Source organism: Scyliorhinus torazame, chromosome 6 (genome assembly GCF_047496885.1).
Source record: "Scyliorhinus torazame isolate Kashiwa2021f chromosome 6, sScyTor2.1, whole genome shotgun sequence".
NCBI classification, from domain to species: Eukaryota; Metazoa; Chordata; class Chondrichthyes; order Carcharhiniformes; family Scyliorhinidae; genus Scyliorhinus; species Scyliorhinus torazame.
The window spans coordinates 322,215,643-322,359,821 of NC_092712.1; the positions used below are offsets into that span (position 1 = coordinate 322,215,643).

The window sequence follows — 144,179 nt, forward strand, 5'->3', positions numbered from 1 at the left end:
ATTTCCATCGGAGCCATCCCACTCCGTCGAGAAACATGTGGGCGAGAGGTGTGCTCCCAGGGGGCCTAGAGAATCCTGGCTTATATTTCCACCTTGTTTTGCATTATCAGCAAACTTCGATATATTGCCCTCAGTCTCTTTGCCAAAGCCATTAATATGGATTACAAATATCTTGTCCCAGCACTGATCTTTGCGGCGCCACTGCCTGTGAATCTGACCGTGCTCCGTTTATGTCCCCACTCTTTGCCTCCTGACCATTAACCAATCCCTTATCGATGATAATAGATTACCCCCAACTCCACGAGCCCTTACCTTGTGTAATAACCTTTTTTGTGTGGCACTTTATTTAATGCCTTTTGGCAACCCAGTATCCTACACCTACTGGTCCACTTTATCTACCCTCCCCGTTACATCCTCAAGAACTCTGATAGGTTTGTCAAACACAGTTTGCCTTTCAGAAAATTACGTTGGTTTTGTCTGATCGCACTGTGATTGTTCAGCATTAAGAGTTTCTGAATAGATTTTAGTCATTGAATAAAAAGGATTGTTTTAAAATTCTCTGTTGCGTTTCTGGGTGACTATCTTATATTTACGGCCACTAGTTATGTTCTCCCGACACGAGGAAACACTCTCTCTGTATCCACTTTATCAGGACATTTCGTTCCCTGACAACAGGTAGTAATAATATAATAATAATTTTTATTATCACAAGTAGTCTGACATTAACACTGTAATGAAATTATTGTGAAAAGCCCCTGTGAAAAGGTGTCTGTCTAACTTGCCTGTAGTTCTCGCCTGTTCTCTCTCTCCCCTCTTTCTTGAATTGTGGAGTCACATTTCTTCCAATCTCCTGGAACTGCTTGGGGGTACCAGGAATTTTGTTGCTTCACAGGAGTGTGATCAGACAAAACACTTCCCATTTTTTTTTAAGCTTTTCGTCCAGTGAGTTTGTTTCGACAAAATGTATTGTTCTGTTAAGTACAAATTGAGCTACATTATTTATGTCATCCTGTTTATGTTGCCACTGCAATCCCAGAGCCTTTAATTTATTTACTTTGGCCTTTGCTCACTTCTTGTTAACACCAGTTAATGCACCAGGTGATGCGGAATGCTACGTACTTGGAGACATATCTTTTGCCTCTTTATTTGAAAGTCAGAACATGACTTTTCCTTGAGAATGATGCTTTCTTGGGATATAATCTTTTCTGATATCTCTTTGCAGTTCTGTAATACAATGATATTATTTATATACCGAACCACAGGAAGAATTCCTGCAGAATCATCCAAACTTGCACACTGCTGTCTTTAAACCCATTGTTTAATAACCTAGCTCAGCCATTGCCCCATTCTTTTCGAATTATTTTTGAGTTTGGAGCTTAATCCCCACACGTAACCACTTAATCAGATCCGTGAGTGAAAGAGCTTCAAAATCCACTTCTGTTTTCAACAGCATTTCGCTGGAGGTATATTCGCATGGATTTATTTCTAATAATGCCATTTTTATTATCTATGCTAGAAATGCACTGCACAATTAGAATTGATCATGTTAACATATTCAGATGAAATTCCTTTCAAGAGCAATTAAGGGTGGGCAATAATAATTATGGCCTTAAAGCAACACTCGTAACCCATGAAAGAATTAAAAAATGCAGAACGGAAACCGACCATTCAGCCCAACCTGCCATTGGGGTGACCACGTTAACCGACGTTGTTAAAGGTTCGACCTCTTTTCGTGTGTTGTTCCGTTTTCCTTTAACCTGCCCATCACCACTCTCCTTATAAAAACAAGTCTTGGCCTCTCTGTCCTTGCAAACCGCCGTCCTTTTTCCATATGTAACATCCCGACTGAAAAATGGTACCTCCGACAGTGCAGCGTTCTTTCAGCACAGCACTGAAGTCAGCCTGGGCTTTGCGCTCAGGACACTAGCAGGGGACGTACAGCCCCCAACCCTTCACACTCTGAGGCGCATTCATTTCTTATTATTCAATAACTACCAGGACCTGATGGTCTGAGTTATAAGGAGAGGCGGGGACCCTTTTCCCTGGAGCATAGGGGGCTTAACGGTGACCTTATAGAGGTCTATAAAATAATGAGGAGCATAGATAAGGTAGATAGTCGACATATTTTCCCAAAGGTAGAGGAGTCTGGAACAAGTGGGCATAGGTTTAAGGTGAGGGGAGAGATACAAAAGAGACCAGAGGGGAAATTTCTTCACACAGAGGGTGGTGAGCATCTGGAACGAGCTGCCAGAGGCAGTGGTAGAGGCAGGTCGATTTTGTCTTTTAAAAAGCAGATAGACAGTTACATGTGCAGGGTGGGTATAGAGGGTTATGAGCCAAATGCGGGCAAATGGGACTAGTTTAGTGATAGAAACTGGGCGGCATGGACAAGCTGGACGGGACGGCCTGTTTCCATGCTGTAAGCACCTATGACGAGGTCTATCTAACTCATTACCATGGAGGAATCCCAGACCAAAAAGACTTTGCCTAAATCTGAATGTAACCCAGACTTTTGGGGAAATAATTTGCACGCTTCCGTCTCTGGAATAAAGGCAGAAGGTCAAAATTTCCCATCAAAGGCTTATCTTCCGTCAATTATCCATTCCTGTGGTCGACAGGTAACGATTTCCTGTCACCTTCCCATTTGCATTCGGCAGTGGCACGTCACTGTTGAGTCAGAGGATTTTGGGTTTGTGGACAGCAATATCCCACTAACAGCAATGAAATTATTACCAGAATCCGGCTCCCCTTTTTTTTGTGTTAAGGGAACTTTTATATCCACTTATCCACTTGAGTGGGTTGGAAAGGTGTGTTCAAATCCCTGGAGAGATTCTTGTGCCTACAAATTTCAGACACAGGGGAAAGAGAGTACTCGCACCATGCTGATACTGATTGTGTCAGTTCTGCTGTTACCAGTGAAGTACGAAGGTGGGATTTTATGCAGGCTCTTCCGATTCACATGGTATCTATTTTAAAATAAATTCTCATGTTTGAAATTCAGGTTAATCTAAAGGTTCACCCTTTGCAGAATGTATTTACTCAGTAGTTTTTGTCACTCTAATATGTCAGACCCATTCAAAACCAAGATTTAGGTTTTGGTCTTTTAATATGTATTTACAGTTTTAATTTTCCTTCTTAATTGTTCTATAACTGGCCGTGCAAAATTCGTTGTTGACTTCTGCTTAAAGGGAGCAGATGATCTTCCTCTGAAGCATTTGCAGTAATCAGTATGCTTAGTGTCTGTCCGGACCCACGGCATTTAATTAACATTCTGTACGAGTGCACATTCATTCATCCCCAATCTTTTCCTGCTCAGATCAAATTGGTCAATCCTTGCTGTGCTTTCCTGTTTCTTGGTCTATGGAATTTGATTTCTGTTACCGAGAGATGTAGTGCTGAAGATATGTGCAATAGGGTTTAGTTCTGCATCTTTCCCCTCAGGCTATGGCTTCAGATCAGTCGAAGGCGCCTTTGGTGTTGGAATGAATTGTCCTGTTTGGTAAAACATCAGTAGAATTAGTTCCTCAGCTGTGTACTTGGGGGTCAGATTCACTGGAAGCCAATTCAGAATCCCAAGGCACAGCGAGCTCTTATATAGATTGCCTCAATCTGAAGTGAGTCATTGCTTTGATTAAAATGACCATCTTTTGAAAAGAGAGCTGCTGTTGCCTCTGAACACTTTTCAAAACAAAACTTCGACCCGAGTTATATTTCTCTTGAAATGAAATGAAAATGAAAATCACTTATTGTCACAAGTAGACTTCAAATGAAGTTACTGTGAAAAGCCCCTAGTCGCCACATTCCGGCGCCTGTTTGGGGAGGCTGGTACGGGAATTGAACCGTGCTGCTGGCCTGCCTTGGTCTGCTTTCAAAGCCAGCGATTTAGCCCTGTGCTAAACCAGCCCATTTTCTGTGCTAAACTCCTGTGCTAAACCAGCCCCAGCCCCTCTTCATTTCGTCAACACGTTTTTTCCCCTAATGCTGTTGGGTAGGTCTGAGGTTACTTCTGCTATCTTGCTCATGTGGCTATCAATGCTTGAATCTCGAGAGCGTTGTATGGCTGTTTGATTCTGGGAGATGTAAGGCACGATTTGGTGGATTGTAGTCGGCTGGACGGTATGTTTGGCAGCGTGATTCCCGGCGGCTGCAGCGCCGAGGAAGATCCCGCTATCCAATGACACGTTTTTGGCCTCAGGGAGTTTCTCCCCACCGAAGCCTCATTTAAAGGAATAAAAGCAGATCAGGGCACGCCAACCAGGCCCCGCCCTCCCCTCACCCCCAAACCTTGGGGAGGCCCCTGGGAATCCCCCTCCCCACCGACCCTCTAGCTGGCAAGGTCGCCCAGGCCTTGTGAACTTGGCACCCAATGGAGGAGGAGGAGAAGTGGCCCACTTCCGGGAGGACACCCACTCCCGGTGGCCGTGAAGATTGCCACAGCCCTCGACTTTTATTCCACTGGTTTATTCCACGGTTCAAGCGGGGACCTGTGCGGCATTTCATAATCTACAACCTGCAGGTGCATCCGGGCGGTGATGATGGGCCTGTATGCCCAGGTATCAGACTTTATCACCTTAACATGAGTTTCTGCAGCTTATATTGACACCCACAAGAGACACATAAAACATGTCACAATTTTGAGAAATAAGCACTAAACCGATCCATAAAGGTAATTCATTCATGATAGAAATTCCTGCACAAAACCTCCATTGTGTGCGTCTATTTGTAAATATTTGTGCGAGCATTTCTAAGTGTATCTGTAAGTATCTGAGAGTTTTGCATCTTTGTAAGTATGCATATTTGTGCATGTGTGTTTTTAACGCTAAGTTTTGCCATTGATCCATCACCTCAGCGCTCACTGACTGACCTTGTCTCCCAGTTTAGCAACACCTTGAGGTTAAAATTCTCATTTGCGTTTTAAGAATCCCTCCGTGGTCTTAACCCTCCCTGTCTCTGTAATCTCCAACCTGTCCTCCAACACTCACACTATCTGTTCTCCACGTCTGGTTTCTTGAGCATCTTCAGGTTTAATCACTCCACCATTGATGGCCATGGCTTCAATTGCCAAGGTTCCTACAGCTCTGGAATTCCCTCTCAACCTCTCTCTTTGCCTGGTTTCAGATGCTCCTTAAACACGCCCTCTTTCACCAAGGTTTGGGTCATCCACTTCACTATCTCCTCATGTGGCTTAGTGTCATGCCTTGTTTGATAATGCTACTGTGAAGCACCTTGGGAGTTTTTTCTGTTAAGGCTGCTATATGAATCCAAGTTGTTGTAATCTACGTTTGAACAAAGAACAAAGAACAAAGAAAAGTATAGCACAGGAACAGGCCCTTCGGCCCTCCAAGCCCGCGCCGACCATGCTGCCCGACTAAACTACAACCTTCTACACTTCTTGGGTCCATATCCCTCTATTCCCATCCTATTCATGTATTTGTCAAGATGCCCCTTAAATGTCACTATCGTCCCTGCTTCCACCACCTCCTCCGGTAGCGAGTTCCAGGCACCCACTACCCTCTGTGTAAAAAAGTTGCCTCGTACATCTCCTCTAATCCTTGCCTCTCACACCTTAAACCTATGCCCCCTAGTAATTGACCCCTCTACCCTGGGGAAAAGCCTCTGACTATCCACTCTGTCTGTGCCCCTCATAATTTTGTAGACCTCTATCAGGTCAATCTTCTTCGTTCCAGTGAGAACAAACCGAGTTTATTCAACTGCTCCTCATAGCTAATGGCCTCCATACCAGGCAACATCCTGGTAAATCTCTTCTGCACCCTCTCTAAAGCCTCCGCATCCTTCTGGTAGTGTGGCAGACAGAATTGAACACGATACTCCAAGTGTGGCCTATACAGCTGCAACATGACTTGCCGATTTTTATACTCAATGCCCCGGCCAATGAAGGTAAGCATGCCGTATGCCTTCTTGACTACCTTCTCCACCTGTGTTGCCCCTTTCAGTGACCTGTGGACCTGTACAACTAGATCTCTCTGACTTCCAATACTCTTGAGGGTTCTACCATTCACTGTATATTCCCTACCTGCATTAGACCTTCCAAAATGCATTACCTCACATATGTCCGGATTAAACTCCATCTGCCATCTCTCCACCCAAGTCTCCAAGCAATCTAAATCCTGCTGTATCCTCTGACAGTCCTCATCGCTATCCACAATTCCAACCTTTGTGTCGTCTGCCAACTAATCAGACCAGTTACATTTTCCTCCAAATCATTTATGTATACTACAAACAGCAAAGGTCCCAGCACTGATCCCTGTGGAACACCACTGGTCACAGCCCTCCAATTGGAAAACCATCCTTCCATTGCTACTCTCTGCCTTCTATGACCTAGCCAGTTCTGTATCCACCTTGCCAGCTCACCCCTGATCCCATGTGGCTTCACCTTTTGTACTAGTCTACCATGAAGGACCTTGTCAAAGGCCTTACTGAAATACATATAGACAACATCCACTGCCCTACCTGCATCAATCATCTTTGTGACCTCTTCGGAAAACTCTATCAAGTTAGTGAGACACGACCTCCCCTTCACAAAACCATTCTGCCTCTCACTAATACGTCCATTTGCTTCGAAATGGGAGTAAATCTTGTCTCGAAGAATTCTCTCCAGTAATTTCCCTACCACTGAAGTAAGGCTCACCGGCCTGTAGTTCCCTGGATTATCCTTGCTACCCTTCTTAAACAGAGGAACAACATTGGCTATTCTCCAGTCCTCCGGGACATCACCTGAAGACAGTGAGGATCCAAAGATTTCTGTCAAGGCCTCAGCAATTTCCTCTCCAGCCTCCTTCAGTATTCTGGGGTAGATCCCATCAGGCCCTGGGGACTTATCTAGCTTAATGTTTTTCAGGACGCCCAACACCTCGTCTTTTTGGATCTCAATGTGACCCAGGGTATCTACACACCCTTCTTCAGACTCAACATCTACCAATTTCTTCTCTTTGGTGAAGACTGATGCAAAGTATTCATTTAGTACCTCGTCCATTTCCTCTGGCTCCACACATAGATTCCCTTGCATATCCTTCAGTGGGCCATCCCTTTCCCTGGCTACCCTCTTGCTTTCTATGTACGTGTAAAAAGCCTTGGGATTTTCCTTAACCTTATTTGCCAATGACTTTTCGTGACCCCTTCTAGCCCTCCTGACTCCTTGCTTAAGTTCCTTCCTACTTTCCTTATATTCCACACAGGCTTCGTCTGTTCCCAGCCTTTTAGCCCTGACAAATGCCTTCCTTTTTCTTTTTGACGAGGCCTACAATGTCTCTCGTTATCCAAAGTTCCCGAAAATTGCCGTATTTATCCGTCTTCCTCACAGGAATTCCTTTCAACTGACATTTGAAAGCCTCCCACATGTCAGATGTTGAATTACCCTCAAACATCCACCCCCAACCTAGGTTTTCAGTTCCCGCCTAATATTGTTATAATTAACCTTCCCCCAATTGAGCACATTCACCCTAGGACCACTCTTATCCTTGTCCACCAGCACTTTAAAACTGACTGAATTGTGGTCACTGTTCCCGAAATGCTCCCCTACTTAAACTTCTACCACCTGGCCGGGCTCATTCCCCAATACCAGGTCCAGTACAGCCCCTTCCCTAGTTGGACTCTCAACATATTGTTTTAAGAAGCCCTCCTGGATGCTCCTTACAAACTCTGCCTCATCTAAGCCCCTGGCACTAAGTGAGTCCCAGTCAATATTGGGGAAGTTGAAGTCTCCCATCTCAACAACCCTGTTGTTTTTACTCTTTTCCAAAATCTGTCTACCTATCTGCTCCTCTATCTCCCGCTGGCTGTTGGGAGGCCTGTAGTAGACCCCCAACATTGTGACTGCACCCTTCTTATTCCTGATCTCTACCCATATAGACTCACTGCCCTCTGAGGTGTCCTCCCGTAGTACAGCTGTGATATTCTCCCTAACCAGTAGCCAACTCCGCCACCCCTTTTACATCCCCCTCTGTCCTGCCTGAAACATCTAAATCCTGGAACGTTTAGCTGCCAATCCTGCCCTTCCCTCAATCAGGTCTCTGTAATGGCAACAACATCATAGTTCCAAGTACTAATCCAAGCTCTAAGTTCATCTGCCTTACCCGTAATACTTCTTGCATTAAAACATATGCACTTCAGACCACCAGACCCACTGTGTTCAGCAACTTCTCCCTGTCTGCTCTGCCTCAGAGCCATACTGGCCCTATTCCCTAGTTCTCCCTTAATGCTCTCACCTTCTGACCTATTGCTCGCGTGGATTTCTTGAGTTCAAACCATACTCAACCAGCTTTTGTTTGAATGTGTCTGTGCGAGGGAGCAGAGAAGAATGGTGAGATACAACATCTGAATTGCAAATGTAAGCCTTCTCCAAACCCCAGGGTACAGGTGAAAACCAAGCAGAGAAAGAGCACAGATTTCCAGTTCAATGAAGGAAGTGTGTGCTTGTGTCAGAAAGAGGTATAGTGGGAATTTCAGTTTTCATCCTTCTGTGAGGTAAATGCTGGAATTAAATAAATCATATTTTACTTTAGTTTTTATATGGTTTAAGATACTAGACAGAGGCCAGCAATCATAGTATTGTTGGAATGAATTCGTTTTGTATAATTGAAGGGATCCAATGTTTGCGACCTGTTAAGAGGGGGACAATAATGCTACGTTTTGATGCTGACATCTGACATGCAGGGTACAGTAAGTCAGCTGATGGAGCCTGAATGATTAGAAATGATTCAGGATTGGTATTTCAACACTTGCAAAAAAGCACCATCAGCAATAATTGCATCTTGCAAAATAGAGAGCGGAAATAACTTATTAATCAACTGAATAATTCAAAATGGAATGTTTTAGAGAGTGAAAAATAACTCATATTTTAAGCACTTTCTACACATTCACTGTGGAAGATCAACAAAGAGACTCAGCATTTTATACTCTAAATAATTGCAAAGAAAGTTGTCACTTGGTAGGGAAGAACTTGAATATTGCTGGAAAGAGACACATGTCATTGGATTTCTTGAGTTCAAACCATACTCAACCAGCTTTTGCTTGTAAAGCACAGTCAAACATCTGTTAGATGTGATTCTGCAATTGGGAGCACTTGTTGAACAATCCTGAGTGTGCTAATAGCTACACGAACAAGCAATTTAAGATAATCGGACAAAGTTGTTACATGCTCATTTATGCTTGCTTAAAAACCTCATACATTCAAACCCAGGGAATTTTATCTGCAAACAAAAGGAATATGTTCAAGCTTAATAATAATAATAATAATAATCACTTATTGTCACAAGTAGGCTTCAATGAAGTTACTGTGGAAAGCCCCTACTCGCCACAATCCGGCGCCTCTTTACTAAAATTACCCAGGAGCTTTGGGAGTCTATAGTTCTCGATTGTTTTCTCCATGGCAATGTCCCATCAGAGCTGACATTCCATCCAATCAGTACCCTTCTCTCCTGTATGAATAATTTGTTGAGATCGTTTGAAAGTTGGCATTCTTGTATTTGTCCTGGTGAGTGCAATGTAAAAAGCTTCAGCAACATCTCTCCCTTGTCATCAATATTCAAATAAAATCTATTTCAGTAGCGGAAGGTAATTGGTTTTAAACAGGCTTGTAAAGTAGTTATATATACGTTGGCAAATATTATAGACGTTGAATTCCATCAAAGTTTTTCTCATTCCATCGTAGTTACTGACTTCATAGCATAAGAAAAATGCAGGAACGTCATCCCTTATCTCTGTGAGGTCTGACAGTATCCTTCAGCATCATTAAAGTGAGTAATACCTTTACCTTCAATCAGCCATGACAAACACTGCTTAGGAAGTTTGCCATATTGAAAGAACGAGGGAGAGAATTAGCATTTGAGCTTTTTTTTTAAATCACAACACAATTCAGGATGTCCCAAGGGACTTCACAATTGATCATTAGTTATAAGTGAAGTTGTTAAAGCAAATCCAGAAAATGGGACACTGCACAGTAAGGTTCCACAAGTGGTTAATAACTAATTACAGATGACTGGTAATTTAAGGTAAGGGCAGAATGTTAGCCAGGAACATGAGAGCTGTTAAATGATATTGTGCATCTTTCACATTCTACCTGAACAGCCGAAAAGGCAATGAACTCTTCAACAAAAGACATTCTCCATACAGGCTGTAACGGAAGAGTTTTCAATGCATTTTGACTTTGAATGCTGCAACTGCTGAGAATTTTAAAACTACATAATCAATGCGTGATGGGTCGTAGAAAACCCGTTTGCTATTGAGGGATTGATATTTCAAAACTTGCAATTCAAGGCAGAAATCATGTTAATCCACTCTGTTTCCAAAACACAATTTAATCATGGCCGCTGATTTTTATTATTCCCTCACTTTTGTAGACTATTAATAAATAGCATGTTTTATAAACTGGACAAGGTACTGCCTGTTTTGCAAATTGTTTAGAGGAAGCATATTTTTCCCTAGTGAAAGGTTGCAGTCCATTAAAATACTGCCTTACGTCCAACTAAGTTAGCTGCAGAAAATGTTGATAGAGAATCTGGACTGTTTCCATTATATCCCAAGTGTTGTCCTTCAGATCTGATTTGTAAATGGTGGAGATTAGGATGCAGTGAATAAACACTGAGAAGTTTCACTTTGTCTTAATGGAGTGCTGCAGACTCATGCATAATTGGTTTGTGCCACCACGGGGGAAATGTTGTTTCCCGAAGGGGGAGTTTGCTTGTATTGAAGTGAGAAAGTATCTCTACTTTTAGTAAGCTCTGGGAATAATGCATAAGCATGGTGTCAAGGTTGATCAACGCTTGTAGTGTGATGCATTTGCCTTGATCTGGTTTCCTCTGAATGAGGGCGTGATCAACAGCAGATGGTTCTTTTCCAATGCATTTGTGCAGCAGATCAGCTGTTTAACACAAAATGTATTACATTTGATTGGAGTACTGCACCACAACGGACTTTGATTTTCTATAATCTATACAATGTATAATGTAAGTTGTCACTTGCACTCTTGCGCTCTACATCACCTGTGAAATGTGTACCAATGATATTTGTTCGAAGAGAACTGCAGACATTTGCTCCCATGATTAATGCAGACACACATTGCAGTATCATTTATTGCACTCACGGTTAGCATGTTCCTATTTCGCATATTCAGATGCAACAAACACATTGCTTTATTGCATGTCATAAACATTCACAAAGAATTCTGTGATTGAAATGGAAAAGATAAATAGATATCCATGAAAAGTGTAAATCGACATACAGATTAGCTCTCCCAGCAATTATGTTATAAATTGACATTGGGAGACCTGGTGCTAAAATCAGCCTATCCTGAGGCAGAACTTATTCCACATTCCTGGAACTTTCGCATTGACAGTCATGATGTGGCGTTAGATTTTCTGCAGTTTTCTTTTTTCTGTTTGGTCATGGGATCTGGCATCGCCGGCATTTATTGCCCATCCCTAATTGCCCTTTTGAAGGTGGCACCGTTACAGTCCGTTGGCAGTGCGTCCTCGCACACTGGTTTCCCGACAGCACAGGTTGGCCACAATGGGAAACCCCATTGGCTGGTTTGGGGCGCGCCGCACCGGAAAACGCGGATGTCGGTCCGGAGAATTCTGCCCAGTAACTTTTACTTTTTCTTAATAAAATGTTGAGGAACAGACTCACAGGACCATAACTATTTTCAACAAGAAGAAAAGGATATTAATTAAACATGGAAAAATATGAATTTTACTCCCCCCTTATCTTAACAAATACATGCAAATTTACAGATTAACATGGATTACAAAGGACAACTTAAACTACAATGGTCTCATTCAAGCAAAAGTCCCTTTTAAGCACACAAGATGACTGTGGGCAAATACATGCACTTGACTCTGAACCCCGAGTGAATGTTTTTGAATGTCCCTTCAACATCCCTGTCAAATATTTGTCACGTGAGAGTTTCCAAACTCCACTCCCAAAAACACATTTTAAAATTTCTAATAATTATGTATTCTCTTCATGATTTGCATTCCTGAATCCTGCAGATGACTCTATTAACCCACTTTTAACAGCGAATCCAGTCCAGGATTTTACACCAACCCCTTTTGGGTTTCTTTGACCTGTCTGCTGTGTAAACTGTTGCTTTAACTCTCGATTCCCAGATTTGATCTCCGTTCTCTTAACTTCACAGAGTCATTGAGGTCCACAGCACAGAAAAGGCTCTTCAGTCCATCACGTCTGCACCAGTCAAAAACAACCAACTAAGTATTTTAATCCCGTTTTCCAGCACTTGCCCCACAGCCTTGTCTGCCTTGGCATCACAAGTGCACATTTAAATGCTTCTTAAATGTTCTGAGGGTCAATGCCTCCACCCCCCTTTCAGGCAGCGAGTTCCAGACTCCCACCCCCTCTGGGTGAAAAAGCTTTTCCCCACATCCCCTCTAAACCTCCTGCCACTTACTTTAAATCCCTGCCCCCTGGGTACTGATGCCTCCACCAAGGGGAAACATTTCTCCCATTCAACTCTATCTATGCCCCTCATAATTTTATACATCTCAATCATGCCCCCTCCCCCCCCCCACCGCCTCAGTCTCCTCTGCTCCAAGTAAATAATTCCAGTCTATTCAATCTCTCTTCAGAGCTAAAACTCTCCAGCCCAGGCAACATCCTGGTAAATCTCCTCTGCACCCTTTCCAGTGCGATCACATCCCTCCTATAATGTGGATTCCAGAACTGCACACAATACACTAACCAATGTTTTACGCAGTTTTTACCTCCCTGCTCTTAAACTCTATGCCTCGGCTAATACAGGCAAGTATACCATTTACCTTCTTAACTACTGTATCCACCTGCTCTGCTACCTGTACATGCACACCAAGGTCCCTCTGATCCTCGGTGCTTCGCAGGTTCCGGCCATTTATCATGTATTCTCTTGCATTATTTGTCCTGCCCAATTGCATCAATGTTCCTAACTGTGTCTTAAACGTTCTTTCTGTCCCAATTCCCTGTTTATCTGGACTGTGTCTTGTTCCTTAGAAACTTAAATATTTGCAACTTCCTTGTTTTGTCCATCTTCCCCTAGCAGAGTTGCGAGCTGTTCACTCCCCAGCATCCTGTCTCCAACTGCTCTGGCTTCCAGTTAAAACTAAGAACAAAGGGAAGCCCTTCCCTCTAGAAAATGACCTCCTGTTGCTAAGCACCGACTTACTTCTATTTACTCTTCTTGCTGTCACCCTCTCAAAGCACAATAGAAATACAGTTGCTTAACCAACATCCACATATACACACACCTTGTATAGAATTAGTCTAACTATAAGTTTTACCCTTCCAGCCACAGAAACATTAAATTTAACTCACTTAAAATTATACCATATTTCTAATATTTACCAATACCAATTTAGTTCCTTTCTACCTACCTTTGTTTGCTAACAGGCAGTGGGTCGCTTCCCAAAGTGCTGCTAGGGAGGGAGTTCCAGGATCTTGACCCCGGCGTGGTGAAGGAAACACCATTGGGCCATAATTTCCAATGGAGAGGAATTTGAGATGACTAACAACTCTGCTCGAAAGCTCTTACCTTGAAATCCAGGCAACCCCACCTCACTTGACCTTCCGCCTGATGCCAAGAGGGATATAGGCACTGCAATGCATCCTAGGGGGTTAGCAACGATGGGCTGTCGATTTGAAGGGAAATTAACTCTCCCCCTTTGTTGTAGCTCATACTGCAGTAAACCAGCTAAGTTTAAAGATCTATCCAGGTATAAATGTCTTTGACAAGTTAAGTGTATAAGGCAGATGGTTAGGATTGGAGGCAGAGTGGCGGTCAGGGGGATTCTGGTCAAGGCTCTGGGGAGGGGTCTAGTTCAGTCGGGCTTCTGGGAAAGGGGGTTTCGGTCGGATTTCAAGGTGGTTTAGGGTTGGGTTGGGTCAGAGGTTTCAGGTCAGGCTAGGACCGGTATGGGGGTGGGGAGCGTGGGTGCTGGGGGATGTGGGTGCTGGGGGATGTGGGTGCTGGGGATGTGGGTGCTGGGGGATGTGGGTGCTGGGGATGTGGGTGCTGGGGGACGTGGTTGCTGGGGGACGTGGGTGCTGGAGGACGTGGGTGCTGGGGGATGTGGGTGCTGGGGGATGTGGGTGCTGGGGGACGTGGGTGCTGGGGATGTGGGTGCTGGGGGATGTGGGTGCTGGGGGACGTGGGTGCTGGGGGATGTGGGTGCTGAAGGACGTGGGTGCTGGGGGACGTGGGTGCTGGGGGATGTGGGTGCTGGGGGATGTGGGTGCTGGGGGATGTGGGTGCTGGGGGACGTGGTTGCTGGGGGACGTGGCTGCTGGGGGACGTGGGTGCTGGAGGACGTGGGTGCTGGGGATGTGGGTGCTGGGGGACGTGGTTGCTGGGGGACATGGGTGCTGGGGGACGTGGGTGCTGGGGACGTGGGTGCTGGGGTATGTGGGTGCTGGGGGATGTGGGTGCTGGGGGATGTGGGTGCTGGAGGACGTGGGTGCTGGGGGATGTGGGTGCTGTGGATGTGGGTGCTGGGGATGTGGGTGCTGGGGACGTGGGTGCTGGGGGATGTGGGTGCTGAAGGACGTGGGTGCTGGGGGATGTGGGTGCTGGGGGATGTGGGTGCTTGGGGACGTGGGTGCTGGGGATGTGGGTGCTGGGGACGTGGTTGCTGGGGGACGTGGGTGCTGGGGACGTGGGTGCTGGAGGACGTGGGTGCTGGGGGACGTGGGTGCTGGGGGACGTGGGTGCTGGGGACGTGGGTGCTGGGGACGTGGGTGCTGGGGGACGTGGGTGCTGGGGGACATGGGTGCTGGGGGATGTGGGTGCTGGGGGATGTGGGTGTGGAGGACGTGGGTGCTGGGGGACGTGGGTGCTGGGGACGTGTGTGCTGGTGGACGTGGGTGCTGGGGGACGTGGGTGGTGGGGGACGTGGGTGCTAGACCACCATTCCATAAGATCATGACTGATCTATTTGTGATTTGAATTCCATATTCCCAACTATCCCCGATAACCTCTGATCCTTTTGCCTAACAAGAATCTATCTACCTCCACCTCAAATATATTCAGTGACCCCGCCCTCACCACCTTTTGAGGCAGCGAGTTCCAAAGTCACACAACCCTCTGCGAGGGTTCTTAATTTGAACGATGCATTTTTCACAAGGGAGCAAGCATAGTGGCTGTATTACAAACTAAAGAGAAGGGCAATGATGTTCTCCAGGAGATAAGAAAAGGACCAATCACATTTTGATATTTTTGTTTAATTCATTTATGGGATGTGAGAATCATTGGTTAGACCAGCGTTTATTGCGCGTCCCGAATTGCCCTTGACAAGGTGGTGGTGAGTTGCCTTCTTGAACCGCTGCAGCCCATGGGGTGTTGGTGCATCCGCAGTGCTGTTAGTGATGGAATTCCAAGATTTTGAACCAGCAATAGTGATGGAACAGTGATATATTTCCAAGTCAGGATGGTGAGTGACTTGGTGGGGAACTTCCAAGTGATCATGTTCCCATGTGTCTGCTGCTCTTGCCCTTCTAGATTATAGTTGGCATGGGTTTGGAAGGTGCTGTCTAAGGAGCCTTGGTGAGTTCCTGCAGATGGTCTTGTAGATGGTACACATGGCTGCGCCTGTGCATCGGTGGTGGAGGGAGTGAATGTTTGTGGATGGGCTGCCAATCAAATTGGCTGCTTTGTCCTGGATGGCGTTGAGGTTCTCGAGTGTAGTTTGAGCTGCACTCACCCAGGCAAGTGGAGAGTATTCCATCACACTCCTGACTTGTGCCTTGTAGATGGAATTTTGGGAGTCAGAAGGTGAGTTACTCATCACAGGATACCACGCCTTTGACCTGCTCTTGTAGCCACAGTATTTATAATGTTTGTCCCGTTGAGTTTCTGATCAATGGTAACCCCAGATGTTGCCAATGGGGGGGAGTTCAGTGATGGTAATGCAATTGAATGTCAAGGGGTGATGGTCAGATCCTCTTTTGTTGGAGATGGTCATTGCCAGGCACTGGTGTGACTTGAATGTTACTTGCCACTTTTCACCCCAAGCCTAAATATTGTCCAAATATTAAGAACTGGGCAAAATTAGGATTAAAAAGAAACTGGGATAAAATAAAATAAACAAGCGTGTTGATAAGGATAGCTGTCTGAAGAGATCTTGAGATGCAAATTAGTATATCAGTGAGAAAAGCAAGTATTTGTCTATGTGACTGGAGGAAAACAGTCGGGTATAGAAGAGGCAACTTCAGAATGGAGAGATAAGGAGATTGACATTTTCTACACTAAAAACTGGATCCACAGGGTGGGTAACATCAAAGGAAATAATGGTCTATCCATAACACAATGACTAGGGAAAGAGACACAGTAAAGGCAGCTACTATCAAAGCCACACCCATCTGCAGAAACAGTCTCCCGAAAAGCAGTTATTGTCAAATGGGCAGCCAGTTAAGCTCCAAAATTTGAACCGAAATGTTTTTCCCTCACTGAAGCTGAAGACGGTTTTCCAAAACATCGGCTGGATTCAGCTCATAGAGTCACATAATATTGGATATTGTTTGGGAACAAAGGTATGCCTCAGAGTTCAGGAAACGGAGGTAGTTGGGATCCTAGGGGTAACTCCCTATTGTACTGTGTGTGTATAGCCATCAGTGTAATTAAGTTCTGTAGTGTATTCTAGCCCTTCTTGTTTTTTAAAAATGTTATGTTAATAAATATCCTTTATTAATTATCACACAATGACTGGCCTGTCCCTCACTGGCTTGCATATCCTTTCTCACAATACACCAAATTGAAAATATACATCACGAAGAACCAAGGTTCCAAGGTAGCCTTCTGAGTTTTGGAATACTTAACATTTAACATCAGCAGGATTCATAACATCAGGTCTTGCTGCATTTGGACATGGACTGCCTCATTATCTGAGGAGTTGCGAATGGTACTGAACATTGTGCAGTCATCAGCGACCAATCCCAATTTTGATATCATGATGGAAGGAAGGTCATTGATGAAGCAGCTGAAGATGGTTGGGCCTAGGACATGACCCTGAGGAACTCCTGTAGTGATGTCCTGGAACTGAAATGTTTGATCTCCAATCACCACAACCATCTTTCCTTGTGCCAGGTATGACTCCAACCAGCGGAGAGTTTCCCCCCTGATTCCCATTGACTCCAGTTTAGCTCGGGCTCCTTGATGCCACACTCGGTCAAATGCTGCCTTGATGTCAAGGGCAGTCAATCTCACCTCACCTCTGGCATTCAGCTCTTCTGGCAAAGTTTGGACAAAGGCTGCAATGAGGTCAGGAGCTGAGTGACCCTGGCGGAACCCAAACTGAGCATCCGTGAGCAGGTTATTGCTGAGTAAGTGCCACATGTGGAAATTGTTGATGACTCTTTCCATTACTTTACTGATGGTCAAGAAGAACTTGGAGAGTGCAAAAAAGATTTAGCACATTGGTTCGAGAGATAAGGGTCTTCAGTTATGTAACGGGATTGGAGAACCTGACATTATTCTGAAAGCGGAGGAGGTTAAAGGGGATTTACTAAAATAGTTCAACATAATGAAGTGTTTTGATAGAATAAATGAGAGAAGTGCTTCGACTAGCAGAAGGGTTAGTACCAGAGCCATTTAATTTGAAGACAATTTATCAGGGGCGATGTGGTGGCACAGTGGTTAGCACTGTTGCTTCACAGCTCCAGGGTCCCAGGTTCGATTCCCGGCTTGGGTCACTGTCTGTGTGGAGATCACACTTTCTCCCCGTGTCTGCGTGGGTTTCCTCCGGGTGCTCCGGTTTCCTCCCATAGTCCAAAGATGTGCAGGTTAGGTGGATTGGCCATGATAAATTGCGCTTAGGGTCAAAAGGGTTAGGTGGGGTTGCTGGGTTATGGGGATAGGGTGGAGGCGTGGGCTTAAGTAGGGTGCTCTTTTCAAGGGCCGGTGCAGACTCGATGGGTCAAATGGCCTCCTTCTGCACTGCAAATTCTATGTCTATCAAAGAATCAATGCAGAGATGAGGAGATTTATTTGTCTTTATGATCGAGAAAGGTCTGCCTGAAATGACGCTGGAAGCAAATTCAACAGCAATTTTCAAAAGGGAATGGGACGGATGTTCGAACGCGAACAATCTGTAGGACAATGGATGAAAGAGCATTGACGCTGGGTCCAATTAGCCAGTTCTGTAAAAGAGCTGACAAAGGCAAGCAGGAGCTTCCACGCTGTGTGATTTTATGAGATTTATTTAATTACCGCAGCAGCAACAATCTGTTACTAATCCGAATACAGCTTGAACTTTATTTTCCACTGAGTTTCTACGATCCCTGAAAAACTGATTTAGAGCACAAAGGAACAAATGCATGTGGTATTTCACAAGGTGCAGGAGAAAAGAAATCAAATGGACTCCCACTGGCAATTTTCTTCCTAACCTTAAGTCTAATGAGCTTTACCTTACATAACGATAATTAAACATATCAAACCTTATCAAGTTCTCCAGGTGGTCTGACTACACCTTCCTGTTAATGATGGTATATATCACATTCTTCCTCGCAAATCTTTGGGAAACATATTTTCCACAATGATAAATCATAATCTCATCGCACAAGGGTATAATTTAATAACAAAATGTATTTTAAGGCAATTTGCTAAAGTTTTGAACAGCTATATTTGTAACATTGGCTAACTTGGCATGATGAGATTTGAATAATTTAATGTAATTGTTTGTCTTATAGCAGGTTGTACTTCTAATGGTTTGCGCAGTCTAAACATAATGCAGTTAGCATTATGGAAACTGTGGTTAACGGATTGAGGGCATTTAATCGTGTGCAAACATTGGATTGTATGATTATTCCTTGATGTAAAATATTGAGATTAAGCTGAGTTCAAGGTGAGAGGGGAAAGGTTTAAGGGAGATATCCGTGTAAAGTTCTTTACGCAGAGGGTGGTAGGTGCCTGGACGCATTGCCGGTGGAGGTGGTAGAGGCGGGCACGATAGCGTCATTTAAGATGTATCTAGACAGGGCCAGCACGGTGGCACAGTGAGTTAGCCCTGTTGCCTCACGGTGCCGAGGTCACAGGTTCGAATCCTGGCTCTGGGTCACTGTCCGTGTGGAGTTTGCACATTCTCCCCGTGTTTGCGTGGGTTTCGCCCCCACAGCCCAAAGATGTGCAGGCTAGGTGGATTTGCCACGCTAAATTGCCCCTTAATTGGAAAAAATGGATTGGGTACTCTACGTTTTTTTTGAAAGATGTGTCTAGACAGATACATGAATGGGTAGGGAGCAGAGAGATACAGATCCTTAGAAAATAGGCAACAGTTTTTGATAGAGGATCTGGATCAGCGCAGGCTTGGAGGGCCGAAGGGCCTGTTCCTGTGCTGTAATTTTTCTTTGTTCTGAAATTTGAGCTGATTTTGCTCCTACTTGTCATGATATTCAAACACACACATCATGATGGACACACCAACAGACAAATCAGAGCACACAACACCACAACCAATCACACACAAAGACAGGAACCACATAAAAGCACGAACACGACACCTAGTGGACAGTAGGTCTGGGGACAAGGACACAGACACGACCTGTTTCAACATCACAAACAGGGAATCCCCACGTGCAGAGTATCAAGACAAAGCTGTACATAGAAAGTTTAAATAAAATAGCGTTGTACCATATACAACCGTGTTGGCTCATCTGTGTGTCAGAACGCCCAACACCACATGGTACAGGAGTGGATCGATACCTGCCAACTAACCTGCCATTCTGGACATGGACCGCACCGACAAACCGCAGCCGTTGCAAGTCGCGGGGAACCTAGGTACCAATTGGAAGCTCTTCAGGCAGCGATTTGACCTGTACATCCGAGCCAACGAGAAACAGAGTGCCTCGGATGAAACGAAGATTGCACTGCTCCTCTTCTACGCAGGGCAGCACGCTCTCGACGTCTTCAACTCACTGGTGTTCGAAGAAGGGGAAAACCAATCCAAGTATGACACGGTCATCCTCAAACTGGACCAGCACTTTAATGTTGAAGTGAATGAAAGTTTTGAAAGATACCACTTTCAGCAACGCCTGCAAGGTAAGAAGGAGCTTTTTCAACCCTTTTTGACGCACCTCCGAATTCTAGCGCAGTCCTGCGGTTACGGCAGCACCACAGAGTCCATGATCAGGGACCAAATTGTTTTTGGCGTTGCCTCCAGTGACCTATGCCAGCAGCTTCTTAAAATAAAAAGCCTCACCTTAGCGTCTGCTGTGGAAGCCTGCGTCCTCCATGAAAATGCAACCTGCCGTTTTGCCCGATTTCAGGCGTCCGAGTTGGCACGGAGGGGGTCCACAGCCGTCGAATCGGCAAGCCAGGCCGCCCACGACGCCGAACGCATCCAGGCCGTCGATTACTTCCCGACCCGCGGCCCCGACGACAGCGGCCGCTTCCCGCGCTTTTCGCGGTCTCCCGCGCTGGTGCGCGCCAAAAATAACGGCCACATCGAGGGACGCACTGCGCAGGCGCGCCCACCGCAAGATCGCACTGCGCATGCGCAGTGGCGCAACGAACGCCGTGACGTCATGACGTGCGGCAATTGTGGAGCTGTACACTTAAAAGGGCAATGTCCTGCTAAAAACCGACAGTGCCTCAGATGTGGCAAGATGGGCCACTATGCTGCCCACTGTCGTGCTTCTCAACCCATGGATCCTGCACATCCCCGACAATCTCGCAGACAAGTCAGGACCATCCAGCCCACGCATCAAGACTTCCAGTTAAGTGATGCAGATGACCAGGATGCCTTCCGCGTATCCGTCATCGATGTCAACAAGGTCAATGCCATCAATCCAGCCGATGAGTGGTGTGCCACCCTGACGGTCAACCGATCGCGCGTCACCTTCCGTCTGGACACCGGGGCATCCGCCAACCTGATTGCATATTCTGAATTCCAGGCCATGAAGGTCAAACCACCCATCACGCCATCCCGGCTCAAGATGGTTGATTATAACGGGAACGTCATCCTGTCCATAGGATCTTGCCAGCTACAGATAACTCACAAGATGCACACGGCCACACTCCCCTTCGAAGTTGTCGGCTCATCAAAAGACTCGTTACTGGGCGCACGGGCGTGTAAGGTCCTTCACCTGGTACAGCGCATTATGTCTCTCTCTCTCCAGATGAGATTTCCGACTTCCCGGATGCTGAGTTCCACGCAAATCTCCATTCCCTCCTTGCTCACAACCAGGAGGTTTTTGAAGGCATGGGGACATTGCCATACACGTACAAGATTCGACTCAAACCGGACGCCATCCCTGTCGTTCACGCACCTCGCAGGGTTCCTGCGCCACTCAAAGACCGCCTCAAGTTGCAGCTGCAGGCTCTTCAGGACCAAGGGGTCCTATCCAGGGTCACGGAGCCCACGCCATGGGTCAGCTCCATGGTCTGTGTAAAGACGCCCTCTGGCGAGCTCCGCATATGTATAGATCCTAAAGATCTGAATAACAACATCATGCGGGAACACTATCCCATCCCGAAACGAGAGGAACTCACCAGCGAGATGGCGCAAGCCAAAATATTTACCAAATTGGATGCGTCCAAAGGATTTTGGCAGATCCAATTGGACCCGGCCAGCCGAAGGCTATGCACGTTCAACACCCCTTTTGGCAGATTCTGCTACAACCGGATGCCATTCGGCATCATTTCAGCATCTGAAGTTTTCCACCGCATTATGGAGCAGATGATGGAAGGCATCGAAGGGGTACGTGTATATGTGGACGATATCATCATTTGGTCCACCACTCCGCAGGAACACATGCATCGTCTACGACCCTCATACGACAAAATGGCCTGCGTCTCAACCGCGCCAAGTGTGCCTTCGGCCAGATGGAGCTGAAATTCCTCGGGGACCACATCTCACGATCAGGGGTCCGTCCCGATGCAGACAAAGTTAGCGCCATCACAGCCATGCCACGGCCGGCTGACAAGAAGGCTGTCCTAAGATTCTTGGGCATGGTCAACTTCCTTGGGAAGTTCATTCCCAACCTGGCTTCTCATACAACGAATATGCGCCATCTCGTGAAAAAATCAACAGAATTCCACTGGCAGCAATCGCATCAGCTGGAATGGGAGGAGCTCAAGCACAAACTGGTCACGGCACCAGTGCTGGCGTTCTTTGACACGACTCGCCCTACAAAGATCTCAACAGACGCCAGCCAATCTGGTATTGGAGCGGTACTCCTGCAAAAAGACAGCACGTCGTCATGGGCCCCGGTTGCATATGCCTCACGAGCCATGACCCCTACTGAACAGCGCTACGCGCAAATAGAAAAAGAATGCCTGGGCTTGTTAACTGGACTGGACAAGTTCCACGACTATGTGTATGGTCTGCCACGATTTACGGTTGAAACTGACCACCGCCCCCTGGTCAACACCATTAACAAAGACCTGAACGACATGACCCCTCGCCTTCAGCGCATCTTACTTAAACTCAGGAGGTATGCTTTCGAACTGATCTACACTCCGGGGAAGGATCTCATCGTGGCGGACACGCTCTCCCGAGCAGTGAGCACACCACCAGATGCGGAGGGGTTCGTGCGTCAAATTGAGGCACATGTGACTCTGACAGCAGCAAATCTGCCAGCTGATGACCCAAGTCTGGCCCACATACGCGCAGAGACGGCGACTGACCCCCTTCTACAGCGAGTGATGCGCCACATGGCGGAAGGGTGGCTCAAAGGGCAGTGCCCCCAGTTTTATAATGTGCGAGATGACCTTACCAACATAGACGGGGTCCTTATGAAATTAGACAGGATCGTTATTCCGCACAGCATGCGCCAGATGATTCTTAATCAACTACACAAAGGCCACTTGGGCGTCGAAAAATGCAGACGAAGGGCCCGAGAGGCGGTATATTGGCCGGGTATTAATGAAGACATAGCCAACATGGTGCTCAATTGCACAATCTGTCAGAGGTTTCAGCCGGCGCAACCTCCGGAGACGCTTCTACCACACGAGTTGGTGACGTCCCCCTGGGCGAAGGTGGGTGTTGACCTATTTCACGCGCTCGGCAGAGATCTCATCGTTATTATAGACTACTTCTCAAACTACCCGGAAGTCATGCCTCTACATGATCTGACGTCGTCCGCAGTCATTGGGGCCTGCAAGGAAACATTTGCTCGCCATGGCATTCCAAGGACTGTCATGTCAGACAATGGACCCTGCTTCGCCAGCCGTGAATGGTCGTCCTTTGCCGCAGCATATGGTTTCACTCATGTGACATCCAGCCCTCTACATCCACAGTCGAACGGGAAGGCTGAAAAGGGCGTCCACATTGCCAAGCGGCTCCTGTGCAAGGCGGCTGCTGCCGGATCAGACTTTACCCTCGCCTTGCTGGCCTATCGATCGGCCCCGCTATCCACGGGTCTCTCGCCAGCGCAGCTCCTAATGGGTCGCTCCCTCAGGACGACGGTACCATCCATCCTGGCACCAACAACGGACCATGAGACGGTTCTTCGGAACATGCAAATGCAGCGTGATCGCCAGAAAAGTCAGTACGAAACACGAGCGACGGACCTGCCCCCCCTGTCCTCCGGAGACAAAGTACGCATCCATCAACCGTATGGTGGCTGGTCAGCACCGGCCGAAGTCCTCCGACGTGTGGCTCCCCGCTCGTTCCTGGTTCGCATGCCGGATGGCTCAGTGCGTCGCCGCAATCGGCGCGCCCTTCGCCAACTTCCACGCTAGCAGCCACACAGTACGCACACGCCAGATCCTCAACAGGCTTCCGAGGATGACTTTGTGGAGCTGCCGCAGATCACGCCCTCTCCATCGCCACCCATGGCCACGCTTGCACATCAGCCGGTGGTTCTTGACCCACCCTTGAGGCGGTCAACCCGAACTCATTGCAAGCTCATTAGACTGGACTTATAACACCGTTCATATGTCTAACAAGTTACACAATTCTGTATAATAACCTGTTGTTGTTTATCGTTCCAGATATCGTCTGACTGGACCACTGTTCAAGTTTTTTTTTTCTCGTTCGCATTCATGTTCTGTTGTGGTACAACCTTGTTCATGTGACACACCCGACATCGCCCCATGTAAATAGTTACGTCATATGCACATGCTGTACACAACACACACACACTCTTAGATGCACTCACGACACGATTATATTTATTACCACGTAGGGACATATCTTTGTAAAAAGGGGGGATGTCATGATATTCAAACACACACATCATGATGGACACACCAACAGACAAATCAGAGCACACAACACCACAACCAATCACACACAAAGACAGGAACCACATAAAAGCACAAACACGACACCTAGTGGACAGTAGGTCTGGGGACAAGGACAAGGACACGACCTGTTTCAACATCACAAACAGGGAATCCCCACGTGCAGAGTATCAAGACAAAGCTGTACATAGAAAGTTTAAATAAAATAGCGTTGTACCATATACAACCGTGTTGGCTCATCTGTGTGTCAGAACGCCCAACACCACACTACTTTGACCTACAATGGGCTGCACAGTCCGGTCATGGCATCGAGCAGAGGTGTTGCCCTGCCTGACCCTCCTTTAGCTCTGTGAGGCGAATGGCATCCTCAAACCATCCTGAGGTTTGTTCAATTATTCTGCAAATGTGTTTCACACCTTGGTTACATAGCAAAATTTCACAGATCATAAAGTAGCCATTTCTACATCTACAATTGTATTGCAATCAAACTTAGCTGAAACACCAGCATTAGGGGCTGGTTTAGCACAGGGCTAAATAGCTGGCTTTTAAACCAGGTCAGCAGCGCGTGTTCAATTCACGTACCAGCCTCCCCGAACAGGCGCCGGAATGTGGCGACGAGGGGCTTTTCACAGGAACTTCATTTGAAGCCTACTTGTGACAATAAGCGATTTCCATTTAATTTTTCTGTTCAAAACCAGAAGAATGTCTCAGTCATGTTTCCATCAATCTGACAACAGATTAGGAGAACGTCCCGTGGAAATACCAAGCAAATGGGCATCAGAGCAAGAGTAAGATTCCCTTTGATAGAGTGATTGTAAATGTAACATTGAGGAGCTACTCTGGTCAATGCGGTCAATGAAACTGTAAATATATCCAGTGGAATTTTCAAGTGTTTTCCAGTGGGAGATCTGCACGATTCGTGGAGAAATTTGGAGTATTTTGTTAAGGATATTGTTGCAGAGATGAAGACAATCAAATGGAGCAATCAAATTGCAGAGTATCAAGTGGCAATGTATTTTGTGGGCTCTCCATTATCTGCTAGCTTCCATCATGGAGGTCCTCTCAGATCATCAAGATGAATTAATACACGCAATGCCAATGCATACAAGACTACGAGCCAAGTGCTGGAAAATGGGAAAAATAGTTAGGGGTTGTGTTTAACCGGTGCAGACACAATGGGGCCGAAGGGCCTTTTCTGAGTGGTAGACCTCGATGATGACTCCTATTCCCCGGAGCAGACAACTTGCCTGTCCGGATAATTCAGGCTTTGAGTGGAATATGGTTTTAACGCAGCGCTTGCTCCTGAAGTCTTTCCTCGAGGCACAATGTCCATGACCTTTGACAGTATTGGACCATTTCTAGTATGCTTCTTAACTTGTCCTGTGGTTACAGGAGTGTCATCAATTTGCTCGAATTAGAAAATGTTTCCACGCAAACTGCTTACCGATGAACTATTTGTGAAGGGTAATCGGAATTGTCCATGTGCATTCCCATGAAGGCTTGACTGATGAAACTTGTTCATTAATATGTGTGCTGACAAGAGAAATGCCTACCACTGCATCCTGCTTGCTTCCATTGATGGAATCCTTGTTTGAGGTCCAAGAATCATTGTTAGTGGTTGCTGGTTCATCATTAAAGTGGGTTTCCTCCCATACAGGAATTGGTGGAACTGTTTTTATGCCAAAAGTTATTCCGAAGGCTTTTTTCTATATCTGCGCATAATTGCTTTCGGCTTCATTCAAGGTCCACAATATAAAGGCTACTGGCTTCTATTCGGCTGAGGGCATTATGTGGTAGACCACCGCCCCAACCCCATAAGGTGATGGATCCCATGTGTAGACATCTGGGATGGCCATTTCCACATTACAAAATGGATGTTTGCAAAGACTGTAGGGAACTATGGACAATGCTAAGAAAGCAGGCAGGCACAGAGCCTGTATGCATATTGGAACCGCAGCTCCCAGATGAGACTGAAACTGTAGGGCAATGAACATATTGATGGCCCATCTCCGGGGACAAAGGAAAGACACTTAAGCAACCGATCTAGCTCCAGACCTCGCGGCGCCAGTTCCCCAAACCAAAAGCGTAAACAAAGCAAGGACAACGGCCACCTAGGACCCGCCCAGCCATCAGGGCACCCACCCCTTTATTGGTCAAGATCAATACGAGTGACCAAGATACTGCCCAATTGATTGGGGCCAAGTTCAAGGCCCGCCCAACAGCACGCGAAGCCCCTTCGGGTATAAGAAGAAACCCCCACGAGAGAATCGCTCTCTTGGCTCCGGCTCTCACAGCGGAGAGACCCGTCCACCAGCTACACCAGAAGCAAGTAAGTCCAAGGTCAACGCTCGCTACCAGACGGACGACCTTAGCTGTTCTCCTGTACCACTTCGAACCCAGCAACCTCAGATCCAAACAACGGCCATTGTTCCTCTTACTGAGTGGGCGCCCGAAGCTAAGTATAGGCGTTAGCGTTAGTTTAGTTTGTCGTATTTTGTGCATGAGTAGATCTTACTGTGTGTGTAAATAAATAGTTTTGACTTTGAACTAACTAACTGGTGTATCGGCTCTTTGATCAGTATTCGGGTTTGAACCTTGTGGCGGTATCGAAAGATACCTGGTGACTCTGAAACAAATATAATTAGGATTAAGGAAGGCGACCATATTGACCGCCACATTCATAACCAGAGAAGCAGAGCAACACATGCCAGTTGCAAGGGTAAATTTGGATCAAAATGTGTCAGGACTTCAGACTAGAGTAGTGCCTCTTTGCTTGCATGAATGCTCACTCACATTGATCCACACATTTTCACTTTTATTCCGACACAATAAATTGTGCAAGGGTTTAGAATAGTCGCCAGATAAGGGACAAATTTGGTAAGTCCCAGAAGGTTTGAAGTTGGTTCACATTCTGAGGTGCGGGTGCTTTGGTAATTGCTGTAACTTTCGAAAACGACTAATGCAGTCACTTGGCATCGATCACGTGTCCCAGATATATAATTGAAGATAGGAAAAAATTCACATTTGTCTTTTTGGATTCCAAACCCATAACCTTCTCATCTCTGCAGTCTGGCATTTAGGTTACAGAGATGTTCTTCTTCATTCTTTCCAGTAAACAGAATGTAATCTAACACTGGACTCCGCATTTTCCACTTAAAATTTGGCCCATAGTGATCCCAAATGGTATTCTTTTCTGTCGAAATGACCCTTTGTGTGTCAGAATCATCAAGAACTTTTGTCAATCTGGATCCACGTTCATTTAAAGACTGAGGTCAATTTTACTGAAGTGTTGGCCTCCATAGAAACCAGTGAATAAGTCATCAAAGGTAGATAATATAGCTCTTCACACAGTACAGGATTAATAGTCACTTTAAAATCACCACAAATGCGTACAGATCAATCTTTTTTCATCACGTGTATGATTGGCATGGCCTAATAATTCACGTTAATGGATTCAAGGATTCTTGATCTGACCAGCCATTCTAATTCTGCCTCTACCTTAGGTCTGATTGTGTATGGTACTGACCTGGTCTTTAAGCATCTTGTCTGACTTTCTTCCTTGATCTTCAGGGAGATATCCTTCATGCTTCCCAGCTCACTGTTGAAGACAATGACATGTTTCTTCAAGATTTTGGGTAGAATGTATTTGGGGTTAGATGATTCACAATCTGCCATGAGATTTACCTCAGCCCAATTTAATCTGATCTTATCCAACCAAGTTCTTCCCATTAGTGCTGTCCCAGAAATTTCCTTTCACTATGAGTATGGACAAATCTACAGTCTGTCCATTTAACTGCACTGTTACATCAGTGCAGCCCCTCAACGGAACTACTTCTCCAATAGGTTTTTAACATCATCTTCGAGGGTAGCAGAGCAATATGTCAGAGCTTTTCTTGATAAACAGTTTCTGGTACCCAATGAGACAGCTGCCCCAGTGTCCACCTCCATCTTCACCTGCTGACCATCCAGTAGTGGGATGACCCAGTAATCATTTGTTTCACCGGCAATAGCCAATCGCTTTGATGAGAGGTCACCATCAGACTGAGAATCAAGTTTCTTCTCACACCCTTCTTGTATCGCGTGGATGCTTTTTCTGTTATTCAGTTTCCCATTTGATTTGTTCGCTCTTGCTTTTTGCATCTTTTACCGAAAGCTTGTTTCTTTTTCCAACAAACATGTCCAATGTTGCCCTTTCTGCCACAATTCCTGTAAATGATGTCTTTGCACCAATAATCTGGTGCTGAGTGTCCGGTTTTTACACACTTGTGGCAAGTGCGAGTCCGTGTCTGTGTTCGAGTTTCGGCCGATATTTTGTGAATTCTCGTGCTCGAACGCAACTGTTGGGATTCTTTGGCATCTAATTCCATGGCTACAGCAACTTGCAAAGCTTCCTTTAAGGTCAGGGTGCTTTCAGTTAACATTGCTTTTGAATAGCTTCACTGTTTAAAACACAGACTAACCTATCTCTGATGGTATCGTTTAACACATCCCCGAATTCGTAAAGTTCGGCCAATCTTTTCAGGGCAGCTGCAAACTGCGCAATCGGTTGACTTTTTTCTTGTTTGTGCTTATGAAACCTAAACGTTTCTCCGTTGACTAAAGTTCTTGGTGAGCAGAGGCCCTGCAATATTTCCAATATTTCATCGTAAGTTTTTGTTTCTGGCTTTTCTGACTGTACCAGACAATTCGGGAGGTTTAATGTTTCCCCCCATATTAAGCTCAGGAATGTTGGGACTACGATATCTGCTGCTATCTTGTTCGCTTGAGCAAAATAGCTGAATCTCCCTGTGTATGAGCACAATTGCTCTGTATTCTGGTCAAATACAAAGAACAAAGAACAAAGAAATGTACAGCACAGGAACAGGCCCTTCGGCCCTCCAAGCCCATGCCGACCATGCTGCCCGACTAAACTACAATCTTCTACACTTCCTGGGTCGGTATCCCTCTATTCCCATGGCCCCATGGCGGCAAAAACTCCCATCATTTTTAACTATGGAATGATCTTTCTGCATCTGTTCAATGTGCCACAAATTTTTATCACTAACGTGCTTCTTTTCTCCCCAGAGCAGGGCAAACTTGAGCTCAGACTGTTTTTCTTTCATGTTTTACAACAGCACCAGCTTTAAATTTGTTGCTGCAGGGTTCCTTGTTCCTCAGGCGCTCCTGGCACTGTTACGGATTTCTTCGGGCGGAGCACGGGGCGAGTTTCTTTCCAAATTATTTTCTGCAGATTCCTCGATGAGTTTTCGTTTTTTCCGGTGGCTGCAACCCTGGTTTGGCTCCCCCGTCACCTGTCAGCTTTCGTGAAGTGACAATTTTAATGATTTATTTTTCTTTTCGGGTGCCGGCAAATGCTGTTCGCGGACCTCATGGTAAGTTTTTATGTGGTTTTCAGAGGTTCAAACAAACTTTGAGCTTTATTAATTTTTTTTAATTTAGAGTATCCAATTCATTTTTCCCAATTAAGGGGCAATTTAGTGCGGCCAATCCCTAGCCTGTACATCTTTGGGTTGTGGGAGCGAAACCCACGCAAACACGGGGAGAATGTGCAAACTCCACACGGACAGTGACCCAGAGCCGGGATCGAACCTGGGACCTTAGCGCCGTGAGGCAGCAATACTAACCACTGCACCACCATGCTGCCCTTCAAAGAGCTTTATTTAGAAGATGTTAACACTGCAGGTTGCTGTGTTACACGACCCATTTGTCCATGCAAATGGCCAATGAGATGACGGAAAACATTGGAAATACCATAAATACACAACATCTAGTTTACTTACCAAAATGGCTAATTGTTTACCTTCACTCCTGGTCCCCCAAACAGAGGAGTATTAAACCAGGTTTCTTTCAATAAACTCAGGACAATTTTCATTGATAAACAAAACTACCTTTAACAGGAATTAACACCCCACTGGCTTATTCTGTTTTACCTAGTCTGTCTTCCCAGTACTTTATATAAGAAAACAATGCAACTTCACATGTTCAACTTTATTACAATGAAAACGCTTAGGTTTTCCTTTCTCTCTTCCACTATCATAGGTTTCCTTTTTTCTTATAAATTTAGAGTACCCAATTCATTTTGTCCAATTGAGGGGCAATTTAGCATGGCCAATCCACCTAGCCTGCACATCTTTGGGTTGTGGAGGTGAAACCCACGCAAACACAGGGACAATGTGCAAACTCCACACGGACAGTGACCCAGAGCCAGGATCGAACCTGGGACCACGGTACCGTGAGACAACAGTTTCCTTTGTACTCTGAGGCACCAACTAACCATCCTTTGCCTTGACCACCTGGAAATTTCTCATTTCCCCAGTCCTGATCCTTCACCGATTGAAATTGATATTGAAAACCAAACTTTGCTTTATGACCCATTTCAAAATCATTGGCCATTTCTTCTGCCTGGACAGCAGTTTTAACTCTTTGCTCTTCCACATGAGTTCTCACAACTTTGGGAAGTGACTCTTTAAATTCCTCCAAAATAATTGTTTCCCGAATAGTTTGTTCTATTTTTAATGCTCTTCTCCACCTATCAAAATTACTTTGCTTAACGTTTTTGAATTCTATATATGGCTGACCTGTTTCTTTTCTTAGATTTCTGAACTTATGTCGTCAAGCCTCTGGCGCTAGTTCATATGGTTTTCTTCACTTCATCATAATCCTTATATACCTCCTCAAACACTTCACTAGCTCTACCTACCAACTTCGTTTGAAGTAACACTATCCACATGGTCTTTGAAATTTCAATTGTTTAGTCTCTTTCTCAATTGAGATGAAAAAGGCTTCCACATCTTTCTCATCAAATCTTGGCAATGCTTGAACATATTTCTACGAAGTTTTTAACGAGGAAGCATTTCTTCTTCCTCTAAACCTTCCTCAGCTTCTGTCTTTAATTCAATCCTTTTAAGTTCATGTTCACCATGCAGTGCCAGAATTAGATTTCTGTACACTAAAAGCACCAAGGGGTATGGAGAGAGAGTGTAATTATGGCGTTGAGATAGAGGATCCACCATAATCACATTGAATATCGGAGTAGGCTTGATTGGCCGTTAAGCCTTCTTCCTGCTCCTATTTTCTATGTTTCCATGTAAGTTGCTACAAAAATGCTGCAAACCTTGTAGCCTCATGTAGAAAACTATTTCTATCGTGGTCAAATCAACTATAGGTTCTTTGTCGCTGCCGACTATCCCAGCTTATGTGGAATCGGTGAAGTAAGAATGTGTGTTGCAGAGATCAAAATGCTTTTAGAAGATTGGCAAGATAAACTGGAAATCATCCTTCTATGTTTCCTGAATATGTTCTTTCCTGTCTTGATACGTGTGTGCATTAAAATATGTTATCTAGTATTCCCAGGTTTTATTGTAAATTGTCTCTTGGGACTATTCAAATGCTCTTGGACATTCTATGCAATCATAACCTGATTGACTTTGCGAGACAGCTGATGGCTTTCACCATATTCCATTTAGATGCTGAAATGCAATGAGAAAAAGAGAAATGTAATCTCTCATTGCAATAGAAAGCAAACAAATGTGTTTACTTTTCTCATTCCCCTGCAATGTGAAATACTCTTTATTCGCTGGAGTGCAGATAAGAGAAAGAACTTTGAGGAAGTTTTACTGAAATCCCAAACTGCAATATAAATAACAATTCACACTGCCAAACTGTGCTGGGTTTACATTGGCCATTTCATTCCCACAAGTACTTTCATGATGTTCTGGCTAAAATGTTGTGAGATCTCCACTTGGGAAAGTATTGAATGCAATAGATTACTTGCGTGGTGATAATAAACACCTCATAGTCCCCATTAAATGAAATTATTTCCAACAACAAGTGGAATGGGTAGTGACTGGTGGAGCATTGATGTGTTACTGTCTGATTTATGGCCATCGATTTATTGGTAAGAGAACAAATGTGTTGATAAGATGAAGAACACTTTCTTCTGTTCTGCTCATTTACAACATTCACACTGTTTAATCAGCACGTTTCATGATAACATTAATCAACATCCTCACACATGTTCTCTCCAAATTCAACTGTAAAATGTTACTAGTTATCATTTTGCCATGAGCTATAAATTGGTGCATGGCAGACTTCACCAAACAATTAGTCTTGGTTAGTTCTTTCCCCATAAAAAAGTAATACATAGACTTATTATTCCGATAATTACTAAAATAATAATTCCACAATTATAATTCAAGATAAGCGGCAGTTCCAACAGGCGCTATGTTACCAATGCAAGCACAGCCTTACACTGAAAGGTATTCGTGCAAAAGATTACTGAAATCTAATCGGACCATGATTACCTCAATAATAATGTTTGAAAACAATTATAGAGAAAAATATTCTGTGAATAACTGACAAACAATAGATATGTGTCAATCCAAATTTAAAGTTGGAAGTGAGATGATATATTTTGAAGTTCAATTCATCATTATGCAAAACAAAGCTAGCTAATTCCATTTAAAGTTAACATTGTAACATCTGGAGCAAACATGCTTTAACCTTATACAATTACTTGTATATATGTTGCGCATAGCTTTAAAGTGCACTTTAGCTATAAGTTTCAAAACATCTAACTTTTAGGCTTCCTGAAAGTAAGTTTTGAAGGAAATATCGGGATGAAGTGTCTCATTGAAGATAAGGCCGAAGATCAGCTCTGTTTTCTCCTTCCAAGGAAACCGTGTGCTCAGAATTCTCCAGCCCTCCTTTACACCATCACTTGCATCTTCACCTCAACTGGTATGTCGGTATAATAACTTAGACAGGTATTGGCTGTGGCTCAGTTGGGAAAACTCTCACAACTGAGTCCTGAAGATTGTGAGCTCCAGTCCTACTGCAGTGGCACGAGTAGTTTGGCCCGGCTGGCATGCTGGTAAGCACTGTGGGAGTGCGACACTGTTCGATGTTTAGCGAATCCAAGCCAGATTGTGAAATACAAAAAAAGACATAGATATCTCCCTTGAAAACAGGTTTATTGTGGGATGATCAGCAGGACCAATCTCTGCCCCGTAGGTACCCACCCAGTGTCCAAGCTGACTATTGAAATGTGCTCTCATTCCTTAATCCAACAATGACCATTACCTGTGTACCTTTAACATAATCAACCAACCAGTAACATTGGCAATGCCCCTTTTGGATGAGGAATGAAAATTTACCCTTTTCTGCCTCCCCCAAGAGAATACGAATGTCCTGGCTAATATTTATCATTCAAACAACACCGAAAACCTGTCAATTTGGTAATTTAGTTCATTGCTGTTTGTGGGAGCTTGTTGTGCGGAGACTGCTGTGCTTCCAACAATACAACAGTGACATTACTGTTGACATAACTAATCAAAAGTACTCGTTGATTGTAAAGCCTTTTGGGATGTTTTGATGACATGTAAGGTGCTAGGTAAATGTAATTCTTTCTCCTCTCATTTGTGTCCTTCTGTTTGTTAAAGCTGCAGCATCCTAATAACCAACCAATGAATTAAACATTGACAACGTACACAGAATGTGTCATTTGGGACTCCTGCAGAAGATCCATCAGAATCAGACATCATCAGCTCAGACTGCAGCAAAGCCTGTGCATGGTGTTCTTGTTGCAACAATGAATATCAGGGAGATTATGTTTCTTAGTCCCCTTGGATATTTAAAGCTTCAGAAGACTTGCATTTTAAAAGAAATAACTGTTGCTGTTAAAAATAATCAATGTTTTTTCGTTGGCACCAGGAATTGCATTTTGGATCACTTTCCCACCAAAGGATTCAGATTCCAGCCAAAAAATAAATCAATAGTGAAAAAACAACATCAGTGCCCCCACCGTCACACCTTCTATCCACCCCCAGGCTCACCCCCACATAAATAAAACTTCATTGGCAGTGCAAGAAGCAACTTAGGTATGAAGAAAATATTTAACTTAACTATCTCTCCAGAAGATATTGGGTCATTTAAAAGTAGCAAACAAATTCAAAGGCCTCAGCTTTCCCGCCCCCACTACACATAATGGGAACCCCCTCCCCCCCCTTCATTTGGGTTCCCCAGAGGGCCCACCCTGGCACTGCCCCCAGCAGAGGTTGGCACATATCGATGCTGCCAGGTTGGCAGTGCCAACCTGTGGCAGGAGGGTAGGGCCCAGGCATTCCCCTCTTCTCCGTGAGGGCCATATTGACCTTGGCACCCCCGGCGGAAACCTCTCGACTGTTTCCGCCCTTAATAAAGCTGTTGTGATCCTCGCCGATGTGACGCATGTTGGCAGGTTTGAATATTCAGTGAGGTGGAATCATGTAGCGGGCATGCCCTCTAATGATATGTAAATACATCACAATACATTTAAAAGAGGTCCCCGCCCTTTGTGGGCGGAAATCTCGCCACTTCACCGGCAAGGGGCGAGGAAAATCAAGAGATCTCGCCGGCAAGAATCTTGTTTCCTGACTCTTGCGGGATTTTGCACCCATGTCGCTCTTCTCGCTGACAGCGAACGCAGGCAAAACATCGCGCACTATACCCGGAGAAATTCATTTCACAGAAACAGTGTAATCCATAAGTTCCAGATGAACAGAAATCACTATTTTGCCAATTTTTAATCATTTTGCCCATGATTTAATGAGCAACACTCATGCGAATAATTCCATTCATTGTCATAATATACACCAGTATATCATGGTGCAGACACACACTGATGGACATACAGTGGGACCAATCAACACACACAACACCGCAGCCAATCACCAGTGAGAGCACATGCACTATAAAGACAGGGGACAGCAGAGTTCCTGCTCATTCGAGTAGCAGCTAGCTAGGAGCACAGAGCTCACAGCCTGCAACACAGACATTCACCATGTGCTGAGTGCATCAACTGGTTAGGACAAGGCAAAGGTCTTTAGTTAAAGCTGGTATCGTATTTGCCCACAGTTCAAGTATGTTTAAATAGTTAACCTTTTAATAAAATAGTCTGCTGAGTATGAAAAAGAAGCAACAAAGAGCGAAGCACCAAAAATATTAAAACAAATTAAAAGAATTTTTATTGAGAAAGTAGAAAGATTGGTATTTTATCACCATTGTTAGCCATTAAGGTAATTACTATCTGGCTGGAAGTAACCAAACATTCTCTTTAAAAATATCATGCATTATAGGCCCTGAACGTTGAGTGAATAGACAATGCTCAATCTCTGCTCAAAGTGATTCTGTGTTTCCTTTTATTCTTGGCCAGTCGGACTCTTGCTGACCACTTCCAGGCAGGTGACCCAAAGCCAAGCTCAATACATTCTGATCGTCATCTTGCCCAAGCGTCGTTAGATATCACCAGCAATAGGCTCAATGTAACGCTGCCCAGGTCCCACCTCCTATCACTAACCTGTGAATAATTATAAATCCCTCCACACACAAATGGAGATTTGACAGCTATGGGTGTCATCACATTGTGCCACCTCGTCATCTTCATCCTGGAATCTTGTGGCAATGAGGGCATCACGAGAAATATTGCCTCATCTCGTCAAGATCACCATCTTGATTGTATGAGCAACACTTTAAAAAAATGTTTTTTTAAATTTAGAGTACACACCCAATTACTTTTTTTTCCAATTAAAGGGCAATTTAGCGTGGCCAGTCCACCTCACCTGCATATCTTTGGGTTGTGGGGGTGAGACCCACGCAGACACGGGGAGAATGTGCAAACTCCACACGGGCAGTGACCCAGGGCTGGGATTCGAACCCGGGTCCTCGGTGCCGTAGGCCGCAGTTCTAACCACTGTGTCACGTGCCGCCCCATGAGCAACACTCCCAATAAACTCTCATCACATTTTACAAGAATCCAGAGTGTGGGCACCTCCATACCTTTCATCTTTGCGGCAACAAAGAAATATGACAAAGATTTAGTTGCACAACAAGGGCACAAGTGTTATCACTTCTACTTAATGTTGACCATTGTAAAGTCACTCTCAAGAATGTCTCTATGTCTGTGGCTCCTTCTTATGATGAGCAGTGTTCCTGTCAGTCAGATGCGCAGTGGTGCTTCCTGCATAAAATGAAGGCGAGTGCCACAGTCCAGGGTCTCTCCACGATGCAGTGTGTAACACCCGGAACACGGTGAATGCTCAGCTTCACGGTCAACCTCCAGACCAGTGATGTCTGCATTGCCACCTGGCTCGTATTTGCGGCAAGAATCTTGTACCCAAGCATCACCACGTTTGCTGATGTTCCCTGTGTTCTCTCTGCCCCTTAGAGTCAGGGCTTGCCCCAGCATTTCATCAGCATTCTTGACTGGTGAAGGTGTGGTACTGAAGGGAATGCGTGACGAAGCCGGCCAAAGGGTGAAATGCTGTGAAAGTCTCTGTTCCCGCTGTGTCTCAGCAGCCTCTCTGTCATATAAACCTCTTCACAGAATGTATGTGCACAGCCCTCAGTCACACAGGTGTCAGACATCCCCACGTTGCGCCATCTCCTCGTCATTCTCCTGGAATCCTCTGGCAACGAGGGCCTCATGAGAAACCTTGCCTCATCTGGCCAATGCAATACCCTCATATCCAGAATACTCAGCTCCTAGGACCTAATAACTCTCATTCCCTTCAAACTCCTCCTCATTGGAGGAGACATGTAGCTCTTGTCTCTCTTCATCATCAAGTTCCACCTCTCTTTGCATTGCCAGGTTGTGTAACATGCAGCAAGCCACGATGATGGGTGACTCCCCCCCCCGCCCATGGGGAGTGTATTGCAATGTTCCACTCGATCTGTCCCAACACCGGGGTCTAATTTTCAGAATGCCAATGATGTGCTCAATCAACACTGGGGTTACGGCCTGAGCCTCGGTGTAATTTCTCTCAGCAGCTGTCTGAGGCTGCCACATGAGCGGCACCAGCCATATCATTTGTGAATAGCCCTTGTTCCTGTGGAGCCAAGTCTGCATCCTGCTTAGTCCCTGGAAGCTGTCGGGGATCTGAGACCTGCTCAGGATGTTTGAGTTGTGGACACTCCCGGGATATCTTGCACACACCTGCATGATTGTTATGGTCCCAGGCCGGCTGAACAGTGAGAGAGTGGCAGCCTTTGCGGTTCACATACTGGGCTGCTCATTACCAGGGAGATTTAAGAGCCACGTGATAGCAGTCAATGGCAGTCTGCACCTGGAGGAAGCTGGAATTCTCCGGAAATCCAGCAATCAGGCCTTCAGGCTTGCCTGATCTCAACCATGAAGTTGACAAAGTTGCGTGCCTTGGCAAATGGGGCATCCTTGACCCCCTGGATACATTTGTTAGTGGAAGCTTGCGACCTCCCACACAGGTCCCCAGTGGAACCCTGGAAGGAGTTGCTACTGCAGAAATTGAGCACAGTGGTAAATTCAACAGCCACTGGTAGTGGATGCTCTCCAAAGCCCCCGTGGTGCCAAATCCTGCAGAGGGTGGCACATGTGCACAACCGGTTCCCTTGGCATGAGCCCAGGATCTTAGGAAAGTGATTTGCTGTTTGAAAGCCGACCACGATAATGGACTGACTGTAAGAAACAAGTAGGTCAGTCAGTTCGGTCTGACTTCAAGAGACTCAAACAGAAACAAGATGGATTAGCCCAGTGAGGATTGAATGTTTCCTGAGACAATCATATAATAATTTATGTCTTTGAGTTTCTCCCCAGGATTTAAGCAGGATTTAATCTAGGCTGACACTTCAGTGCAGCGTTGAGGACTTACTGCATTGCCATTGCTCAGTAGAATTATTTAACCATGATCATTTAGAGTTCATTCTAATAGGTTGAGTAAAGACTGAAGATTCCTTCACGTAATTTGAAGATTAACGAGGAGTTTTTCTGTGAATTCTCCCCTATATTTCTCACACATTTAGCATCACCAAAAGTAGATTAACTAGTCATCAGTATCATTGTTGTTTACATGACCCTGTTGTGTGTTCAGGGAATGCTTCATATACTTGTGACGGAAACACACGAATAAATAGGTATAATTCATATACACTTAGGATTTAATACCATAGAATTGAGGAATGGAATACAGTCTGACAGATTGCCATTTTTACACAGAATGGGCAGCGTTAGACTTGGAGTGAGACGTTACCTCATTAATACCTCTGCCAAATATCAGAGGACCCCTCTCCTTTTTTGGAAACAGAAAAAAGTTTAATTGCATTGTCCTCCAGCAAAAAACATTTAGGGAAGATTAACAATGACACAGATTGTTACGATAACCATTATACATTAAGAGAGTATCCCTAGAACTTAGCTCAGCAAATATAAATTGGGCATGATTATAGGAATGCAGATCTATCTTGGCTGGAGAAGAAAGAAACTTTCAAAAATCTCTACTCCTCTATTGAAAGTTTCAAATCACCTTCTGAAAATATGGAAACAATCTTAAGTCACCAGGAATGATATTAGAACATATCAGGATGCACGGTAGCATAGTAGTTAGCACAATGGCTTCACAGCGCCAGGGTCCCAGGTTCAATTCCCGCTTGGGTCACTGTCTGTTCTCCCAGTATCTGCGTGGGTTTCCTCCGGGTGCCCCGGTTTCCTCCCACAGTCCAAAGATGTACAAGTTCGGTGGATTGGCCTGGTTAAATTGCCCTTAGGTTAGCTGGTGTTGCTGGGTTATGGGGATAGGGTGGAGGTGTGGGCATAGGGTGGAGGTGTGGGCATAGGCAGGGCGCTCTTTCCAAAAGCTAGTGCAGACTCGATGGGCCAAATGGCCCCCTTCTGCACTGTAAATTCTATGATTCTATGACATCATAGGCACACATTCGCCAGCTATTAGTCCACAGCAATAGCATAAGAACATCTTTTTTTTTGGAACAATTTAGAGCACCCAATTATTTCTTTACCAATTAAGGGGCAATTTAGCGTGGCCAATCCACCTACCATGTACATCTCTGGGTTGTGTGGGTGAGACCCACACAGACACGGGGAGAATGTGCAAACTCTACACGGACAGTGACCCAGAGCCAGGATCGAACCCAGGTACTCAGCGCTGCAGGCAGCAGTGCTAACCACTGTGGTAATCTGTATTAGGGGTGTTACGGTACCTAGGTTGAGGCTGTAAGATCATTGGTGTGGGAGGTACCTGAGACAGGAAGATCATTGGTGAAACCTGCCTGCTGGTTCCGCCCAGTAAGGTGGAGTATAAGGGTCTGTGTCTCCCTAGCAGCCTCATTCTGTACCTGCTATTATCGTCCAATAAAGCCTTCAATTGTCATCCAATCTCGCTTCTGGAGTTATTGATCGAGCATCAAGCACTGCGTCACCGAACATAAGACCATTTTTAACAAATAAATAATAACTGAATTATAAGGACTAATTAAAAGGGAGGAGTTTCATCAAAGAGGCACCACCAATAATTGCTAAGAATTATGTAATCCGGTTCAGAAAGGTGTAAACATATTAATTTCTCACTAAAAAAATCAGAGGAATTGGAGAAGGATTGAATTGTATTTTGAATTCTCCAGTATTTCTCCAGTTGCCGAGGAGTGGGATATTTAAAAGGAGACAGCCTTTTACGTCCATTGCCAGGCAGCTGACACACTCGGAGATTCAGGTAATGTATTAGTTTGAACACTTGGTGGATATCCATGACTAATTTTGACTGTCGCATTGTGTTTTAAAGTCCTTTTCACTGGATTCTCTATCAGAATTAAGACGATGGTTGGAATCTTACAGCCCTCAAGTGTCGTGTTTGCTGACGTAGAGGCAGCTCTCTGTGGCCGTTGGCAGGACCCTCTGTCCCGCCGCACCCGTTTTCCGGCACGGCGTCCCCTGACAGCAGCGGTTTTCTCCATCCCGCCAGCCGGCCAATGGGGTTTCCCATGGAGGGCACCCCCGCGCCATCGGGAAATCAGCGGGCGCGAGTGCGCTGCCAGCGAAACGGAGGATCCCGCCGACGGAGAATCCAGCCCCTGACGTTTTGCGTGGCTTGCCTGTCCCGCGGCCGGAGAACCAGCTGCAGGGGTCGCCTCCGCTGGGGCTGGGAGATCCTGCTGCCGGAAAGAGCCAGACAATGCCCCCCTCTGATTGTTTTATCTTTTACGTTTGTTAATGTTGCGATGTACAAATCCACTTTAAATTGTATTGCAAGCAAAACCGTTCTTTAATAAATTTGCACCTAAGTTAGCAAAATGACTCCCGTAGTTTTTTCTGTCAGCGGCTTTAAGAGGCCACCTCTGTTGTATTTTCTGAAAGTGGAAAGGTGAGGGCCGGGATTCTCCCCTACCCGGCGGGGCGGGGGGTCCCAGCGGGATGGAGTGGCAAGAATCACTCTGGCATCGGGCTGCCCCAAAGGTGCGGATTTCTCCGCCCCCATAGGGGCCAAGCCTTCACCTTGAGGGGCTTGGCCCGCGCCGGAGTAGTTGGCACGCCGCAGGCCGGCGGGAAAGGCCTTTGGTTCCACGCCAGCCGGGGCCGAAGGGACTGCGTTGGGCGGCAGAAGTCCGCACATGCGCGGAAGCGTCAGCGGCTGCTGACGTCATCCCCGAGCATGCGCAGGGGGGGGTCACTTCCGCATCGGCCATGGCGGCCAAGGAAAAGAGTGCCCCCACGAAACAGGCCCGCCCGCCGTGTGGGCCCCGATCACGGACCAGGCCACCGTGGGTGCACCCCCCGGGGCCAGATTGCCCCACGCCACCCCCAGGACCCCGCCCGCACCGCCAGTCCCGCCGGTAAGGTAGTTGGTTTGATTCACGCCAGCGGGACTGGCGTGACAGCAGCGGGACTTCGGTCCACCGCGGGCCAGAAAATCGTCGGGGGGGGCCCGCCGACTGGCGCGGCACGCCGGAGAATTTGACGGCCGGCGGGGGCGGGACTCAAGCCGCCCCCCGGCAATTCTCCGGCCGGTGGGGGGGGGGGAGTGAAGAATCCCGCCCAGGTTCTCAAGAGTGACCCCTGAACTTTTCTAATATCTGGATCCCAACAAATTACCCTGTAAATTATTTAACAGGCTTTCAGGGAGAGGGTAATATCTCTCGATAGTCATCTTCCTTTTTGGAGGAGTAGTTTGTTTACTCAAGCTCAAAATAATTGTCTGCATGAAGTGACTGTTCTTAACTCAAGTGAGGGTGATCATTGGGGAAGTGCTCCCGGTCGCGGGCAATCCCCAGTGGGGCTTGTGGAAGGGGCTCGGTTTAGCTCACTTGGTCAGATAGCTGATTTGCGATCTGAGCGAGGCCAGCAGCGTGGGTTCAATTCCCGTAGCGGCTGAGGTTATTCGTGAAGGCCCCGCCTTCTCAACCTTGCCCCTCACCTGAGGTGTGGTGGTCCTCAGGTTAAATTGACTCAAAGGGGAAAGCAGGCTATCATCATCTGGGACTATGGCAACTTTACTTACTCATGTTAATACTTCACTTCATATTTAGGTACATCCATCACTATGTTTCAAAAGTAATTGTGTGAAGTATTTTGAGGTATCACGAGAAATTATATGAATGTGAATCTTGCTATCTCTTTGATTTTTTTGCTGTCTTTTGATGGTAAACTAATAGATTTGTGGTGAACAGCTGATTATTATTGTTACCTGGTTGTGGCACCATCGATAACACACGAGGCGAGATGTAGAAAACTTGGCAGATCCAATCAGGACCCAGTATCTGTCCACCAATAGCCCCTCGGCATCATGGTGTACCGTATTACCCCTAATACATACCACCACATTCACCCCTTGTTAAAAAGGAACCCAGCGGGGTGGTGGGTGGTATGGTGGTAGGGGTTTACAGGGTCGGTATTGTGCCTTAACCATTAACTATGTACAACAATGCCGCTTTTACTGGGCCACAGAATTATTTACATGACTTAAACCGATTCGATGAGCCGAGAGGGTGCCCTGGTCGCCCTTTCCGATCGTCTCAGCCCGGGTGGTGGTGGTGGTGCTGGCTCGGGTCCGGTCGACTCTGGGAGCGTCGCGCTGTCCGTCCCTGTTTCCTTACTCCTGGGCGGGCCTGGGAGGAGAACCGATCCCCCTGGGAAGGTAATTGAGCTGCTGGGGAATAAGCCTGCTCAATAAATTGTGGCACCATCGATAACATCGAGACGTAGAAAACTTAATCGAGGCTTTATTGAGCAGGCTTGTTCCCCAGCAGCTCAGTTACAGAATGCGGCTGCTGGGAGAACCTGGGTTCTTACACCCCGCCTTTCTGGGTGGAGCCCAGTAGGAGGCAGATCCAATCAGGACCCAGTATCTGTCCACCAATAGCCCCTCGGCATCATGGTGTACCGTATTACCCCTAATACATACCACCACACTGCTAATCTTTCCTGGTCTTAGACAGACTAAAGGAGAATCAAACACGTTATTAAAAGTAGTCCGTCAGCCCCTCGGAGCCTGTGCTGAATTCTTCCAATGAATGGGCAATTAGGAGAGAATACAGTCAAGATGAGGGAATGAGACACATGGGGCGAAATTCTCCTCCCCGCCCCGCCACATTTCTGCGTCGACCAGCCGGCGGGAGTCTCCGTAACACCGGCCGGTCAATGGGGTTTCCCATTGTGGGGCAGCCCCACGCCGTCGGGAAACCCCCCGGTGCCGGCAGAATGGAGACTCCCGCCGGCGGAGAATGACGCCCATGGCCAATATTCCCTGGAGTGCTTTGGGGAGATCATGTAGTGTGAAAATTTCACTTCCTTCCCATGTTCCCGATGGTTTATGCAAGTGCCCCTGTGCCAGTTTACCTTGTAAAACAGAGACAGTGAAACAGATCTCCACTTATGTGCAGAGGGATCTATAAATATTGGTTGCAGGATAGAGGCAAGTGAATGTAAAATGTCTCACTTTTCATTGGACTTGCAATTATCCCACCTTCTCAAATTCTTTCCTCAACTAAATCGTGCAACGTGTTCAGAGCTCTCAACTAAATGTCAATTCTTAACAGAAACTTTAAACAAAAGCAATGACAGTAAACGATGAAAGGACCAAGGTGGCAGAATAAAGACCCAACAAAGGTGGAAATCTCTGGAAAATTAATTGGCACAAAGGCTGGGATGTTCCATCTCACCCTGCCAGAGTCAGAACATGTTTTGGGCTTGCCCAAAGCTTGCTGGGTTCTGGACAACCTTCTCCGAGGCAATGTCCAAGGTTGTGTGGGTGAGGGTGACGCCATGCCCAATAGTGGCAATCTTTGGGGTATCGGAGCAGCCAGAGTTGCACATGGGGAAGGGGGCCAACGCCCTTGCTTTCGTTTCCTTAATCGCACGCCGGAGAATCCTGCTCGGCTGGCGATCGGCAGCACCACCCACAGCTGCAGACTGGCTCGCTGACCTCTCGGAATTTTGGCTCGCTGACCTTTCGGTACGCCACCCGAGGGGCAGAGGAAGGCTTCCTGGATACTTGGGGGCAGCTTGTCCGTCTGTTCCAAAACCTGTTCGAGGCCAACAACCAGGAGTAACCTAATAAGATTTTTTTTTTAAATTAAAACACCAAGATGTAAAAGACCAAGTCACCAAAAGACTGCGCAACTCAGGGGGGGGGAGGGGGGGGGGGGAGAAGGCATGGAAAACAATGGGAGATGATTCCAGTCTGTCCAGAAAATAAAATAAAAGCACAGCCGAAGCCGGCGGGGGGGGGGGGGGGGGGGGGGGGGGAGGGAGGGGGGGGGGGGGGGGGAAAGGGGGAAGGGGGAGGAACCATAGACCGTTCCAGAGGGCAGTGAAAGGCACGTAGGGTCAGTTAAACGAAGGACAAACTAAACCTCTGTATGATAAAGGAAATTAGCGCAGGCCAGAAAAATGTGATGTGTATAAATACAACTGTTTATAAATATGAGAAATGCCAATAAAACGATTTTAAAAAATGAAATGCATTTCAAAATAGGGCTGAAGGTCATCTGAAAATTAATTGATGTTACAACCACTACAGTAACAACAACTTGCATTTATAAAGCACCTTTAACATAGCAAAGCATCACAAGCTGCTTCAGATGAGCATTATCAGGTGAAACCTGACACTGATCCACAGACGATGATACTTAAATTTTCACTTGCCTTATTAATAATAATCTAATGTTTATGTGAATGGAAGTTGCTGAAGGGGGGGTTCAGCGATGATACCTCTTAAAACTGAATAGTTAGCATGCCACCAGACTACTTTTACATAAGTTATTTTATTAAGGAAGGAGATGAATTATAGGACTGAGTAATCATTATTAACCATTAAACATGTATTTTTAGGACATAGCAGTAATAAGTAATCGAATAGGATTTAGGATAGCTAACTTGACCAAAAGGACATTACTTCTGACATCTTGGGCGTCATTCTCCGACCCCCCCGCCGGGTTGGAGAATTGCCGGGGGCTGCCGTGAATCCCGCCCCCGCCGGTTGCCGAAGTCTCCGGCACCGGATATTCGGCGGGGCGGGAATCGGGCCGCGCCGGTTGGCGGGCCCCCCCGCTCGATTCTCCAGCCCGGATGGGCCGAAGTTCCGCCGATAAATTGCCTAACCCGCCGCCGTGGATTAAACCACCTTTTGAACGGCGGGACAAGGCAGCGTGGGCGGGCTTCGGGGTCCTGGGGGGGGCGCGGGGCGATCTGGCCCCGGGGGGTGCCCCCACGGTGGCCTGGCCCGCGATCGGGGCCCACCGATCCGCGGGCGGGCCTGTGCCGTGGGGGCACTCTTTCCCTTCCGCCTCCGCCACGGTCTCCACCATGGCGGAGGCGGAAGAGACTCCCTCCACTGCGCATGAGTGGGAAACTGTCAGCGGCCGCTGACGCTCCCACGCATACGGCGCCCGGAGATGTCATTTTCGCGCCAGCTGGCGGGGCAACAAAGGCCGTTTCCGCCAGCTGGCGGGGCGGATATTCCTCCGGCGTCGGCCTAGCCCCTCAATGTTGGGGCTCGGCCCCCAAAGATGCGGAGCATTCCGCACCTTTGGGGCGGTGTGATGCCCATCTGATTGGCGCCGTTTTGGGCGCCAGTCGGCAGACATCGCGCCGTTTCCAGAGAATTTCGCCCCTTATCTTTGTGAAACAATTCAGGGTGCTGGTTCTGTTGTTCTGTTTCTCACAAACAGTCAGCCCAACTGCTGAGATTGTACACAGCTGTCAGGATGAGGATCAATCATGCGCTGCTTGTGATTCTATTGAGCGAAGTTTAAACACTGCTTGCAATTCTATTGGATAAGTTTAAAAGTAGCAGCTTCAGGGATTGGATCGCGTACAACTGGGGTGGGCTATTGATTTTTGAACGTTGTATAATTACTGTGTTTGGGTCTTTCTTCGGCAGAACAGGTCTTGGCCGATATCCAGCCTGTTCTCCGTGTGCACGTAACAAGCTTGATTAAATAAGCCATCTTGTCCAGGTTGTTGTGTTTGTTCCTCTCTGTACTGAGTTGAGCCACAAGGAATAATCCCACGTGGAAACTGACTCAATACACAGGTCTTGAAACCGCTGCTACATCAGTTGCGAGAGTACATTGCTTACACATTCCATTGTGTGTCGTGGAAACTTACTCAGCTGCCTAATTCCAGAGAATGGGAGGGCCACTGGCAATGTCGAATGACATAGGACGCACGCTGATTTGAACCCCGCAAGGAGTAAAATGATGCTCCATGATCGAGTTTCTGGGACCTACTGTTTTAATCAAATATTTAGCGATAGATATCAATCATTTTACAAATTCAAATATTACCTAAGTATTCCATAAAGGTATGAAGCCTTGATCACCTGATCTTGACTCTACATTTGATGCCACAGAAGATTCAACCAGTCCAAAGATGTGCAGGTTAGGTGGATTGGCCATGATAAATTGCCCTTAGTGTCCAAAATTGCCCTTAGTATTTGGTGGTGTTACTGGGTTATGGGATAGGGTGAAGGTGTTGACCTTGGGTAGGGTGCTCTTTCCAAGAGCCGGTGCAGACTCGATGGGCCGAATGGCCTCCTTCTGCACTGTAAATTCTATGAGTTTCTATATTATAACATTTTTACGCCTGGTAAAGGTTTCCTTGCTGTGATTCTGATGTTTCTCATCGTTCACTAATTCTGCCACTTTTTGATTCAGACACGGTACAAAGAAGATTTTCTGGAATGGTGCCATGGATGTTACACGCAAAGTCTGGGGGTGCAGGGACTATTCTTCTTAGAGCAGAGAAGGTGAAGGGGATATTTAATAGACGAGTTCAAAATTTAAATGCGTTCTGATCAAGTTACTTGAGAAACTGCTGCCTTTGGCAGCAGGGTCTGTAACTGTAAGACACAGAATAAAGAGAATTGGCGAAAAGAAAAGATTGGAAAATGTAGAAAAATATTTTAAGACACTTGTGCTGTTATGATTCAGGAGGTGCTGCCTGAAAGCATGGTGGAAGCAGATTCAATTTTAACCTTCCAGACGGAATTGGGCAAATACTTGAAGAGAATCAAAACTGGTAAGCTATGTGGAAAGAACAGTAGAGTGGGACAAATTGGATCTTCATTCCAAAGAGTCAATAAAGTGGGCCAAATGGCTTACCTTTGTGCTGTCAGATTGGATAATTCTATATCTGTCTGCAAACTCCCACATTCCCCTGCAGTTTGACGTGCTTCCCAATCTGATGTACAGAGAAACATACATAGAAAATAGAAGCAGGAGGAGGCCATTCGGCCCTTCGAGCCTGCTCCTCCACTCGTAATAATCATGGCTGATCAGCAAGTTCAATACCCTTCTCCCCATATCTGTTGCTTCCTTCAGCCCCACTCACTGGCAAAATTAATGTCATTGTGTTATGTCCAAAACATATAAATCAAGTAAATAAAATAAGACCCCTAACGCACATGGCTATCGCTACCTTGTTATTCTGTGAAAAGCGACATCGTTACTGGCTATATTTCCACATCTTTGACCATTTGTTAATGGAAAGTGTTTGGAGATGATTAATGTTAAAGTGTTAATTTCAATTTAAAGGAAGGATTGAGCAACAGCGAAATCCTCAATTAAACACTCCCTGCAGGTGTCGGTCCAAAAAGGGGAATTAAATATTACCAGCCAGCACAAAAACATACTCCTGGTTAATCCGAAACCATCTGTGGTGATATTCGACATTGCAGGCATTATATAAATGAAAGTGCTCACTTTTCAGGCTATTGAGAGCAGAATCATTGGCATATCATTGAATCTGATCACCCCGATGCATGTTTTTCAGCTACAAATACATCCAAAATGGCATTTAGGTAAAAACAGTTCTGACCAGCACTCGTATTTCCCAATTTTACTGGTGTTTCATTTAAGGTTTACAAGACCAGTCCTGACCAACACACTCATTTCGATGTTTTATTGGTGTTCCAAGGTAAGGTATATAAAGACTAGCTTCGACCTGTATTCTCATTTTCCAGATGTTACTGTTTTTTTCATTCTGCGAGGTGAGGCTCTTGCACTTACAATTGGCAGAAGTAAAACTGTCCATCAGCTACAACCAGCCAGGTCACAAGCCAGGAACAGATTTCACCTCCTTCACATATTCAATCAGGCGGTTGTTTGAGCCCCCTTTTGTAAAATGAGGTCATCTGGAACAGCTCTACATGTATGTGGTTGGAGGCAGTCTGAGAAACTGATGGCTGCTATCAAGATAGTAATTTTCCAAAGAAAAGCACTTCCCTAAATGTGCAGTTGGAGGTGTGGGAATGGGATGTTCCATCTGGTTCCACTGTAGTGATGGAGACCCATGCTAACACATTCCCCATCTCTCTGGGTCATCAGCTTACCGCTCCCAATCACTTTCTCCTCTGTCCTCCTCCACGATTACTGTACTCCAATCAATCTTCCCTCTCTCAAACATTGCCCACTCCTCAAACACACCCCTAAAGGACCATAAGTCATGGGAGCAGAATTAGGCCACTCGGCCCATCGAGTCTGCTCCGCCATTCAATCCTGGCTGATATTTTCTCATCCCCATTCTCCTGCCTTCTCCCCATAATCCCTGATCCCCTTATTAATCAAGAACCTATCTATCTCTGTCTTAAATACACTTAGTGATTTGGCCTCCACAGCCTTCTGCGGCAAAGAGTTCCCCAGATTCACCACCCTCTGGCTGAAGGAACCCCTCACCCTACCATTGTTTTTGATCACTGACCCTTTCCTCTGCCATTGCAAACATTCCCTGCGCACCCTTTCCTCCCTCTCCTGATCACTACCCTGGTTCTCTTAATCACCCACCCTTCACTAGCCACCCTCAAGATCATTTGCCCCCCTCCACCCCTGGGGCTTCCCTCCTTCCTACTGATTACGAACTCAGCTCTCCAATCCTCAACACCTAAACCCTCCCAGAACCCATCGGAGATTGAAATCCTCTTTGCTGGTGTGTTATCTGCTGTGGAATCCCAGGAGTTGGATGGTCATTATAACAGGTCAGATTGTCCCTGCAATATATTCACCTTGCAGGCCAGCAGTCTTCCTTCCTGCTGAGCTTTACATGAAGCCAGTTTCTGACTGGTAGCAGCTTGATTGGCAGTTCCCCTTGCTGACACTGGTGTTAGGGGTGACATCAGTTAGTGAGGTCTGTGAGAATGAGATCCAGGCTGGTTCCTTTCACAAGGGATCTGGATATGCTTCAGACAGTGGACAGTGAAAGACATTACCCAGGAAGAGAAGGAAGATTTCTTATAGCCGACTTAAAAGGTCAGTCTTGCTTCTAAAAGATAAATCATAGCACACCATATGAGACGACTTCAAACTAATTGGTGAACAACTGGTGTACTTGCTGAACATCTGTCAAAGTCCTGGAGAATACATAGTTCAAGAAGGGGGGAGCAGAAGTGAATTATATTAAAGAGAAATGAGATTATAACTGTGACTCTGTAGATTCATTTTCTGTTTGCAAAATAGTGTTGTGAAACCATTCATTTCCAACATTGTTTGACTGAAGTGTATCGACCAAAAGCCGGGGGAAGCTCCTGTGCAGGCACCTGCAATAAATGCTAATTCCAGTTTGTATCGCAGTGGTCTCTCTTTCAACATCCAAACTGACATAGTTATGTAATTAGATATGGAGCAGTGCTGGAACACTGCTGACCTATCACTGGAGTAGCCATCACTGCTGAACTTGAGACGAGGGTCAAGCTCAAAGAGGGTTGTCCCACTCCAATGCTCTGCTTCCCATCCCCTTGTCATTGCTCGATCTTGAAACAATGTTATCATTAAAACAATTTGCCTCCTGTCTCTAAACAACTACATTCTGAAAATCCATAAAATGCATTTCATTTAACCCCGACACTGTGATTTTCTCAAAACTTTCAAGTAAATTAGTCATGTATGACTTCACTTTAAAAATTAATTCCCATGTTTAGCCAATGCCTTTTATTAATTTCATTCTGTACTATCAGCTCCTCAACACATGATAGTGGCAGCATTAAAACAATTATGGGAAACACTCCCAGACATAAAACTATGCTTTGGGGCTGGTTTAGCACATTGGGCTAAACAGCTGGCTTGTAATGCAGAACAAGGCCAGCAGCGCGGGTTCAATTCCCGTACCGGCCTCCCCGAACAGGCGCCTGAATGTGGCGACTGGGGGCTTTTCACAGTAACTTCATTGAAGCCTACTTGTGACAATAAGTGATTATTATCATTATTTACCTTATCCCTTTTTTCCCAACAAACACTTGTGCAGCATTAGTGTGTAAAAACCTTTGCGAGTAAGCAACTTGGTACAAGACATAGAGGATGGAATTTTACTAAATGTGAACAAGTCCCATAGCGAGCGTGTTTAGTGACCATGTTTCCCGACACTCGCACGGCAGAGAAACACTATGCTATTCAGTGGCACTCGGGTTAAATACGGAGATTCTCCCATTGCCGACTTCGAAATTGCATTCACCGATCGGCCGGAGAATCCCTTTTTACGCCGAAATCGGGGGCGGCCCCATTTTTTGGATGCTCTGCCCCCTCAAAAATGGCGTACTCGAGGAGTACACCGCACACTGTCGGGACGGCCTCAGGATGTCACCTGGGGCCCTACCCCGATGCTCCTCCCCCGATGGGCCGGCTCCCTGACGGCGTGGGTCACGTACCTTCTTAACTTTCAGAAACATGGTGTGGTACCTGCGGACTGTGTCCAGCGCCGCCACAGTTTGGGGGGGGGGGGGGTGGTGCGGGAGGAAACCACTCCGCTGGCAAGGGGGGCTTCGGCGGGGGCTGGAGGGACTGGTGGGGGTGGTCCGGGGGTGGCGAGGGGGTTTACAGGGAGGCAGGTTTTGGCAGGTTGGGTCTGCGAGCAGTCGGCACCATGTTGTACGGCGTAGCCGCCGAAGGTCACCGCTGTGCGCATGCGCGGCCACGGGCCCGGCCATTCTGCGTCCGTATCGGCAGGGGGCATTATGTGGCGCGGCTGCTAGCTCCCCACCGAGCGGAGCATCGGTGTGGGGGTGGCGCCGGTGTTTTGGTCATAAGACCAGACGCATCCTCCGGACATAGCCGCAGAATCGGAGAATCCAGCCTGGGGTGCCTCAATGGGAACGCATGGCCGCACATACCCCTGTTTCTGCACTGAGGAGCTTCGCTTGCCGGAACTCTTCAGTGTAGCGAGAGACCAGGACGCCATTTTTAAATGGCATCCTAGTCTCTGGAACCCCAACTTTATCTTCACCTGCAAAGACAATTCTTCCAGAATCTTCCAATCAAACCAATCTCCCATTCATCCATGTTCTGGGGCGAGATTCTCCGACCCCCCACCGGGTCAGAGAATCGTCGGGGGCTGGCGTGAATCCCGCCCCTGCCGGTTGCCGAATTCTCTGGCACCGGAGATTCGGTGGGGGGGGGAATCGCGCCACGCAGGTTAGCGGGCCCCCCGGCGATTCTCCGGCCCGGATGGGCCGAAGTCCCGCTGCTAGAATGCCTGTCCCGCTGGCGTGGATTAAACCACCTCTCTTACTGGCGGGACAAGGCGGCGCGGGCGGGCTCCGGGGTCCTGAGGTGATCTGGTCCCGGGGGGTGCCCCCACGGTGCCCTGGCCCGCGATCAGGGCCCACCGATCCGCGGGCGGGCTGTGCCGTGGGGGCACTCTTTTCCTTCCGCCTTCGCCACGGTCTCCACCATGGTGGAGGCGGAAGAGACCCCTCCACAGCGCATGCGCGGGGATGCCGTGAGCGGCCGCTGACACTCCCGCGCATGCGCCGCCCGGAGATGTCATTTCCGCGCCAGCTGGCGGGGCACCAAAGGCCTTTCCCGCCAGCTGGCGGGGCGGAAATCAGTCCGGCGCGGGCCTCACCCCTCAAGGTTAGGGCTCGGCAGCTCAAGGTGCGGAGGATTCCGCACCTTTGGGGCGGCGCGATGCCGGACTGATTTGCATCGTTTTTGGCGCCGGTCAGCGGACATCACGCTGATTACGGAGAATTTCACCCCAGGTTTGGGAGTTTACCCGCTGCTGTGTAAGAATGTTGGGTGCGATTTAACCATGGCATTGCACCGAGGCGTGGATTTGGGCGTGCCATTTAAATATCAGACAAGATGACTCAGTTTGCTATCTAACCGGCCCGCTCCCGATGGCGAATTTTGGATCCCGCCCAAATATGGCGAGCATTTTGTTGACCCTAATTAGCATCAATATCCACCTCATTAGTAAGACTGAAGTCGAATATAATGGCCTCCCTGAAATTTACCGACTCCCCAATGAGAAATCACACGGATGTTGTTTAGTACTCCTTTTTAAAAACGTGAAGCTCGTGCAATAGCTGCTGAGGGGAAGTGAGGAGCCATCTCCATTTTCAGGCATGTCTCCTGCAGTTTAGAGAATCCTGTTATAATTTCACTTCATAAACTTACTTCATACATTCTTGGTAATATTTTTCTCCACCAGTCAGCTATTTATTGCATTTTTCACAAATGTATTTGTTCTTGTTTACCAGTAATCCATGGTTATACAAACTAGTTAAAAGAGCAACACAGGTTAATGAAACATCGGTCAAAGAAAAGCAAAACACAGTCGCAGGGGCCGGCATTTACCAGTCCGTGACAGGAATCGTCGCAAGTGGAAGGAAATTTGACGGTCCATTGACTTCGGGTGGGATGGGCAGTGGAGAGCAGGACTGGAAAATCCTAGCCTGGATTTCATTTCCAAAGGAATAGAACACAGTAGAATAGAACACAATACAATAGAACACAATACAATAGAACAGAATACAATAGAATAGAATACACTAGAATACAATGGAATACAATACAATACAATATTATACAATGCAATGCAATTCAATACAATAGAACATGCCAGGTTGGGGTCAAGAAAGTGAAAGTCCACGGGATACAGGGTAATGTAGCGAACTAGATAAAAAGTTGGCTCAGTGACAGGAAAAAAAGTGTAATGGTCGATGGCTGCCCTTGCAATTGGAAAGATCTTTCAAGTAGTGTTCTACAGAGCTCAGTGTTGAGACCCTTACTGTTTGTGTAATATATTAAAGATTTGGACGTGAATGTGGGGAGCATGATTGGGAAATTTACAGATGACACAAAGACTGGCTGAGTGGTGGACTTTGTATAGGATAGAAATAATCTCCAAAATGATATAGATGGATTGATGAAGAGGGTGCTAAAGTGGCAGATGGAATTTAACACAGAGAAGTGTGAAGTCAGCATTTCGGGAGGTTAAAGAGTTGTAGGTGTTATGGGCCAGGGTTTAGAGAACCCCAAAGTGTATCATGGAGTTCACCTGACCCACAACTTTTAATAGATTGTGGTATGGGGAGCACACGGCCTACTCTACAGGTGTGGTACAGCAGAAATGAAAAAGTATTTTTTAAAGCAAAACAATGTTTATTCTATGAACTCAAGTTAACCTTTTTAAAACATAAAGTGAACATCTTAGCAACCATTAATTCAAATACAACACCCAAAGAATACAACACAAGTAATGATTAAGCTGTCCTTTTAACATCCATAAGACTTAAAAAACCTTTAAAACAGAAACACAGCGGTTCAATTCCCATAACAGCCTCCTCGAACAGGCACCGGAATGTGGCGACTAGGGGCTTTTCACAGTAACTTAATTGAAGCCTACTTGTGACAATAAGCGATTTTCATTTCATTTTCATTGATCAGAGCCAATCCACCTAACCTGCACATCTTTGGACACTAAGAGGCAATTTAGAATGGCTGTCCATCTAGATTGCATTAAGTTACTGGGGAAGCTGACGACAAGAATGAAAGCGGAGTCATGGAGGTGATAACAAAGATTCCCCTTTGTAAGCGCAAAGGCAATTAGGGGATAAAGCAACTGGTTCAAGCCTGTTCCTTGAAACCCCCTCCCCATCATTTATTGCCAGAATTTAAGACTGGAGTCGCCAAGATCCCCTAACTGCTACATATCACAGCCCATGTGCGGAAACTGCAGAGAACTAGGGAAGGATAAATACAGATTATTCTCGCAGGAAAGAATCGTGCGCACATTGGAGAGAAAGTGCGAAGGGGAGAGACAATTGATTGTACTGTTGAGACACCTGGGCGTGATACTCCGCGACCCGGCGGGGTGGGCCGCTCCGGGGGCAGGAGTGGCGTGAACCACTCCGGCGTCGGGCCACCACGAATGTGCGGAATCCTCCGCACCTTCAGGGGCTAGGCCAGCGCCAGAGTGTTTGGCACTGCACCAGCCGATGCGGAAGGGCTTGGTGCCACGCCAACCGGCGGCGAAGGGCCTCCGCCGGCCGGCGCGAGTTGGTGCATGCACGAGAGTGCCAGCGTGTGCTGTCGCCATCCCAGCGCATGCTCAGGGGGGTTCTTCTCCGCACCGGCCATGGCGGAGGTTGACAGCAGCCAGCGCAGAGGGAAAGAGTGCCCCCATGGCACAGGCACGCCCACGGATCGCTAGGCCCCGATCGCGGGCCAGGCCACCGTGGGGGCACCCCCTTGGGCCAGATTCACCCCCCCCCCCGAGGACTCTGCAGGCCGCCCATGGAGCCAGGTCCCGCCGATAAGGACCTGATGTGATATACGCCGGCGGGATACACCGAAAACGGGCGGCCACTCGGCCCATCGCAGGCCGAAGAATCGCCGGGGGGGCCGTTGCCAACGGCCGCCGACTGGCGCGTCGTGATTACCGCCCCCACCAAAACTCCGCGCTGGAGTATACGGCAGCCGGCGGGGGCTGGTTTCCCACTGCCCCCCGGCGATTCTCTGGCCCGGCGGGGGTGGGAGAATCCCGCCCATATTGTGCCGTATGTTTTCTATTAATTTTAATGAAGTCAGTTGTTATATATTTTCTATTCCAGATCCGGTAAGCTGACAGTCCTTTTATGTATGTAACAAGTTTAATTCAGTCTGTTCCATGCTCACATCTCTGGTTTGCAGCTCTCTCGGCAGTCTGTTCACTTTTTTCTGATTCTATACCCAGGCTTAACCAATCAAATACAGTGCCTATCAATAGCAAACAGACTCACATAGTCAAACACAGAACAATTGAACATTGCACCAGCATTGACTATGTGGCCTGGATTTTCACAACAAAGAAGTCAAGGGACTGAAGTTAATGGGGGCTGTCAACTGGAGGGCAGACGAGATGCGAAGGCCCACTGAACAATGTCTTTCTCGTGAATTGGATGGTATTGGGCTCTCTACTGGCAGTACGTTGCTTTGGGGTGCCCCGTGATGGCAATAAATGTTTTTGAAATGCAAATCTTTCTTTCTTACTTAAGAAGACCATTATCACTTGGGTTTTCTTTGTAGAATGCAGCTTAAAACATGTATAATTAATAATTTATCACATTTAATAGGTTCCATGTTTTGGCTTGGCTACTGAACAATTCAACTTTGCTTTTATGGTTTCTTGTCCTCTCAGACTCTCGTTGTAACTTCAGCCTTAAACTTACTATTGATGATGTGGTCGGTAATATTTAGTGAAAGGAGTGAGGCCAGATTTCTTGATTGTTTATTAATTGACCACATGATAATTACTTGGAGCCTATCAGCAGCATGAAAGAACATTTTGATATTAGTGAGTTTAACTGTTATTCTGTATAAAACGGATAACAGGAAAGATTAAGAAACTGCAAATGTTGCCAATCTGAATACTAAACAGAAAAAAACTTGATAATCTCAGGAGGCTGATTAGCATCGGAAAGATGCTGGATGGCGAACATTTCAAGCGTGACCCTTTAAATTTTTTGTTTCATTATTTTGGAAGTCAAAGGTCTGGATTCTCTCCTGAGAGTCTCCTGATGTGGAAGATCGGCAGAGAACAAGATAAACTTAAACAGGGCAGTACGTGGCGCAGTGGTTAGCACTGCTGCCTCACGGCGCCGAGGTCCCAGATTCCATCCCGGCTCTGGGTCACTGTCCGTGTGGAGTTTGCACATTCTCCCCGTGTCTGCGTGGGTTTCGCCCCCACAACCCAAACATGTGCAGGGTGGGTGGATTGGTCACGCTAGATTGCCCCTCAATTGGAAAAAATGAATTGGGTACTCAAAATTACAAAACAATAAGAGACAATGAAACAATGAGTCACTGCTGCCTCAGTGCAAAAACCCAATGGTTTCATCCATACCCAGCAGCGGTTCTGGCAACTCATTCACTGCCTGGCACGCGCAAGTAGCAGTGGGAGTAGGGTTGTAGCCGAGGAACCAGGGGCGGGATACTGTGATCTTGAGGCTAAGTGTTTACGGTATTTCTCGACGACGTCAACACGGCCTCAGGATCAGCAATTCTGGCATCTACGGGGGGCCAGCACAGCGCTGGAGTGGTTCACGCTGCTCAAGCTGCTGATCCCGGCGTCAATATCATAGAATTGTCAGTGCAGAAGGAGGCCATTCGGCCCATCGAGTCTGCACTGGCTCTTAGAAAGAGCACCCCACCCTAGATCAACACCTCCACCCTATCCCCATAACCCAGTAACCCCATCCAACACTAAGGGCAATTTTGGACACTAAGGGCAATTTATCATGGCCAATCCACGTAACCTGCACATCTTTGGACTGTGGGAGGAAACCGGAGCACCCGGAGGAAACCCACACACACACGGGGAGAACATGCAGACTCCGCACAGACAGTGACCCAAGCCAGGAATCAAACCTGGGACCCTGGATTGGTGAAGCAATTATGCTATCCACAATGCTACCGTGCTGCCCTAAATATGCATGCTCAGTGGCGCTGGCGTAAACACACGTATGCGCAGTGGCGCCCTTCAACGTTCCGGCCCCGACACAACATGGTGCAAGGCTACAAGGGCCGGCGTGGAAGAGAGGGGGCCCCCAGCCAGAGAGGCCAGCCTGCCGATTGGTGGGCCCGATCGCAGGCCAGGCCACACCGGAGGGCCCCCCCCCCCCCCCGGGATCGGACCCCCCTCCCCCACCCACAGGCTGACCCCCCCCGACCCTTCCACGCCGAGTTCCCATCGGCTGAGAGCAGGCGTAGAGCGGCCCCCGACCGGCGCCGCGCTAACCATGCCGGCGGCATTGGCGGCAATTCTCTGCTCTGCGGAGAATCGGGTGCCGGCGTCGGGACGGTGTGGCGCGATTCACGCCGGTCGCGGGGATTTTCCGACCCGGCCCCGCGCTGAGAGAATCTCGCCCCCTATTTTCCTGCCATTCATCCCTGTTCCACCACTTTCCAAGGTCGACATGTGGCAAAGAATCAACTTTATTTGTAGGATAGCTGCTTGTATCAATCTGACTGATCTGGTCACCATTTTGTCATGGCAGCACAGTGGTTAGCACTGCTGCCTCACAGTGCCAGGGACCCGATTCAATTCCCGCCTTGGGTGACTGTCTGTGTGGAGTCTGCACGTTCTCCCCGTGTCTGCGTGGGTTTCCTCCGGGTGCTCCGGTTTCCTCCCACACATGTGCAGGTTAGGTGGACTGGCCATGCTAAGATGCTCTTTAGTGTACAAAAAGGTTAGGTAGGATTATGGGATTGGAGGGATGGGGATGGGGCCACGGTAGGATGCTCTTTCAGAGGGTCGGTGTGGACTCGATTGGCCGAATGACCTCCTGTAAGGATCGTATGATTCTACCCTTCTAGTGTCAGCTTCCAACCTGCCAAGGCTGATGCGGATGTTGTGTCCCGTTAAATATCTGCTACATCTTCTGCTGCTGGAAAAAGCCCTCATTGTTCAATTAAATATCTTCTGAATGAATCAATGCATTCCATTTGTACAGTGCCTTTCGCACCTTCAGGTCTATCCAAATCAGTTTACAGACAGGTAAGCTGATTCACAGTCACTGCTCACCTGTAGGAAATGCATCAGTCAAATGTACACACTGCACAGCTCCCACAAACTGCAATGTGACAACAGCAAAATGGTCTGTTTCGTGATAAATGTTGGTCAGGCAAACTGCAAAAATTGCCTTGTTTCTTCCTCAAAAAATGCTGAGGCTCTTTAACTCTGTGGGCAGTCTTTGTCTCCTTCTCTGAGGAAGGATGTTCTCGCTCTAGAGGGAGTGCAGCAAAGGTTTTCCAGACTGACTCCTGGGATGGCGGGACTGACGTATGAGGAGAGATTGAGTCGATTAGGATTGCATCCGCTGGAGTTCAGAAGAATGAGGGGGGATCTCATAGAAACCTAGAAAATTCTTAACAGGACTGGACAGGGTAGATGCAGGAAGGATATTCCCGATGGTGCGGGTGTCCAGAGCCAGGGGTCACAGTCTGAGGATACGGGATAGACCAATTAGAACTGAGATGAGGAGAAATTTCTTCACCCAGAGAGTGGTCAGCCTATGGATTTCATTACCACAGGAAGTAGTTGAGACCAAAACGTTGCATGTTTTCAAGAAGCAGTTAGAAATAACACTTAGGACAAAGGGGATCAAAGGGAGCCCTGCACCTATCGAGTATGTTTCTATCCCAATGATCCGCCCCACCCCAACTCCCTACCCAAGAAACTCTCTCCTCCCCACAGAGCCCCCCATGAACACATTGCCCACTCCAGGAGACAGTGTCTAGGCATAACCCTCACACCCCCACCCCCTCCCCCGAGTGAAGGACTCACCTGAATCCCTCTGGCAGGTTCTGCTTGCCAGGTGCATGCTGTGGAAGACCTGCCGTGATTCACGTCGGCGGGGTTTAAAGGCCTGATAATTATATTTCAATGCACTCAAATTGGGATCCCACGTTCAACGTCCGGATGTCTGTCCCATCATTGGTGGGGGGGTCGGGAACAATTGGAACAGGAAATCCTGCCGGCACAAACACTGTTTTTGAGAATCCAGCGGGACTTCCCGCTGCCAGTCCTGCTGCCGATCCCCCCCACCCAAAACCCAGAGTGCAAGAACCCCCCCACCAGTGTCTTTGCAAGGAAAGGTTTTTTTTGTCCCTCCGTTACTGGTTTATTCGACAGAGAATGGCATCACCCATCAAGGGCTAATTGCTTTGGTCTTTGTTATTAATTCATACCGAATTAGGGGCAGCACGGAGGCACAGTGGTTGGCACTGGGACTACGACGCTGAGGACCCGGGTTCGAATCCCGGCCCTGGGTCACTGTCCGTGTGGAGTTTGCACATTCTCCCCGTGTCTGCATGGGTTTCACCCCCACAACCCAAAGATGTGCACGTTAGGTGGATTGGCCACGCTAAATTGCCCCTTAATTGGAAAAAAATAAATAATTGGGTACTCTAAATTTTAAAAAATTCATATCGAATTCAATCAAAATATTTGAGGTTGACATTTGTTCTTAGCTTTCTATTTGTACATTCCACCTATCAATCTGTCTTACTCTACTCAAAACAATGCGAGCAGGAGTGGGTCATTTAGCTCCATCAAGCCTGTTCCACCATCCAATGAGATCAAAGGAGCTACCACTTTGTCCCAGTTCCCTGAATATCTTTGGTTAACAAACATGGATTGATCTCATATTTTCAGCAATATTGTAGTAGTGTGTTGCAATCTTTATCATTATTTAGCTTGTGGAAGTGTTTCCTAACTGGAACAATTCCTCTCCTTTCCATGGCATCATCTCTCCTCACTGTCCAGACAGATAAAACAGTGAATTAAGTGCGGCCTTTAATTGTGTCAAATTTCTGCTCATTCACGACTGGATGTTACATTTTATAAAATTCATTTTACGGGACGTGAGTGTCCCTAACTGCCCGTCAACCATGGGCGAAATTCTCCAACGGCGCGATGTCCGCCGACTGGCGCCAAACACGGCGCCAATCAGACGGGCATTGCGCCGGCCCAAAGGTGCGGAATGCTCCGCATCTTTGGCGGCCTAGCCCCAACATTGAGGGGCTAGCCCCAACATTAAGGGGCTAGGCCGACGCCGGAGGGATTTCCGCCCCGCCAGCTGGCGGAAATGGCGTTTGTTGCCCCGCCAGCTGGCGCGGAAATGCGGCGCATGCGCGGGAGCGTCAGCGGCCGCTGTCAGTTTCCCGCGCATGCGCAGTGGGGAGAGTCTCTTCCGCCTCCGCCATGGTGGAGGCCGTAGCGCAGACGGAAGGGAAAGAGTTCCCCCACGGCACAGGCCCGCCCGCGGATCGGTGGGCCCCGATCGCGGGCCAGGCCACCTTGGGGGCACCCCCCGGGGTCAGATCGCCCCGCGCCCCCCCCCAGGACCCCGGAGCCCGCCCACGCCGCCTGGTCCCGCCGGTAAATACCAGGTTTGATTTACGCCGGCGGGACAGGCAATTTCTGGGCGGGACTTCGGCCCATCCGGGCCGGAGAATCCAGCGGGGGTTCCCGCCAACCGGCGCGGCCCGATTCCCGCCCCCGCCCAATCTCCGGTACCGGAGACTTCGGCGGGGGCGGGGGCGGGATTCATGGCGGCCAACGGCCATTCTCCGACCCGGCGGGGGGTCGGAGAATGACGCCCCATATTTCTATGGATCTGGAGTCAAACATGTAGGCCAGACTGGGGAAGGATTTCCTTCCTTAACAGATACTAGTATCCCAGGTGGGTTTTCAAGGCAATCGTTTCATGGTCATCAATTAGACATTAATTCCAAATTTTTATTGAAGAATTGCAGAACACCATTCTTAAGCCCACATGTGCAACCACAAGTTGTTCTGGTTCATTTTAATTCTCCTCCTAGCCCCTCTGCACTTGCCTTCCTGCTCAGTCCCACTGAAGCTCAACATAAGCTGAAAGCAACAACATGTCGTCTATTGTTTAGGCTGTTCACTGCCTTCCAACATTTGAGTTCAACAATTTCAGATCTGTGTCCCCACTTTTCTTCCTCTCCCTTTCCTCTTATGTCTCTCCAATCTTCGCTTTTATACATCAGCTGTTCATCGGTCCGCCTTTCACACCTCATCCAGACACATCTTTTATTTCTTCATTTGTCCCATCACCACTCCCTTCGGTCTGTCAAAACCACCATGTTTTTCATTTAATCCTCCCTCTGTCGCACTCTGCCGGAGATCTTCTTTTTCCACCATTTGACTTGCTTCAAACCAACAACAAATATAACTGATGAACGGTCAACATCCAGAAACACTAACTATTTCTCTCTCTGTAGATGTTGGTGATCAGTATTTCCAGCAACTTCATGGGCGAGATTCTCCGACCCCCCGCCGGGTCGGAGAATCGCCGGGGGTTGGCGTGAATCCCGCCCCCGCCGGTTGCCGAATTCTCCGGCACCAGATATTCGGCAGGGGCGGGAATCGCGCTGCGCCAGTTGGCGGGCCTCCCCCCCCCCCCCCCCCCCGGCGATTCTCCGGTCCGGATGGGCCGAAGTCCCACTGCAAAATGCCTGTCCCGCCGGCGTAGATTAAACCACCTACCTTATCGGCGGGACAAGGCGGCGCGGGCGGGCTCCGGGGTCCTGGGGGGGGGGGGGCGCGGGGCGATCTGGCCAAGGGGGGGGGTGCCCCCACGGTGGCCTGGCCCACGATCGGGGCCCAGCGATCCGCGGGCGGGTCTGTGCCGTGGGGGCATTCTTTTCCTTCCGCCTTCGCCACGGTCTCCACCATGGCGGAGGCGGAAGAGACTCCCTCCACAGCGCATGCGCGGGGATGCCGTGAGCGGCCGCTAATGCTCCCGCGCATGCGCCGCCCGGAGGTGTCATTTCCGCGCCAGCTGGCGGGGCACCAAAGGCCTTTTCCGCCAGCTGGCGGGGCGGAAATGAGTCCGGCGCGGGCCTAGCCCCTTAAGGTTGGGGCTCGGCCCCAAAAGATACGGAGGATTCCGCACCTTTGGGGCGGCGTGATGCCCGACTGATTTGCGCCATTTTGGGCGACGGTCGGCGGACATCGTGCCGATACCGGAGAATTTCGCCCCTGTTTTTAAAATTTCAGATTTCCAGTTTATTTTTAATATTCCACTCTGGAAAGGTCTGGCTCGTTCTTTCCGTGAGTTTATTTTGTATATGCTTCAAGTTACTGTTTCTGCGGACGCAAACGAGACTCCAGGAAGGTCTGTTGCCTCCCGGGTGCAAGGGTCCTGGATGTCTGTGAGCCGCTACAGGACATTCTAAAGGTGGCGGGTGAACAGCCTGCTGTTGTGGTGCATATAGGCACCAACGATATAAGTAATAAAACGGGAAGAGGTCCTACATGCTGAATTTAGGGAGTTAGGAGGTAAACTAAAAGGTAGGGCCTCAAAGGTAGTAATCTCGGGATTGCTACCAGTGCCATGTGCTAGTCAGAGTAGGAATGACAGGACTGACAGGTTGAATGCATGGCTTGAGAGATGGTGCAGGAGGGAGGGATCGCGTTCTCGCTCGAGCGAAACTAGTCCACTGAATCGTGCCCATTGGTTTTATATAACGGTACTCTGGGATTTTTACTGAACGCTTTACTGATTATTGATTTTGACAATTCCATATTTTTTTAATAACAACTTCAAATCAGTGACCTTGATTATTTTTTATGGATGCTGTCTTTATCTTTCTTCTTAAAAAAGGTGAACATGGGAGATCAGAGTAAGGAGTAAATAATCAAGTTGGGATTGGATACTAGGTTGGGGGTTGTCCTGGCGGCTTGTAGCAGTTTTGGAAACTGAGGGAGAGGGTTCCAATGCCTGGGGAGAGAGGGTTGCTTCCAGGGTATCCTGAGCCAATAGTTATCACTCAACTAACACTTAAAACAGATGATGTGATTGTTGTCACATTGTGAAAATTGGCTGCCACGTTTGCTACATTAAAACAGTGACTAAACTTCAAAAGTACTTTGTTGGCGGTAAAGTGCTTTCTGGGTTGTTGTGAAAGCTGCTACACAAACATATCTTATTTATTTATTTAGCAAGGCTTTGCACGCACGGCAAGGAGGGAAATGAATGATTAATCTGTTTTGGTGATGTGGATTGACTACTTGAATCCTTGGGAAAATGATGAGGGGTCAAATGAGCCCATATGGGGAGGCAAAGGGGTTGGCACTGCTGCCTCACTGCACCTGGTACCCGGGTTCAAATCCGGCCTTGGGTGACTGTTTGTGTGGAGTTTGCATATTCTCCCCATGTCGGTGTGGGTTTCCTCCGGGTGCTCCAGTTTCCTCCCACAATCGAAAGATGTGCAGGTTAGGTGGATTGGCCATGCTAAATTGCCCCTTAATTGGAAAAAAATAATAATTGGGTGCTCCAAATTGTTTAAAAAAAAAGATGTTCTTATTTTATTGCTGTGGGCTAATAGCTGGCGAATGTGTGCCTATGATATCATAGACTCATGGAATTAACCTTGCAGAAGGAGGCCATTCGGCCCATCGAGGCTGCACCAGCTCTTGGAAAGAGTGTTCAAAGATGTGCTGGTTAGGAGCGGTTACGGGGATAGGGGAGTGGGCCTAGCTAGGGTGCTCTTTTAGAGGATCAGTGCAGACTCGATGGGCCGATTGGCCTCCTTCTGCACTGTAGGTATTCTACGGTTCTATACGGAAATTGAGGGCCTGGAAGAATGGAGAAACATTCTGAACAACTGTAATGGAAATAGCAAAAACAGAAAAAATGTTACAGGGAAAATATGCAACAGGAACGTGTTACCAGAAGTGTAACATATAGCAGATGTTAACTATATATTATAGTTAGCCTATTTATTTGCTGGCATGATGGTGGTAAAATGTTCATTATCACTGACAGGGACATCTCATTCGCTCTCCTGTTGGGGACATGGCTGTGCCATATTTTCTTTGCTTGATGTAATTGTTTTTCCAGTGTAAAAACTTTCACCAATATGGAAGCCATTAACCACAAAAGCAGAAGCAGGGACATCAAATGATAAATGTATCCAGCCCACATTCTTAAAATATTTCAGTCTGAGAATATAAGCTAATGCCAGCTCAAAAGTTAATCTGGGCACTTTTTCATTCCTACTACCATGCGGAAGAAAGTTTTAATTACTTTCGCAGTCTGCCGATTACAGTGACTTCTGGAGAAGATGTGATTTTGCAGAGCTGTTTTCTGGCAGTGAAGGTGAGGTTGTTTCTATGGTGACTATTCTGACTGCACTTCGTGAACCTGTTGCAAATCCTCGCCCTTCAGTGACCTTCAGCCACTTCAGGGATCAAGATCTTCACCTGAATCTAATTCCGATCTAATCGACCAAAATCCAAACCAGTCAGAAAGTGTCTCTGTCTCACCAAACATCTTTTTATTTAAACAGTAAAGTGAAGAACAACACAAGGTTTTAGAATCATTTTGTGTCAATACTGGTGCTTGATTGGTTAATTAATAGAAAGCAAAGAGTGGGGATTAATGGGTGTTTCTCTGGTTGGCAATCAGTAGCTAGTGGTGTCCCTCAGGGATCAGTATTGGGCCCACAACTGTTCACAATTTACATAGATGATTTAGAGTTGGGGACCAAGGGCAATGTGTCCAAGTTTTCAGACGACACTAAGATAAGTGGTAAAGCAAAAAGTGCAGAGGATACTGGAAGTCTGCAGAGGGATTTGGATAGGCTAAGTGAACGGGCTAGGGTCTGGCAGATGGAATACAATGTTGACAAATGTGAGGTTATCCATTTTGGTAGGAATAACAGCAAAAGGGATTATTATTTAAATGATAAAATTTAAAACATGCTGCTGTGCAGAGAGACCCGGGTGTGCTAGTGCATGAGTCGTAAAAAGTTTTTTTTACAGGTGCAACAGGTGATTAAGAAGGCAAATGGAATTATGTCCTTCATTGCTAGAGGGATGGAGTTTAAGACTAGGGAGGTTCTGCTGCAATTGTATAAGGTGTTAGTGAGGCCACACCTGGAGTAGTGTGTTCAGTTTTGGTCTCCTTACTTGAGAAAGGACGTACTGGCACTGGAGGGTGTGCAGAGGAGATTCACTAGGTTAATCCCAGAGCTGAAGGAATTGGATTATGAGGAGAGGTTGAGTAGACTGGGACTGTACTCGTTGGAATTTAGAAGAATGAGGGGGGATCTCGGTCGGCGGGATCATCCGCTTTGCGGCAGCGCGCTCAACGCTTATGGATTTCCCGACGGAGTGCGGGTTGTCACAATGGGAAACCCCATTGGCCGGCTGCTGGGACAGAGGATCCCGCTGTTGGCAGGGGTGCGCTGCACCGGAAAACAAGTCTGGCGGGACGGAGAATCCCGCCCCGTGTCTTTGCATGCCAAGTGGATGAAATGTGCTTTGCTAACAGGGTATATTTACTCAATAGCTGGTGAGATGAAGGTTTGAAAGTGGCTCCCAACATATCGAAGGATTGCCATGATGTGGAGATGCCGGCGTTGGACTGGGGTGAGCACAGTACAAAGTCTTACAACACCAGGTTAAAGTCCAACATATTTGTTTATACACTAGCTTTCGGAGCGCTGCTCCTTCCTCAGGTGAATGAAGAGGTATGTTCCAGAAACATATATATAGACAAATTCAAAGATGCAAGACAATGCTTAGAATGCGAGCATTTGCAGTTAATTAAGTGTTTACATATCCAGAGATAGGGGTAACCCCAGGTTAAAGAGGTGTGAATTGTCTCAAGCCAGGACAGTTGGTAGTATTTTGCAAGCCCAGGCCAGATGGTGGGGGGTGAATGTAATGCGACATGAATCCCATGTCACGGTTGAGGCCGGACTCATGTGTGCGGAACTTGGCTATAGGTTTCTGCTCGGCGATTCTGCGTTGTCGCGCGTCCTGAAGGCCGCCTTGGAGAACGCTTACCGTTCAACTCCGTTCAACTCATTCAACTTACCGACAACTCAACAACCAGGAACACTACAGACAGTTACCCGCAGATCTGACCAAGGAACACATCCGCCAACTCAACAGACTGATTAAGACCTTGGATCCAGACCTTCAGAGCACCCTACGTGCTCTCATCCCACGTACTCCCCGCATTGGAGATCTCTACTGCCTCCCAAAAATACACAAGGCCAACACACCAGGCCGTCCTATCGTTTCAGGCAATGGGACCCTGTGCGAGAACCTCTCTGGCTGCATTGAGGGCATCTTGAAACCATTATACAAGGTACACCCAGCTTCTGTTGCAACACGACGGACTTCGTACAGAAACTCTGCACCCATGGACCAGTTGAACTAGGAACATTCCTCGTCACAATGGACATCTCGGCACTCTACACCAGCATCCCTCAGGACGATGGCATTACTGCAACAGCCTCAGTACTCAACGCCGACAACTGCCAATCTCCAGGCGCAATTCTGCAACTCATCCGCTTCATTCTGGATCACAACGTTTTCACCTTCGACAACAAGTTATTCATCCAGACGCACGGAACAGCCATGGGGACCAAATTCGCCCCTCAATATGCCAGCATCTTCATGCACAAGTTTGAACAAGACCTCCTCATCGCACAGGACCTTCAACCGATGTTATACACCAGATACATCAATGACATTTTTTTCCTTTGGTCACACGGCGAAGAATCACTGAAATGACTACACGATGACATCAATAAGTTCCATCCCACCATCAGACTCACCATGGACTACTCTCCAAAATCAGTTGCATTCTTGGACACACTCGTCTCCATCAAAGACGGTCATCTCAGCACTTTGTTTTACCGCAAGCCCACGGATAACCTCACAATGCTCCACTTCTCCAGCTTCCACCCTAAACACATTAAGGAAGCCATCCCCTATGGATAAGCCCTCCGGATACACAGGATCTGCTCAGATGAGGAGGAGCGTAACAGACATATACAGATACTGAAAGATGCCCTTGAACGGGATATGGCGCTCGATTCATCGATCGACAGTTCCAACGCGCCACAGCAAAAAACCGCACCAACCTCTTCAGAAGACAAACATGGGACACAACCGACATTGAGTTGGAGGATCAAAATGGAGATTATTCTTTCTGTCTCTGCAAATAACTTCATGCATACCACACAGTGCAATAAAAGATCCAGACATGAAAATGTTGGTACCGGTTTTGTCCTTCATTATGTTGCAGTGTCAAATATAACAAGGCAGTTATTCTTTGGAGGACAGTAGCAGCATTTGCCTCTGTGAATACTTCAAAAGCAAACACACCATTTTCTGTGCAACTTTGTCACATTATTTTCTTGCATTATTAATTTGCAGTTTTTGTATTTTCCAGCTTGATTTCACAACAGGTAATTTTAACATTTTACATTTTCAGGCTCCCTGTCGTAACATGCCTTTTATTCAAACCTGTTTTTCAGAGGGCTGGTTAATACTGCAACAAAGCAAGTGGTGTTAGATTTCTTAATCGAAATTGCAATTATGATTTTTTTATTTGTTCTCGATGTGAGTGACCAATAACCGCCCTGTGTCTCACATGGTTTAAGCGCAGTAATTAGACCAGAATCACCTCAGACCTAACCTCTAGGTGATTAGCTGAACTTACCAGGCGCTGTGTTGGTCTTAGCTATGTTGATCCACTATAGGTTGACCATGGCACTTGCATGTTGATTAGAGCAGTGGTTCCACACAAGTGTGTCACCACACACTGGTGTGCCATGAAGACCTGCCAAGTGTAGGGCAAAAAAAGATTCAAAATTATTCAAAGTTTGTGTTCTTACACGAAACCTAACCTTCGTCTTCAGCTCTGAGACCCGGTGCATCTTGGACACCCCGTGCCTGCGCAGGCTGGGAAAGGGCGGCAGACGCTGTTCAGATGTTTTATGTTGGTCAGGCCCATGTGCATGACCAACGGGAGTTGGAGCTGAAGACAAAGTTCCCCATACGCCAGCACAAAAATGAAAAACTCAAAAAGGACCCCAAAACTCTGGTGGAAGTGAGAGAGACAGGGAGAGGTAAAAAAACAAAGTTTCAAATAAGGGAGGAAAGCAGAGAAAATAGGAGGTGTGCTTCAAAATAGTCTAGTAAGAAGTCTTATAACACCAGGTTAAAGTTCAACGGGATTCATCTGATGAAGGAGCTGGTGATTACAAATAAACCTGTTGGACTTTAATCTGGTGTTGTAAGACCTCTTACTGTGCTCACCCCAATCCAATGCTGGCATCTCCAAATAGAGTATATTGTAGTGTAGATGTGTGCCATGATTTGTAAAAGGTTGGGGCCACTGGATTAGATAACACTTGAGATCACTACCGTGTAACCCTGCTGTAGGCTGCTGCTACGAAAGTCGTTGGCAAATTATTAGATTTAGCTGTGATGCCGCCCAGTGCTCTCTATCCAGACTAAGACATTAATAATGGGTACTTAGCAAGGGACTGGTAAGAGTGCAATGTCAGGACTCCTGGCACAGGAATTCACCTTGACCAACAATACAAAGTGGGTATTATTGCATGTAACAGGTGTTACCCAAGTCCACGTATTCAGTATTTAAGATTTTCAGATTCTCGCGCACTTGGCACGATGGCCCGACGCCACCCTCCGCCCTTTCTGGGGGCTAGGCCGGCGGCGGAGGGGTTGGTGCCGTGCCAACCGGCACCGAAGGGCCGCCATGGTCCCGTGCATGCGCAGAACCGCCGGTGTGTTCTGGCACATGCGCAGGACCGCTGCCGTGTGCTGGCGCATGCGCAAGGGGTTTCCTCTCCGCGCCGGCCATTGCGGAGCTCTACAGAGGCCGGCACAGAGGGAAAGAGTGCCCCCACGGCACAGGCCCGCCCGCAAATCGGTAGGCCCCGATCTCAGACCAGGCCACCGTGGGGCCCCCCCCCTCCCCGGGGCCGGATCCCCCAGTGCACCCCCAAGGACTCCAGTAGACGGCCTCCCAGCCAGGTCCCGCCATGTGGGAACATGTCCATTTCACGCCGGCGTCCCTGGCCGAAAACGAGTGGCTGCTCGGCCCATCGACTGGTGGGGCATGAACCCCGCCCCCGCCCGAAAACCGGCGCCGGTGAATTCGGGAGCCAGCGTCGGAACAGGATTCACGCCGCCCCCGCCCCCCCGGTGATTCTCCCGCCCTTAATGTATAACAGGAGGACATTGTGAAAATGCCCAGCTGGTGCCAGCTGAGATTAATTCCTACCTCCAAAGAATGACATTGCGTCAACTCCTTCAGCAGAGGAGCAGGCAGGAAGAAAAGAAAATGAATGGTCTCTGAGCTGAAATTGGGCAGCACATGAGCAATTAAGTTGGTAGTTGCCACGGTTCTCAGTCGTGTCTATCCTAGTGACAGCTTTCAGAGTGATGTGTTTAATGTGGAGGGAGAGCCTCCCGTACTTAATACCATGACCAGAGGTTTTCTGCTGTGAACTGAATTTTCGCTTCACAGCAGTTTTCACTGATCTTCTGTTAATAAATGTTTGAAATTGGTGCACTTGTTTAAGCTACATAGCTTGTAATTCACTTGTTTTAAGTGGAGTGACCTGAAAGACATGGTATGCTTACAATGTCTTATAAAATCATTCGGTAGATAATGAAAGTTTAAGAAGTCATTGGGAAAATCCAAACATATTATCAGCTTCTACTGGATATGTAAGAAAATTACATTAGTGATATGAAGCAAGCCTGGGGAAAGGCAGAGCATTTGCTGCTTACGTTATGAACACAATGTCTTGTAGATCCACATAATCTGTTCTGTTATTTGTTGCATTAGAGGAGTTGTCGGTTATTGGATGTCAGGAAAACGTGTCGTTGATCACGATCCAACGTTCAGTCCTGGATCTAGGTTCAGAGATACTGAGTAACAGAATATCTCATCACATCTTTCAGCATTGCATAGTCTGTCAACCACCTCAAATATTAGGTGAATTGGACATTCTAAATTCTCCCTCCATGTACCCGAACAGGTGCAGGAGTGTGGCGACGAGGGGGCTTTCACAGTGACTTCATTGCAGTGTTAATGTGAGCCTACTTGTGAAAATAATAACAATTATTGTTATTATTAAAATGCAGTAACCCTTCTCACGTGGGCTAATGTAGAAACCATCCTACACACAGCAAGAAATTATCATTTAATAGCCCAGATTTCTGCCATACGGTCGAACCGCCCCATCTCCTGGTGAAAATGGCCGATGAGTCTGGAAATCATAAATCCCACCTCCAAACATGGCACTTCCTACTTTTGCAGGAGCAGACTGGGAATCTCCCATGCGTGATTCTCAGAGGGCGCTGGCCACTTAACTCCCCAGCTGTCTCCACTGATGAGGCAATTTGGTAGGTCAGGTGTGTGAAACCTCGGGTAGCAGAGACCAGGTGGGCTGGACTTGATGGATTTGTCAGGGGCCCACTTTAGAGATGGTCCTGCACATACTCGTCAGAGGTAAGACAGCCTTTGGCATTGTTAGAAATAGATATGATTGTGCAGAAGAATGTGCATATACCCATTAGAATTATTAAAGCTGTCAAAGAAATCTCAAAGAATAGTAGGTGAACAGACACGGTGAAGAGAAGAGCAAAGAATGATGGGTGGGGGCATCAGTGGGGGTGACACTAAATTGGCAGGGGGGCTATGGAGGGTCAACAGGATGTTGGTAGGGCATCTGTAGGTATGATGGGGAATGGGGTGGGTATTGGAGGATGAGTTGACATTGGGAGTGTGGGGGTGGGGGGTGGGGGCCATGTAGGGAATGTGATGCTGCATGGGTTGTCATGGATGGGGCATGGAGTGTGCTGAGGTAAGGGAATGAGGGGTGAGAGCTGAAGGGATTTTTAAAAATTATTTAATTAATCAACCTGCCAGACCAGAGAGGCGGGTCTTTCACGCAGCCCGCCTCCTTACCCCGTCCGCCCCCTTACCCCGTCCGCCCCCTTACACAACCCGCCCCCTTACCCCGTCTGCCTCCTTACCCCGTCCGCCCCCTTACCCCGTCCGCCTCCTTACCCCGTCCGCCCCCTTACCCAACCCGCCTTCCTACCCCGTCCACCTCCTTACCCCGTCCGCCTCCTTACCCCGTCCGCCCCCTTACCCAACCCGCCTTCCTACCCCGTCCGCCTCCTTACCCCGTCCGCCTCCTTACCCCGTCCGCCTCCTTACCCCATCCGCCTCCTTACCCAACCCGCCTCCTTACCCCATCCGCCTCCTTAGCCCGTCCGCCTCGTTACCCAACCCGCTTCGTTACCCAACCCGCCTCCTTACCCCGTCCGCCCCCTTACCCAACCCGCCTCCTTACCCCGTCCCCCCCTTACCCAACCCGCCTTCCTACCCCGTCCGCCTCCTTACCCCGTCCGTCTCCTTACCCCGTCTGCCTCCTTACCCCGTCCGTCTCCTCACCCCGTCTGCCTCCTTACCCCATCTGCCTCCTTACCCGACCCGACTCCTTACCCAACCCACGTTCTTACTCTCTGCACATGTTCAGGGGCCACAACTCTGATTTCTATTCCAGGCCACCCTTTCAGATTGAAAATCAGAACCATGGGGGTCCGTTTTTAAGGTTGGGTTCGCTGAATTCTCATTATCTAGAGACATGAATTCAAATCCGACCAGAAGAGCAGCTGAATTTTAATTCAATTAATTAAATAAAACCTGAATAAATGCTGGCATCAATAATGGCAAACATGAAGATTTTGGAATTTGTAAAAACCCATCTGGTTTACAAATGCCCATTCGGAAGGAAATCTGCTGGTCTGTCCATGTGCCTCACGACCCACTGCACTGTGGGTGATTCTGAAATGACCTAGCAAGGCACTCAGTTGCACTCAAGAAGGTTTCTCACCAAGCCTTTCTCAAGGCCATAAATGTTGGCCTTGTGTTGGATTGGATTGGATTTGTTTATTGTCACATGTTCCGAGGTACAGTGAAAAGTATTTTTGTGCGAGCAGCTCAACAGATCATTAAATACATGGGAAGAAAAGGAAATAAAAGAAAATACATAATAGGGCAACACAAGGTATACAATGTAACTCCATAAACACCGGCATCGGGTGATGCGTACAGGGGTGTAGTGTTAATGAGGTCAGTCCATAAGAGGGTCATTAGGAGTCTGGTAACAGCAGGAAGAAGCTGTTTTTGAGTCTGTTCGTGCGTGTTCTCAGACTTCTGTATCTCCTGCCCGCTGGAAGAAGTTGGAAGAGTGAGTAAGCCGGGTGGGAGGGGTCTTTGATTATGCTGCCCGCTTTCCCCAGGCAGCGGGAGGTGTAGATGGAGTCAATGGATGGGAGGCAGGTTCGTGTGATGGACTGGGCGGTGTTCACGACTCTCTGAAGTTTCTTGCGGTCCTGGGCCGAGCAGTTGCCATACCAGGCTGTGATGCAGCCCGATAGGATGCTTTCTATGGTGCATCTGTAAAAGTTGGTAAGGGTTAATGTGGACACGCCGAATTTCCTTAGTTTCCTGAGGAAGTATAGGCGCTGTTGTGCTTTCTTGGTGGTAGCGTCGACGTGGGTGGTCCAGGACAAATGTTTGGAGATGTGCACCCCTAGGAATTTGAAACTGCTAACCATCTCCACCTCGGCCCCGTTGATGCTGACAGGGGTGCGTACAGTACTTTGCCAATGATGTTCTCATCCTGTGAATAAATAAATTGCTCTGGTTTTAAGCTCCTTCTCAATGAAGCTCTGAAGAGTCAATCAGATTACACATTCAAGTCCTGGAGGATATTTTGGCTTCTTATGGTCGTGTTAAATGATGCTTGGCAAATGAGCAATTTTCAAAATTGGAAGTGATGTAAAACTGGTTCACCAGGGATAGATTACAGATTTATTAGATTACAGATTTATTGATTTACGAATTGCTTCATTGATTTATTTTGGACCTTTAAGAATTGATGCAGTATAATTTTTAAATTCAGTACTTCGACAGAAAATGGAATATCCACAAAGCCAAAGTCTTGGTTTCAGATAGAAATATGAGAATTGCTGGTCAAAGCTAATATTGTTTCAAAAGCTACTTTCATAAGGCCTTCGTAATGAATAGATAATTGTTCCACAATACATTTAGTAATAAAAATGTATCAAAAGCAAGGTTAGTCTAAGCATTCTTTTGAAGAAATGGCATACATGCCAGATGCACATAGGCATTTAATTAATTGGATGGACATTGGTGAATTTTAAGTAATGACCAATGCCTGGATAACAAATTATGTTCGAAGTGACAGACAGTTGTTTGGATAAATCAGAAAGCCTCAGTTGAGAATTAGAACAATAAAACTAAGTAAAAGGCTAAACCCAGATAAGGATTCCCTTACGAATGTGATCGGTATGACTGATTAGTGAGAAGAATTTTGGCCTTCTGAGATCCTTGAAGCATTCGTGAAAATTACTTTTAAAAAAGCTTTTTGTTGAAATGACTTCCAATTTGTAAATCTAGAGTCACGTTTACCTTGGAGTTTTTTTGATTTCACTCCTCAGTGTCCCAAGGACTTCCAATGTACTAACAGAAAGTTTGTCGATTTAATTTTATGCAAACCAAATGAATTCTTAAAGAAATAAAGAGTGCTTTGTATACCTAATCAACCAGATTGAGTGCCTTATCCATGAAGAAGAGACAAGAGGAATCTTTCAACCATTATCCATTTTACTCTTTCCCAAGAAGTCAAACGTTACCCCCCAATCATATGACTTGAATCCATAACCTTCTCAGAAGAAAAAGTTCATCAACTGAGCCACATCGACACGGTTTCATTGATTTCACATTGGCCCTGGCTGTACTTCTGTATTTGATCTGGTTCAATCGCCATGAATCCTTGTGATGATATCAACTGAGATGTTTAGATTTCTAAATCAATTTTATTGTAATTTAAGAATAAATGATACCATGAAAATAAAAAAGATTCCTTTACCCACCATAAGTAGGATGCCAAACTGTCAATGGAGACATGTCAGAACTGCCCAGGAAATACTTCAGTGTCATTATATCTTTGCCATGTAAAGCAGTTTGTATATCTTCATATTAATAGAATCATAGAATCCCTACAGAATGTGGCCATTCTGCCCATTGGGTGTGGACCAGCCTGCCGAAAGAACACCCTACCTAGGCCCAATCCCCCACCATAACCCTGTCGCCTAACCTTCACAACTTGGATTGAACTGGATTGGATTTGTTTATTGTCACATGTACTGAGGTATAGCGAAAGGTATTTTTCTGCGAGCAGCTCAAACAGATCATTTAGTACATGAAAAGAAAAGAAAATACATAATAGGGCAACGCAAGATACACAATGTAAATACATAGACACCGGCATCGGGCGAAGCATACAGGGTGTAGTATTAATCAGGTCAGTCCATAAGAGGGTCATTTAGGAGTCTGGTGACAGTGGGGAAGAAGCTGTTTTTGAATCTGTTTGTGCGTGTTCTCAGACTTTTGTATCTGGAAGAAGTTGGAAGAGTGAGTAAACCGGGTGGGAGGGACCTTTGATTATGCTGCCTGCTTTCCCCAGGCAGTGGGAGGTGTAGATGGAGTCAATGGATGGGAGGCAGGTTCGTGTGATGGACTGGGCTGTGTTCACGACTTTCTGAAGTTTTTTGCGGTCCTGGGCCGAGCAGTTGCCATACCAGGCTGTGATGCAGCCTGATGGGATGCTTTCTATGGTGCATCTGTAAAAGCTGGTAAGAGTTCATGTGGGCATACCAAATTTCCTCAGGATGTAAAGGAGCTGTTGTGCTTTCTTGGTTGTAGCGTCGACGTGGGTGGACCAGGACAGACATTTGGAGATGTGTACCCCTAGGAATTTGAAGCTGTCAACCATCTCCACCTCGGCCCTTTTGATGCAGACAGGGGTGTGTACAGTACTTTGCTTCCTGAAGTCAATGACCAGCTCTTTAGTTTTGCTGGCATTGAGGGAGAGATTGTTGTCGTTACACCACTCCACTAGGTTCTCTATCTCCCTCCTGTGTTCTGACTCGTCGTTATTCGAGATCCGGTCCACTATGATCGGATCATCGGCAAACTTGTAGATGGAGTTGGAACCAAATTTTGCCACAATCGTGTGTGTACAGGGAGGAGAGTAGGGGGCTAAGTATGCAGCCTTGTGGGGCCCCGGTATTGAGGACTATCGTGGAGAAGATGTTGTTTTTGTAATCTTACTGACTGTAGTCTGTGGGTAGCATGGTAGCATAGTGGTTAGCACTATGCCTTCACAGCGCCAGGGTCCCAGGTTCGATTCCCGGCTTGGGTCACTGTCTGTGCGGTTTCTGCATGTTCTCCCCGTGTCTGCGTGGGTTTCCTCCGGGTGCTCCAGTTTCCTCCCACAAGTCCTGCAAGACATGCAATTAGGTAATTTGGAAATTCTGAATTCTCCCTCTGTGTACCCGAACAGGGGCCGGAATGTGAGGACTGGGGGCTTTTCACAGTAACTTAATTGCAGTGTTAATGTAAGTTTTCTTGTGACAATAAAGATTATTATTATTATGATTGTTATTATGAAAGTCGAGGATCCAGTTGCAGAGTGAGGAGCCAAGTCCTAGGTTTTGGAGCTTTGATATGAGCTTGGCTGGGATTATGGTGTTGAAGGCGGATGTCGGAGCCATTATTGTCGAGAAGATCGAGGGATGAGCGTAGGGCCAGGGAGATGGTATCTGCTGTGGACCGGTTGCGGCAGTATGCGAATTGCAGTGGATCAAGGCATCCTGGCAGTATGGAGTTGATGTGCCTCATGACCAACCTCTCGATGCACTTCATTATTGTCAGGGCCACCGGATGGTAGTCATTGAGGCATGTTGCCTGGTTCTTATTTGGTTTTGGTGTGATGGTGGTCTTCTTGAAGCAGGTGGGGACCTCGGAGTGGGGTAGGGACAGGTTAAAGATGTCCGCGAACACATCTGCCAGCTGGTCCGTGCAGGCTCTGAGTGCATGGCCAGGGATCCCGTCTGGACTCGTCGTCTTCCGAGGGTTCACTTTAAGGAAGGCCGATCTGACTTTGGAAGCTGTGATGGTGGGTATGGATGTGTTATGGGCTGCTGGGGCACTCGCCAGCGGATTGATGGTTTCCTGCTTGAACCGAGCATAGAATGCATTGAGTTCATCGGGGAGGGGTGCGCTGCTGCCGGAGATACTGTTAAGCTTCGCTTTGTAGCCCGTTATGTTGTTTCAGCCTTGCCACAACCGATGACTTTGGACACTAAGGGTCAATTTAGCGTAGCCAATCTACCTAACCTGCACATCTTTGGACTGTGAGAGGAAACCAGAGCACCCGGAGGAAACCCACGCAGACACGGAGAATGTGCAAACACCACACCGATACCCGAGGTCAGAATTGAACCCAGGTCCCTGGCGCTGTGAGGCAGTGGTACTCACCACTGTGCCACCCTGCCGCCCATTATCTGATCCTATCTTGTGAACAGGATTAAATAGAATCTGAAAACTTCATTGCCATCAGGGAGAAACGGTTATCATTTCAATTCTAATTCATCGATAACGTTGAAGATTTTGTTGACAATATGACATGTTCAATTAGTTGATGATTTGTTGCTAAAGCTTAACTATGGAACCAGGTATTCCATGAACAGGATTTGAAATTCTAGAGTGTGCTTCTAAAACATATTTTAGATTCAGTTCTCCTTTGACCACAATGTTTCTTTACAGATATTAATACTTGTTCTTTGTCCAAAAGAGTAACATTATCATTTTCTTACTTGAGGTCAGAGCTGATTAAGCATAAGACCATAAGACATAGGAGCAGAATTATGCCATTCGGCCCATCGAGTCTGCTCCGCCATTCAATCATGGCTGATATTTTTCTCATTCCCATTCTCCTGCCTTCTCCCCATAACCCATGATCCCCTTATTAATCAAGAACCTATCTATCTCTGCCTTAAAGACATTTAGTGAATTGGCCTCCACAGCCTTCTGCGGCAAAGTTATCCACAGATTCACCACCCTCTGGCTGAAGAAACTCCTCCTCATCTCAGTTTTAAAGGATCGTCGCTTTAATCTGAGATGGTGTCCTCTGGTTCTAGTTTTTCCTACAAGTGGAAACATCCTCTCCACGTCCATTCTATCCAGGCCTCGCAGTATCTTGTTTCAATAAGATCCCCCCTCATCCTTCTAAACTCCAACGAGTACAGACCCAGAGTCCTCAAACGTTCCTCATACGACAAGTTCTTCATTCCAGGGATCATTCTTGTGAACCTCCTCTGGACCCTTTCCAAGGCCAGCACATCCTTCCTTAGATATGGGGCCCAAAACTGCTCACAATACTCCAAATGGGGTCTGACCAGAGTCTTATACAGCCTCAGAAGTACATCCCTAGTCTTGTATTCTAGCCCTCTTGACATGAATGCTAACATTGCATTTGCCTTCTTAACTGCCGACTGAACCTGCACATTAAGAGAATCGTGAACAAGGACTCCCAAGTCCCTTTGTGCTTCTGCTTTCTGAAGCATTTCCCCATTTAGAAAATAGCCTATGCCTAGATTCCTCCTTCCAAAGTGCATAACCTCACACTTTTCCACATTGTATTTCATTTGCCACTTCATTGCCCACTCTCCTAGCTTGTCCAAATCCTTCTGCAGTCCCCTTGCTTCCTCAATACTACCTGTCCCTCTACAGATCTTTGTATCATCTGCAAACTTAGCAACAGTGCCTTCAGTTCCTTCTTCCAGATCATTAAAGTATATTTTTAAAAGTTGTGGTCCCAGCACCGACCCTTGAGGCACACCACTAGTTACTGGCTGCCATTCTGAAAAAGACCCCTTTATCCCCACTCTCTGCCTTCTGCCAATCGGCCAATCCTCTATCCATGCCAGGATCTTACCCTTAACACCATGGGCTCTTAACCTATTTAACAGTCTCCTCTGCGGCACCTTGTCAAAGGCCTTCTGGAAATCTAAATAAATCACATCCTCTGATTCTCCTTTGTCTAACTTGCATGTTACCTCCTCAAAGAACACTAACAGATTTGTCAGACACGACCTCCCATTGACAAAGTCATGCTGACTCAGTCCATTTTACCATGCACTTCCAAGTGCTTCGCGATCTCATCTTTAATGACAGACTCTAAAATCTTACCAATGACCGAAGTCAGGCTAACCGGCCTATAATTTCCCGTCTTCTGCCTCCCTCCCTTCTTAAACAGGGGTGTTACATTAGCCACCTTCCAGTCCTCTGGGACCTTTCCTGTCTCCAGTGATTCCTGAAAGATCATCGCCAATGCCTCCACAATTTCCTCAGCTGTCTCTTTTAGGACCCTGAGGTGTAGTCCATCCAGCCCAGGTGACTTATCCACCTTCAGACCTTTCAGTTTGCCTAGAACCTTCTCCTTAGTAATGGTCACTGAACACACCTCTGCCCCCTGGTTCTCCTGGAGCTCTGGCATTCCGCTGGTGTCTTCCACCGTGAAGACTGATGCAAAGTAACTATTCAATTCGTCTGCTATTTCTTTGTTTCCTATTATTACTTCTCCAGCTACATTTTCCAGTGGTCCAATGTTTATTTTTGCCTCTCTCTTACCTTTTATATATTGAAAAAATCTCTTCCTATCTTCCTTTATATTACTAGCTAGCTTGCACTCGTACTTCATCTTCTCCTCCCTTATTGCTTTTTTAGTTGTCCTCTGCTCACTTTTAAAGGCTTCCCAATCCTCTGGTTTCCCACTAATTCTCGCCACTTTGTATGCTTTTTCCTTAGCCTTTATGCTGTCCTTGACATCCCTCATCAGCCATGGATGCCTTGTCCTTTCCTTAGCATATTTCCTCCTCCTTGGGGTGAATTTCTGTTGTGCCTCCCTAATAACCCCCCAAAACTCCTGCCATTGCTGTTCCACTGTCTCCCCTGCTAGGCTCCTTCTCCAATCAACTCTGGCCAGCTCCTCCCTCATGTCTTTGTAGTTACCCTTATTTAATTATAATACCGTTACATCTGATTGCAACTTCTCCCTCTCAAACTGCAGGGTAAATTTTATCATATTGTGGTCACTGCTTCCTAAGTGATCCTTCACCTTAAGTTCCCGAATCAAGTCTGCCTCATTACACATCACCAAATCCAGAATTGCCTGTTCCCTAGTAGGCTCTGTCACAAGCTGCTCCAAAACAAATCTCTTAGACATTCCACAAATTCCTTTTCTTGGGATCCACTACCAACCTGATTTTCCCAGTCCACCTGCATATTGAAGTCCCCCATGATTGTTGTAATATTGCCTTTTAAACATGCCTTTTCTATCTCTTGATTTATTTTCTGTCCCACATCCTGACTACTGCTTGGGGGCCTGTACATTACTCCCATCAGGGTTATTTTACCTTTGCGATTCCTCATCTCTATCCACAGAGATTCTATGTCTTCTGATCCTATATCGCTCCTTGCTATCGATTTAACTTCATTCCTTACTAACAATGCAACCCCGTCCCCTTTGCCCATCTGCCTGTCCTTTCGATTGGACATATATCCTTGGATATTTAGATCCCAGCCCTGATCCCCTTGCAGCCACGTCTCTGTGATGCCCACAACATTGTACCGGCCAATTTCAATATAAAAATCTGTGTATTAACATCGTGCGACCCCAACCAGAGCACAGGAGAAGCCAGAGCCCTTTGCCCAATTTGGGCACTGTTCCAATACTATTAACTTGGTTTGAGAATGAGAGGATGGTTTTCATAAGAAAATGCTGTCTTCGAAAGCCTGTACCACTATCAGATGCTGTGAATAGGTAGCACACCACAGAGTGAGCAATTATCCCTTAATTGTGATCTAATCCTCAGGAGATTCTCATGGAATGCACACTACCTTCTTTTCATCTAGATCCAAAAGACTGCCGTCAGATCATTATATTTATCAAGCTGAAAACTGAACCCACTATATTCCAGTCCAAAACAAAATCTCAATAAAAGCTATCAATCAATTTTAAAGACATAATGGAAGAAGCTGATTGCATTCCAAGGTAACAGTTACGACAGCTGCTTCATCGGGACTTGTTAATGCTTTAAAGCAGGTACATTTTGCACTTGGCCAGAGAGAAAGCTCCCCTGATGATTTAGCTATTTAGGATTAAAATGCATTCAGCTGTAAAGCTGCATGCGTTTGCACTTGTCAGCAATCAAAACTATTTGTTATTGTTAGACTTCTATGAGCTCAAACTTACAAAAGACCAACAATTTGTGAAATCTATTTAAGATTCTTCTCTGTTCTGCAAACTGACTGCTCCATGGGAATTATGGATGAATCGGGACAGTTAATTTTCTGCTCCACAGACAAAGGGAATTTTGGTTTTATCTTCTTCATATCTTTGTGCTGTCAATCCAAAGGACAATCCAGGCGGAAGTTTTCTCTATTGACAGAAGACAAAAACATTGTTTTCATCAGACCTCTCCCTTCTATAGCACGCACGATGGAAGCTGCTTGCTTACTGATGGTACTTATACACAAAAGTTTATTATAGGACAGTTTCTCCACTGTTGACCAGCTCCGCAGGTTGTCCCTCTATTGATTCAACTCTTATCCATCCAATGATAGCCAGACCCACTCTGCCAATGAATGGTCCTGGCCATCATAGTAACTCAAAGAAACTGATTTAAAGCAGGCATGCTCACTCCAGGGAACTACAGGCCGGTGAGCCTTACGTCAGTGGTAGGGAAATTACTGGAGAGAATTCTTCGAGGCAGGATCTACTCCCACTTGGAAGCAAATGGACGTATTAGCAAGAGGCAGCACGGTTTTGTGAAGTGGAGGTCGTGTCTCACTAACTTGATAGAGTTTTTCGAAGAGGTCACAAAGATGATTGATGCAGGTAGGGCAGTGGATGTTGTCTATATGGACTTCAGTAAGGCCTTTGACAAGGCACCTCATGGTAGACTGGTACAAAAGGTGAAGTCACATGGGATCAGGGGTGAGCTGGCAAGGTGACTACAGAACTGGCTAGGTCATAGAAGGCAGACAGTAGCAATGGAAGGATGCTTTTCTAATTGGAGGGCTGTGACCAGTGGTGTTCCGCAGGGATCAGTGCTGGGACCTTTGCTATTCGTAGTATATATAAATGATTTAGAGGAAAATGTAACTGGTCTGATTAGTAAGTTTGCAGAATACACACAGGTTGGTGGAATTGCAGATAGCGATGAGGACTGTCAGAGGATACAGCAGGATTTAGATTGTTTGGAGACTTGGGCGGAGAGATGGCAGATGGAGTTTAATCCGGACAAATGTGAGGTAATGCATTTTGGAAGGTCTATTGGAGGTAGGGAATATGCAGTGAATGGTAGAACCCTCAAGAGTATTGAAAGTCAGAGAGATCTAGGTGTACAGGTCCACAGGCCACTGAAAGGGGCAACACAGGTGGAGAAGGTAGTCAAGAAGGCATATGGCAGGCTTGCCTTCATTGGCCGGGGCATTGAGTATAAGAATTGGCAAGTCATGCTGCAGCTGTATAGAACCTTAGTTAGGCCACACTTGGAGTATAGTGTTCAATTCTGGTCGCCACACTACCAGAAGGATGGGGAGGCTTTAGAGAGGGTGCAGAAGATATTTACCAGGATGTTGCCTGGTATGGAGGGCATTAGCTATGAGGAACGGTTGAATAAACTCGGTTTGTTCTCACTGGAACGACGGAGGTTGAGGGGTGACCTGATAGAAATCTACAAAATTATGAGGGGCATAGACAGAGTGGATAGTCAGAGGCTTTTTCCCAGGTTAGAGGGGTCAATTACTAGGGGGCATAGGTTTAAGGTGCGAGCGGCAAGGTTAGAGAAGATGTACGAGGCAGGTTTTTTGATCAGAGGGTAGTAGGTCAATAGGATGGGAATAGAAGGGATACGGACCCAGGAAGTGTAGAAGATTTTAGTTTAGATGGGCAGCATGGTTGGCACAGGCTTGGAGGGCCGAAGGGCCTGTTCCTGTGCTGTACTTTTCTTTGTTCTTTGTTCCCAGTGTAAACCCTACTGGGAGGAAATGTCTCACCATGCCCTGACTTGGGACTGCTTTTATCCTCTAGTTTAACTAGCCCCAGGTGCTGGGTCTCCGTCCTCTACCTGAGGAGCTTGTATTCCAGGCGCCCCATTGGGAGATAAGTGATTGCTTTCTCATGATTCTTATGGGGGTTATAACATACATATACCATTAGCTTTGCAGCATTTTAAGGATCTGACTGAACACTTTCAGTTTTCTAACCTATATCATATCCAATGGTGATATCATCCACAGATAGGAGCTGAACTCCACATATTTGCAGATGATCCCCGTGCAACCTTTAACCACTGCACCGCCAATATTTATCACTCAGTCAACATCAGAGATAATTTGGTGATTAGAACATTTCTGTTTGTGGGAGATTGCTGTGTGCAGATTGAAATGAAATGAATATCGCTTATTGTCACAAGTAGGCTTCAAATGAAGTTACTGTGAAAAGCCCCTAGTCGCCACATTCCGGCGCCTGTTCAGGGAGGCTGGTACGGGAATTGAACCGTGCTGAACCGTGTCTCACTAACTTGATAGAGTTTTTCGAAGAGGTCACAAAGATGATTGATGCAGGTAGGGCAGTGGATGTTGTCTATATGGACTTCAGTAAGGCCTTTGACAAGGTCCCTCATGGTAGACTAGTACAAAAGGTGAAGTCACACGGGATCAGGGGTGAGCTGGCAAGGTGGATACAGAACTGGCTAGGTCATAGAAGGCAGAGAGTAGCAATGGAAGGATGCTTTTCTAATTGGAGGGCTGTGACTAGTTGTGTTCCGCAGGGATCAGTGCTGGGACCTTTGCTGTTTGTAGTATATATAAATGATTTGGAGGAAAATGTAACTGGTCTGATTAGTAAGTTGGCAGACGACACAAAGGTTGGAATTACGGATAGTGATGAGGACTGTCAGAGGATACAGCAGGATTTAGATTGTTTGGAGACTTGGGCGGAGAGATGGCAGATGGAGTTTAATCCGGACAAATGTGAGGTAATGCATTTTGGAAGATCTAATACAGGTAGGGAATATACAGTGAATGGTAGAACCCTCAAGAGTGTTGACAGTCAGAGAGATCTAGGTGTACAGGTCCGCAGGTCACTGAAAGGGGCAACACAGGTGGAGAAGGTAGTCAAGAAGGCATACGGCATGCTTGCCTTCATTGTACGGGGCATTGAGTATAAGAATTGGCAAGTCATGTTGCAGCTGTATAGGCCACACTTGGAGTATAGTGTTCAATTCTGGTCGCCACACTACCAGAAGGATGTGGAGGCTTTTGAGAGGGTGCAGAAAAGAATTACCAGAATGTTGCCTGGTATGGAGGGCATTAGCTATGAGGAGCTGTTGAATAAACTTGGTTTGTTCTCACTGGAACGACGGAGATTGAGGGGCAACCTGATAGAGGTCTACAAAATTATGAGGGGCATAGACAGAGTGGATAGTCAGAGGCTTTTCCCCAGGGCAGAGGGGTCAATTACTAGGGGGCATAGGTTTAAGGTGCGAGGGGCAAGGTTTAGAGTAGATGTACGAGGCAAGTTTTTTACACAGAGGGTAGTGGGTGCCTGGAACTCGCTACCGGAGGAGGTAGTGGAAGCAGGGACGATAGTGACATTTAAGGGGCATCTTGACAAATACATGAATGGGATGGGAATAGAGGGATACGGACCCAGGAAGTGTGGAAGATTGTAGTTTAGTCGGGCAGCATGGTCGGCACGGGCTTGGAGGGTCGAAGGGCCTGTTCCTGTGCTGTACTTTTCTTTGTTCTTTGTTCTTTGTTCAAACGTAGATTACAACAACTTGGATTCATATAGCAGCCTTAACAGAAAAAACTCCCAAGGTGCTTCACAGTAGCATTATCAAACAAGGCATGACACTAAGCCACATGAGGAGATAGTGAAGTGGATGACCCAAACCTTGGTGAAAGAGGTCGTGTTTAAGGAGCATCTGAAACCAGGCAAAGAGAGAGGTTGAGAGGGAATTCCAGAGCTGTAGGAACCTTGGCAATTGAAGCCATGGCCATCAATGGTGGAGTGATTAAACCTGAAGATGCTCAAGAAACCAGACGTGGAGAACAGATAGTGTGAGTGTTGGAGGACAGGTTGGAGATTTCAGAGACAGGGAGGGTTAAGACCACGGAGGGATTCTTAAAACGCAAATGAGAATTTTAACCTCACGGTGTTGCTAAACTGGGAGACAAGGTCAGTCAGTGAGCGCTGAGGTGGTGGATCAATGGCAAAACTTAGCGTTAAAAACACACATGCACAAATATACATACTTACAAAGATGCAAAACTCTCAGATACTTACAGATACACTTAGAAATGCTCGCACAAATATTTACAAATAGACGCACACAATGGAGGTTTTGTGCAGGAATTTCTATCATGAATGAATTACCTTTATGGATCGGTTTAGTGCTTATTTCTCAAAATTGTGACATGTTTTTTGTGTCTCTTGTGGGTGTCAATATAAGCTGCAGAAACTCATGTTAAGGTGATAAAGTCTGATACCTGGGCATACAGGCCCATCATCACCGCCCGGATGCACCTGCAGGTTGTAGATTATGAAATGCCGCACAGGTCCCCGCTTGAACCGTGGAATAAACCAGTGGAATAAAAGCCGAGGGCTGTGGTTTTCTAGATGAATGAGGGGATTTCTTGATTAATAAGGGGATCAGGGATTATGGGGAGACGGCAGGGGAATGGGGGTGAGGAACATATCAGCCATCATCGAATGGCATACATACTCGATGGGCTGAATGGCCTAATCCTACTCTATATCTATGGTCTTATAACAGAGAGTCCCATGAACCAGGGAAATGGACAGAAGAAGATTCCAAGGTGAGTGTGAAGTCAAATGAAGGAGGTCTGGTTTGGTGAAGTTAATGTAAGGTGCAGATTAAAGGCTCTGAATGAAAGAGACAGTTGCAGGAGGCAGGTTAAAGGTTGACTATGTGAGAAGCCAAATATTCGAGGTGACCAAAAGGTTGATGATACCTAAACACAGCCTGTGATTCAGTGATGTTCTGTTAGTGTGGCTGGGTACCCGAGAGATAAATTGGAAGCTTGAATGCATGAGACTATCCAGGCCAGAGAAATACTGAAAGGAGAGGTTGAAATCCTGGAGGTGGATCCTTGGTGAAGCTATCCATGAAAAAACGTGGTTTAGGAGGAGGTTTCAAGGCATGTTCTCAGAGGGTGGAGTTTGGAAATATTTTTGTGAAAGCCCAGTCAGACTCATTGGCTCACAATGTGGCAAACGTCTGGGGGGGAAGTTGATGAGATCACATCTGTCACTCGGCCTCAGAGTGTGGTGTGTCTGGCCACAGTTTGCCTTTGATTTATATGTACTACATACTTAGTGAGAACACCTGAGAAAAGATACATTTAGTAACTTGTATTATCTTTATAAATCTGTGTATATCTGTAAAAATGCAGTTGGAGTAAAGGAGTAGTATGTTATAATTCATCTTTTTTTTGGTGAATAAATGTTTTATTCCCGGGGCAGCACGGTGGTCAGTGGTTAGCTCTGCTGCCTCACGTCGCCGAGGTGCCAGGTTCGATCCTGGCTCTGGGTCACTGTTGTGTGGAGTTTGCACATTCTCCCCGTGTTTGCGTGGGTTTCGCCCCCACAACCCAAAGATGTGCAGGATAGGTGGATTGGCCTCGCTAAATTGCCCCTTAATTGGAAAAAATGAATTGGGTACTCTAAATTTAAAAAGTAAACAAATAAATGTTTTATTCTTTTGTTAAAAGTTTATCGGCAGTCTTGTGTCTCTGTTCATCCATGTATCTAAACAAGAAATAAAAGTTAGGATCTGTGTTCCACTCTGGGATCTGGCTTGTCCAGCAGTAATCTCAGCTGGGATCGTAACACAAGTTACTCACCTCCTGACTCCCGAAAGCCTGTCCACCATCTACAAGGCACAAGTCAGGACTGTGATGGAATACTCTCCACTTGCCTGGGTGAGTGCAGCTCCAACAACACTCAAGAAGCTCATCCAGGACAAAGCAACTCACATAATTGACACCCGGCCTACCACTTCAATATTCACTCCGTCTCTCACCAAAACACAGTGACAGCCGTGTGTACCATCAATAAGATGGAAAATCTCACCAAGGCTCCTTCGACAGCACATTCCAAACCCATGACCTCTACCACCTGGAAGCACAAGGTGAGCAGATACATGAGAACGGCACAACCTGGAATTTCCACCCCAAGCCACACACCGTCCTGACTTGCAACTATATAACCATCACTTCAAAACAGCTGGATCAAAATGCTTGAACTCCCTCCCTAACAGCACTGTGGGTGTACCTACACCACTTGGAGCTCAGTGGTTCAAGAAGAAAGCTCACCATCCCTCGTCAAGGGGTAATTAGTCATTCTGACCTACCAGCAATGCTCAAATTCCAAGGCCATTTTTTACAAAAAGCACCTGACTACAATTTCCTTTGACAGACTTTCACCAAAGAAGGATATCGGGAGCAGAAAAGATTAAGAAGAACATTAATTAAGTAAATTTCTTGAATTTCCTTCTAAGGTCAGATGAAGGAAGAAGGGGAGATTTCCTCTGGGCCCCACAGTCAAAACTTAGGCCTGCCACAGACTCCCTTATCCCCCTAACTAACTATGAGATGGATTGCAAAACTGATACTGCAACCTAGATACTCACAGCTACAGCCTTCATGCTGTCATTTACCATCAACTACCTGCCCAGAAGAGCCTGAAATATAACCCAGGTCTCATTTCTGGAGCAGCAGATGAGTGTCCAACTCACCACGTTACCCACCCACTGCAAACTCACCCAGAATTCATATCAGGTCATTTCCACTCTGCTTGTCTCCTTTGCATTGCAAACCAGGGCCCGAAAAACACAACAGACTGAATTCTCCGATTTTGAGGCTATGTCCGGAGCAAGTATCTAGTTCTACGATGAAAAATTCTGCGAGCACCGACCCTCCGAGCGGTGAGGGGCTGCCATGCAACGTAAAACACACGGCTTTCACGAAAGAAACGGCTGGAGAATTGCTGGGTCCATGGCCGCGAATGCGCACGGTGACGACCTGCAGCGGGTGCGCCGTACAACAAGGCGCCGGCTGTGCGCGCCCGACCTGCCAGATAGTGCCACCCTGGACACCCCCTGGCCACCCCCCACCAGTCCACCCAGCCCTCACTGAAGCCCCCTGGCCAGCAGCATGGCTTCCCCCCCCCCCCACCCGACTGCGGCGGCGCTAGACGCAGTCCGCAGTCGCCACGCCAGGTTCCAGACGGCTGAGACCACAAGTGAACCACACGGTCGTGAACTCGGCCCATCGGGGGCGGAGCATCGGGGGAGGGCCTTCAGGTAACGTCCTGAGGCCGTGCCAACGGCGTGCGGCCTGCTCCCCGATGACACCGTTTTGGAGGGGGCGGAACATCCGAAAACAGGCACCATCCCTTGGTCAGAAAACGGGATTCTCCGCCAGATCGCCAATTACAAAATCGAAGTCGGGGAATGGGGAATCCCGCCCACCATCTTCTTGTTTGGAAGATGTAGGAAATACAAATTACTTTCTAAAACTATGTTTCAATAAAAATCCTACTTTATAATTTCAATCAATCCTCAATCAACTTTTGTGTGTGTTCTTTGTGATTTTGATGTCTGTGAGAACATGCAAATAATTTCACAATAACATCAGGAAACTCGGTAATCACTGTGCACATTGTAATAATGCTCCTTTCATATCCACTCAAACAGCTAATGAGCCGCTCAGCTAGTGTAAATTACAAACATTTTGTGAATTCCAGTGTAAAAAATATAGGTGTTGCGTCAAATTGTCTTATCAGAAGGGCAGCACGGTGGCGCAGTGGTTAGCACTGTGACCTCCAGCGCTGAGGTCCCAGATTTGATCCCAGCTCTGGGTCACTGTCCATGTGGAGTTTGCACATTCTCCCTGTGTTTGCGTGGGTTTCACCCCCACAACCCAAAGATGTACAGGGTAGGTGGATTGGCTACGCTAAATTGCCCCTTAATTGGAAAAATCTTGGGTACGCTAATTTTATTTATTTTTTACGTTGTCTTATCAGAGGCAAAGTCAGGATGTTTCGAGCTGCCGGAGTTGGGACAGGACGCGGCTGGTAGATCCCACGCGAGGTGTCTTCCGGGATTTCCGACGGTCGTTACTCCTCTAGAGATCGAAAGAGATCTCGCGAGGCGTCAGGATCTTGATCCCGCCCACAATCGGCAGGACCCTGACATGCAGAGGTAATTGAGCTTCGAAGCTCACTTCACTCTGAGGACACCTGATTGAACCAGCGCCCAGGACCTACTGACCTCGCCGAGCAAACCTGGGCTAGGTATCTCTTCTAACCCCCTCTAATCCCACCCAGAACGGAATCTGTCGCTATTTTTGTTAGATCACGCTCAATATTGACTTATTAGCACCATGGGCCAGTGATAGGTCTGGGAGTGTGGGAACGGGGAAGCCAAAATTTAGAATATTGAGATTGGTCACACGGTCTAACGATCCCGTTGGAGTGTCTCAGGTTCTGAGAGGGCTGAATGTGGCCCCTGGGGTGGGGTTCTGAGAGGGCTGAATGTGGCCCCTGGGGTGGAGGTTCTGAGAGGGCTGAATGTGGCCCCTGGGGTGGAGGTTCTGAGAGGGCTGAATGTGGCCCCTGGGGTGGAGGTTCACATCGAAGAGGAGTGCCGGCCATGTTTTCAGATCTGTAATAACTGCAAGAGATGTCCTAACATGGAGGGAGATTACGGGTTCCAGGAGCATTTTTATAAACTTGGTATTTCCTTACGTGCTCACGTTTTCCCCATTGGAATACATCTCGTGTGGACTCAGCTGTCAAGGACTGTTGTTTGACTTTGTCAAATGCGCATGGGGAACTGCTGGTGTTAAACAGCTAAAACTGCATGTGTTACTGGAATACTTAACTCGTAAGCATCCGACTGATCCTTGTACTCCTGCTCCACCAGTCAATATCATGGCTGTTTTTTCTGTCATTTACCTTGATTTGATAGCCTTTGATACCCCTTTCAGCAAAACCAATCAACGTCAGATTTCAAATCAATTGAACTCGCATCGACTGCTTTTTGTGGGAAAGAGTTTGAACCTTTGCATGAAGAAGTGTTTCCTTCCTTCTCTCTTAAGTACTTTTACTCTGACTTTAAGCTGATGTCCACTTGCCTTTGTCTCCCCGCCAGAGAAATACTTGTCTCTATTTACTCTATCTTACATAATCCAAATCCTCATTTAAATCACCACTTAAGCATTCATACATCAGGGAACATAATCCTTGTTAATGTTATATTTCTTTAAGACAGAATCATTCATTGCAGAAAAAGCCCTTCGACACAATGGGTGGGATTCTCTGCCGACGGGATTCTCCGTTTTGCCGGAGCCCGGGGGTTTCCCGACGGCGTGGGGCTGCCCCACAAGGGTAGACCCCATTGACCGACCGGCGTAACGGAGAATCCCGCCGGCGGGTGGGGGCAGAAATGTGGCGTGGCGGAGAATCTCGCCCATTGAATCTGCACTGACACGTGACAAGCACCTGGCTTCCATAACAAATCCCATTCGCCAGCACTTGGCCCAGAGCCGTGAAGGTTCTGACGAGCCAAGTGCTCATCCAGGTACTTTTCAAAGGATACGAGGCAACCTGCCTCTGCCCCCCCTCCCAGGCAGCGCGTTCCAGAACCGTCATTGCCCTCTGGGTAAAAAAGTATTTCCTCAATTTCCCTCTAAATGTCCTGCCTCTGACCTTCAACTTGACCTTTCAACGAAAGGAAACAGCTGCTCCCTATCCACCCTGTCCGTGCCCCTCAGAATCTTGTCCACCTCGATCAGGTCGCCCCTCAGTCTTCTCTGCTCCAGAGAAAACAACCCAAGCCTATCCAACCTCTCTTCATAATTAAATGTTCCATCCCAGGCAACATCCTGGTGAATCTCCTCTGCACCCCCTCCAGTGAAATCACATCCTTCCTGTAATGTGGCGACCAGAATTGCACACAGAACTCTCGCTGTGACCTCACCAAAGTTCAATACAACTCCAACATGACCTCCCTACTTTTATAACTTATGCCTCGATATATAAAGGCAAGTGTCCCATATGCCTATTCCACCACCTTATTAACCAGCCCTTCCGCCTTTAGAGGTCTATGGACAAATACGCCAAGGTTACTTTGTTAGTCAGAACTTCCTAGTGTCAGGCCATTCATTGACTACTTCCATGTCAAATTACTCCTTCCAAAGTGCACCACCTCACACTTTTCAGGATTAAATTCCATCTGTCACGTATCCGCCCATTTGACCGTCTGTATCTTCCTGTAACCCAAGACACTCAACCTCACTGTTAACCACCCGGCCAATCTTTGTGTCATCCGCAAACTTACTGATCCTCCTCCCCACATCGTCATCCAAGTCATTTATATAAATGACGAATAATAGGGAGCCCAGCACAGATCCCTGTGGTACCCCACTGGTCACTGGCTTCCAGTCAGTAAAGCAGCCGTCTGTCATCTCCCTCTGTCTCCTACACGTAAGTCAATTTTGAATCCACCTTATTAAATTAATTTATCCTATGTGCATTTGACTTCTTTATAAGCCTCCAATGTGGAATCTTGTCAAAGGTTTTGCTGAAATCCATAAAACTGCACTACCTTCATCTACACACCTGGTCACCTCCTCAAAAAATGCAATCAAATTTGTTAGGCATGACCTCCTCCGGCAAAGCCATGCTGACTATTCCTGATCAAACCTGACTTCTCCAAGTGGTTTCTCCTTCAGAATTTTCTCCAATAGTTTCCCTACCACTGATGTGAGACTCACTTGTCTGCAGTTCGCTGGCTTAGCTCGACAGCCTTTCTTAAGTAGTGAAACCATGTTTGCTGTTCTCCAGTCCTCTGGAACTTCCTCCGCGTCCAGAGAGGACTCTGTCCCCGAGTTCCATACCGACATGCTTATTCTCTTGGGTGAATACAGATATGATGTGTCCATTCAACACCCTACTAATGGCCTCTGGGTCCACCCACAGATTGCCCCTTTAGTCCCTAATGGGCCCTATTCTTTCCCTGGTTATCCTCTTCCCATTGATATACTTATGGAATATTTTTGGATTTTCCCTACTTTTACCAGCCAGTGCTTTCTCATATCCCCTCTTTGCTCTCCTAATTGCATTTTTAAGCTCCGCCCCTGCAATTTCTGCCCTCCACTGATTTGTACCTGCTAAAAGGCTCTCTTTTCCTTCTAAAAAGTCTTCCTGTATACATTTTAAGAAATCCGCTTCATCTAAGCCCGTAACACGATTGCTATCCCAGTTAATGTTAGAAAGTTGAAATCACCAAATATAATTACCCTATTGTTCTTATGTTTACACACCTCTGTGAATTGTGCACATATTTGCTCCTCAATTACCCACTGACAATCTGGGGGTTGATCATAAACACTTAGAAATGTGACTGTCCCTTGTTTATTCCTTTAAAAAAAAATTAAAGCGACCAATTAATTTTTTTCCAATTAAGGGGCAATTTAGCGTGGCCAATCCACCTACCCTGCACACCTTTGGGTTGTGGGGACAAAACCCACGCAAACACAGCGAGAATGTGCAAACTCCACACGGACAGTGACCCAGAGCCGGGATCGAACCTGAGACTTCAGCGCCTTGAGACCGCAGTACTAACCCACTGTGCCAACCCATTGTTTATTCCTAAACTCCACCCACAAAGCTTCATTGATGTCCCCTCCATGATATCATCTCTCCTTACTGCATTAACTGACTTCTTCACTAATAATGCAATGCCTCCTCCTCTTTTACCCGCTCTTCTGTCTTGCCTGAATATTCTATACCTCGGGATGCTGAGCTGCCAATTCTGCCCCTCCTTCAACTATGTCTCGAGGTGAGTGTGTTGGAAGGCGTAAATGGTGGAGGGTGTTGGAGACATCTGTGATAGAACATAAGAACATAAGAGCATAAGAACTAGGAGCAGGAGTAGGCCATCTGGCCCCTCGAGCCTGCTCCACCATTCAATGAGATCATGGCTGATCTTTTGTGGACTCAGCTCCACTTTCCTGCCCGAACACCATAACCCTTAATCCTTTTATTCTTCAAAAAACGATCTATCTTTATCTTAAAAACATTTAATGAAGGAGCCTCTACTGCTTCACTGGGCAAGGAATTCCATAGATTCACAACCCTTTGGGTGAAGAAGTTCCTCCTAAACTCAGTCCTAAATCTACTTTCCCTTATTTTGAGGCTCTGCCCCCTAGTTCTGCTTTCACCCGCCAGTGGAAACAACCTGTCCAGCATCTATCCCATCTATTCCCTTCATAATTTTATATGTTTCTATAAGATCTCCCCTCATCCTTCTAAATTCCAACAAGTACAGTCCCAGTCTACTCAGCCTCTCCTCGTAATCCAACCCCTTCAGCTCTGCGATTAACTGAGTGAATCTCCTCTGCACATCCTCCAGCGCCAGTACGTCCTTTCTCAAGTAGGGAGACCAAAACTGAACACACTACTCCAGGTGTGGCCTCACTAACACCTTATACAATTGCAGCATAACCACCCTAGTCTTAAACTCCATCCCTCTAGCAATGAAGGACAAAATCCCATTTGCCTTCTTAATCACCTGTTGCACCTGTAAACCAATTTTTTGCGACTCATGCACTGGCACACCCAGGTCTCTCTGCACAGCAGCATGTTTTAATATTTTATCATTTAAGTAATAATCCCTTTTGCTGTTATTCCTACCAAAATGGACAACCTCACATTTGTCAACATTGTATTCCATCTGCCAGACCCTAGCCCATTCACTTAGCCTGTCCAAATCCCTCTGCAGACTTCCAGTATCCTCTGCACTTTTTGCTTTACCACTTATCTTAGTGTCGTCTGCAAACTTGGACACATTGCCCTTGGTCCCCAACTCCAAATCATCTATGTAAATTGTGAACAATTGTGAGCCCAACACTGATCCCTGAGGGACACCACTAGCTACTGATTGCCAACCAGAGAAACACCCATTAATCCCCACTCTTTGCTTTCTATTAATTAACCAATCCTCTATCCATGCTCCTACTTTCCCCTTAATGCCATGCATCTTTATCTTATGCAACAACCTTTTGTGTGGCACCTTGTCAAAGGCTTTCTGGAAATCCAGATATACCACATCCATTGGCTCCCCGTTATCCACCGCACTGTTAATGTCCTCAAAAAATTCCACTAAATTAGTTAGGCACGACCTGCCCTTCATGAACCCATGCTGTGTCAGCCCAATGGGACAATTTCCATCCAGATGCCTCGCTATATCTTCCTTGACGATAGATTCCAGCATCTTCCCTACTACGGAAGTTGAGCTCACTGGCCTATAATTACCCGCTTTCTGCCTACCTCCTTTTTTAAACAGTGGTGTCACATTTGCTAATTTCCAATCCGCCGGGACCACCCCAGAGTCTGTTGAATTTTGGTAAATTATCACTCGTGCATTTGCAATTGCCCTAGCCATCTCTTTTAGCACTCTGGGATGCATTCCATCAGGGCCAGGAGACTTGTCTACCTTTAGCCCCATTAGCTTGCCCATCACTACCTCCTTAGTGATAACAATCCTCTCAAGGCCCTCACCTGTCATAGCCGCATTACCATCAGTCACTGGCATGTTATTTGTGTCTTCCACTGTGAAGACCAACCCAAAAAACCTGTTCAGTTCCTCAGCCATTTCCTCATCTCCCATTATTAAATCTCCCTTCTCATCCTCTAAAGAACCAATATTTACCTTAGCCACTCTTTTTTGTTTTATATATTTGTAGAAACATTTGTGGAACATCAGTGTCATCCTCCAACTCGAGCTGTGGGGTGTCCTGAGTCTCGGGTGGAGGGCTGTTGTCTGAGTTGCTTCCATCACTGCTTGACTCACGGGGGGAGCTCGAGCTGTTGCACTGGCTGGGGTAGGGGGACACTGGATCGACACACTGAATTTCCAGAAGCTCGTGCAAGACAAGCTGCGTGATTAGACTGTGGGCCGGGTGGTGGTGGTGGTGGGTGCAGGGAGGGTATGGGTGGTGTGGGGGTGGTGTTACGGGGGATGGGGGTTGACACACGTGTCCCCCTCCTGTCTTCTCCCGCTCCCAGCGGTTGTGCGCAGCCTTCTCCTGGGTGGGGGGAAACAGAAAACAGTGTTAAACAGTCTGACGCATGCAGCCCAGAGGGTGGGTAGCTGGTGGCCAAAATGGGTAGGGAACCCAACCATGGTGGTCGGTATGGGTACCGGCATGTGGTGCAGGGTAGGGGTTTGGCTGCCCTCCGCGGGGGGGGGGGGGGGGGGGGGGTAACGTTACTGGTGTGTGGGCTGAATGCCAGGGACACAATGCTGCCGACTCACCCTGGCTGCTCTGAGGAGTTTGTGCAGTTTTTGTCAGCACAGCTGGCTGGTCCGGACAATGTTGCCCAGGACGCTGACCACCTCTACCAACTTCACCAAAGGACGGCGAAAGGCGGCGGTTGCCAACCTCCATCCCGGGCTGGGGTACAGGGTCAACCTCCTCTCCTCCACAGTGTCCAGGAGGGTCTCTAACTCAGCGTCGGTGAATCTTGGGCCGCTATCCTCGCTGCCACCTTGTTCTCTGGGATGGTGTGTGTGGGGAGTGCAGTGTGTAGTTGTGACTGCAGCTGGTCAGCCTCCTGAGGGTCAATCGCAAAACTGGCGAATCCGGCACCGTTTCTCATTGGAATTGATTATGTTCCACGTGGCGCTGGTGCGAGCCCCTCAACAGGACCGGAATCCGTCCAGGTGTGGCACCAGTTTTGCTGTTGTGGAATTCCACTAAATTCTGCGCCGGTGTCAACAGTTTCAGAAACAGAGAATCCAGCCCCAGAACTGGAAGGTACAATTTGAAAATAAGGGGACTCCCATTTAAGGCAGAGAATGAGCAAAATTCTTTTCTCTCAGAGGGTCCTGAGTCTTTGGAACTCTCTCCACCAGAGGGCGGTGGAGGCAGGGTGAATGAATATTATTAAGGTAGAGGTGGATAGATTCTTGATTAATAAGGACGTTAAAGGTTATTAGGGGTAGGCAGAAGGCAGAGTTGTATATATAGAGACATGTAGAGAGTTAGTGATTACATCTTAGTGTAACGCAACCACTAGAGGGCAACACTAGATTCCACTATATATACGAGGGGCGCGATTCTCCAAAATGGAGACTAAGTGTTCGTGTCGTTGTGAACGCCGTCGTGTTTCACGACGGTGCGAAACGGGTGCGGGGACTACCGATTCTGTCCCCCACAGGGGGCCAGCACGGTGCTGGAGCGGATCACGCCGCTCCAGCCTCCCTTCCTGGCGCCAAATGGGCGCCAGGCCAACCTGCGCATGCGCGGGGGACTTCGTCAACGCTCCGACCCTGACGCAACATGGCACGGGGGTTCCGGAAGCGGAACAAAGTAGGCCCGGGGGGGGGGCGAGGCCGGCCCGCCGATCGGTGAGCCCCAATCCCGGGCCAGATCCCATCGGAGGCCCCCCCCCCCCCCCCCCCCCCGGTGAAGTATCGCTTTTCCGCGCTCCGCAGGCCGCCCCCCCGGACCCTTCGTGCAGAGTTCCCACCAGCAGGGACCAGGGGTGAGCGGCGCCGGTGGGATTCTGCCGTTTCCGCATGGCCCATCCGGGCTGGAGAATCGGCAGCCCGGCCTCGTACAGCAGCCTGCGCCCAGCGCCGCGTCAAACGTGCCGGCGCAAATGGTGCCGATTCTCCGTACCTCAGAGAATCACACGCCGGCGTTGGGGCAGCTGTGCCGTTTCTCCGGTCTGGAACGGGGCTCGGAGAACCGCGCCCAAGAACCCAAAGGATCTTGGGTCTCTTCCAATTAGGAGTGAGTCGACAGCAGAGTGTTAGAGAGATAGATCACAGCTTAGTTAGCATGTGTCATTTAAATTAGTTAATACTTTAATATAGATTACTTGATTACTAGTTATAGTTCTGTGGAGTGTGCAAACTCAATATATTTTGTAAAAATTTAGAGTACTCAATTATTTTTTTTCCAATTAAGGGGCAATTTAGCGTGGCCAATCCACCTGACCTGCACATCTTTGAGTTTGTGGGGGTGAAACCCACGCAGACACGGGGAGAATGTGCAAACTCCACACAGATAGTGACCCAGGGCCGGGATTCGAACCCGGGTCCTCAGCCGTAGGCAACAGTGCCAGCCACTATTTAATTTATTCAATAAACCTATTTTGCTTTAAGTTGAAGATTGGTGGTTTCTTAAGAATCACACATCAGACCATTCTGGATATATAAAGCAAAGAGTAACAATATATTACCCAAAGAGTAATATAACAGAGGACACAGTCAGATCAGCCATGACCTTATTGAATGGCCTCTCCTGCACCTAGCTTGTATGTTCCTATGTTGTATGTAAGTCTTGGAATCCTAGTAACAATCTGATGAATCTGCACTGCACTGCTCCCAACATCAATGTATCCTTTCTAAGACTTGAGAACAGCACTGGGCTGATTCACATCATGTTGCATTTCCCCATATTGGATTTCCCTCCCCATATATTGGCTCATAGACGGGATTTGCCTGAGGGCTAAACTCATCTGTTGCTTCAGTCATAACCCTGCAGACCAGGCAGTTATCTACAAAGACACTGACCTGGCTTGATATTCTGTCCTAGGTGTAATTTATTTAAAGAGGAAATAGGTACGGATCCATGGTGGGACCTAGGGCACACCGTTTAAGACTGGCTTTCAATTTAATTCTCCCCCATTCACTGAGATGCTTTGGTATTATTTTTGGAAACATGTTCTTATCTTTTGCTGAGTGTTTCCTCAGATTCCATAATGATCTTGCCTGTCCAGATGCTTCACGTCTGGTACATGGTTGAAAGCCTTGGAAAAATCTATAAAAGCTCGACCTCTGGTGATACGATTGTCAAGGTTATAAATCAGGCCGTGGATAGTAAGGATGTTTTGTGATTCTGTTAATTGACACGGACAACAGTAACTTGGGAGGAAACTAATAAATTAAATTGTTCCTCCAAATCGACTGAAATCGCTTGGAAAGATTAACTGATGTCCTGTTCAACATTCCCATGGAATAAAGTAAGTAAATTCTCAAACAGGTTTTGTTGCAAATCAAATAAATCCCAACTATTAAGTCGTTGTCTAACTGTCAGGTTGCAACTGAGCAGTTTGTTCTGGAAAAGGAGTGGTTGTTAATACCATAGACAAGAGGCATCCAAACGTCCTGGGCTTGCAAAGATGCCAGGCTGACATAAGGCCAAACACCATCAGCAACGTGCCAGATAGCTCCTTCAGTCTGCTCTGCATTTAGTAAGATCTTGACTGATCTTCTATCCAACTGCACATTTTTCACCCAATTGTTATGATTCCCTTTGCGTCCAAAATTCTTCTGATCTCAGTCTTGAACATACTAATGACTAAACATCTGCAATCCACTCCATCTGAGACTGTCAACCATTCACAGCCCGCTGAGTGAAGCCATTTCTTCTCATTTCAGTCTTAAATTATCAACCTCTTAACTTGGGAGACAAATCAAAGTTGCCATTTTCCCAAAACATTGTCATATGAACATTCACCCGAATATATGAATTAACAGCTGGAGGAGGCCACTCGGCCCCTCGAGCCTGCTCCCCCAGTCTATAAGATCATGGCTGGTCTGATTGTGAGCTCGACCCTGCACTCCTACCTGCCCCAATAACCTTTCACCCCTCTTGTCAATCAAGAATCTATCTACCTTTGGCTCAAAAATATTCTAAGACTCTGCGTCCACTACCTTTTGAGGGAGCGAGCACAAGAATCTCCTGTGGCTATTCCACTGCAAAATGGATGTACCATTTTGGATACTGTTGAGGGGAATGGCCTCTCAGGGGATAGCAGCAGCCAAGTTCGTAGCACCATGGCTGGCCCTGTTCAGGGGAGGAGGCAAAGGCGCAGAAATGCACGAGTCACCGGGGACTCACTTGTTAAAGGAATAGATGGACAATTATTTGGCTTCAGTAGAGACTCCAGGATGATATGCTGCCTCTCTGGTGCGAGAGTCAAGGATATCTCGGAGTGGTTGCAGATCATTCTGAAATGAATGGTGAACATCGTGGTACACATTGATACAAATAACATAGATTTAAAAAAGGGATAAGGTCCGAAACCCTGATGCAACTACTTTTGAGGTCTGAGGAAGCAAGTTGAAAAGTAGAACCTCAAAAGTAGTTATCAGAATTATTACCGGTGCCACGTGCTAGTCAGAATGGAAATAGCAGGATATATCTCCAAATTTGTATTTGATACAGAGCTCCATGGGAGGGAGAGCTGTGAGAAGGATACAGAGATGCTTCAGTGGGGTTTGGACAGGCTGAGTGAATGGGCAGATGCAGAATAATATGGATAAAAGTCAGGATATCCGATTTGGTAGCAAAATTGGATGGCAGATTATTGCTTGAATGGGTGTAAATTGAGAGAGGCGGGAAACTCCACAAGATCTTGGTATCCTCGTGCATCAGTCGCTGAAAGTAAAGGTGCAGGCACAGTTTGCAGTAAAGAAGGCAACTGGTATGTTGGCCTTCATAGCGAGAAGATTTGCATGTAGGAATAGGGATGTTTTACTTTATTGTATAGAGCATTGGTGAGGCCACACCTGGAGTATTGTGAGCAGTTTTGGTTTCCTTATCTGAGGAAGGATGTTCTTGCTATGGAGGGAGTGCAGCGAAGGATTACCAGGCTGATACGGTAGCATAGTGGTTCGCACAGTTGCTTCACAGCTCCAGGGTCCCAGGTTCGATTCCCCGCTGGGTCATTGTCTGTGCGGAGTTTGCACTTCTCCCTGTGTCTGCGTGGGTTTCCTCCGGGTGCTCCGGTTTCCTCCCACAGTCCAAAGATGTGCGGGTTAGGTGGATTGGCCATGATAAAATTGCCCTTAGCTTCCAAAAGAGTTGGGTGGGGTTACTTGGTTATGGGGATAGGGAGGCGGTGTGGGCTTGGGTAGGGTGCTCTTTCCAAGGGCCGGTGTAGTCTCGATGGGCCGAATGGCCTCTTTCTGCACTGTAAATTCTATGATATCTATGATACCTGGGATGGCAGGACTGTCATATGAGGAGAGACTAAATTGGTTAGGGTTATATTAATAGAATGTAGAAACTTATAAAATTCTAACAGGACCAGACAGGGTAAATTCAGAAAGAATGTTCCCGATGGTGGGGGAGCCCAGGGTCATGGTTTGAGGATAAGGGGTAAAACTTTTAGGACTGAGGTGAAGAGAAATTTCTTCACCCAAAGAGCAGTGAATCTGTGGAATTCACGACCACAGAAAGTAGTCAAGGCAAAAATGTTGTGTAATTTTAAGAAGGAATTAGATAACGCTCTTGGGGCTAAAGGTATCAAGAAATATCGGGGGAAGGCGGGATCAGGATATTGAACTTGGTGATCAGCCATGATCATAATGAATGATGGAGCAGGCTTGATGGGCCGAATGGCCTCCTTGTGCTTCTATTTCCTATGCATGCTTCTAAGAGGGTCCCAGAGACTCACGACCCTCTGAGAGAAAGGAATTCTCCTCCTGTCCGTCTTAAATCAATAACCCCTTATTTTTAAACAGTGTCCCCCTTGTCGTGGAATTGGGATGAGGAGATGTTCACGGAGATGGAATATGGGGCCACATTTTTCAATGTGAATTGGAGGGCCACGATTTCCCGACAGCGTGTCAGTCGCCAATCTCCAGACCATGTACATTCTGGGAGGATTTGGGGAGAGGGGTGATTGACGGCGAATCAACTGCAAGTGGCAGCAGGGGCCCATTCAGGAGAATTTAAGGGCCACGTTAAGGCCATTTTGAAGAAGTAGATTGTGGCGGAAACATGGTCAGAGGTTGGTGGCAGCCTTTCAGTGGCACAACAGAGAGAACCAGAGCTCCTTCCAGCCACAGAAACCCCCACTGCACCCATGGTCACTGGCTGCCCAGTGGAGGGCTCTGGCTTTTTTTTAACGAGGGAACCTCCGTTGTAAACAGGGACTGAATGAAAGCCGGAATCCTCTCAAAATGCTGTCAGCTCCATTTGAATCGTACCCTAAACCCATAGGGCTAGATTCTCCGCCCGCCGCACCAAATTTCTGCCCCGACCCGTCGGCGGGATTCTCGGTTATGCCGGCTGGTCAATGGGGTTTCCCCTTGTGGGGCAGCCACACGCTGTCGGGGAACCCCCGGGCGCCGGCAAAACGGAGAATCCCACCCATAAAGAAGTGGGAATGAAGCCTGTAACCGCTGTTTTGGGAAAGTGGAAAACTTCAGTTTGTTACATTTCAGGTGCCTAAACATTGTAGGAAGGAGCAAACTGAAAGATTATCCCCAGCTTTACGTAAGGGTCATGCATCAGCTACCTTGCAAATTGTACAGGTGCCCCAGTGCAAATCATTTATGCCACATGCTATTCCAGGATGCCCATATAAAATGATTATCCATAAAAGCTTAATAATTCATGAAATGACAGTGAAATACCCTGATGGGTAAGTAACCTAATTTAATTTAAATGTCCCATCTGCTTTTCCTCCAGAAGTAAAAGATTCAAGTATTCAGCTGCAGGAAAAGATTTTGCAAAGCACCAACTGTCGTGTCTGGTGTACAGACAACACGAGGGTGAGAATCAGGGAGCAGAAAGCTGTCCACGTTTTTACATTCCGCAATAGTGGAGATTTAAAGAAAATAGTCCTTCCGAATCGATTCACGACTTGGCGGCTGATCGCCTGCCATTGCTAATCCTTCAGTCAGAGGGACAGTTCGATCAATAGACATATGGTGAAGATCACACCTCAAGGAAGATAAACTTACCAAGTACATACATTTTACACAGTGAATTGCTGAAAACAATTGTTTTATATATTCTGATGTGTCACTCTTCTATTCATCAAAATCAATGTTATATTTCCAACAGTAAAGAAAACTGATTATACTTAAATCTTATCATCCTCGGACGAAGGACGTTTGTTCGGTGAGTACATTGGGAAAGGTGTGGTTGACGCTCCTTCGGAGATTTTCTAGAGAACTTCAAAGTCATGAGGGTCTGGATAGAGCAAATATTCCCATTAGCGAGGAGAGGAACAGAGGCACAGATGACAGGTAAAACACCATTGAAGACAAACATCTTTGCGCAGCGAACGATTAGGATCTGGAATGAACTTGCTAAAAGTGTGGTGTAGTCAGGTTCAATCATGGCTTTCAAATGCGAATTGGATAATTATCTGTACATAAAATATTTACAGGTTTACAGGGAAAGGCCTGGGGTGTGGGTCGAGCTAAGTTGTTTTTGCAGAATGCTGGCAGGACATGATTGAAATTGAACATGAAATTGTCTCCTCTGTGTTGCAATCATTCAATGATTCTATTTGTAATGACCAAAGTGACAAAGAAGCTATCAGTCTGGAATTACAAATATATCTAACACAACGTGTGGCCGTGGGTCAGAGCTTGACCAGACTGGTCAATTAGAACCTCAATCCTTGAGGAGTTAGTTAGATCCTGGCGGTTGCTGTATGACATGTTGTATGACAGTGCTCTGACTGTGAGATGTGGCAGGTCCAGGAGGCTTCCAACGTCCCAGATGGCAGAAAGTGCACCCAACTGGAGCTCCTCACAGACCGCATGGTTCGGTTGGAGCAGCAATTGGATGCACTTAGGAGCATGCAGGTGGCGGAAAGTGTCATAGATCGCAGTTATATAAATGTGGTCACACCCAAGGTGCAGGCACAGAAATGGATGACCACCAGAAAGGGCAGGCAGTCAGTGCAGGAATCCCCTGTGGTTGTCCTCCTCTCGAACAGGTATACCCCTTTGGATACTGTCAGGGGGGATAGCCTATCAGGGGAAAACAGCAGCAGCCAGAGCAGTGGTACCACTGCTGGCTCTGATGTTCAGAAGGGAGGGTCAAAGCACAGAAGAGCAATAGTCATAGGGGACTCTATAGTGAGGGGCACAGATAGGCACTTCTGTGGACGTGAAAGAGACTCCAAGATGGTCTGTTGCCTCCCTGGTGCCAGGGTCCAGGATGTCTCCGATTGGGTAGAGGGCATCCTGAAGGGGGAGGGCAAACAGGCAGAGGTCATTGTACATATTGGTACTAACGACATGTGCAGGAAGGGGCATGAGGTCTTGCAGCAGGAGTTCAGGGATCTAGGCAGAAAGTTAAAAGACAGGACCTCTAGGGTTCTAATCTCGGGATTACTCCCTGTGCCACGTGCCAGTGAGGCTAGAAATAGGAAGATAGAGCAGATAAACATGTGGCTAAACAGCTGGTGTAGGAGGGAGGGTTTCCGTTATCTGGACCACTGGGAGCTCTTCTGGGGCAGGTGTGACCTATATAAGGACGGGTTGCATCATCACGGGAGGGTTTAAACTAGTATGGCAGGGGGTGGGCATGGGAGCAATCCGTCAGAAGGTGAGAGCATTGAGGGAGAACTAGGGAATAGGGACAGTGTGGCTCTGAGGCAGAGCAGACAGGGAGAAGTTGCTGAACACAGCGGGTCTGGTGGCCTGAAGTGCATATGTTTTAATGCAAGAAGTATTACGGGTAAGGCAGATGAACTTAGAGCTTGGATTAGTACTTGGAACTATGATGTTGTTGCTATTACAGAGACCTGGTTGAGGGAAGGGCAGAATTGGCAGCTAAATGTTCCAGGATTTAGATGTTTCAGGCAGGATAGAGGGAGATGTAAAAGGGGAGGCAGAGTTGCGCTACTGGTTAGGGAGGATATCACAGCTGTACTACGGGAGGACACCTCAGAGAGCAGTGAGGCTATACGGGTAGAGATCAGGAATAAGAAGGGTGCAGTCACAATGTTGGGGGTTTACTACAGGCCTCCCAACAGCCAGCGGGAGATAGAGGAGCAGATAGGTAGACAGATTTTGGAAAAGGTTGTGGTGATGGGAGACTTCAACTTCCCCAATATTGACTGGGATTCACTTAGTGCCAGGGGCTTAGACGGGGCAGAGTTTATAAGGAGAATCCAGGAGGGCTTCTTAAAACAATATGTAGACAGTCCAACTAGGGAAGGGGCTGTACTGGACCTGGTATGGGGGAATGAGCCCGGCCAGGTGGTAGAAGTTTCAGTCGGGGAGCATTTCAGGAACAGTGACCACAATTCAGTAAGTTTTAAAGTGCTGGTGGACAAGGATAAGAGTGGTCCTAGGGTGAATGTGCTAAATTGGGGGAAGGCTAATTATAACAAGATTAGGCAGGAACTGAAGAACTGAGATTCGGGGCGGATGTTTGAGGGTAAATCAACATCTGACATGTGGGAGGCTTTCAAGTGTCAGTTGAAAGGAATTCAGGACCTGCATGTTCCTGTGAGGAAGAAAGATAACTACGGCCATTTTCGGGAACCTTGGATAATGAGAGATATTGTAGGCCTCGTCAAAAAGAAAAAGGAGGCATTTGTCAGGGCTAAAAGGCTGGGAACAGACAAAGCGTGTGTGGAATATAAGGAAAGTAGGAAGGAACTGAAGCAAGGAGTCAGGAGGGCTAGAAGGGGTCATGAAAAGTCATTGGCAAATAGGGTTAAGGAAAATCCCAAGGCTTTTTACACGTACATAAAAAGTAAGAGGGTAGCCAGGGATAGGATTGGCCCACTGAAGGATAGGCAAGGGAATCTATATGTGGAGCCAGAGGAAATGGTCGAGGTACTAAATGAATACTTTGCGTCAGTATTCACCAAAGAGAAGAAATTGGTAGATGTTGAGTCTGGAGAAGGGTGTGTAGATAGCCTGGGTCACTTTGAGATTCAAAAAGGTGAGGTGTTGGGCGTCTTGAAAAATATTAAGGTAGATAAGTCCCCAGGGCCTGATGGGATCTACCCCAGAATACTGAAGGAGGATAGAGAGGAAATTGCTGAGGCCTTGACAGAAATCTTTGGATACTCACTGTCTTCAGGTGATGTCCCGGAGGACTGGAAAATAGCTAATGTTGTTCCTCTGTTTAAGAAGGGTAGCAAGGATAATCCAGGGAACTACAGGCCGGTGAGCCTTACGTCAGTGGTAGGGAAATTACTGGAGAGAATTCTTCTAGACAAGATCTACTCCCATTTAGAAGCAAATGGATGTATTAGTGAGAGGCAGCATGGTTTTGTGAAGGGGAGGTCGTGTCTCACTAACTTGATAGAGTTTTTCGAAGAGGTCGCAAAGGTGATTGATGCAGATGGGGCAGTGGATGTTGTCTATATGGACTTCAGTAAGGCCTTTAACAAGGTCCCTCATGGTAGACTAGTACAAAAGGTGAAGTCACACGAGATCAGGGGTGAGCTGGCAAGGTGGATACAGAACTGGCAAGGCCATAGGAGGCAGAGAGTAGCAATGGATGGATGCTTTTCTAATTGGAGGGCTGTGACTAGTGGTGTTCCACAGGGATCAGTGCTGGGACCTTTGCTGTTCGTAGTATATATAAATGATTTAGAGGAAAATGTAACTGGTCTGATTAGTAAGTTTGCAGATGACACAAAGGTTGGTGGAATTGCGGATAGCAATGAGGACTGTCAGAGGATACAGCAGGATTTAGATTGTTTGGAGACTTGGGCGGAGAGATAGCAGATGGAGTTTAATCCAGACAAATGTGAGGTCATGCATTTGGAAGGTCTAATGCAGGTAGGGAATATACAGTGAATGGTAGAACCCTCAAGAGTATTGAAAGTCAGAGAGATCTAGGTGCACAGGTCCACAGGTCACTGAAAGGGGCAACACAGGTGGAGAAGGTAGTCAAGAAGGCATACGGCATGCTTGCCTTCATTGGCCAGGGCATTGAGTCTCGGAATTGGCAAGTCATGTTGCAGCTGTATAGAACCTTTATTAGGCCACACTTGGAGTATAGTGTTCAATTCTGGTCGCCACACTACCAGAAGGATGTGGAGGCTTTGGAGAGGGTGCAGAAGAGATTTACCAGAATGTTGCCTGGTATGGAGGGCATTAGCTATGAGGAGCAGTTGAATAAACTTGGTTTGTTCTCACAGGAACGACAGAGGTTGGGGGGTGACCTGATAGAGGTCTACAAAATTATGAGGGGCATAGACAGAGTGGATAGTCAGAGGCTTTTCCCCAGGGTAGAGGGGTCAATTACTAGGGGGCATAGGGTTGAAGTGCGAGGGGCAAGGTTTAGAGTAGATGTACAAAGCAAGTTTTTTACACAGAGGGTAGTGGGTGCTTGGAACTCGCTGCCGGAGGAGGTGGTGGAAGCAGGGACGATAGTGACATTTAAGGGGCTTCTTGACAAATACATGAATAGGATGGGAATAGAGGGATACGGACCCAGGAAGTGTAGAAGTTTGTAGTTTAATCGGGCAGCATGGTCGGCACGGGCTTGGAGGGCTGAAGGGCCTGTTCCTGTGCTGTACTTTTCTTTGTTCTTTGTTTGACATTTACCTTCTGGTCTTTAAAATAATCTTTATTATTGCCACAAGTAGGCTTACATTAACACTGCAATGAAGTTACTGTGAAAAGCCCCTAGTCGCCACACTCTGGCGCCTGTTCGGGTACACTGAGGGAGAATTCAAAATGTCCAATTCACCTAACAAGCACATCTTTCGGGAGGAAACGCGAGCACCCGGAGGAAACCCACGCAGACACGAGGAGAACGTGCAGACTCCGCACAGACTGTGACCCAAGCCGGGAATTGGATCCGGGGCCCTGGTGCTGTGAAGTAGCAATGCTAATCACTGTGCTACAGTGCCGCCCATTCCGTAACTTTCTGCTGCTCCTCACCAAAGTCCATGATGCAGCCACAGGCCATTATGATGTTGTACAACAGGCATTACACAGAGTACCATTGCTGGTGAAACGCTGAGGCAGGATGGGTGAGGAATAATGTTTGAAAGGTCTATTGCTTGGGAAACCGCAGCCTCCTGTTGCATGATTATCAATGTGTTTAATTGTGAAAGCCGGGGACTGTGGGCATGTCATTTCCTAATCAGCTCTCCCCATCGGCACTGGAACTTCCAGTCCATGAAATCAATCCAAATAGTTTTTCCCAATAAGGCATGACTTTATGCAATAACAGGATATGGTGTCAATGACAAGGACAGAATTTATTGTCCATCCCTAAATGTCCTCAACTTATTGTCACCCGATGTCTATTTACATTGTGTATTTATCGTATGTTTGTTCACGTATTGAAAAATCTGCCTGGACTGTAAGCAGCACAATACCTTTTCCTGTACTTCGGTACACATGACAATAAACCCAAATCTAAGTCTTGCTCGATCATTTCAGAGGGTAGTTAAGAGTCAACCACATTGCTGTGGGCTGGAGTCACATATCTGCCAGAATGGGTGATGCCAGCACATTTATATTCCTAAATGACAGTGCTGAACCGTTTGGATTTTCACAACAGCCATCTTTTCAGTTGCATGACTAACACCAGCTTTGTGTTCCATGCTTATTTAATGAACTAAATTTATATTCCTCAGCCGTTATGGTGGGATTTGAACGCGTGCCTCTGGATCATGAGCTCAGATCACTGGATTTCTGTGGCATGAATATGCTCAGCCTAAGCCTGGACAATATCTAGGTTCTGCTGTAGGGTTTCATTATCAGTGGTGTTTGAGCAGAGCTGAGCGTTTCTGCATCATCAAGCGCACACCTGACTGTGTGATGGAAAGATTGATATTGATAAAGGAGGTGGAGATGTTTGAGACAAGGGCTCTTCCCAAAGGAACTCCTGCAACAATGGCTCAGAACATCCATGGAGCATGGCGGCACAGTGGGGCACTGGTTAGCACTGCTGCCTCACGGCGCTGAGGACCTGGGTTCAATCCCGGCCCCGGGTCACTGTCCGTGTGGAGTTTGCACATTCTCCCCATGCCTGTGTGGGTCTCACCCCCACGACCCAAAGATGTGCAAGTTAGGTGGATTGGCCACACTAAATTGCCCCTTGATTGTAAAAAAAAAGAATTGGGTACTTTAAATTTTAAAAAAAGAACTTCCATGGATTGGAATCACCATCGGATTGTCACTCCTCTCCTTTTCATTAACCCTGGTCGGGAGCTGCACATTGCTGAAAAAAAGAGACATGGTGTCAAAGCTTTTCATCATGTACTCATCAGGACAAGTCACAAGAATACAATGTGAGGGATAACTGCAAATCTAAACTCTAAGAAAAGAGAGTGTTGATTAGCTGATAAGATTAGATGACTCTGATTGGCAGAACTATTTCCATGCAGAATCCACCAGTTGGGTTTATTAGAACAAAGAACAAAGAACAATACAGCACAGGAACAGGCCCTTCGGCCCTCCAAACCTGTACCGGTCATGATACAAACCTTTGCCAAAACCCTCAGCACATCCTAGTGCCGTATCCCTCTATACTCATCCTATCCATGTATTTGTCGAGATGTCTTTTGAACACCGTTAATGTATCTGCTTCCACAACCTCCCCTGGCAACGCGTTCCAGGCACTCACCACCCTCTGCGTAAAAAACCTGCCTCGCACATCTTCTCTAAACTTTGCCCCACGCTCCTTAAACCTATGCCCTCTGGTGACTGACCCCTCAACCCTGGGATAGAGTGTCTGCCCATCCACTCTATCCATGCCCCGCATAATGTATAGAGGGGATGGGCAGGCACTCTTTCCCATGGTGGAGGGGTCAGTCATCAGGGGGCACTAGGTTTAAACCTAAGGTTGTGCCAGTTTGCATTTTCAAATGTATCGAAAATCTAGAAGTCGGGGTTAATATTTTTAAAAGTGGTCCATTTAAAATGTCGATGAAAGAAGGCCAGCTTGGTGGCACAGTGGTTAGCACTGCTGCCTCACAGTGCCAGGGACCCGGGTTCGATTCCAGCCTTGGGAGACTGTCTATTGGTTTACACTTTCTCCCCGTGTCTGCGTGGGTTTCCTCCGGGTGCTCCGGTTTCCTCCTACAGCCCAACGATGTGCAGGTTAGCTGGATTGGCCACGCTAAATTGCCCCTTTGTGTCCAAATAGGTGCCAGCTAACTGGGTTGCAGGGTTTGGGGGATAGGGTGGTGGAGTGGGCCGAGGTTGGATGTTCTCTCAGTGAAGACGCGATGGGTCGACTGGCCTCCTTATGCACTGCACGCATTCTATAGCTTCTTCTATGGAAATCAAATGTTTTCTCTCAGAGAATTGTGAATCTTTGAAACTCTCTTTCGGAAAAGGGGGCGGTAGCAGAGTCTTTTGAATATTTAAAAACAGAGGCGGATAGATTCTTGGTAAACAGGGAGTTTACAGGTTATCGGGGGGATAGGTTGGATGCAGATTTTCGGTTGCTTTCAGTTCAGCCATGATCTTACTGAGTGGGGGAGCAGGCCCGAGGGGCTGAATGGCCTACTCCAGGTCCTTGTTGATATGTTTGTGTGTTAATGCAGCAAATCCGGGGCCTAGCATTGCAGGGCAGCATTATGGGAGAAAGTGAAGCCACACCCCTTTTTAAATCACTAGTTGGGCTGCAGGTGAACCTGAAGGTCGCATTCACTTTGAGACGTTAGGGAGAGAGTAAGTGTGTCGGGGGTGGGGGGGAGGAATGTCGGGTGTCAGGAGGGTACGGGGGGTACAGGAGGTTAGGCAGGAAGATAATTGAATGTGGGTCGGGGGGGGTAATTGGAGGTTTGGGAGGGCAGTCGGGGATGGGGTGCTAGTCGGGTAATTGGGGGGTAAGTTGAGGAGTCTGCAGGATAGGCGGGGGTCCAGTGGGTGTTATATATGTGGGTTTTATGGGAAATGTCTCTTTAAGAATGGAGTCATGTGACATGCATGACATCTTTGGTTACTTCACGTGTTTTTGTTAGTCTACGCCAAACGTTACAGACTGAAAACCTATTTAATGAACCCGCTGTTGATCGTGCATTAAACCCACATGATACAGAAATGGTTTCAAAAAGGAGATGGATATATTTCTGACTGTAAAAACAGGTGGGGAGGTGGGTTTGAGACCAGGAAGAGATCAGCTATGATCTGATTGAATGTTGGAGCAGGCTTGAGAGCTTGTAGGCCGGGCATTCTGACACCATAGCAATGTTATGCCCTATTATGATCAGGGGGGTGCATGGCGGGTTTTGTTCGCATGATGTGATAAATGTTCAGGTCCTAGTTTCAGAAGGTTTAGATCTGCAGTATCCTTCACTCCCAATAACAGTGCAGTTCAATTGATTGTTTGTTCAGTGTGTCATATGGCGCGGCTCAATCACAGTTTGGGTATTGACACCAGTCCTGCATGCACTCCTTTACTCTGAATACCCAGCTAGCTGACTCAACCGCACTAAATCCTGCCCTTTCTTCTGCAAGACCTGTGACTACTAAGTCCTCTGTTCTTCTTCACTAAAAGACACCAACAAAGACCAGTGTTCTGACACTTTGGAGCTTTAAATCTCATTGTATTATTCACTTTGTGGAAATATTCGAAATCTTCACTTGACTATAGTTAGCTTTCAGAGTGAGTTCAGAAGTCAGTTTTGATTCATACATCATTTGTTCCCAGTAACTCTGCACCAGTGTCTCATAATTGGCCTTTGAAAAATCCTTAAAGTTTCTTGGCAAGGAACTTATTTAACAGCACCTCTCAAGCCAGCGACCTCTTCCACCATAATGACAAGGGCAGAGGACGTCAGGAAGCAGAATTATCCACAGAGTTCTTCTCAAAATCACACACCATCCTGACTTGGAAATGTATCACCGTTCCTTCACGGTCGCTGGGTTAGAATGCTGGAACTCCCTCCCTGACAGCAATGTGAGTGTACATACACCACATGGACGACAGCAGTTCAAGAAGACAGCTCTCGCCACCTTCTCAAGGGCAATTAGGGGTGGGTAGTGAATGCTGGTTTTGCCAATGATGCCCACATCACCAGAATGAATGTCTTCCCCCCTGTCCAGCCCCTTGGAAATTGCATAATTGACTAAAAATTAGAGTTTACACTTGGTGCTCTGGGAGATTCTATCTATCCGCCAAAGTCCACAACGCGAGATCAAGAAAATCCAGGAGAAAGTCTCCCTGCGTGTTAAGCGGGAAAGAATTGTCTCCAATCACTGAAATTGAGATAAAGTCCTTTGTTGCATTCTGCTAACATGCAACCATATTTTGAGTCACAGGCTTGCTGTTCAACAATAAAATTGATTTGCTCCTGAATCATTTCAGTCAAAATGAACTGATCAGACAATCAGATGTGTCTGACCTCAGTAAACCGGTCAGTGTAAGGCTGTAGGTCTTTAATTTTTATGTGACTGAAATCAGAGGCAATCAGCAAAGAAATTAACAGCAGAAAAATTGTGATTTAAATCCTTTCCCATTTTTAAAAATGTTAAAGTGGAAATGTTTTTGGGAGTTTAATTTGCGCTGATTGCTTTTTCATTTCTCTGCCGCTCCCACTCGATCCTGTCAGTCATCCTAAAATTGTACAGCACATCAGAGGATTCAAATCAGCATGTGTGTTTTTTGAACTGAGCACAGGTTCTTGCTGCCAGTTGCAATCTCAGTGGCAGGTCAAATTAGCATGGTGCAGCATCAGCCTCAAAGTAAATAATCAAACCCCGCGCAAACAATCCTGGGGAAAATAGTGCAGCATTTGGGGGAACTCTGTCTGTGTTTAATTGCAAATTACATTTAATCACACTTCTTGATGAATTGCAACTTAAACACATAAAACTATAGGGTCGTGCAGTTCCAAGATATATATCGTTTCAATTTTGTGTAACTTCTCAATGGACCTACTTTGGCTTGTTAATAATCATCTTATTTTTATGGAAATACTAAATGCCATGATTACAGGGTAGAGGTGGCATAGAGGTTCCATCTCAATAGCATTAATTCACAGGATGACATTGTGCCAGATAATGAAATTCTAATCTTAGATTTCAGGGTTAGACAACAAGACTCAGAACAAAGCAACAGTAATCACAAACAAGCCTTTTGTTCGTGCATTGATCCTACCCGTGGCAAGCTATTCCCTGAGCTGGATAATTAGTAAGAAATGAAATAGTTAAATAGATCGTGCTCAGACATGAACGATGTTTGTCAATTTAAGTCTGAAATTGAGAATGGACAGAATGGCCCTATGTCAGGGTCTGGTTTAGCACACTGGGCTAAACCGCTGGCTTTTAAAGCAGACCAAGGCAGGCCAGCAGCATGGTTCAATTCCCATACCAGCCTCCCCGAACAGGCACCGGAATGTGGCGACTAGGGGCTTTTCACAGTAACTTCATTGAAGCCTACTTGTGACAATAAGCGATTTTCATTTCATTTTTCTTTTTCATGTCTGAAATTGATGATGGACAATACACACAAAAGCTTTTTCTGGAATCCCTACAGTCCAGAAGGAGGCCATTTGGCCCATCGAGTCTGCACCAATGCTCAGAAAGAGCACTCTACCTAGGCCCACACCTCCACACTATCCCCGTAACCCAATAACCCCACCTCACCTTTTGAACACTGAGGGGCAATTTAGCACTTAACCTGCACATTGGGCCTAGTTTTAAAAGTACCAGCGAGGGCAAACCAGAGAATAGGGAAAAGGAAGTGAGAGAAGGCTTGAGTGTCGACAATGAACAAAGAAATGGTCGGCTCCCAAAGGGCGAGTAAGAGATAAGGGATAGGTTAAATTATGTATGTAAATACACGGAGTATAGTGAACAACATTGGGGAACTGGAAGCAGAAATTTCTCTAGGGGGATGTGTCATAGTAGCATTGACAGAAACACGGCTCATGCCAGAACAGGACTAGATACTTAACATCCAAGTTGGATTGGATTGGATTGGATTATTGGCACGTGTACCGAGGTACAGTGAAAAGTATTTTTCTGCGAGTGAGAAGGTTTGTCGAAGAAACAATGTGAGTAAAAAGGGAGGAGGTGGAGCAGTCTTGGTCAAAGATGGTATCAGAGCTCTTGGACGAGATGCAGTTCCTGAATTAGAATCTATATGGTTGGAGGTGAGAAACAGGGAGGCAGCGATCACCTTGTTTGGTATTTATTACAGACCTCCAAATAGTGGGGAGGAAGTGGAAGACAGTATTTGTAGGCAGATTGTGGAAAACTGCAGGGCAAGTAGGGTTGTGATGGTTGGGGATTTCAATTACCCTAAAGTAGACTGGGATAAGTATATAGTGGGACACAAAAGGGGAGAAATTCCTGAAGTTTGTGCCCCCTGGAGGGTATGATTTAATGGTTTTGTCGCGTCTGACTTGGTGATGCAACGAGGCCATTTAATCTCGCAAGATCCATGATGCTTAGAAGGCCTCGCGAGATCTAACGAAATCTCACGAGACGTTGCAATCTCCACCTCATCTTCGCTGGGTGAGATCCAGATTAACATATTTAAATGAGCCATATGTCGATGGCGGATTATCCCGAGGCCCGGAAACTAACAGTATCACTGAGGAGACCTCACCCTGACGCTATTGAGCACTGGTCCACACAAATGTGGAGCAGGCATAACGGAAGCTGGAGGGGGTTCCCCCAGGTCATTGGAGGTCCCGGGTGGTTGGACTCTGGGCAGGGTTGCACCTTGGCACTCCCACTGCCATCTGAGCACCTTGGCACTGCCACCCTGGTGCCCTGGCGCTGCCAGGCTGACAGTTACAAGATGCCCAGGTGTAAGGTTGCCAGTGCTAGGAATCAGGCCCGAGGTGCCCTACCATTAAGAGGTGGAGTGATGGGACCTCAAGTATCCACTAACAGGTAAGTTGGGGCAGTGGATGGGGTGGGGGGGGTGGGGGGGGGACTGACCTTCCATTGCACTTTCACATTGATCTCACAAACTGCCACTTCAAATGACATCACCGCTCACTCTTACACTCACCTCCACATCTCCATCAGGTTCATAGCCTCTCGAGCTCTCCTTCTCATTCTGCCCATGGCCCCACTCATCACACACGTGTGACAGGCGTCCTAATCATCTGCCCTCACATGTATCCTGCTCAGACTCTCTCCATCTCTCTTTATGCAGGACAACAATAGGGAGAGGTCCCAGCCTGGGGGCGGAGTGCCTGACATCCTGATCCCCACTCGCTTTGAGGAACGTGCCATCATGCTGGCTGGAGAGGACACGTGTGGCGATGAGGACGTGGCCAGCTCATACCCAAGTTAGGATCCTGCACCGACTCATCCACAGACACCTACACTGTGACCGTTTTGTCCTTTATTCAAGTCCCCTGCCCTGCACTAATTTCCGCTGCTTCCTCAGTGTGCCTGTGTTTTGCCACTCTCAGACATCTTATGGTCATGCTGCTGATATCAACATTCCTGAGACTGAATCAGGTGACAATCTGGCGATGACTCGTCCCCATTCATTTAAAAAAAAAATTTAGAGTGCCCAATTCATTTATTTTCCAATTAAGGGGCAATTTAGCGCGGCCAATCCACCTACCCTGCACATCTTTGAGTTGTGGGGGTGAAACCCACGCAGACACGGGGAGAATGTACAAACTCCACACGGACTGTGACCCAGAGCCGGGATCGAACCCGGGACCTCGGCGCCGTAAGGCAGCAATGCTATCCACTGCGCCACCGTGCTGCCCCCGGCCTCATTCACAATGTAGGGAAGCAATGTTTTGTCTAGCCTCACCTAATCACTCAGAGATCTGCGATGACGATTGCAGATGGTGATATATTATGTTCAAGGTAGCCTTTGTGCAAGCTCTGGGAGTGCATATCGTGGCTTTAAACTATGCACAGGGAATCGGTTAGACAGGAGCAATGATTTGTGAAGCTGACGTCTGCTCTGTATTCTCGGGTCAAGGCAACCTTGAGGGCATCACAATGCCTGAACTTTCTGCAAAGCGTCAGGGACAGCCAGGATGGGGGACAGTAATTGCTCAAGAGGAGGCAGTGGAATGCGTGGCAGGCAGCATTTAGAATCCCATCATTCTGATGTGGTCTACATCCATACAAAGGTTGAGGAAGAATGCAAGCCACCAGCTGCCACTCCGAGCGTGAGATCTCCCATGACCTGTGAAGGAGACATGGAGGACTCGGAATGGTTGTCTGGGAACATGCATTCTGTCCTCAGAAAGCTGGGTCCGAGTGCTGCCCCCCAGTCTGAGCGTTGCTGAGTTGCTGCAGTTGGATCTCACGGAGGAGCGTTGCGGCAGTGAAGCCATGCAGTTCAGGGTGAAGCAAGGATTGTGGAGCAGCTGCTGCCTCTGGCAGGTATCCGGCGTGACTGGCATGTGTCAGAGACACTGCAAGAGGCTGTATCTTCAGACATCTGATTTCGGGACTGCCTCCTCCAATTAGCACCTCAACTTCTCCTGAGGTCTCATCGAAGGATGAGGACAACGTGAGTCTTGTGTGTGAGTATTGACACTCAGAGTGAAGTAATGGTTGAAATGTGAGGGCAGCCACGCTAGTGTTCATCAGGGCTCATGATGGATGACAAATGTCCAAGAGAATAAGCAATACTGCCCATCACACTGCTCCTGGAATCTGGGGGGTATGAGGGCCTCGGGTGCATTCCTGTTTCACCTGGCCCGTGCTGTGGCCTCTTCCCCAGCATTCTTGGCTTCCTCAACAGACCGCTGTCCTCCCCTTCAGCATCCTCCTCATCGGAGGACGCCTGCAGCTCTTTCATTTCGGCTCCTGGCACCATATCCCGTCTTTACATCTCCAGGTTGCGCAGTAAGCCGCGATGATCCAAGACAGCCTGTGGGGAGAATGCCTCAGTGACCCGCCAGATCTGTCCAGGCACCGTAATCTCATTTTCAAAATGCCGATGTGTTTCTTCACCGATATTTGGGCAGCGACATTAGCATCGCTGTGCCTTCTCTCCAATGTGGTTTGTGGCCTCTGGGCCGGTGATATCAGCCACAGCCTTTGCAGGGACCCTTTGTCCCTGAGGAGCTAACTCTGAATGCTCTTTTGTGCCTCAAAGAATCTGCGATCTGCTTAATAACAGTAATCTTTATTAATGTCACAAGTAGGCGTACATTAACACTGCAATGGAGTTACTGTGAAAAGCCCCTCGTCGCCACATTCCGGCGCCTGTTTGGGTACACTGAGGGAAAATTCAGAAATACCAATTCATCTAACAGCACGTCTTTCGGAACTTGTGGGAGGAAACCGGAGCATCCGGAAGAAACCCACGTAGACACAAGGAGAATGTGCAGACTCCGTCGTGATTCAAGCCGGGAATCGAACCTGGGACCCTGGTGCTGTGAAGCAACAATGCTAACCACTGTGCTACCGTGCCGAAATAGAAATCACGGATGCTTCTGCGAAACCGCATGCAAACCTGCAAGTCATACACCAGCTGGACATTTAGTGAGTGGGAGTCCTTCCTGTTGCTGTACTGGGTTGTCTGCTGCTAGGGAGATCTTAGAGTCACATGAATACAGTCGATGGCACCCTGCACCTTTGGGAAGCTGGAAATAGCTGTCATTCCCAATGCCCTAGTGTCCTGGCCTGCTCGATCTCTTGCAAAGTGCATGTAATATTGGGCCTTGGCACAGAGAATGCCTGTTAACTCCTGGATGCACTTATGCATGGAAGCCTGAGAGATCCCATGGAGGTTCTAGTTGAGCCCTGAATGAGCTACTGGCATTGCAGGTCAGGGCAACAGAGTCTTTCAGAGCCACCAGCAATGGATGTCCTCCCAGTTCCTGTGACGCCAGGGTGGAGGGTTAGCGTTCCCAGATCAGTGCCAAGGAGAAGGGAGCATATGTGAGCAACTAGATCCCTGGGCATGCGGTGGCATCAGTGATTGCTGATTTGCAGGAAAGACAGGTGTGTTCTGTACACCTTGGTTTTGCAAGTCTTCGATGAATAATGTCTCTGGGAGTCACAAACGTGGAGTGTGAATGGGGCCTTGCTGCCCGTCGCTCATTCGGGTGAATCCCCTGTCCTCAGCATGTCTGGTGCTTCTGTTATTTTTGTCTCCTCCTTCGCTCCTGACTGCATCCAAAGTGGTGTTTAGCAACAATGCTGCATCCAACGCCCATGGCCTTGCGGCAGAAGTGAGAAAAATACATTTGTCACTTGGAGAAAACAACGGTCCTATTTCTTCCCGGGAGGACCCCTGAGTCACTGTATGGTTGAGGGGGGATTGGTCACATTGAAGGCAAATAACCACCACTGAAATCAGGTCCCGCACAGGGTGTATTTCTATGTTACCCTTTCCTCTACCCTTTAGATGATGACGTAAAATTGGATTAAGATTGGATGTTAGGTCAAGAAGTGCAATACTTTGGGGGATGTGTTATGGGCGAGGTGTTTTCAGAATCCCAAAATGTATCATGGAGTTCAACCAACCTCTCCCTTTAATGAATTGTTGCTTTTGAAGCACACGGCTTGTTCCCCAGGTGTGATATACCAATTATGGACACGTGGGGTGAGATTCTCCGACCCCCCCGCCGGGTCGGAGAATCGCCGGGGGCTGGCGTGAATCCCGCCCCCGCCGGTTGCCGAATTCTCCGGCACCGGAGATTTGGCGGGGGCGGGAATCGCGCCGCGCCAGTTGGCGGCCCCCCCCTCGCGATTCTCCGGCCCGGATGGGCCGAAGTCCCGCAGCTAGAATGCCTGTCCCGCCGGCGTGGATTAAACCACCTCTCTTACCGGCGGGACAAGGCGGTGCGGGCGGGCTGCGGGGTCCTGGGGGTCGCGGGGCGATCTGGCCCCGGGGGTACCCCACGGTAGCCTGGCCCGCGATCAGGGCCCACGGATCCGCGGGCGGACCTGTGCCGTGGGGGCACTCTTTTCCTTCCGCCTCCGCTACGGCCTCCACCATGGCGGAGGCGGACGAGACCCCTCCACTGCGCATGCGCGGGGATGCCGTGAGCGGCCGCTAACGCTCCCGCGCATGCGCCGCCCGGCAATGTCATTTCCGCGCCAGCTGGCGGGGCAACAAAGGCTTTTCCGCCAGCTGGCGGGGCGGAAATCAATCCGGCTCGGGCCTAGCCCCGCAATGTTAGGGCTCGGCCCCCCAAGATGCGGAGAATTCCTCACCTTTGGGGTGGCGCGATGCCGGACCGATTTGCGCCGTTTTTGGCGCCGGTCGGCGGACATCGCGCCGATACCAGAGAATTTTGCCCGTGGTTTTTAACACAAAACAATGTTTATTCCATGAACTCAACTTAACCTGTTAAATAAACATTGGATCCTTTAACACCCCTTACTTCAAAGATAACCCCAAAAATAATACAACACTAAATAATTCCTCAAAATGTTCCTTCAAACATCCAAAAGGCTTCAAATCTTCAAAACAGTAAACACCAGGGGCGAAATTCTCCCCCAACGGCGGGATGTCCGCCGACTGGAGCCAAAGCCGGCGCCAATCAGACGGGCATCGCACCGGCCCAAAGGTGCGGGCCGAGCCCCAACATTGAGGGGCTAGGCCGACGCCGGAGGGATTTCCGCCCCGCCAGCTGGCGGAAATGGTGTTTGTTTCCCCGCCAGCTGGCGCGGAAATGCGGCGCATGCGCGGGAGCGTCAGCGGCCGCTGTCAGTTTACCAGCGCATGCGCGGGAGCATCAGCGGCCGCTGTCAGTTTCCCGCGCATGCGCAGTGGGGAGAGTCTCTTCCGCCTCCACCATGGTGGAGGCCGAAGCGGAGGCGGAAGGGAAAGAGTGCCCCCACGGCACAGGCCCCGCCCGCGGATCGTTGGGCCCCGATCGCGGGCCAGGCCACCGTTGGGGCACTCCCCGGGGTCAGATCGCCCCGCGCCCCCCCCCCCCAGGACCCCGGAGCCCGCCCACGCCGCCTGGTCCCGCCGGTAAATACCAGGTTTGATTTACGTCGGCGGGACAGGCAATTCCTGGGCGGGACTTCGGCCCATCCGGGCCGGAGAATCCAGTGAGGGGTCCCGCCAACCGGCGGGGCCCGATTCCCGCCCCGCCCAATCTCCGGGAGCGAGACTTCGGCGGGGGCGGGGGCGGGATTCACGGCGGCCAACGGCCATTCTCCGACCCGGCGGGGGGTCGGAGAATGACGCCCCAGGTCACAGAATATATACATTTTCTGTTTGATGTCAGAGATATATCAGCTTGGTTGACTTAAGCTCCAGCACCTTGCTTTCCTTCCTGCAGCTCTCTGGAAACACCCAGACACTCCCAAGCTGCTTTTTCAAACTGAAACCAAAAGCAGAAATGAGCTCAGCTCCCCCCCGTGACATCACTTCAGTAATATGATCATCTTCATTCCTTAAAGGTACATTGCTTAAACATCCATTTCTTAAAGGTACTCTCACATGACAGATGGGTGAAGGGAGATAGATGGGGGATGGATGGTTGGGGGGTGGGGAGGGATGGGTGGGGGGATGGGGAGGGATGGTTGGTTGGCGGTGGGTGGGGTTGGTGGGGGACAGGGACGGGTGGAGGGGTGGGCAGGAGTAGGGGACAGAGGTGGACTCTTTTTGTGGGTGACCATGAAACAATTGTAACCATCATGTGAAGCAGCTCAACTCGCCCAATTGCTGCTGAGTCCCTTCTTGCTCTGGGCAATGACTTTTGACAGTTAAAGGATGTGGATAGGAGCGTAGAATTGGAGTCAGCCATGATCTAATTGAATGGCAGGACAGACATGAGGGGCTGCATGCACTCCTTCTTTGCTAATTGTCTCAGACAAGAGATTCCAATGCTCTTTCCGCTATGACTATGAATACTTGAGCATGGATGATTTCTAGGCACCCAATTAGTTGTGATTGAACTGCATCAGATTTCACAGCCTATTACTCCCAGTTTGTATTCATCGTCAGGGTGTGACAGACACAGATACTGCGGGAAAGAGATATCCTCGGATTACTCTGGAGTAAAGCTGTTTGCTACCCTGTGTGTCCCTGTCTCTGATACTATCTGGAACAGCAGTGCAATCCTCATTTACTTCTTTGTTGCTATTGCCGTAATGTTATTTTACTCTGCTTCCAAAGGGACAAAAAAACAAATTAAATATGCTTGAGACCTTCTGCTGGCACACAAGTCATTGTGGTGATCAGTATTAGCATTGGCGCAGGGGCTGTGCCCTGTGATTAGAGTTTTAAAAGTGGTAAAAGAAAGATATTCTGCTCCCCACATAACAGAGGTTCTACAGTTTTCTTTTTTACATCATTAACATCAGTAATCAGTTTCTGACATGAAATCCCAAACAGTTTCCGGGCAGTGCCTTTGGTCTGGCACCACTGAATGTAACAAGAGAATTAACAGGCAATGTCTCTGCTAAAGAAATACACAATCCACTAATGTGAACAGTCCTGTAAGTAGAGTTTAAAATCACATGAGAATTTACAACTAAAAGTAAGAATTATTTAATGCTTTTAGTGTTTACAAGATATCATTCAAGGATTAACCTGGAAACATTGTAAATCTGGCGCGCAAGTAATATTCTCACAGTTCTCTGAGGATTCATGGTAAAAGCTCTTTGGGATTTAATACAAATACAATAGAATCGCACCTGGCTTCACAATTCATTCATTTTATTTTGATAGCTGTTTACTGTAACCTGGTGCAGAGGTGGATTGACATTTCGTGGGCCCTGTGCTCAGCTTCATTTTTATCCACCACCCCAGCATGAGAAGACTGAAGCCCACCCCTCACACACACTCTTGTACCCCCCACCCCTCATACACACTCTCTCGCACCCCACACCCCTCTCACAGGCTCTCTCTTCTCCCCACCCCTCACACACACTCTTGTACCCCCCACCCCTCACACACACTCTTGTACCCCCCACCCCTCACACACACTCGTTCGCACCCCACACCCCTCACACACACTCTCTCGCATCCCCCACCCCTCATACACACTCTCTCGCACCTCACACCCCTCACACAGGCTCTCTCTTCTCCCCACTCCTCACACACACTCTTGTACCCCCCACCCCTCACACTCTCTCTCGCACCCCACACCCCTCACACACACTCTCTCGCACCCCTCACACACACTCTCTCGCACCTCCCACTCCTTGCACACATGCATTCTTCGCCCGCTCTTCAAACACAATTTCACTTCCTCCCCACCCCTCATACATTCTCCTGCATCCCCGCACCCCTCAAACACACTCTTGTATCCTCCCACCCCTCACACACATTGCCACGTCCCCCCACCCCTCACACACACTCTCTGGCCCACATCCCTCACACACTCTCGTGTTCCCCACACACTATAATTTCCAATCTCCATTTTCAAAACCTTTCAACCAAATGAGATATGACACAATGATCATTGATGTGAATGGAAGGGTAGTTAGAAAATGGAATGTTCCCTGCAGAAACAGTGGCCTCCAGCATACGTTTTATATCAAGTCTTAATTTAAGTATGGGAAATAGAACAACATGAATAGTTCTTTCTGAGACAATGTGTGGCAACATGATGGGCCAAATCGCTGTGAAATTCTACAGTTCCCAAATGAAAATCAGAGATCATCTCAGGAGCACTGGTCCTGGTGAAATTAATTACTTCCCAATATGTAGAAGCTTGGCTAAAACAAAGATTATAAGAACTGGATAAAATTAAGTTTGAAGAATTGGATGAAAGGGAATTGATAAGGGTGCAGCTGCCTCGCGGGTTTTAAAAATGCAAATTAGCTTAGCAGCAGGGTATTTACTTAAGTGAAGTGGAGAACAATAGAGTATAGAATTGTGGTGTCAAACTACAGAAGATTGGTGTTAAAAGTGGAGACATAAGAATGCATGTCACACTTGCATGGGAAAAGCTTGATTTGTAAGGTGAGTTGTTTGGACAGGATGAGATCAATAGGGGTAAATGATAAATCAGAATCCGGTACATCAATTAGCTCTGTACTGCAGGAGAAGGCACTGTAAGAAGTCTTACAACAGCAGATTAAAGTCCAACAGGTTTGTTTCGAATCACTAGCTTTCGGAGTGCAACGTCTTCATCAGGTGAGTGAAGAGGTGGGTTCCACAAATTCATAAACAGACAAAATCAGTGATTCAGGACGATACTTTGAATGTGAGTCTTTGCAGGTAATTAAGTCTTTGCAGATCCAGATGGTACCAGCATCTCCACATCACTGCAGGAGAATGGCCATTGGTGAACAATTAAGATCGCAGCCATGCCCAGCTGGAAAGAAATGCTTTCCCGAAAGCAGGATTCTTTCTTGTTTGAAAACCTCAGAGAGTCTCCGCTAAATCAAAAGAAGGGCTTCCCAAAATAAAGGTGACTTATCTGTGGCAATTATTTGCTGGATTTGGCTCAGAGAGTTGAGCCATTTATGATGTTGTTTCTGAACAAGGGACATTCTCAGGAGTTAGAAATGTAGATAGGCATGGATGGGGTTGATTTGAGTATACTGTGTGTGTGTGTAGCCATTATTGCAATTCAGTTTACACTTGTTTTGTTTTGTCCCCTTTCTTGTGTGTTTCTACAATTAAATAAACATTCTATCATATGAATGATTACAACAAGACTGGACCTTTCCTCACTGGTTTACACATCTTTCCTCACATTGTGCCAAAATACACAATTGACAGCCGGCATTCCAAATGACCCTTCTGGGTTTTGGAATACCCTCGGGTCTAACATCAACTATCTTATCGCTGCCATAACCTGCATTGAATAAGGTAACACACTCCAATTTCTGACCAACCATCATCATTTCATAACATACACAGCTGATTTTTTAAGTTATGCTTCAAATAGGATAACAACGTGATTGACAAAACTTCTGGGGTCCAAAGAAACCTCAATATCATTGGAGAATTTGGCTCTCTACGGCCAAAGTTTTTATTCGTACAAAGTATTTATTCGGCTGGGCAGCCTAAAGAGGTCACTGCCCTGGTGCTGAGATTGTATAACGTAGGCTGTGGTCTGATTTGCTCCTGCTTGCGTAACACAAAGAAAACAAGGACACTGTTCGAAAAGCAGAATACATTGTTGTTTCTGAGGGAAAGTAGATTTAACGTGGACGGACGTGGCCTGCACTCAATGATCGGGTGCGGGATTTACCTGCAGAAGCCGCGTCTCTCACTCTCGATGAGCTAGTGGAGTATTCCTGCACACCACATCCTACTGCTATGATGGCTGCCCCATAGACACTTGCAGTGGCCCAACTGCATCACAATGCCAGGTGACACCTCACTGGGTGGGGGCTGCTGTGAGGGGTGGCTCACTCCTGAGGGGGCCTGGATACAAACAGGTCTGTGACACACTCTCACGCTCACACACAATCCGTGCCTACTTCCGGGGGTGGGGGGGGGGGCGGGAAGCGGGAAGATATAGGTGAGGGAGGAGGGATGGGAGGTGAGGGAGGAGGGATGGGAAAGTGAGTGAGTGGGGATAGGGGAGGTGAGGGAAGGGGGTGGCAGGTGGGGGTGGAGTGATGGGGAAATGAGGGAGTGGGGAATGGGGAGGTGAGGGAGGGGGTAGAGGGAGATGATGGAGTGGGGATGTGGAAGTGAGAAAGGGGGATAGGGAGGTGAGTGAGTGGGGATGGGGAGGTGAGGGAGGAGGATGGGGAGGTGACGGAGGAGGATGGGGAGGTGAGGGAATGGGAGTGGGTTTGTGAGGGAGTGGAGATGGGGTATTGAGGGATTGGAGATGGGGAGGTGAGGGAGTGGGGATGGGTAGGTGAGGGAATGGGAATGGGGGAGTGGAGGTGGGGAGGTGAGGGAATGGGAATGGGGTAGTGAGGGAGTGGAGATGGGGAGGTGAGGGAGGAGGATGGGGAGGTGAGGGAGGAGGATGGGGAGGTGCAGGAGTGGGGATGGGGAGGTGAGGCAATGGGAATAGGGTAGTGAGGGAATGGAGATGGGGAGGTGAGGGAGGAGGATGGGGAGGTGAGGGAGGAGGATGGAGAGGTGCGGGAGTGGGGATGGGGAGGTGAGCGAATGGGAATGGGGTAGTGAGGGAGTGGAGATGGGGAGGTGAGGGAGAAGGATGGGGAGGTGAGGGAGGAGGATGGGGAGGTGAGTGAGTGGGGATGGGGAGGTGAGGGAATGGGAATGGGGTAGTGAGGGAGTGGAGGTGGGGAGGTGAGGGAGTGGGGATGGGTTGGTGAGGGGAAGGATAGGGAGATGAGGGTGAATGGGAGGTGAGGGAGGGGGAATAGGGTAGTGGCATTTAATCAGTTGTGCTCCTAGTTCGCACTGCCTGGGCCTGGGGCTACATGTGACATCTATATTCCCACCTCACTCCGCGTAACAGCCATCAGGGCTCCCGCCTTCTCAAATTCAAACTCCCGAACACTGGGCTCCTGCTGTGCACCATGAGGCCAGGTCTCTCCTCATTCGGACAGACTCTGCTCAGGCGCTTGGCCACATGCAGCATGGGTAATGTAGTTCTGAACACGGAAAGGATTGGCAGATTGATAGATCTTTCTCGATGTGATGTCTCCCTGGTGCCGAGGTTGCAGTGGCTCAGATTGGTGCTGTGCTTGGCACAAGACTCTGCTCCATTTCCGTTAAATCACATTCAAGATCTTTCCTGATTACTTGTACATATAATAATCTTTATTGTCACAAGTAGCTGACATTAACACTGCAATAAAGTTACTGAAAATAAAATGAAATGAAATGAAAATCGCTTATTGTCACAAGTAGGCTTCAAATGAAGTTACTGTGAAAAGCCCCTAGTCGTCACATTCCGGCACCTGTTCAGGAAGGCTGGTACGGGAATTTAACCGTGCTGCTGGCCTGCCTGGACTGCTTTAAAAGCCAACTATTTAGCCCTGTGCTAAACCAGCCCCTATAAATAGCAGGGGATGGTTTGTGAAAATTCCTTAACCACACTGTTCGGGTACACTGAGAGAGAAATCAGAATGTCGAATTCACCCAATGGCACGTCTTTTGGGACTTGTGGGAGGAAACCGGAGCACCCGGAGGAAACCCACGCAGACACGGGGAGAACGTGCAGACTCTGCTCAGACAGTGACCCAGCGGGGAATCGAACCTGGGTCCCTGGAGCTGTGAAGCAACAGTGCTAACCACTGTGCTACCGTGCTGCCCATGGTATCCATATAGGATGGGCGTGCAGTGCACATGTACCTGTCGTGCTCATGAATGGGCTTGCATTGCTGCATAGCACAGGTTTGCGTTGTTTCAAAGGTTGGGCCTAATGCACTGCAAAGCACAGGTCAACATTGTTGTACGGGCCCGTGATGCCACACTGCGCAGACCTGTGATGCTGCAGAACTGGAACTTCAGTACTGCAGACACAGGGCTTCTAGCTATTACTAAAGATTAAAATATGTTGAACCTCAATACACACATTTATCCAAGCATTGAATTGCAATCTGCCAAATCAGTCCCTGTTTAACCTCATCATTACAGTCAGTTTCTGACCTGGCTGTAACGTCACTGTATCATCTTGATCAAAGTGTAACATGGAAACCAATTGCTGCGATTTTCATTGTTTAATACACTGAAAATTATCAGCCCTGGATGTGTCAAACATCCTTCACACCCCAGCTACCTCTTGCAAAGGATAATGTTTTAATTTAAATTCATTTGCAGCCTGGGAATAAATGAGCTATAATATAAATATTCCAAATTAATCCTATTTTCCAGTAAGCTGTGTTGAGAGCCCTTAACCCAATCTGGAAATTAGATGCTTAAGTGTATTTTTCTCAGACGTGTTTATTGAGAATCCTGTGGACATTCAGCTGTGAATTAAAAACAGAATAAACCAGAAACATCTTTGCACATCTGTGACAAAAGACTACTTTTTCAGGATGTTCCATGTTGACAACGTGTTTGTCTCTTTGTTCTGATATTCATTGGACAGAATCAGGTTCACACACAGGAAATGGTCCAACTTGTTTTGATACAAACAGCTACGAACAGACATCACCCTGGAGCCTTGCCTCGCTGACAGTAACATCAGCGGGCAGGATTCTCCGTTTCGGAGACAAAGTGCTGACGCTGGAACTGAATCGCGGGTGTTCTCTAGTTCCGATGATGGCACTGGTCCCAGAGCAATTCTTTCCAGGGACGACACCAACTTCTTGGGCGAAATTCTCCGTAATCGGCATGATGTCCGCCGACCGGCGCCCAAAATGGCGCAAATCAGTCCGGCATCGCGCCGCCCCAAAGGTACGGAATCCTCCGCACGTTGAGCAGCCGAGCCCTAACCTTGAGGTGCTAGGCCCGCGCCGGACTGATTTCCGCCCTGCCAGCTGGCGGGAAAGGACATTGGTGCCCCACCAGCTGGCGCGGAAATGACATTGCCGGGCGGCGCATGCGCGGGAGCGTCAGCGGCCGCTCACGGCATCCCCGCGCATGCGCAGTGGAGGGGGTCTCTTCCGCCTCCGCCATGGTGGAGACCATGGCGAAGGCGGAAGGAAATGAGTGCCCCAATGGCACAGGCCCGCCCGCGGATCGGTGGGCCCCGATCGCAAGACAGGCCACCGCGGGGGCACCCCCCGGGGCCAGATCGCCCCGCGCCATCCCCAGGACCCCGGAGCCCACCCGCGCCACCTTGTCCCGCCGGTAAGAGAGGTGGTTTAATCCACGCCGGCGGGACAGGCATTCCAGCAGCAGGACTTCGGCCCATTCGGGCCGGAGAATCGCCTGGGGGGGGGGACCCGCCAACCGGCGCGGCGCGATTCCCGCCTGTGGTAGTATGTATTGGGGGTCATGTGGGACTGGAAGCCCTAATGTCATTGGCTGACAGATCCCGGGTCCTGGTTGGCCGTTGACCTCAAGCTCCGCCCTGAAGGCGGAGTATAAGAAGCCGGTGTCTTCCCCCGCAGGCCAGTTTACTATCGAGCTGCTGGGGAACAGACACGCTTAATAAAGCCTCATCGACTTCACTATATTCGTCTCTCGGAGTCTTTGTGCGCTACACCGCCCCCGCCGAATCTCCGGTGCTGGAGTCTAAACAGGTCTAGCTCTTCTGGAAAGGGCGGTCCCATCAATGTTGGAGATGCAGGCGCAGAACCAGGGACTACAGAAATGGGGTGTCAGCAACCATCCAGCGCCTGCAGGTGGAGTTGGAGGAATCCAACTGCCTGCAGGAACAGGGGTGGTGCCGGCCATGTGTGCTGCCCAGACCAACACCACATGGGTGCCATTCACAATGGAGGCCTTGGGTGCAACGGTATCGACCATGGGTCAGGATGTCCAGTGCCTGGGGCACACTGCAGATGGTGACCAAGGCACAGGACAGGGTGGCCCTGTCACATGCAGCCCTCTACCAGGGCCACTTGGACGTTGCAGCGGCACGCCATAGCTTGGACAATTCACAAGAGGCCCATTGCTGTGGGAGTCGAGGGCATTGACCTGGCGCTGGTCGACCTGAGCCAGCCACAGAGGGACCAGGCTCAGTCCCTGAGTGACGTCGCGCAGTCCCAGAGTGAGGTGGTCCTGTCCCTGTGGTCCATGGCCTCAAATGTGGAGACAACGTTTAATGTGACAACATATATACAGATTTGTGCCCCAGCCCCTATCACTAAACTGTGCCCTGCACCTGTGCCAACTTAACCGGTGTTTAACTTTCTAGCCTCACGGGCCCCAATACCACGTGTTGGTGGCTCCCCAGATGGTACAGCGGGAGTGGAGGCAGCCTGCAGTGATTCCCGCCCTGCGACCTGGGCTCCCATTGGCTGCCGCCTTATGGGGCAATCGGATGAGCCCAGCCCCTGGTCAGGTGTCCGGGGTGGTGTGGTGTCACCTGTTCTGCCCGCTGCCCACCAGATGCGCCAGGGACAGGAGGAGAGCAGGTGTCCGAGGTGCTGCGGTGTTCCGGGACCTCCCCTGCGGGAGCCAACAGCACGACTCCATCAACACCTCCTCCCTCGGAGTGCCCAGTGGCCCCCGGGCTACTGCATGGGCCAGGGGTATGAGAGGAGCTATCCCCTGAGGCCCCCCCACCACCTGGCGCTGCCAGTCCTGGAGGCTCACTCTGGTCTCGACCAGGGTCTGCACGCTTGTGGTCGTGGAGCACAGGGAGTGGACCATCTCCGTCTGCGACTGTGTCACATCTCCGATTGACTGTGCCAACACCTTCTGGGCCTGTGTCACATCAGCCAGTGACTGCACCGCCTCCCTCTATGTCTGCGCCACGCCGGCCCGCGCCTGGGCAATGCCACCGACATTCTCAGCCATGGCCTGCTGTGACTGGGCCACGCTCAGGAGCGCGCCTGCAATGTCCAGGTGGCTCTGGGACATGGCTGCCTGTGCGAGGGCAGCCCTGTCCTGGGCCTCTACTTGCACAGAATGCCCCAGATCTTGGACACGCTGATCCATAGCCAAAATCGCCACCCCCCAATGCCACCACAACAGACGTCACCATGCAGCATTGTCCTGGGTGGCACGCTTGACCGGCACCACCTCCGGCTGGACTCCTGCAACTGCACCTGCAGGTGCTGGATACTCGCCGACAGCCCCTCATGTAGTCCCTGTCTCTGCGGCTGCATCCCCACAATCGATGGGATTGTCCGTTCCAGAAGCCCGAGACCCATCTGGACGGCAGCTGGTTGCTGGAGTTGACCTGCCCTCCGACTGTCCGTCCCCACGGGCGTTCCTACCTCCACCTCCTGCACCGGATCAGCTGTATGGTGAGCAACAGAGAGTGTCCCAGGAGCCTCTTCACTAAAGTGCCCAACCGAGGTGAGTGTCTCTGGGATAGTGGAGGGTGTTGGAGAAGCTGTGACGGGAAATCAGTGCCATCCCCAGACTCCAGGCTGACATGAGTCACAGGCATAATATAGCTCCGGTCCGTGTTGGTGTCCTTGTCGGGGGGGGGGGGGGGGGGGGGGGGGAGGGGGGGGGGGTGGTATCACCTTCTTGTCGTCCCTGCTATCTCATTCGCTGTGAATTAATAGTGGAGCCATTCGATGTACTTGCTCCAGTCTTCAGCCCCCTGGTCGAACGAGTCTAACTTTCAGATCATTTTCACCCAATGGTTGGGTGCTGCCGTACTATTGGTTCTTGTCTGACTTTGGAAGCTTCTTCCTTCCCCCCTCAAATCCGGAATTGCTGAAACCTAACGATCAAACTGCTTAACCCATCGTCAATGTAGTGGCTCAAGCCTAAACACTGGAGGCTTCCAGTGACATCAAAGGGGGTTTATGAACAGTCGCCAAAGGCACAGAGCAACGATAAATAGGTCTTGACACTCCAGTTCCGGGGTCCATATCGCCCAGGCCCCTGCTCCCAGGGCCCTGCGCTTTTCCCCATCGGTCGGCGTTCGCGCACTTCCATGAGATTGGTCCTGAGCCGGTCACATGCACCATAAAGCCCGCCCCCTTAAAGGGGCCAGGGTGCCGCAGGGAGTTTCCTGCATTTCCTACAATATAAGAGTCACTAGGCTTCAAATGCTCTTTGATTGTTGTGAAGCACTTTGAGCATTGACACCGGTGAGTTGTGCGCAATCACTTTAATTTAAACAATGCCCTCTCAATAATGACTTGACACAATGGGGGAGGTGTGGGTGTGAGAAAATTGAGTGCAACTGCAAGATTTAAATCTTAGGAGCAGTTTAAATGTCCATGAGTCATCAAAGACTATTTGTTTCTGACCAGAAAGATTAGCAATTTTGAAATGTCTGAGAGCTTATTTGCAGGTCACAGATGCAGGAAGTTAATTGGCAGTTCAAAACAGTGAACTCTTCCTCTTCATTTGCTAAAATTGACCAATATTTGTGCAGTAAAACAGCACCTGGGCAATTTTCTTGTAACATTCTGGAGGGTGCCCTTCCGTCTGACAGTTTTCAGGTGAATTTTGAAGCATTAGAGCTCCATTCTTAATGTAATAGCCCTCTGGAACTCCCTCAGCCGCAACGTCTGTGAGAGCTGACTGTACTAATCTCTATAACTGTGGGTCTGCTTCCTGGGTCTCAATTCTACCAAACACTTCCTCGGAATTATCTTTGTTATCACATATAATTTTGGCTATTCAACCATCTGATTGTGGTATGACTTTAATCTCTGGTGGTGACCTTTGTTTAGCCATTGCCCTGGTCACCACACAGGACGGAAAAATATCGGGAAACTATTCCTGTAACTGTTCTGTCTCCTTCCCTTCCCTTGGACTCTCTGTAATGATGGGTGAAGCTACAATCTTCACGCCTGCCAAATCATTCCTCAAAAGTAAGTCTACTCCATCTACTGGTAACTTATTGACCACTCTGACACCTACTGCACCTGACAATAAATCACACTCCAATTATGCTTCATACAATGGAACTTGGATATAATCTCCACTGATCCCACTCGCTAATACCTTAACTTGCATTGAATTCTCCAGAGGGAAAAACAAATACTTCTCCAGTACGAGAGTTTGCCCTGTCCCTTAAAATAGTTGTGGATTCGGCTACATCATTTGATGAAAATGAGGTGATCTTTCCCTTGGATAAAACCCCTGCATATCTCTCAAATACCTCATTCATCACACCTGCTCCCCCAGCAGTGCTTACCTTAGGTCTCCTGGTTCTAGTTGGTGTTATAGTCTGCTCTGTAGTAATCTCACATTTTGTTCCCTTTTCAGACCAAGGCAGGCCAGCAGCACGGTTCAATTCCCGTAACAGCCTCCCCGAACAGCCGCCGGAATGTGGCGACTAGGGGCTTTTCACAGTAACTTCATTGAAGCCGACTTGTGACAATAAGCGATTTTCATTTCATTTTTCATTTCATGAAATCCAATAAGTCTCATGGCATTTCCTTGCAGCTTCCAAGGACCCAGGCTGGGTTTCTGGCATCTTTTTCAAATTTAAATGCTGAGCATTCACTGCAATTATCTCTACCTTCCGAGCTTTCGCCAACATTCACTGGTCAATTCTATTAGCTGGGCCGGAATTCTCCCTTTGGGAGATAGGGGGCGGGATTCCCCAATCGCTGATGCTGGAATTGCATTCGGCGATCGGCCGGAGAGTCCATTTTTTAGCCGGAATGGGGGGTGGCGCCGTTTTTCCGATGCACTGCCTCCTCATAAACAGTGCACTCGAGGAGCACGCCGCACGCCATCGGCTGGCCTCAGGACCTTCCCAGGTGCTCCGCCCCCGATGGGCCAACTTCTCGACAGCGTAGGACATGTGTCCTCTCACTTTTCATAAATCTGGCGTGGCAGCTGCGGACTGTGTCCAGCACCGCCACAGTTGGCGGGGGGAGCCGTTCCGCTGGCAGGGTGGGCTTCGGCAGGGGCTGGGGGGACTGGTGGGGGGTGTTCCAGGGATGGCAACAGTGTGGCAGTTTTTGGCAGGCCGGATTCCCAGCGTATGTGCACACGGCCGGCGCCATGTTGTATGGCCCGGCTGCCTCAGGCCACCGCCGTGCGTATGTGCGCCACGGACACGGCCATTCTGCTTTTGTATCGGCAGATAACGTGGCGCGGCTGCTAGCCCCTCACTGGCCCTGGAATCGGTGAGGGTTTACCGTTGATTTTGGCATCGTAAAACGCCTGTGGATTCTCCAATTGTGCCAGCACTTAGACGCTGAAACGGAGATTCCAGCCCAGGTTGTCCCACTGGCGATCCCTCAGGTTAAATCACCACCAGTCAGCCTAGGGTAATCTGGGACTATGGGAACTTTGCTTTGAACTCTGTTTGGTAGTTTATAGTCGGAGGCCATGGTTTAGTGGAATGTTTATTCCACGTTACCCAAAGTCAGGGAAGATTACAAAAGAGCACAAAATAAAATCCCGCCCCCTATCTCCCAAATGGAGAGCCCTCCCACCAGAGATGCTCTATAAAAGAGAGAATTACCATATGCCCCCATTGTAGAGACCCCCACCAAAAAACACCCCATGAGAGAGACCCTTGCCTGGAAACTCCCCATCACAGGGACCCCAGAGTGGAAGATCCCCATAAGAGAGATCCCTGCCTAGAAGCTAGAGAACAGTTCCGACAGAGGCAGTAAAAACAAAGTACTGCTTTAACACTCACCTGTTCGATACACCTGCTGACTCAGGCAGAGGAAGCAGCACCTGTAAATTGCTAGAAAGAAAAAAAATCACATTAGTTGAGTTTAAACCCCTCAGATCTTTAATCTGACATCTTTCATTCATATCAATGTGAAATTGATTTAACTGGCCTGTGATTGACAGCTTGCACACATAGCCAGCTGACTGGATTGTTTAATCTAACTTCCCCTCATGCTTGAGTGAATTTCAAGGTGTCAGATGTGAAAATAATCACAATCTTTATAAACATCTAGCTATGATTGACAACTCTGGGACAACATCAAAGGCAGTTAAGTGTTTTCGGTTGAGAAAAAGGGAAAGGGGGTAGTAAGAGCACTTCAGGGAACTAAGGAAATCAACAGGAAGGACCCTCACACAATTTCAGATTTTATTTGTTCTTGAGTGGCCCTTCTTTAAGTAGACTTCTGTTCCTTTGCATCATCCTGATTCAAATGAAATGAAAAGCAAGGGCTGGACCTTGCTGGAAATGTAACAGTGCATCAGCAACAGTCACTAGTATTAATCCGTAAATCAGCCAGTAAATACAGGGGTTTACGACTCAAGTCAGGAGTTGTCAATCTCAAGAATTTCCTGCTCAATTTATGTGGTTCCACCAATTGCTTCAGTCTGACAGCATCTCGCCCTCAGCATCTCTGTTATTTTGAACTTGCTGGATTTATGCATTAATTGCTCATCGCAGAAAGTGAGAGTTTAGCTCAGTTGGCTGGACAGCTAGTTTGTGTTGCAGGGCGAGGCGAACAGCGCGAGTTCAAATCCCGTACTGGCTGAGGTTACTCATGAAGACCCCGCCTTCTCAACCTTGCCCCTTGCCTGGCGTGTGGCAACCCTCAGATTAAATCACCACCAGTCAGCCGAGGGTAATCTGGGACTATGGGAACTTTGCTTTGAACTCTGATTGGTAGTTTATAGTCGGAGGCCATGGCTTAGTGGAATGTTTATTCCATGTTACCCAAAGTCAGGGAAGATTACAAAAGAGCACAAAATAAAACTTGTCAGCTGAAATACATCAATGGAGGTTTGTCATTCAGTCTCTGTGCTATTCGTCCCGAATCATCTTCATTGTAGACTGGCTAAAGGCTGGTTGAGAGCGAGTGATGCTCACCTTCCAGATCCCAAAACTGCAATGATCTTCTCTTCACATCATAGAGCTAAAACCTCTGGCTTGATTCAATTTACATCCTCGAATCAGAGCTATAATTGGTCTGCAGTAACTTTTCATTCTATTGCAGTTTGAAAATGTCTATCTTGCTATTTTGTTCATTAATTCCAATTTCATGCCTTGGTTTTTGATGTCAGTTTGTAAAAGCCATCACAATCTCCGATTATTAATACTTCAAAGAGAATCATTAATGATGCACACAGTGTTAAACTCTGACACTATCTAACTGTAATAATTTAGCACAACTATATTACTGGAACACCAAAATGATGTTGCTCCGTTACCCTTGACACAGAACAAATATTTCAACATATCTGACATCATTATTCCCACAGCCGACAGACAGATCCTGAAAGTGAATTGCTTCCTTATTTCCCTCAGATGTCAAAGGAAGATATGAAAGATAGCAACAAAATAATATCTTCCCGAAATACTGATTCGTTTTTTTTTTCATCAGAGAAAGGTTTCATCTTTGAGGCGGGGCTGGGTGAAATCAGGGCTAATTCGGTGCTTACTGTAAAGATTATCATAGAATTTACAGTGCAGAAGGAGGCCATTCAGCCCATCGAGTCTGCACCGGCTCTTGGAAAGAGCACCCTACCCAAGGTCAACACCTCCACCCTATCCCCATAACCCAGTAACCCCACCCAACACTAAGGGCAATTTTGGACACTAAGGGCAATTTATCATGGCCAATCCACCCAACCCGCACATCTTTGGACTGTGGGAGGAAATCGGAGCACCCGGAGGAAACCCACGCACACACGGGGAGGATGTGCAGACTCCGCACAGACAGTGACCCAAGCCAGAATCGAACCTGGGACCCTGGAGCTGTGAAGCAATTGTGCTATCCACAAGGCTACCGTGCAAAGATAACATTGTAATAATGACATGAATGATGTGTGCAGAGTATTCCTTCAATCTGCAGACGTAAGCTCTTTGCAAATTTGCAACTTTTGCTGAAGACATTGGGTGAGAGTTTGCTGGACATTTCAGGGTAAAGTTATTGGGTTGTGATTGCCAGCTGGCCCTCACTGTTAGAAAGCAACACGCTGACTCCAGTTTGTAGATATTGGGCGGGATTCCCCGATTGCCGACGCCAAAATCCCATTTGACGATCAGCCGGAGAATCCCTTTCTATGCTGAAATCGGGGGCGACGCCATTTTCCCGCTGCACGCCCCCTCAAAAATGGCGTGCTTGAGGAGCGCGCCGCACACCGTTGAGTCGGCCTCAGGACGTCACCTGAGGCCCTCTCCCGATGCTCCACCCCCGAGGGGCTGACTTCCCGACGGTGTCAGTGTTGGTCCGGGGATGGCGAGGGGGGGTTACAGGGGGGACCTATCTGGCAGACCGGGTCCGCGCGACCGCTGACGGTGATCGCCGTGCGCATGTGTGGTCACGGACCTGGCAATTCTAATGCCGTTTCTGTCAGGAACACCGGGGGTTTTACATGGCTCGCCTGCTGGCCCCCACCGGGCAGAGAATCGGTGCGGGGGCGGCGCCGACTGTTTCATTGTAAAACTAGACTTCCTCTGGCCATAGACTCAAAATCGGAGAATCCAGCCCGTTGTGTTTGAAAACCATCACTTCCATCATATCAGGGTTTCACCTGGATCCAGCTGATGTGTTTGTCATTCTTTCAGTGGCTGTGTTTCCCCAGGGAGGCTGTTTAGTACCCGGCTCAAAGAAGACCGTGCACCACACCCATGTACAGTCCTCCCTGTTGTGGCCATGTTAACCATTCATTGGGCATTTTTGTATCGGAGTTGCTCTGGGCTGGAGCCCGAGGTGCATTAGCCTGAAGCACGGCTGCATGGAGTAGTTAGGCCGTGTATCCTCAAGTTACCTCTTGCAGCCTGAAGCAGAGGATGCACACTGGACATTCTCCATCAGACTGCAATTTCCAAAGTTTATGGGATCATTGATTGTACTTTGGTCGATATTTTGATTCTGTGTGTGCAATGCTATTTCTGCTGGGCAGGCAGGTTGTTTCAAGGGAGGAGGTGTAAATCGAGTTTGATTAGAATTGGATGTAAAATGCCTGTGCTCTGCACCAGAGTTCAGTCCCAACTTTGTTTGCAACTGGTCAGCTGCACTGAGGGGTACTCGCTTTGTGAAGCAAGGTTACCTGGCTCTGCCATGACGAATGACACTGTCAGCTTCGGTGTAGCAACACTTTCTCAAACAGGGTTAACTTTGGCAGAAATTCAGGGACAGCGCGGCAGGTGATAATTTGATGGGAGGGATGACTGAAGACGTGCTATTTTTCATGTTCATCGATGCCATTCTGTGCCACATCCGATTGCAAGCAGTTACTTAATTTTGTTAATCTGTGTGAAGTCAGATTTAAACTATCCAGTTCTGCAGCTTGTCCCGTTCACCTCAATCAGCCCGAAGGGTCAACATCTGCGACACCTCTGGCTCAGCGGAGGAGTAGTAGTTTTCTTGATACTGTGTTCACCGTAATAAACCAGTCGTTCATTTTCACACCCCCTTTGTTCTTTGTCTCTCCTGTTCGGGTTCGAGTTTACATTGCAGAAGGAGGCCGTTCGGCCCATCTAGACTGCAATGGTCTTTGGCAAGAGCACCCTACTTAAGCCCACATCTCCACCCTATTCCCGTAATCCAGTAACCCCATCTAATCTTTTGGACACCAAGGGGCAATTTAGCGTGGCCAATCCACCCAACCTGCACATCTTTGGACTGTGGGAGGAAACCGGAGCCCCCGGAGGAAACCCACGCAGACACGGGGGGAAAGTGAAAACTCCACACAGACAGTCACCCAAGGCCGGAATTGAACCTGAGACCCTGGAGCTGTGAGGCAGCAGTGCTAACCACTGTGCCGCCGTGCCTCCCCACATTGCCAGGAATAGCCACGCCTGAATTTCAAAAAGAATGAGTCCACACAGATTTGTAAAATTACCCACCGAAACCCCAGCATTGTGAAATATTCAGTTCCTCAACATCCTCAGCGTGGATTCCTCCCCCCCCACCCCCGAGCATTGACACAATTAGTCAATTACCACGGTGCTCCTGCCGAAACGAGCATCAGCAATGTCGTCCAGCTGTGTTTTCCATTGTTGCTCTCTGGTGCTGCAAAATAGTCAGGGCAAAGGGCCACTTTAATTAAAGCAGCTGTTATCTGGCCGAGACAATTAGGTAGAGCAGACATGCTCAGACCTGTGGTGTTACCTATAGGGATCTCAATGGTGCCAAAATTGTGGCGGGCAAGCATATTCATCATCTTTGCAGCTCGTTGTAGATATGATTTCTTAATTAGCCTTAAACTTCTCCTGGTTTAAAAAGTGCTCAGAAATAACCAACAATACTCATCTGGAAAACATGTGAGACATTGCCAGGGTCGACACACAGCTGATATCTTCTCTTTACCACCTGCACACGGGAGGGTTTAAACTAGTATAGCAGGGGGGTGGGTACCGGAGCAATAGGTCAGAAGGTGAATAAATTGAGGGAGAACTAGGGAATAGGGCCAGTATGGCTCTGAGAAAGAGCAGACAGGGAGATGTTGCTAAAAACAGCAGGACTGATGGCCTGAAGTGCATATGTTTTAATGCAAGAAGTATAACAGGTAAGGCAGATGAACTTAGAGCTTGAATTAGTACTTGGAACTATGATGTTGTTGCCATTACAGAGACCTGGTTGAGGGAAGGACAGAATTGGCAGCTAAACATTCCAGGATTTAGATGTTTCAGGCGGGATAGAGTGGGATGTAAAAGGGGTGGCGGAGTTGCGATACTGTTGAGGGAGAATATCACAGCTGTAATGCGGGAGGACACCTCTAGAGCAGTGAGGCTATATGGGTAGAGATCAGGAATAAGAAGGGTGCAGTCACAATGTTGGGGGTTTACTACTGGCCTCCCAACAGCCATGGGAGTCAGAGGAGCAGATAGGTAGACAGATTTTAGAAAGGAGTAAAATCAACAGGGTTGTTGTGATGGGAGACTTCAACTTCCCCAATATTGACTGGGACTCACTTCGTGCTAGGGGCAGAGTTTGTAAGGAGAATCCAGGCGGGCTTCTTAAAACATTATGTAGATAGTCCAACTAGGGAAGGGGCTGTATGGGACCTGGTATTGGGGAATGAGCCCGGCCAGCTGGTAGAAGTTTCAGTAGGGGAGCATTTCAGGAACAGTGACCACAATTCAGTAAATTTTAAGGTACTGTTGGATAAAGATAAGAGTAGTCCTCGGGTGAAGGTGCTAAATCGGGGGAAGGCTAATGATAACAATATTAGGCGGGACCTGAAGAGCCTAGATTGGGGGCTACGTTTGAGGGTAAATCAACATCTGACATGTGGGAGGTTTTCAAATGTCAGTTGAAAGGAATTCAGGACCGGCATGTTCCTGTGAGGAAGAAGGATAAATATGGCAAATTCCGGTCACCTTGGATAACGAGAGATATTGTAGGCCTCGTCAAAAAGAAAAAGGAGGCATTTGTCAGGGCTTGAAGGCTGGGAACAGGCGAAGCCTGTGTGGAATATAAGGAAAGTAGGAAGGAACTTAAGCAAGGAGCCAGGAAGGCTAAAAGGGTAACGAAAAGTCATTGGCAAATAGGATTAAAGAAAATCCCAAGGGTTTTTACACGTACATAAAAAGCAAGAGGGTAGCCAGGGAAAGGGTTGGCCCACTGAAGGATAGGCAAGGGAATCTATATGTGGAGCCAGAGGAAATGGACGAGGTACTAAATGAATACTTTGCATCAGTATCCGCCAAAGAGAAGGAATTGGCGGATGTTGAGTCTGGAGAAGGGTGTGTAGATAGCCTGGAGACGGGTGTGTAGACAGCCTGGATCACATTGAGACCCAAAAAGAAGAGGTGTTGGGCATCTTGAAAAATATTAAGGTAGATAAGTCCCCAAGGCCTGATGGGATCTATCCCAGAATATTGAAGGAGGCAAGAGAGGAAATTGCTGAGGCCATGACAGAAATCTTTGGATCCTCACTATCTTCAGGTGATGTCCCAGAGGACTGGAGAATAGCCAATGTTGTTCCTTTGTTTAAGACGGGTAGCAAGGATAATCCAGGGAACTACAGGCCAGTGAGCTTTATGTCAGTGGTAGGGAAATTACTGGAGAGAATTCTTCGAGACAGGATCTACTCCCATTTGGAAGCAAGTGGACATATTAGTGAGAGGCAGCATGGTTTTGTGAAGGGGAGATCGTGTCTCACTAACTTGATAGTGTTTTTCAAGAAGGTCACAAAGATGATTGATGCAGGTAGGGCAGTGGATGTTGTCTATATGGACTTATTAAGGCCCTTGCCAAGGTCCATCATGGCAGACTGGTACAAAAGGTGAAGTCACTCGGGATCAGAGGTGAGCTGGCAAGATGGATACAGAACTGGCGAGGTGATAGAAGGCAGAGAGTAGCAATGGAAGGGCACTTTTCTGATTGGAGGGCTGTGACTAGTGGTGTTCCGCAGGGATCAGTGCTGCGACTTTTGCTGTTCGTAGTATATCTAAATGATTTGGAGGAAAATGTAACTGGTCTGATTAGTCAGTTTGCAGACGACACAAAGGTTGGTGGAATTGAGGATAGTGATGAGGACTGTCAGAGGATACAGCAGGATTTAGATCATTTGGAGACTTGGGCGGAGAGATGGCAGATGGAGTTTAAACCGGTAAAATGTGAGGTAATGCATTTTGGAAGGTCTAATACTGGTAGGGAATATACAGTGAATGGTAGAACCCTCACGAGTGTTGACAGTCAGAGAGATCTAGGTGCACAGGTCTACAGGTCACTGAAAGGGGCAACACAGGTGGAGAAGGTAGTCAAGAAGGCATACGGCATGCTTGCCTTCATTGGCCGGGGCATTGAGTATAAAAATTGGCAAGTCATGTTGCAGCTGTACAGAACTTTAGTTCGGCCACACTTGGAGTATAGTGTTCAATTCTGGTCGCCACACTACCAGAAGGATGTGGAGGCTTTAGAGAGGGTGCAGCAGAGATTTACCAGGATGTTGCCCAGTATGGAGGGCATTAGCTATGATGAGAGGTTGAATAAGCTCGGTTTGTTCTCACTGGAACGAAGGAGGTTGAGGGGTGACCTGATAGAGGTCTACAAAATTATGAGGGGCATAGACACTGTGGATAGTCAGAGGCTTTTCCCCAGGGTAGAGGGATCAATTACTGGGGGGGCATAGGTTTAAGGTGCGAGGATCAAGGTTTAGAGGAGATGTACGAGGCAAGTTATTACACAAAGGGTAGTGGGTGCCTGGAACTCGCTGCCGGAGGAGGTGTTGGAAGCAGGGACAATAGTGACGTTTAAGGGCCATCTTGACAAATACATGAATCTTTGGATCCTCTCTGTCTTCAGGTTTTGCCCCGGAGGACTGGAGAATAGATGGGAATAGAGGGATACGGACCCCGGAAGTGTTGAAGATTTTAGTTCAGACGGGCAGCATGGTTGGCGCAGGCTTGGAGGGCTGAAGGGCCTGTTCTTGTGCTGTACTTTTCTTTGTTCTTTGTGTCATGTGAGAGTACCTTTAAGAAATGAGTATTTATAAATAGGTGTGGACATACGTATCTGTAGTGAGAGTACCTTTAAAAAATGGGTGTTAATTACTGCAGTGATGTCAGAGAGTGGGTGGAGCTGGGCTGTCTGTCAGCTTTTTACTTTCCTTTTTGGGCTGTTTGCTGCAGGGTGTGTTTTAGTTTAGTTTTCAGAGCTGGATAGCTGCAGTCACAGCCAGAAGGTGTACGAATATCTCTCTGTAATCTAAAGACTGTAAATCAATCCTGGTGAGTTAAAACTAATAACAGGAGTGACTTTAACCTGATGTGCTTCTGGTAAAAGGTGTTTTAAGTCGTATGAATGTTAAAAGGAAAGCTTAAAGGATTACTTAGTGTTGTAATCTTTGGGGGTTGTATTTGAATTAATGGTTGCTAAGATGTTCACTGTATGTTTTAAAAAGGTTAACTTGAGTTCATAGAATAAACATTGTTTTGCTTTAAAAAATACTTTTCCATTTCTGCTGTACCACACCTGTAGAGTGGGCCGTGTGCTCCCCATACCACAATCTATCAAAAGTTGTGGGTCAGGTGAACTCCATGATACACTTTGGGTTTTCTAAACCCTGGCCCATAACATTTGCATCCGCATATTTTATCTGCTGTGCTTTTTGCAGGATTTTAACAGTTCTTCCTCACTGACGAGAACAGATTGGTTAATCCCACTGCATTGTTCAGTGGTAGAAAGAGGACCTGGAGTTCTTTAAAGCCTATCTCAATACAAAGACTGAATCCATGTTTGTCAGGCTGAGGGTTAACCTTTAATTGTGTTTGGCGAAAGCTTGTCTGGATCTGGGAGGTTTGGGCCAGCTACTGAAATTGACATGTCATCGTCTCTGAAATCTTTGAAGTAACTAAGCAACTGTGTTAAACAGATGCTCTTACCTTCGCAGCCCATTCCATGTCACTCTGGAGCTTCATTTGAAGATGTGAAAATTGGGAGAGAGGTGCCTGTTTAACAGGTTTGCTGAAAGTCGCAATCACCCTCGTCTCCCACCATAAGGATAATTCCTTGCAATCCTCCAAGTTTCTGATGCCTCTGGCAGTTATCTAAAATTAGTCATTATTCTAATGGCACGGTGACACAGTGGTTAGCACTGCTGCCTCACAGCGCCAGGGATCCGGGTTCAATTCCAGCCTGGGGTGACTGTGTGGAGTCTGCACGTTCTCCTCGTGTGTGCGTGGGTTTCCTCCGGGTGCTCCGGTTTCCTCCCACAGTCCAAAGATGTGCAGGTTAGGTGGACTGGCCATGCTAAATTGCCCTTAGTGTCCAAAGGTTAGGTTAGGTGGGGTTACGAGGATAGGCTGGAGGAGTGGGCCTCGGGTCTAGATAGGGTCGGGGCAGACGTGGTGGCCCGAAGTGTCTCCTTCTGCACTGGAGAGATTCTATGATTCTAAACGATTCTCTATTTATTGGCGGCAGTTTTGAAATTGATCGGTTGCCCATTGGCGAATATTAGTGACTTCACTGATTACCATTCAGGAAACTTTACTTGCAGTTGACAAGTAGAAACATATTGGAATTAGAAATAAGATTTATGCTGTTGGCATATAGTGATAAATTACTCAGTCTTCATTAATGCATGAATTAGATTTATTTATTCATAAAATGTGAAGTGCTCTTAAAAATCCACAATTTATTCCATCTGAGATAGCAATGAGCAATTATAAATTCCTCTCCCGACAATCCTACTTCCAAGATCTTTCTGAAAGACCTCTTATAATGAGAAACATGTTAACCAGAGATAGATTTTATTACAGAAAACTTCTCATAATATCACTAAAATCATCTGTGGTGTATCTGAGGCTGCAAGTCATCCCGGATTCAGATTACCCTACTTGTCCTAAAGCAATGTCACATTTAAACAAGAAGGGTGGCACAGTCGCACAGTGGTTAGCACTGCTGCCTCAGGGCACTGAGGACCCGGGTTCGATCCCAGCCCAGGGTCACTGTCCGAGTGGAGATTGCACATTCTCCCCGTGTTTTTGTGGGTCTCACCCCCACACCCCAAAAAATTGTGCAGGGTAGGTGGATTGGCCACGCTAAATTGCCACTTAATTGGGAAAAAAAACAATTGGGTACCCTAAATTTATTGGGCGGCATGGTAGCACAGTGGTTAGCACAATTGCTTCACAGCTCCAGGGTCCCAGGTTCGATTCCTGGCTTGGGTCACTGTCTGTGCGGAGTCTGCACGTTCTCCCTGTGTCTGCATGGGTTTCCTCCGGGTGCTCTGGTTTCCTCCCACAGTCCAAAGATGTGCAGGTCAGGTGGATTGTGTCGAAAACTTCGACCTCCGAGTAATAATTTTGATTGAAAATGTAACGGGTAACAACACAGTTAAGTTTATTAAGTTTTACTTGCGCAAGGAGAGTGACCACACCAACAAAGGTCGAAGACAAGCACACTCTGACACACAAAAAGGATGTACAGGTCTTAATACACCAAAAGGAAACAGCCCCCAGAGGTAGTGACATAAATAATTTCAGAGCCTTTCTGTTGGCTTAGACTAAGACAAAATATAATTTCGATACAAAGGAGGTGATCAGATGACGTCAACGCATTCTGTGGTAATTCTACTGAGATAGGTATATTAGCAATACAAAAGCCAAGGTGATCGATTGACGTCATCGCGCTCCGTGATACAGCTGTAGACAAAGGTGTCTGTGTCACAATAGAAAGGGGAGGGTGATCATGTCAGGAAACCGATCGGTTTCCAGACAGTATAATCAACTTACAAGAAGCACTTGTCTGTTGACTGAATTAATGAGGTAGCTGCAGCAATTTCTTTGGGACACTTTAAATCTTTATATCTAGTATCCCATTGTGTTCTAGTTGCCCATTTTCGCTTTCCACAATTGCCCTTCAGTGTCCCAAAAAAATGGTTAGGTGGGGTGACTGGGTTACAGGGATAGCGTGGAGGTGTGGGCTTAAATAGGGTGTTCTTTCCAAGGGCCAGTGTAGACTCGATGGGCCAAATGGTCTCCTTCTGCACTGTAAATTCTGTGATTCTATGTGAACACATCTAGGCACCGAGCAACAAAGGTCCATCTTGCACATGGGCAGCAAGTGGTTAGCACTGTGGCTTCACAGCACCAGGGTCCCAGGTTAGATTCCCGGCTTGGGTCACTGTCTGTGCGGAGTCTGCACCTTCTCTCCGTGTCTGCGTGGGTTTCCTCCGGGTGCTCCGGTTTCCTCCCACAGTCCCACAGTCTCCTCAGAGAGGAGAATGTTAGCCAAGGCTAATTTCCCCAGAATGAAGTCAGAAGAGTGAATGGAAATGTGGAGCGTGCATGTTGATTTCTGAATCGCGTGTTTTTGTGACCTGACGCTCCCAGAGAATGGATCGCACAGGGATCGTTTCCCTGATTTTCTCTGATGTTCAAAATCTAAGTGCTCCTCCTTGGGTGGGAAATCGACCTACAGAACTGAAATGATAATAATTGGTTGTGGTTGTGGATTCCAGTATTTGATGCTACACGCCATGTGGGGTCACCTGACCAGGGGGTTGTAGGTCAGATAGCACATGTTATTTGTTCTGTAATGACAGGTTTGGTGGAACTCCAATAGGCACATCCTGCTCTTGTGTTATTCCATAACAATGAGGGATGAATGTGATATGGATGCACAAAGGATACTGCGAAGAATGATGGAGGCTTTAAAGGATAGAAGTTCTGTTATTACTCAAAGATTGCATCCTTCATACACTGCTCGGTGCTGTTCTGCTGTCATATTTGTGAATGGTCCTTGTGCATTCTTCATTTTCCCAATATTTATTTAAGAATATGGAGACCAGGACTGTCCATGGTTCTCCAAGTGTGGTCCAATAAAGGTTCGATACAAGTTCAACATACATTTTCGGTTTTTCAATTGTATCCTCTAAAATTGGCGCAGGTCTTTTGTTTGTTGTTTTATTTCCTTAATAACATTTGTTGCTGCTTTTAGCCTTTTTTTTTACTTACGAAGGAATACGACAGAGTAAATAGGAACAGATTGAGGCTGACGTACATTCAGTGAAACCAGTGTTTGTGAATCAACTGCCTCATCTTTTAATTAACACTGACATGGAAAGAAACCATCACACATGGATTGAATACACACACACACATAGATTGAACACACACACATGGAATGAACACCCACTAATGGAATGGACACACACACACACATAGATTGAACACACACACACATAGATTGAACACATGCGCACACATGGGTTCAACACACACACATGGATTGAACACACATGTATGCATGGATTGAACACACGCACACACACATAGATTGAACACACACACATGGATTGAACATACACACATAGATTGAACACACACACAGACATGGATTGAACACACACACATGGATTGAACATGCACACATAGAATGAACACACACATACATAGATTGAACACACTCATGGATTGAACACCCACACATAGATTGAACACACGCACATGGATTGAACACACACACACATGGATTGAACACACACACACGCATGGATTGATCACACACACATGGATTGAACGCACACATATGGATTGAACATGCACATGGATTGAACACACACACAGACATGGATTGAACACACAAACATAGATTGAACACACGCACATGGATTGAACACACACACAGACATGGATTGAACACACACACATAGATTGAACACACACACATGAATTGAACATGCACACATAGAATGAACACACACATACATAGATTGAACACACTCATGGATTGAACACCCACACATAGATTGAACACATGCACATGGATTGAACACACACACACATGGATTGAACACACACACACATGGATTGATCACACACACATGGATTGAACACACGCACATGGATTGAACACACACACACACAGGATTGAACACACACATGGATTGAACACACATGGATTGAACACACACATGGATTGAACACACACACACACATGGATTGAACACACACATGGATTGAACACACATACACATGGATTGAACATACACATATGGATTGAACACACATACACACATGGATTGAACACACATACATGGATTGAACACACACACGTGAATTGAATATACACATTAATTGAATTAATTGACACTTATATATTAGGTGTTTCTGTACAACAGGCTTTGATTGTCTTTTCTGTGTGGTGTCAGTTTTTTCTCCAACTTGTTGATTCCCATTTGTTGTAAAAATGGTCCCAGTTTTTTGTATTGTTGGCCGGTGTTTGGCTTTGTAATGTAACAGAATGGTACATCATCTGTATTCATCTGACAGATCTGTGAATTGTGTGAATTACACATGACAACCAGGTCACCTTCATGGCCTGTCTTGCTGCACGCTTTCAATTTAACTTCTCTGACATCTCTGGAATTTGTGCCTGTTTCTGTTTTCATCTGCAATTCAGTCAAATATTGAATATGTAGTTTACTTTTAGAGTCTCCTCATTTTATTTGACATTGTTTGCCAACACCTCACACACTGAAGTGTAGCATAGAATTAAACCAGAGATTTAGAATGGGTGTCAGGAGAATTTGTAAGTGAAATTTTGTGCTTTATTCATTCTGTGTTGCTAGCATTTAAGTGAACCTCTTATATTTTTGAGGTTTTGCCTTTCAAATTCACTTTTCTACCATACCCAAGAATTACTGAGATGAAGGAGTTCAAGCGTGGCACGGTGGCACAGTGGTTAGCGCTGCTCCCTCACGACCCCGAGGACCCGGGTTCGAATCTGGCTCCGGGTCACTGTCCATGTAGAGTTTGCACATTCTCCTCGTGTCTGCATGGGTCTCACTCCCACAACCCAAAGGTGAGCAGCGTAGGTGGATTGGCCATGTTAAATTGCCCCTTAATTGGAAAAAAACATTATTGAGTACACTAAATTTATTTTTAAACAACAGATGAAAGAAAAGAAAGAAAATCGCTTATTGTCACAAGTAGGCTTCAAATGAAGTTACTGTGAAAAGCCCCTAGTCGCCACATTCCGGCGCCTGTTCGGGGAGGCTGGTGCGGGAATTGAACCGTGCTGCTGGCCTGCCTTGGTCTGCTTTAAAAGCCAGCGATTTAGCCCTGTGCTAAACCAGCCCCTGGAAGAAGTACAGACTGTACATCGAAGTTTCCTGCTGTACATCGAAGTTTCCTGACTGAATAACGTTAGGTAGCACAGTGTAGGTGGGAGTAGACAGTTGCAAAATAACATTGATAGAATATTGAGTGGATGTCACCCAGTTTGGATTGGATGGTTATATCAGTGTATTTCTTCATGTTGTGGTGAATGAAGTCATGGAGGAGCAGAGGGATTTAGGAGTATATGTACAGATATCACTGGAGCCTAGTGGACAGGAACAAAACAATTCTAAAAATGAATGGAATGGTGACCTTGTCAAGCAGGGTAGAATACAAAGGGGTGTATGTTATTATAGCTGTCCAAAGCTCTGGTCGGATCAAATCTGGACCTTATCCAAATATTCAAGGTGAACTGCCAGTGTGTGAGGCACGTCCAGAGCAAACTGGTATTCTGGAGAATGACAATTCCAGGCTGACTACTACAGTCGCAGTTAAATCCTAGGGTAGAGGCTCATCAAATAGTGGGAGGAGATAAATCCTGGGAGAGGAGGTGGAAAGTAGGAGAAGATAAATCACTGTGGGAGGGGGCAGACAGCAGTGAGAGGTTTACTGAGAT

At 47.3% G+C, this 144,179-nt stretch overlaps 1 long non-coding RNA gene across 1 annotated transcript; it reads right to left on the reverse strand.

The window, feature by feature from the left end:
- Positions 1-11,153: 11,153 nt before the first annotated feature.
- On the reverse strand, positions 11,154-66,845 carry LOC140425834 (uncharacterized). The gene is made up of 3 exons (XR_011948039.1): positions 66,724-66,845; positions 27,708-27,779; positions 11,154-11,656 (listed from the first exon to the last, which is right to left on the reverse strand). It is a non-coding gene; the product is annotated as an uncharacterized lncRNA (long non-coding RNA).
- Positions 66,846-144,179: the final 77,334 nt, after the last annotated feature.